Source organism: Macrotis lagotis, chromosome 1, assembly GCF_037893015.1.
Source record: "Macrotis lagotis isolate mMagLag1 chromosome 1, bilby.v1.9.chrom.fasta, whole genome shotgun sequence".
Lineage (NCBI taxonomy): Eukaryota > Metazoa > Chordata > Mammalia > Peramelemorphia > Peramelidae > Macrotis > Macrotis lagotis.
This window is the reverse complement of record NC_133658.1, coordinates 373,887,362-374,031,540: the sequence shown is the minus strand read 5'-3', so window position 1 is coordinate 374,031,540 and position 144,179 is coordinate 373,887,362. Positions and strand designations below refer to the sequence as shown.

Genomic DNA, 144,179 nt, shown 5'->3' with positions numbered 1-144,179 from the left:
TGAACTTTCAAGGAAATAGATTTCCAAAATTTTCTGATACAAAGTCCAGAACTGAACAGAAATTTCAATCTTCAAATACAATACTCAAGAGATCTGTAAAAAAGGTAAATAAAAGGGGGAAAATCCCCCAGTCAAGAACATTAAACTATATACATCCCTCCAAGAGAAGATAACATTTGTAACTCCTGAGATTTGTATTTCTCTTAGGTTTGTTAAAAGAAACATACTTAGAGAGAGGGTATGGATATAGGTTGATCACAAAAGCGTTCAGACAATATTTTAGCTTAGGAGGGTTGAATATAGATAGAGGGATTGTACTTAGTATGAGTGTAAATGGGTCACAAAGCAATGTTGATTATGAGGGTTGTATTCTTATTGGGTCAGAGGGAGGGAGAGGGTCTACACATAAATAAATCTTGGAAGTGATCTTGCTTTAATTGATTCTTTAGTTAAAAACAGTTATTGACTAGAGGGACAGAGAGAAAGAGTGTACTTAGAAAGGCTGGATGGACATAAATACATCATGAAGCAATTTTGCTTTACTTAATACTTTACCTTCAATTAGAGAGAGTGTACTTAGACGGGGAGGGTATAAATTGTTCATGAAATGATTTTGCTTTACATAATACTTTGGCTCATGAGGACTGTGTCTATAGAGAGTACCTGAAAAGAGGATGTAGTATAAATTGATTATAATTTGATGTTATGACTCTTGAGAAGCATATTTCTAATGGGACAGAAGAGAGTGATAATGAGACAATGGTGCTTATCAATCAATCAATCTACTCTGGATAAAGTACTTAAATCAGGACATTTAAAAGGAGTGTGTATATATATATATATTATATATATAATATATATATATTTTGACAGAGGGGTTGTAGGTACAAGTAAGGGTTAAAACAATAAAGACATGAAAATAACGGATAATACTAGGCTAGGCATCAGAGAATAAATAACACCCCGTGAAGAAGCACAAAGATCTATTACAGTAGAGGGAGAAAGGACAGTATGAACAGTGAGTAAATCCTGCTCTAAACAGATCTGGCCCAAAGAGGGAATAACATATATTCCCAATCGAGTTTAAAAATCTATCCTATACTATAGGGAAGTAGGGGGAGAAAGAGGAAGAAGTGACTGATAAAAGGGAAGGTGAAACTTAAAGTTAAAGTTAAAATTAAAAAAAGAGTTATAGGGGAAAGAGAGCAAAACATTAGTGAAGAGGGATAAGGGGAAAGAAAAGAAAAGTATAAATGGGGAAAGAGCATGGAGGAAAATACTGAGTCAGTAACCTTAAGTGTAAATGTGATTAGAATGAACTCTCTCATAAAATAGAAACAGACAGTACAATGGATCAAAAACCAGAATCCTACAATGTTGTTTACAAGAACCACATCTGAAGTAGAGAAATATACATAGGGTAAAGAAAAAAAAGGCTGGAGCAAAATATATTATGCTTCAGGGGAAATAAAAAAATCAGGGGCAGCAATCCTGATCTCAGACAAAGCAAAAAACAAAAACAGATCTCATTAAAAGGGATAAGGAATGGAAGTAAATCTTTTTAAAAGGTACTGAAGCCAATGAAATAATATCAATATTAAATATATATGTACCAAGTGGTTATAGCATCCAAATTCTTGGAGGAAAAGCTGAAGAAGTACAAGGAGACAGACAAAAAAAAACTGTAATAGTGGGGGACCTCAACCTCCCTCTCTCAGAATTAGATTCATCTAACTACAAATTAAACAAGAAGGAAATTAAGAAGATGAATGAATTTTAGAAAAGTTAGTTCTGGAGAAAACTGAATGGGGATAGAAAGTAGTACATGGCACTATGCCAAAATTGATCATATATTATACATTAAAAAACCTTACAATCAAATGCAGAAAGACAGAAATAATAAATATATCATTTTCAGATCATGATGCAATAAAAATTACACATAATAAAGGTCTGTGGAAAGATAAACCAAAAATTCATTGGAACTAAATAATCTAATTTTAAAGAAAGAGTGGCTCAAATAACAAATCATAGAATAATCAACTAAGACAATGAAAACAATGAGACATCATACCAAAATTTATGGGATGCAGCCAAAGCATTTTTTAGGGGAAATTTTATATTTCTAATTGTTTATATGAAATAAATAAAGAGTAGATCACTCAATTGGGCATGCAACCAAAAAAGCTAGAAAAAAGAACAAATTAAAAATCCTCAATTAAATACCAAATTAGAAATTCTGAAAACCAAAGGAGAAATTAATAAAATTGAAAGTAAGAAAACCATTGAACTAATAAATAAAACTAAGAGTTGGCTTTATGATAAAACCAATAAAATAGATAAACCTTTAGTAAATCTGAATTTTTTTTCTGCAAGGCAATGGAGTTAAGTGACTTGCTCAAGGTCACACAACTAGGCAATTTCTAAGTGTCTGAGGTAACATTTGAACTCAGGTCTTCCTAACTCCAGGGCCAATGCTCTATCCACTGCACCATCTACCTGCCCCAGTTAATCTTAATTTAAAAAAAAAAGAAAGAAGAAAACCAAATTACCAGTGTCAAAAATGAAAAGGAGGAAATCAAAGGGATAATACAGAGGCATTTTGTCCAATAAATTTGACAATCTAAGTGAAATGGATGAATATAAAATATAGAAGGTACCCAGATTAACAGAAGAAATAAAATATTTTAATACCCTCCTTAGTTCAGAAAAAGAAATTGAAGAAACCATAAATAAACTCCCTAAGAAAAAAATCTCCAGGCCCAGATGGATTTACAAGTGAACACTACAAAATATTTAAGGAACAATTAATTCCAATTCTATATAAACTATTTTTAAAAATAGGAGTTCTGTCAAATTCCTTTTATGACATCAAAATGGTGCTGATACCTAAACCAGGAAGAGCCAAAAAAGACAGAGAAAATTATAGATCAATTTCCCTAATGAACAATGATGCAAAAAATCTAAATAAAATTTTAGCAGAGATAACAAAAAGTTATTACTAGGATAATATAACATGATCAGGTAAGAGTTATACCAGATAGGTAGGGATGGTTCAATATTAGGAAAACAATCAACATGATTGATCATATCAATAACAAAACTAATAGAAATCATATTATTATTTCAATAGATGCTGAAAAAGTCTTTGACAAAATACAATACCCATTCCTATTAGACACTTGAGAGGATAGGAATAAATGGAGTTTTCCTTAAAATAATAAGCAGTATCTATCTAAAATAATCATCAATTATTTTTGGTAAGATTGGGGGTGAAACAAGGATGCCCATTATAACCACTACTATTCAATGTGATATTAGAAATGTTAGCTTCAGCAATAAGAGAAGAAAAAGAAATTGAAGGAATTAGAATAGGCAATGAGGAAGCAAAACTTTCACACATTGTAGACAATCTGAAGGAATACTTAGAGAACTCTAGAGAATCAATTAAAAACTATTTGAAACAACTGACAATTTAACCATGCAGCTGGATATAAAATAAGCCCACATAAATTTTCTAAATATTCTGTATTTCTATATATGAACATCAAAGTCCATTGACAAAACATAGAAAGAGAATGGAATTTAAAGTAATTGTAGACAACATCAAATACTGAGAATCCACCTCCTAAGACAAACCTAGAAACCTTATGAACACAATGACAAAATACTTGCTCAGGGTTAGGTCAAACCAATAAAATAAAAATGAAAATTCTACCCAAACTAAATTACTTATTCAGTGCCATATCAATCAATTACTAAAAATTTTTATAGAGCTAGAAAAAAAATCATAACAAAATTCACACAGAGCAACAAAAGGTCAAGAATATCAAGAGGTTTAATGAAAAAAATGCAAAGGAAGGTGACCTAGCTGTACCAGATCTAAAACTGTATTATAAAGTGACAGTCATCAAAACTGCCTGGTTCTGGTTAAAAAATAAGAGTAATAGATCAGTGGATTAGAGTAGATACAAAAAAAGAATAGTAAATGACTATATATAGCAACCTATTGTTTGACAAATTCAAAGACTCTAGCTTCTGGGATAAGAACTCCCAATTCAACAAAATACCAGGAAAACTGGAAAATATTATGGCAAAAACTAGACATAGACACATCTTACACCCTAAATCAAAATAAGGTCAAAATGAGCATAGGATTTGGACATAAAGGGCAACCATAGACTAATTAAGAAAACAAGAGAGACTCTATCAGCTCTATGAAGAGGGGACAAGTTTATGACCAAAGAAATAGAGAACATTATAAATTATAAAATGGATGCTTTTGACTATATTCAATTAAAAAGGGTATGCATTATATAGAGAGAACTGAATTAAATTTATAAGATTACTGATTGATAAATGATCAATGGACATGAATAGGCCATTTTCAGATATAGAAATGAAAGTTATATTTAGTCATATGAAAAAATGTTCCAAAACATTATTGACTAGAGAAATGCAAATTAAAACAACTATGAGGTAACACTTTACATCTATCAGATTGGCTAAGACAAAAAAGGGAAAATGATAAATGTTGTAGAGGATGTGGGGAAAACTGGGGCATTAATGTACTGTTGGTAGAATTGTGAACTGATCCAGCCATTCTGGAGATCAATCTGGAACTCTGCCCAAAGAGCAATACCAATATTAATCTATAACCCAAAGAAATAATAAAAAAAAAACAGGAAAAGTCTCACATATTCAAAAATATTTATAGCAGCTCTTTTTTGTAGTGGCAAAGAATTGGAAATTGAAGGGATGGCCATCAATTGGGGAATGACTGAACAAGTTATGGAATATGAATGTGATGGAGTACAACATTGTTCTATAATAAATCATGAACAGTTGGACTTTTGAGAAGTGTGGAAAGAACTATATAAACTGATGCTGAATGAAGTGAGTAGAATCAAAAGAACACTGTACACATTAACAACATTTGGGAGATGATCAACTATCATGGATGCAGTTCCTCTAAGCAGTAAGAGATCAAAGTCAATCCTGAGAGACTTTCTATAGATAATGCTAATCACATGAGGGGGGGGGACCCTACAGTGTCTGGATGCATACTCTGTTCACTTTTTAAAAACTCCTTTCATGTTTTTCCTTCCTTTGTCATGGTTTTTTCCCTTTCCCCATAGTTCTAATTCTTCTTTCACAATATGATTAAAATGGAAATACGTTAAACACAAATGTACACTTTTTTATACATTCTTCATACAACTTTTACCAGATTGTTCATCGTCTTGGGAAGGGGAGAGAAAAGGGAGGTGGTATAAAAATATGTAACACATAAATTTGCAAATGGATGCATGGTGAAAAACTACCATTGCAAGTAATTGGAAAAATAAAATAAAATTTCAATTAAAACAAAACAAAACAAAATGTTAACTACAACCCCCCCCAAGGAAAGAAATTTAGATTTTAAGAGAACAAACAATACACAAAACTATGTTATGAAATAGAAAAATGCCAATACAAAATCTACAATATTAGAGTTTGGGGAAGGAATACATTATCTGAAATATAATAAATGCTTGCTGATTGAGTAATATGTGTGTGTGTGTGTGTGTGTGTGTGTGTGTGTGTGTGTGTGTGTGCGTGTGTGTGTGTGTGTATATATATAGAGAGAGAAAGCTGAAGGGAATCTGGGAATGCTTTATGGAGGTAGCATTTATGCGAAATGTGTTTAATGATGTGCAGAAATTCTTGTAAGCAGAGAGAATTTGGAAAAAAAAACATGTAAAAGCTAATGGGTCGGTAAAGGCTATGACATCTGGAAAACTCCAGTCATATCAACCAATCAATCATATTGTGAAAGAGTAATTAGAACTATGGAGGAAGGAAAAAACCATGAGAAAGTAAGGAAAAATATGAAAGGAGTTTTTAAAAAGTGAACATAGTATTATTAATCACCGAGTATTTTGCCAGGCACTGTACTAAGCAAGTACTGGGGATAGAAATACAGAGAATGAAAAAATTCCTACTCACAAGGAGCTTACATTGCATCATTAGTTTGAAGGGAAGTAGGCATGCAGAAGATGGTGCTTGACTTAGAGCATAAGAGAGATTCTATGGTAAGGGATATGGGGTGGAGCAGATCAAGTCTCACCCCTCTTTCATATAGTATCCCTTCAAATACTGGAGGACAATGTGTCCTCTCTCCAGGCTAAACATCTACAATTCCTTCCATTCCTTATGGTAGATTCTCAAGGTTCTACTTCGTCCTTGCCATCCTCTACTGAACAATCTCTAGGTTATCAAAGTTCTCCCTAAAATACGGCACTCATAATCATTCAACACTCTAGAGTATAGGCTCCTCAAGGCATAGAGCAGAGCAGAAATACCATCTCCCTACTTGCAGTATTATCTTTTCATTTTTTTTGTTTTGGTTGGGACTTATTTCAAAGAGAGGGAAAATTTTTCCATCAGCAAACTCACCTAAAATTTTTAGCCTTAATAGAATTCCCTAAGAGATTTAGTGACTTGCTTTGTCAAAGATTTAGTGTCAGAGACAGGACTTAAACCCAAATCTTTCAATTACTTATGAATTATCATATCACCCTACCTCTCAAGGCACTAGTTGTGACACTCTTAACAGAGCCTAAAATCACATTACTTTTTTTTGGCTACCATATCACATTATTGGCTCATATAGAGTTTATGAGCTTATCAGCTGTATAAATACTTCTACTACATCTTGTCCTTAGGAAACTGATGTTTTAAACTCAAGCATGACTTTACATTTGACCCTATTAAAATTCATTTTAGATTCAGACCAGTATTTAGATGGTTGAGATATTTTGTGCCCAAGTTTAAATTTTGGGTCAAACATTTGGCATATGCCTTTGGCAGATTGAAGCATTTCAAAGAATAATTTTCTTCATCTGCGAAAAGAGAACAATGTTTTTATTACATATGTCCCATCATTGTTTTATGCAAAGTGCTTTTAAAAGGGCTACAGAAAGCAAGCATACATTCTCATAGTCCCCTTACTTTGATCCTCCTATCCCACAGTTTAAGTCAGCCCTTAAAATTCAAAGTCTCTAAGAACTGTGCCAATCTCACAAGGCATTTTTTTGCCTTAATGGCCTCCAATTTGATAATTCTTTCATTCCAGTCAGTCTTGTCAACACCCAGTGAAGCTACTTTGATCTCAATGAGCACTGAATTTAACTTTTTGAATCTACCCTGACCACTATTGCCCTCTTTGATATATATGACTTCTTATCTTCCCATTTTACTATCACCTTTGATTCCCCAATCTTCTACTGAGCCTCAATTCAGAGTTAATATCAAATGTAGTATTACTATTAGCTATTTCACTGGTGATTGTAAAAAGACAGTAAAATATGAAGACCCATTCCATTTCAAATTCATCCACTATGAATCTGATAATAACCTGTTTGGACTTTATTCTTGTGTAGGCAGGTGACATGACCAAAACTATGCTTTATGAAAATTATTGTTCCTGCAGGAGGAAACTGTTGAAATAATTCAGTTAAAGCTCATGAGGTACTTAACTAAGATGACAGTAATGGCAATGACCAGGAAGGGGCAGATTTTAGAGATGTCCCGACAATAGTCTTCAAAAGGTGGAACCATGCAGGCGGCTAGGTGGCAGTGGATAGAGCATGGGCCCTGGAGTTGGGGTACCCAAGTTTAAATCCGGCCTCAGACACTTAATATTGACCTAGCTGTGTGGTCTTGGGCAAGCCACTTAACCCCACTGATTTGCAAAAAAAATAAATAAATAAATTTTTAAAAAAAGGTGGAAGCATGGAGAGGAAGGAACTGAAGGTCTGGCGCCAGGGTGGCACAGACAGAGGTGCTGCGCTGCTAGGGCGGGAGTTTGACAGCGAGGTCAGGGTTGTGCACCTCCACCTGGGGGCTGGGCACCTCCACTTCGGGGCTGGACATCTCCACTTCGGGGCTGGGCACCTCCACCTGGGGGCTGGGCACCTCCACTTCGGGGCTGGGCACCTCCACCTGGGGGCTGGGCACCTCCACTTCGGGGCTGGACATCTCCACTTCGGGGCTGGGCACCTCCACCTGGGGGCTGGGCACCTCCACTTCGGGGCTGGGCACCTCCACCTGGGGGCTGGGCACCTCCACTTCGGGGCGGGGCACCTCCACTTCGGGGCTGGGCACCTCCACTTCGGGGCTGGGCACCTCCACTTCGGGGCTGGGCACCCCTCGCACTGGCGGCCCCGGCGCTCCTCTGCCAGGACTTCTCCCGAGGGAAGCGCTTCCCGTGCCGCAGCCTTGGGCCGGGCGCGCGTGTCGTGCCCGGGGGGCTGGCGAGCTTCGGCCCCCACGGAAGGCTGGGGCCGGCTGCGCGGGGCCCGTCCGCGCGGCGAGGCGCCCCCGGCGGGCAGACAGGCACGCTCCTGGCCCGCTGCCTCTGTGCCGGGGCAGCGCGGGCACGGAGCCCGGGCCGAGGCGCCGCGCCGGCTCCACCCCCGCTCCCTCGCTCCGCCGCGGAGCGGACGGACGGACGGACGGAGCAGCCCCGCTCCCCCGGGGGGCCCCGCGGCCCGGCGCCCCCGCCGCGGCCCGCCCCGAGGCTCGGGCCCAGCCCCGCCTCCCTGGGGGCGGGGAGCGGGCCCGGGGGCCGCGGCGCCGGAACGGCCCCTCCCGCTCCTCCCCGACGGCGGCCCCGGGGGGAGGGGCGACGGGACGTGGGACGAGACGGGGCGCTCGGGGGTGGTCCCCGCCCGGCTCCCCTCCCGCGGCCGCGGAGAAGCGCGCACTGACCTGAAGGTGCAGCGCCATCTTCCCGAGAGGCGGCGCCCGCCGGGGTGGGGAGCGACAGGGGCGGGGCGGGGCAAGGGGGCGGGGCAAGGGGCGGGGCGGGGCTGCCCAGGCTGCTCCGGCCCGACCCGTGAGAGGCACAGCGGGGCGGGGGCGGGGCGGAGCGCGGGGCGGAGCGCGGGGCGGAGCGCGGGGGCGGGGCGCGGGGCGGGGCGCGGGGGGCGGGGCGCGGAGCGCGGGGGCGGAGCGCGGGGGCGGGGCGCGGGGCGGGGCGGGGCTGCCCAGGCTGCTCCGGCCCGTCCCGTGAGAGGCACAGCGGGGCGGGGGCGGGGCGGAGCGCGGGGCGGGGCGCGGGGGCGGGGCGCGGGGGCGGGGCGCGGGGGCGGGGCTGCCCAGGCTGCTCCGGCCCGTCCCGTGAGAGGCACAGCGGGGCGCGGGGCGCGGGGCGCGGGGCGCGGGGCGCGGGGCGCGGGGCGCGGGGCGCGGGGCGCGGGGCGCGGGGCGCGGGGCGCGGGGCGCGGGGCGCGGGGCGCGGGGCTGCTCCCGCCCGACCCGTGAGAGGCACAGCGGGGCGGGGCCCGGGACGCGGGGGCGGGGCTGCTCCCGCCCGACCCGTGAGAAGCACAGCAGGCCGGGGCGGGGCTCCAGAGGGAGGCGGGGCCTGTCCCTCCCCGGCCGTGGGGTGGCGCTGCAGCGCGCAGCGTTGGGGCCGGGGCCTCCTAGAGCCCCGGCTTCCCCGGCCTCCTCCCAGGTTCCTGGGCTCCCGCGTGCTGAGCCCCGTGGACGCGCTCCAGGATGGATGCTGCATTGCAAAGGGTGCCGACCTTCGGCCCATGCGAGCTGCCCGATGCATGACCGAAACGCGTGTGTTTGCGAAATGGAAGGGGCCTCCGTGGAGGGAAGGCCGGCGTGTGCCCACCGGCCGGCCCCCTGGCAAGGGGCCGAGAAGGCGGTCCTTCTCCAGGGCCAGGTCGGGGCCGTTGCAGCCCTTGCAGAGCCGCGAGGACACAGAGGCCCCAGATCCGCCTTATCCGAAGGGCAGGGCCCTGGGAAGGCCGGCCCGCGGAGGCGAGGCCGGGGCACTCAGGAGGGAACAGCGGCCTTTATTTTATTTCCCTCCTTTAAAAAACTCAAGAATCTGTAGATTCAATGTTCAGGGGTGGCCATGTGGGGCAGTGGATAGAGCCCCGGCCCTGGAGTCAGGAGTCCCTGAGTTCAAATGTGGCCTCAGACACTTAATAATGACCTAGCTGTGTGGCCTTGGGCAAGCCACTTAACCCCATTGCCTTGCAAAAACTAAAAAGGAAAAAAAAATTTAATTGTTCAGCAAAACATAGGTTCATTTTCCCTTTTGATCCACAAAAAGTGAATCCAATTCAAAATCTTTTTTAGTCAATTAATAATATTTCATATGGAATTATGTCACTACAGCAGTTTAAATTAATACAAAGATTAGAAAAGATGCTTCAGGACTTTTAATTCATCCTTGTTATAAAACTCAATTAAAGATTGGCCTTTCTGAGCCCTTAGGAATGACAAAATTATTTTCATTGCTGGCAATCATCCATTAAAAAAAGGCAATTGGGCTCAGAAACCTTGTTGGGGGAAGGGGGGATTCAGAGGTTTGGATTTGTTCAAGCGGGTTCTCTGTGACCTTACTCAAGTCACCTAAGTAACATGGATATTTTTAAGTTGTAGAGGGGAGATTATATTAACTAAATCATTCAAAGAACGTTGAAAACAATACAAAAGAGCTACAAATTTTTTTGCTATGTTTTGTACTATATTACTGTTATGAAATTATGGAATCGCAGTTTTAACCAGGTAAATTGTGAGTCATCTAGGGCTTCATCCTATTCATGGATTTATCATCTAATTAGACTTTTCCCATTCCTGATCTTAGAGATTAATGAATTAGATGTTTTGCCAGCATTTTTTTTTCATATTCTTTGTTCTGGGCAAGATGATGCAAAATACTCATTCCACCATTCTGACACATATATCTGGAATGCATAAAATCCTGCATTAGCATCTTTGGCAAAATTTCTGAAAACATTAATATACTATCTTGAATTCTTATACATACATTGAAATTGTAGCAAGACTATAATGTATTTACCTTTAAGAGTCCAGCAGAGGGCAGGTAGAGGAGAGCAATAACTGGAGAAGCTCATCTAACTTCAGGAACATATATCTGCAATTGAACTTATTCTTTCAATCACTTATTTGGAATTTGAAATATGGAATGTACATGGATATATGCTAATAATTCCTGTACTCCATCACAATAAATCATTTGGCTTAGTCATTCAGATGACATACATTATTTACATATGATTTTTCAAATCTAATAAAAGTTTATTGATTTTTTTTAGGTTCTTTTTGCAAGGCAATATGGTCCAGTGGCTTACCCAAGGCCACACAGCTAGGTCATTATTAAGTATCTGAGAGAGGATTTGAACCCAGATACTCCTGACTCCAGGGCCAGTGCTTTATCCACTACACCACCTAGCCACCCCCCAAGTTTATTGATTCTTAAGGAAAAGTAGCAATCCATTGATAGGTTGTCATGAATGATTAAAACTTCAGCTATAGGACAGATACACATTGCTATGCTGAAAAAGAAAAAGATTCAGTTTGAATAAAATTAGGAGGGAAAACTTCCCCTAATGTCTCAAATGAGGTGAAGGTAACCCTTATATCTAAAAGTCTATGACAGGATGTTAGGCTATAGCAAGACTAACAAACTAAAATGTCTTCAAGCATGAGTGCTGGCCTACTTTTTACACTATGTGTCAATCATCTAAATTAGTTCCATCAAGTCAGAAAGGCTCATGACCAGAAGGTTGGTTTCAAGGCATGACCTTTTTCTTTAAACAACAACAAAAATCATGAAGATTATCTATTGAGACATAGAGGGATTGTAATCTGTGGATAAGAACATCTGCATTCATGTTAAATAGGAACAGGTATATGGATGTGAGGTGGAATCCTTTTTAAAAAAATACAAACTGAGGGGCAGCTAGGTGGTACAGTGGATAGAGCCCCCCCCCCCCCCAAGTCAGGAGTACTTGAGTTCAAATCCTGCCTCAGACAATTATCTAGCTGTGTGGTCTTAGGTAAACCACTTAACCCCATTTGCCTTGCAAAAACCTAGAAAAAATACAAACTGAAATTGACCATGAAATAGAAATTAAAACACGAATATTTGCAAAAGGGCAGAGAAATAGGTTAGAGAACATAGGCATGTTTTATGGTCAGGGTTGCTTTCTCAGAAATAGGTCATATTTGAATGTCAACTATTCTGTTAGAAATGATATCCATAAAACACACTTGGGAATTAAAAAAGAGAATCATGGTTAGTTATTTTAAAAGCAAAATTTAGATTAAAATTTAAATGAGACCACGTATAAAATTGCTTTTAACAGTAAAAATCTGAGGACTTGAAGCCACCTATAGAGTCCTAGTGAACATGGAAAAAGTACATTTTGGTGATAACGTCCAAGTGAAGACCTGACAAAATTGAAGTGAGGGAGTGAGAAGTTCCGCCTCAGAGCCCCTTGGGACTTGCTGCTGGGAACTTTAAATCACTGCCTGGGGATAATTTTTTTTTTTTTTAGGTTTTTGCAAGGCATTGGGGTTAAGTGGCTTGCCCAAGGCCACACAGCTAGGTAATTATTAAGTGTCTGAGACCAGATTTGAACCCAGGTACTCCTGATTCCAGGGCCAATGCTTTATCCACTGCCACCTAGCCGCCCCAGGGGATAATTCTTAATGGGGGTTATACTCAACCTTTTCCCTAGAGCACAGGATGGTTCTGACCCTACTAAGAGGAAGCCCCTGTGGGAGTCTCCAAATAATCAGACTCCACAGCAGTAAAATGAAAAATTAGTTCTGAGGCAGCTAGGTTGTGCAATAGATAGAACACTGTTCCTTGAGTCAGAAGAACCTGAGTTCAAATTTGACCTCAAACACTTGATATTTAATAACTGTGTGATTTGGGCAAGTCACTTTAATCCCATTGCCTCACCAAAAATAATAATAATAATAATAATTGTTAGGCACAGTGAATATCAAGGGAATACTTAATCTTCTTTTGTTTCATAGACCCCTTTGGCAGTCTGATCTTTTGGACTCTTTCTCAGAATGTTTTTAAATACATAGTATTACAATGAAGTCAATTATATTGAACTCCCCATTTTATTTTATTTTTTGCAAGGCAGTCAATGTTAAGTGACTAGTCCAAGGTCACACAGTAACCGCTATTCTCAGACACCTGAGAACAAATTTGAGCTCAAGTTCTTCTGACTCCAGGGTTAATCTATCCACAGTACAACCTAGTTGTGCTGAAGCCAATTATATTTTCCAAATTTGAAAATCAATCAAGTTCCTATACCCTCCTTCTCCCCTTAACCCCATTCCTAAGAACCCTTGATGTAAATTATCCATCTATAGGTACCAAAAATAGAAACTCTCTTTCAGCTCAATCTAAACTAGGATACTTATGTACCGTTATGTATAGCCCCCTGAAACTTGAGTCACTTCAATCCAATAAGCATTTTTTTATAGAGCAGGCACTGCACTGGTGAGACAGACAAAACAAACTGGCATGTACTCAAGGCTTATCATACAGTCTTCCAAGGGATACCTGGATAGATCTACATAGAATGTATAAGTAAATATCAAGTATCTACAAAGTAATATTGAGTAATTTTGTGAGTTAGCAATGTAACTGATAGTCTTCATGAGGCTAGAAAATCAAGAGTGGTGGGAGGCCTTAAATGACAGAATGAAGACTCTTATCTTATACCTAGAGCCACTGTGGAATTCTGAAGTGAAGGAGGAGATAGAGAGTGGACATCACCATATCATTGTTTTAAGATTATTTGGTACTTAGTCTACCATAACATCGGGCATCAAATTTCTCCTTCCCCTTCCCACCCCCACCCCCCACCCCCAGCAAAGAGCTTCTTTTTAGTCTTTTGAAAGTTGTTCAAGGATTTTCTTTGTATTAGGGAGTAGAATTGTAAACCCTTTGGGAGCATAGTATGTTTCATTATTTACTCTTTAAAGTCTTTGAAGAGTATGGTATTCATCAGAAGGATGGTAAAGAAGTATTATAGCATAGCTAAGAAATGATCAACCAGCCTGATTCAGTCTATAAAACCTGTATTTTTTTTGTTTATGAAGTAAAAGTTTTCTCTTTAGATAAAGCTTCCAGGATCATGGAGTTGTTTTCAAAGTTATAAAACTGCTTAATGTCTTCAGCCATAAATTCAATAGATGGGCATTAACACTTCATGAGGCAGTACCTCATTGCATTTAGGTTCTAACATACATGTTTGTGCTATTTTGTGTTTATTGATGCCTCAATCACCTATTTAAAGAAAAAATAAAAGCATGTATTTTGTTAAAATTAAGGAAACAAATGAACTAAAAAAGCCATGGATGAATTACCAGAAATTCCCTCATCCCCTTCTGAGGTAGAAGTACAACAATGTCATTTGTGTTCTGGATGTATTGTGATAAAATGTATAAGATTCTCAAAACTATAATTCTGATATAAATATTGATTTCTTTAGAGCGTACTCAGCCTTTATATCAGTCATTTTGTCAACTTAGTAAGAAATTAAACCACCTAAATATCTTCCTCTATGTTAATTATGAACTCAGGAGGACAATGATCAGGATGCTGGGAGACTTGTCCTTTGAGGAAGAGATAAGAAGAGAACAGATAGTACTGTTCAAGGATAATAATTTTTGAGGAGCGGTCTGGGCAATTTATATTGTGCAATTTTCATGGTCAGGCAACTTTCATGTAAATTAATGATTTTCCCTATTCTCTGTTTTTGCATAAAAGTTCAACTCTCATGGTTCAAGTGAGGTCATTACCTCAAATAGCCATCCCCCATAAATTAGAGGTTAAGGTCTTAGAGAATAAAACTTAAAATATCTAACCTATATTTTCTGTCATTTTCTTTTAATCCTATATTTTAAAGTTCTTATACTTTATGTTTAACAACTGTTACCAGAAAACTGATTTGGAAAAATAAAATTAAACATTAAAAAAAAACAGAAAAAAAATCATCTTTGATTTTTTTTTTAATGCTTGCAATTTTGGCTCAATCTTATACTTCCAAATTTTCCTCTTTTTGTTGAAAAAAATTCTTGAAGTAGGGTATTAAAAGTTCTCTGTTAACGGGCAACCTTTTCGTAACAAATATCTCTAGGAATGAATAGTCAAAAGAATTTACTTTTCTTTTTTCCAAGTTAGGGTTGTAACAGTCTGGCAATGATGATAGGGAAGATTTCAATATCAGGGCCCATATTATTTATTTTCTATAGAAAAAAATGTAATTTATTTGATAAAGTGAATTTGGCTCATTTACAGATTATTGGGGCACTGATTTTTTTTTAAGATCAACATGTTGAACATCCAGAGTATGAATTATAGGATAATAGCTTTAGAGGAGGAAATGATCTTAGAGGCCATTCCTCTTCATTTTTACAGATAAAATTGAAAAATGACTTGCTCAAGATTATACAGTTACTAAGAGAAATGCAGAATTTGAATTGAAGTCCTATGTGAAATTGTAGTTTCCTTAAGTATACAAATGTTTTCTTCAGCTTCTTTATTTTGTCATAGTACCTAAAAATGCTGAGCATTTAGAGGTGCTTAATAAACATGTTCCCTCTCACTTTTCTAACTTCCAAGGTCAGTTAAAGAGATGCTTAGCTGTCATCTGAATTAACAGAATGTGAAAAATGTAATGAAAGACTAGAAATTTTAAATGGTTTAAAAATTGTATTTATGTTTTTCAAGGAAATTTTACTTTACTAATTTACAGGGGTAAATCTAATGATTAAAAGAAAGAAACAATGAACCGGAAGACTTGAGTTCTAGTCCTAGGTCTTCCATAAAGAACTACTGTGACTTTGAGCAAACCCCTTTTCCTCTCTTGTAACCTCATTTTTAAAATGAGATTTCATTCAAGGTGCTCAGTAATTTAACTAGAAGGCATTTTAGAGGTAATCTAGTCCAATCTCTTAATTTCCAAGGTCTCTTTCAAGTCTAATATTCTTGACTAAATTTCTAATTGAGATTACGAATACAATCTTTATTTCAATTTGTTTTCTTCCTCAGAGTCTCCAGATTCATATTCTTCCTCTTCTTCCACAAGATGATAATAGTTTCCATAATATGTGATAGGACTTCTAATTCCATTTCTTGTAATGATTTGATATCTAGACGATGAACCTATATAGGCAACGGATTAGAAATTTCACAAGTGAAGTAATTAAATTGGTAATAGAAATTATTCAAAATCATCATACTAGTGAATAAAACTCTGAGTGATATCTAAGGATTATTTCCCTACTTAAATATAAAATAAGTAGAAGTGGACTGTGGACACTTAAAATTCAAATATATATTTTCAAATAATGATTAGCTATCCTGATTCAATTTCAGTAATCACACAATCTGCAGATGTGTACTAATAATATATACAGATTGTGGGTCTAATAATGAAAATGGGATGGGTATCTTTGTAAGAAATAGTAGGGTATATGTATTCCAAACATGACTTTTATATAATAGATAATTTATTTCCACTTAAGATAGAAGTGAAGACATATAAGAAAGATGGTTGTATTCTTCACTATCCCATTATATACTCATTCTATTTTAGAGTCCCTTAGGGAACTTCAAATTCTCAAACTGTGGTTGCTAATTAACATATCTTATTGTGCTCATATGACCAGAAAGGACCATGAATCAAAACAACAAATACTTATTGAGCACCTACTTTGTTCAAGACAAGGTTTTGAGGGGAATAAAAAAACCCCAAAATAACATATAAACCATGATCTCTCCTAGCTTACTATCTAGGAAAGGTAATTATGAGATAAAAATTCTGAACAATATGAAGTTTTCATAAGGAAATCTGTCGTGAATTACTAAACAAAAGTCAGAAAAAGTAATTCCCATAAGAGTTCAGAGATAAATGATTTTTTGATGAGTGGTCTGAGAAGATTCTGAAAGAGGAAGGAATTGAAATGTCTTGAATTTGCAGGATCTGAATAAGCTAACACTGGAAAAGTGTTGGGAGAGATTTCAGTCTGGGGGAATTCTATGATCAAAAGGGTGAAGATAAAATACATATTTTTAGGGACAGTGAAAAGATTAGTTTATTAATAACAGGGAGTAGAAGAAGATAAAAGATATGGTTAGGAAGGTAGCCTCAATCGATTTTGTTGGTAGTAGGAAGCCAAAGATAGTTTTTGAGCAATAAAGTGCTATGATAAATAAAATATTTTAGAAATATGAATCTTGCAGTGGTGTGTGGAGGCACTTTATAGGCATGAAAATCAGTTATGACACAGTTGAAGTAATCCAACTAGCAACTACCACTATGGTGGAGTGGAGTCAATGGTAAAGGAAGAGGAAGGTGCAAGAAACATTTTAAAGGGAAGTCCAGATTTGATTCTATTCATTTAAAATAGGTTTTGCTTTTTAAAAAATATTGGAGACCAGATTCTTAAGATTCTTTTTTAAATTTATCTATTTTTTAAAAGGTCACTTACCAGGACTGATAACTTTTAGTCTGGCAGATGCATAAGCTGTACCATATTTGTTTCTGGTATGGCAAATATAAATACCTTCATCTGATTTCCTGATCCCCTGAATTTGTAGCCATCCTGTAACACCATATTTCTGAGGTCCACCTCTCACCTATTAGGAAGAACTTTTTTAATCATTCAGTGAATAAATGGGAAAATATATAAATATATCCATCAGAAAAATCAATAAAATTAGAAGACATATAGTAACTATACTTCAAAGTAGCTCCAAAGAATTTTTCTTTTATTGGGAGGATATAATGTATACAGAGACATTTTATTTAAGGTATGGATAGAAGGGAACAACAGAGATTCAAAAATGTTTTAGGAATATTTGAAAGGAATGAAATTAGCTAGAGTGAATCAAGGATGTCTCCACTGGGTAGGTAGACCTACCCTTAAAGGAAGATAGGAAATCTGCAATGTAGATGTTCGGAGATGATGGCCTGTGCAAATGCCTGGAAGAGTTACAACTAGTAGTTTAGTGTGACTAGAATGTAAAATTTCTGAAAGGAAGCAATATAAAATGAAAAGATAGCTTGAAAACATAGTGTGGGGTCTTAAAACTAAACAGTTTGCATTTTATAATAGGCCATAGAGATTTGAGTTTTAATTGTTTTTGTCTTTTAATCAGGTCAGTTAGAAGTGTGTCTTCAGATGATTGTATTGGCAACTGAATACGGAATGGTTTGGAGAGCCTAGAGTGAGGGAAACCAATTAAGAGACTATTGCAATTGTCTAAGGAATGATAACAGTATGAATGAAGATGGTGTGTCTTGACTCAGCTTTTTTTGAACCAAGACTTAAAATGGCTTGACATTCACTGAAAAACCTAAAAAGTAAATTAAGACTCAGATTTTTACAAATTTTAAGTTCATAACATTTCACTTTTTAATAATTCCGTAATTGTTAGAGAAAGCTTCAAATGAGACCATTTTGCTGAACAGTGGTGATTTTTTAAAAGTTGCTCCTAGTTTTATTTTGAAGTTCTTGGTTTTCTTGTGTTCAGTCAGACATGAGTCAGAGTTCATGATATCCAGTTGACATTACCACTAAAGCACCAAAAGTGCCTATCTAATTTTCTACCTTTACTATTCAATAAGGCAAGAAATCAGGTTTCCCTGATAAGACAAAACATTGTGGTAGCTTCAGAGATTTCTATGGGAATGTTCAAGAGGTTATAGATTGTGGGATTGACTTTAAATTGAGGTCTGGAATTTACAAAGTATCAGGATCTCATTATATACAGTCTTCTCTAAATCAAGTTTAGTGAGACAGTAGATTTGTCTATTTAGCATCTATTGGACAGTGGACAAATTTCTTGATGAGATCTCAGTTTTCTGAGCTGTAAAATGAGGAGATTAGACTAAGTTTACTTTCAGCTTTAAGCTTATGATCCTATGATTATATTACCCAAGTCTTCCCTTATTACTCTATAATAATAATGACTTAGAGGTACCATGACATTGGCTACAATAGCTTATATGTATCTTTTTCTTATTCCCTCAATCAATCTCCTAGACAATAATTGCCTTATGGGATAGACAGTGTTATAAATGAAAATATTTTTAAAGAGCTAATGTTGTATAGTGAAAAGAATGTTGATTTTTAGAGCCAGAAGAACTGGACTTTAATCCTGGGCATTTAGCTTCTGAGCCTCAATTTCCTTATCCTTAAAATATGGATAATACTTATTTTACTTCACTGGGTTATTATGAGGAAATTATCTTATACATTTCTGAGTACTAGTGGAAACATGAGATATTATTAATGTACCAAACATGTTTTATAGTAATGTCATTAATGTAATTCAAATATTTATTGAGCAACTGCATTGTGCATGGAACCAAACCAAGTCCCAGAAGTTACCTGGATTGAAATATGTGCATCATCACCAGGAAGGAAAATTTTATCCCCTTTCTTCTTCCATTCCAGGGATGGTATTGGATAGGCTGAAACTTCACATCTAAAAATTATATCCTTTCCCATAAAGTTTTCAGTATTTTGAGGTGCCAAAGAAATAACAGGAGCTAAAGGGGAAAAAAATTGTTTAGAAAACTGCCAGAATTTTCACTGGCATCTAAAAAGTATTTTAATAGTTTTTTCCATGTAAGAATACATTTGGCAAAGATTATGTTACAATAAAATTATAATAACTTAAAATAAACATTGGAAAATATTGAAACTTTTTTCCAGGATACATAATAAATTAATCTTCAGCTATATGCTCTACAAAAAAAATGAAAGTGTGGAATTTAAGCAACACTAAGTTTTATTACTAAAATGGAAGGAAACCAGTATAAATACTTATTCAAAGGGTAATAACATTTTAAATGTCTTATTTCGGATTGTAAAGGACTTTGTAAAATATTCCAAGAACTTTGGTGAAAACAAGGAACTTCCTTCTCTAGGAAAGGAAGAACTGTTTAGGACTTATCAGATCTCCCTCCCAACCCTTAACCCCCACACCTAATCAGATGCAAACTTCTAAGATTCTGGAAGATTCTGAATTTCCCAGAGTTCTAGATACAGCCCTAGATCAACTGACAAAACTATCTGCATTGTGAGCCAAAGATAGATGGACTGTTCTTATGGTTAACTTCTTGAGCATCCTATGAAGGGAAGAAAATGATTCCCAGGACTTAGGTGCTATGAGTTACTCCTTTTGCTACAATTGTTCAAGAATTTTCTAGAATTATACAAGAGAGTATGTCTCAATTCATCCTCTCCTAGATTTTATGCATACTTTTAAGAGAGAGTGTAGTAGAGCTGGGGTGGGGTGGGGGGGTGGGGGGGATGTTTGTACCAAATCTTTACCATCTTAATAAATATACCTTTCTAAAAGCCACTTAAGGCTAACTATTGATTCTCAATTTGATTCAAAGTCTGGGAGACAAGTACACCAGTGGGACTAGAGCTGATGAAATTAAAGGAATAACTTCTGTCGGGGGTACCCATAAAACACTGAGGAAAGGATGTATCCAAGTCACTGGGAATGAGATCAGATAAGGACATCTAAAACATGTTATGCTAAATGCCATTGACTATGATAAAAAGGAAAAAGCTAGTTGTTTAGGTTTGTAGTTTTAAAGTTTCTTTGATCACATATCCCTTAAGTAAAAAACTTTTGATGCATCCCCAATACACATTTATTTACTTATTAATAAATTGTATAACAATGTTTGGTAACAATAAGATATAGAAATATAACTCATACAAAAAAAGAAAACTTTAAAAGAATAAAATGAAGAAATAATAGTTTGAAAAGACCATTTTACTTAATGTTAGAAAGACATTTTTGTTCTCACTTAAAATATTAAATGAGAGTAATATGATTGTATTCCATTATTTTTAATATCTTGATTTAATACTTTGTGACAGTAATTTAAAGATCTGATTTTAAGTTCCATTTATTTTGATAGTTGGTTTGAATGGTAATCACGGCTAAAAAAGATATATAGTTCCAAATGGAAAAAATACATCTTTGGTTAATTCTTTTTTTTTTTTAGGTTTTTGCAAGGCAAATGGGGTTAAGTGGCTTGTCCAAGGCCACACAGCTAGGTAATTATTAAGTGTCTGAGACCGGATTTGAACCCAGGTACTCCTGACTCCAAGGCCAGTGCTTTATCCACTATGCAACCTAGCCACCCCTTGCTTAATTCTTGATACTCATTTTTTAAATTTCATCCACTAGTCATAAACTTTTCTTTTGAACTTCAGTTAGTATATTTCTATTTTCCCTAATGACAATAAGTTGTTTGGACAGGAAGATTTGTCTCTTTAATAAATAAGTTCAAAATCCACTAAACTCTTCTTTTGAAAAGAATTTTTAATAGGTTAGCAAATTTTGTTTCCATGCTTTTTAAGTGTATAGATATGAGAGATTTTTGTAGGTGGTCATTATTTTCAGCAAAACAAGGAGAAAAGGGAAAAATATCCAGGAGGAAGAAGGTAGTTAATAGTGTTACATAGCTTCAGAAAGGTCTAGAATGATGATGACTAAGAAAAGACCATCAGATTTGACATCTGGCAACTTTGAAAAGAGCCATTTCAATTGAAGAAACTGCAAGGATATTAATGCTTTTGAGAGAAATAGAAAAGTTTAGAACAAAGTTATATTTTGAAGTAAAATTAAAGAGATCTGCATTGTAGCTCATCCAAGTCCTTTCACCTTGTACAGCTCACTCAATCTCACTGAAAACAAAAAGGAAGGTAAAATGGGGAAATGCAATCTTCAACTATTGCCAGGGTAGAAATATAGACAACCTTAGGTACTGTCACCTAGCCCAGAAGGAGAGAGATTTCAAGCTTACATGGCTACAGTGAGTCAACTTTGTAAAGTAGACTTGTGGAATACAAGAATTGGTAAAAGGGGATATGTTGTGTTGGAAGACAAGATGTATTATTGGAAACACATCTTTTCATGCTCCAGTTGATTATCATTTAGCAAGATCAAGATTAGCCTAATGAAGGTGCATGACCCCCCACTTTAGAGAAAGCCAAGGGAAGATCTTTTTAGAGTATGGGAAACTTTCTAGTCAAAAGAGAAAGGAAGGATAGGGAGAGAGGAAAAAAACAGAGAGACAGAGAGAGAGAGAGAGAGAGAGAGAGAGAGAGAGAGAGAGAGACAGAGACAGAGACAGAGACAGAGACAGAGACAGAGAGAGAGAGAGAAATTGAGGAAAAATATAGTTAATAGAGTAATGTATTAGAGGAGATAAGAAGGGATGTAATCAAGAAAACAAGTGAAAAGGTTATCGGTGGCAAGAAAAAAAGCCACTTGATGTTTTACTATTAGAGAAAGAGATAGGTTAACACTGGTTTAGTAGAGGGAAGATGAGTGAGCCTATGATGAATGACTTTAGATTTTTAAATGAAGTAGGAACCAAGGTTGTCTTTGAAGAAAGAATGAGGTAAGGAAATTGAGAAGAAAGTTAGGAACAGCACCTGCCGAGACTATGATAAGGAGCTAATCAGGATAAATTAAGAGATTCTGTGCATTGTAATGGTCCAACTGAGGTGAGATAGCATGATTTGTACTAGACCTAATCATCATCATATTTTTCTGATTTCCTCAGGCAGGGATCAGTGACTTGAGAGAAAAGCCAGAGAAAGTAGATGGTAGAGGCATTCCAGAGTTGAAGATTATTAGGAGAAGAACAAGGTAGAAATGGGTTCAAAGGTTCCTTGAAATGGATTATTATAGCATCAAGACTTGAAAAGGGAGAAGTAAAACCAGGTCAAGAATAATGAGTTGGCAAAATAGGGAAGAGTCAACTTTCCCATTTCTGGAACCTACTATCTCTTCAGATATTTTGAGATGTTTCTTTTCTATCAAGGACCAAGTGAATTTCCACCTTCTTGAGCCATCCCTAATTCTGCTCAGTTGAAAGTAATCTCTAATTTTTCAACTCTTTTTTTTTTGTCTAACTTTATTCTTTGCCTCTATCACATTTTACCTTGTATTGTATTTATTTGTGAATAGATTGGGTTTCCTCCCTGACACACATAGCTGTTTTCCTCCCTCACTTATATTATAAATTCTATGGGCTAGGATCCATAGAGATTTTCAACTTTGTATTTCCACCAACTTACTTTAAAGGTCCTGATAAATATTGTTGAATATAATTATTAGAATCAATGAAGACAAAGAGTAAACTTAGGTAGTTTAAAGTGATGTGAGAAATGGAAGAACTAGCAATTATGCTTCAAGATGGGAATTTCAAAATTCAGGACACTGGATGTAGAACAGTTTCAGATGACAGGCATGATACAAGCCATGACCATCCCTATAAGTGACTGAGATGGACATGGGAGGTGAATAGAAAGATATATTAATGATGATACGAGAACAATCAACATGGATATTAAAACCATCATGGCTGATGGTTAGGTGGGAAGGAAGTACTGTTAAGTCATATATTGACAATTTTGCCGACAGTAGGTATTTAATAAATTGTTATTGTATAACTGAATCATTGTAACTAAGGACTGTTAAGTACTAGCAGTAGTCTGTCCTTGATAAGATTTTATATTCTGAAGCTGAAGTTTTCCAATCGTAAGTGTTTTTCATTAGTGCTTATCTCAGACAATTTTAAGTGCCCATCAGTCAATTTAGCATTAAAGTAATTTTTCTTTTATACATAAGAAGATAGAAATGCCAATACCAAGGAATACCAAATAAAAACTCAGATATAACATAAATTCCTTTTTTCAAGAGAGAAAAAAATGAAGCACTCTCTATTGCCCTTGAAAGTACCAAGTTTTTTACATCTAATCAAAAATAAATGAGATAAGACATAAAGCAACAGAATGGACTGTTGTTAAATGCATGTTTCTTCACATTAGGGAGTACATTTTATGCCAGGAAACTCATAAAGAGCAGATGATTTAACTTGTTTCTAGGATTGCCACAGGATTGTACAACCAGTATTCTTATTCTCCCTCTGGTTCTATAAGATATGAATCATAGATCCATGATCTCTGAAGCAAAAAAATTACAGGTGATCCAAAAAAGCAACAAGCAGACACATGGAATGTTTAGGTGGGTAACAGCATGTTACTAAAGAGACTTTTATGTAAGTAGTAACACAAAAGATATAATAAAGGTCATATATGACCAGAAAATGTAATAGATCAAATAAAGAGAAGAAGGAAAAGCTAGTTCTAAATGATTCTATTTCACTCTATAGGCTCACAAACTTGAGGGTCATCCTTTACTCCTCACTCACTCATTCAATATATTTAATATTCCCAAATCTTATCTTTTCTCCCATATCTCTTTAATACATTTCCTCTTTTTCACTTACAGCCATCACTCTAATCTCAAAGTACAAATCACCTTTTCCCTAAAGTATTGGGAAAGCCTTCTAATTCTGTCTTCAGTCTCTTGCCACTCCACCCATCTGTTACCAACATTATTTTCCTAAAGTATAGCCCTCACTATATTACCTCTCCTCTCCTTTCCAATTCAGTGGGCTCCAATGGCTCTTCATTAACTTTAGTATCAAATATAAAATCCTCTGTTTGGCATTTTAAAGCCCCTCACAGTGTGATTCCTTGTATACCTTTCCAATGATCTTATACTTTATTCTCATCCTCACTCTAGCTTCATTAGTTTTCTTCCTATGGCTACATGATACTGCACCTTTTCACTGTCTGTTCTCCTTACTTGAAAAGCTCTCCTTCTTTACCTCTAGCTCTGAGTTTTCCTTCAAGACATTTAAAATTCCACTTTTTGCAGGAGGCCTTACCCAGTATCCTTACCTACTAAAGCCTTCTTCTCTGAAATTACCTTTCAACTATTTTGTATGAATTTATGCTCCTCCCTTAGAACATGAGCTTCTTACTTTCCTTTACTTTCTTTTATGGTTCTAGCAATTATTCCAGTGTGCCACTTTATAAATACTTAATAAATACTTGTTGACTGAGAAACTAAGACAAGTCTTGCATTGCTATTTATGAAGTACTAACAACCTAGAGAAAATGATCCAGAATAGATCTTTTAGGAAAGATTTAGAGTAGAACATGATGAATCAACAGATTAAAAAGACTTGGATGGATTATGGTTATCATTGGTGGTGAAAGTTCTCAACATACATCAACATGATAACATCATGTATATCATAGTGCCAAATAAGTATTTTTATTAGGTTTTATCTTTAAACTTAAGAAAGGTGGTATTTATTATTGTATACAATACAGGCTTTCCTTGCAATTTCCCCAATATTAAATTTAAACTTAGGAAAAATTATGCCATTTTCACCTATTTTTCTCAATCTTTTATCAGTCCTTTGCTAGCTTTGAAAAACTGTCCAGACAATACCACATATTAATCAGAGAAGCTAGCCCTTTGTCTTGAATATTTCTAGAATGTAATTTGCTGATTAGAGACTATGGCAAAGCTGCTTAGTGGCTGACCTTGAGTGATCATGATGATGGCAGACATTTTATACTACTTTAAGATTTCCAAAGTAACGTTCATATAATATCCCATGTGGCTTCACAGAAATCTCATGAGATAGATAATTGTTATTATTTTTATTTCCATTTTACAGGTAAGGACACTAAAATTCAGAGAACTGGTGACTTGTCTATGGTCACAGGACTTGTTTCAGAAGGAAGGAAAAATTATCCCAAGTCTCTCCTAACTCCTTGTCATGTAGTTTTTTCACAAAAGCATTACTAGAACCTTGCTGGGCCAAACTGAAAACCCAGCACTACTAAGTCAATATAGTTGATAATTAAATTAACTAAGTATAATGGACAAACTTTATACCATCTATAATAATTTAAGAAAGTATAATTAGATTCTCAGTAGCTTCAGTTCAAGTAAAATAAAACTTTGGGAATCTTTAAATTATATTAGCTATTTCATCTGATAAATACATGGAAATAAACATAAATGCAGATAATTTTCTGTTAGTGTACAAAAATGTTGTGTCAAAAAATTAGGTACTTTGTTTAGCATATTAATTCTTCTAGTGCATTTATATTGATTGATTAATGTTTATCTTTCATTCTTGAAGGAGATCATGACATCAGGGAGTTGATACCATGACAAGCACATGAATTGGATTTGAGTGAGGAGGTTCTGTGCTAAGTCACAAGCTTCACTGTCTCCTCCAGAGTCATCTGGGTCCAGTGGTCAGATATGAATCATGATGACAAGAGATGGTCCTGGATGTGAGGCAATCAGGGTTAAGTGACTTGTCCAGGGTTACACAGCTAGTAAGTACCAAGTATCTGAGGCTGGATTTGAACTTCCATTATCTTGACTCCAAGGTACTGTATCCACTGCACCATCTAGCTGCCCTAAGGGCATTTATATAAAATGCAATCAAAGGTAGAGGTGTGTTGTCTTGACTTTGCAATGATAGCATTTATTTTAATATTTCTCAAAAGTTCTCATGACAAAATTAGTCCAAGTTTAGTAGTAACATGTGAATTTAATATGTATTTAAATATATGTAATATAATAATAATATTAAAATAAGAATATAGGTAACTATCATTGATAATGAAGCTCACAATGGAATCTAATCTGAGAAAACTTTTCATTTTGAGATTTGAAGTAACTCTAGAGATTGACTGTTAGAGTCTTAAAATTGTAAATTAACTTTGGTAGTATTATATTGGCATAGTCCATCCATGATCACTGACTATTCCTTCATCATTAAAGTTATGCATTTTGTGGTTATTTGGAATAGGGTTTTTCTTTCTATTATTGATTCTTAGATTTGTTATTATTTTATAGAAATGAAATGAGTTTTGAAACTTAATTTTGTAGCCTGCAAGTTTGCTAAAGCCACTAATTGTACTGATTAGTATCTTTGCTGAATCCCTAGGATTTTCTAAGTATTTCATCATATCATAAGTAATTTGGGATAGTTTAATATCCTCTTTACTTTCTTGATGTCTTTATTTTATTTCTCTTGTCTTATTATTGTTGCTAGCATATCCAGAACTGTACCAAATAATAATGAAAAGAGTAGACATCCTAAATATATTTTCATATTTATTAGAAAAGATTCTGATGTATACTTATTACATATGATGTTTGCTCTTGATTTTAGATAGATGTTTTTGTAATATTAATAAAAAAGGCCCAGCTACACCTATACTTTGTAGGACTGAGTTTTTGAAGAACAAATAAGTATTGTACTTTGTCAAAAGAATAAGAAAGGAGGAGGAGGAAGAAGAGGAACAATGACCAACTTAAATTGGCATATTGGATCCCTTAGAGGGCACTGCTACTATTCACAGATTGTTGTTCATCTTTGTTCTTGAAGAGGACCAAGGGCATCACCAGGGAGATAGCTTGACTTCTAAGCACACGAATTGGATTTAAATGAGGCAGAGGTGCACAGAGTGAGTCATCAATCTCATTCTCTCCTCCAGAATCATCAGAGTCCAGTTGCAAAACAAAAGTCAAGACACCTGGGAATGGCCCAAATACAAGATCAAAAAACAGAAAAAAAGGTCTCATATACATTAAAATATTCTTAGCAACACTTTGTAATAGCAAAGAGTTGAAAACAAGGTAGGCAGAGTCCATCTTTTGGGGGGAAGACTAAACCACATTGTGACCTATAAATGTGATGGAATTTACTATGCCATGGGAAACGAAAAATGTGAAGAATTGAAAGAAGCATGAAAAAATAATGAATTGATACAAACTAAGACAAAGTGAAGTAGGTAGAACCAGGAAAGGAATGTATGCATTGGCTATAGCTATGAAATTGGGGGGGGGGGGATAGAATCTGATTTGCTGTGTAATTGTAATGACTAACCTTGGCAGTTGAAGAAGAGATGAGACAATATACTACCCTCAATTCTTTGCAGAAGTGGAGGACTATGAATGTGAGACAATTGTATTCTTATTTGCTTGATGTGTTTTTAGTTTTGCTGAACTATTAGTTGTTTTTTTTAATTCTTTTAAAAATTTTTTGTCACTAGGTATGGCTCACTAGGAAGAACTGGAATATATTCAGAAGTAAATGTGATCAATGACTTGAAATATATTAATTATCAATATTAATATTGAATTTTATGAAAAGATTTCTCCAGGTTTCTAGGTGGAGGCTTGAGTCACACATAAAATGGAAAATACTTCAAAAACATAACTGGGGTTGTTTTTCCTGAGACATCTCAGCAAAAGAGTTACATTACTTTTAGAAAAGGCAAAAAAGGACAATGCAAAATAAAGCAAATAACAATATGTTTCTCTATAATAGCTAGAATTATTGTTGTAAGGTTCAGTCTTCAACCTCAGAAACTGATTCATTCTCACTGAGCATTATATGCACTGTTAGATAGAAGTGCTATGAAAAAAGGGATGTTGAGGAAATTTGCTAAACCTGATTTCATATTAGAAAATATAGGTCTTCAAAAAGCAATAATAATGCATCTTCATCACAGAAATGTCTTCAAGGTTAAAATATTTAGTAAAGGTGTTGTTGGGCAAGTGACTTCATGTCATGTAATTGCATGTACATCTCCAGTGATTCTATTGTGCCAGAGTGTATAGTGTTATTTTGTTTTCAGAAAACTATAGAGAATATTTTTAAAAAGCCAGCATCTACATAACACTCTAAATATTGCCAAGTGCTTTATATCCATTATTTCATTTGATCCTCACAATAATACTGGAAAGCAGGTGCTATTATAATTTTCTTTTAATAGGTGATTTGCCCAAGATGAAACAACTTATAAGTTTCTAAAGGATTAAAGTACTATCTTACCCACTAACTTCATCAAGAAATTTAAAATTTTATTAGGGAAATTTAGAATATATTAAAAAATATTTCTCTTAGCCAACTACTAAAATGCCAAGTTTTGGTACTCCTGACAGTGTGTCAACCACACTCATCTTATCTCAGCCTTTTGAACTCCTAAACATCCTATAAGAATCAATTAAATATTAGCTCCTCCACTGATGTCTTCCCTAATCCTTCCCAGTCAGAAGAGATGTTACTTTCATACTGACCAGCATAATATTTTTTTGGTACTTGTTTTTTGACACTTAACCATATCTATCATGTATTATAATTCTTTGAGTATATTCTTATCTCCACTATCAGATTTTAAGCTCCTTGAAATCAGGGTCTGGGTTTTATTTTATAGTAGATTCTTCAGAAATATATTTTTAATAAGTTAAAGGTGTACCTGCCTCAGTTTTGTAAGATTAAAGAAGTATCTATAGATTTATAATGAAAAGTTCCATAAAACTGTTAGATATAATTATAATTGCTATCTTTTATCTTCAATGCTGATACTGTTTTAGAAAATGCAGTATAATATATATATATATATATGTAAAATGCATAATTTGAGGTAGAGAACTGAATCAAGTCCCGTTTTATCCTATTAAAAATTAACGAATGTTAAACTGCTTGAGGAAAGTATAGTAGGAAAATTTTTTTACTCCAATTCAAAGAAAGGGGAAACATAACACGCTTTCATTTGTATATAGTCTATGTGAACTAAAGACTGGTGGATTTCTAATATTCATGTAGTAGCCAAGTTGAATTTTTTCTATTTCTTTCTCTTCGTTTCTTACTAAAACCTGTATTTAAGTGTTCTGTGTGACTTGCAACTCTGTAGAATGAGTTTAGGAACATCTGAAAATCTGCTCTCTAAAAATAGCACTACTAATTTTTGAAGGATGAATCATATTGCTATCAGGCTCGAAAACTGCTTTGTGGAAGTGACTGACTTAATTGTCTGATTTTCCTTCATTCTGCTGATAGATTCTACTGTGTTCATCAATTGGTTTTTTAATTTGCACAAAGAAAATGAAATCTCAGAAGTAATTGAAATTATTTCAGTCTATTGCTATAAAAATAAATGCAAATGATTTCGAATTATTTCTACTCCTATGATATATGATGCATTAAATAGATTTTTCAGTTCATACACATGACTTTTTAAGTTAAGTAAGTTTTTAGCCATTGAATTGAGAACCAAGCTTTAACTAAAATGGTCATTGTAGATATTGCGCTTATATTTTAGGAAAATTATTAATTTGGGAGAATTCCTAAAAGATTCCATCATACAATATTTCTATTTATTGTGACAATTTTTTTACTTCTCATTCACCCTAGTTTTTTCTTTCTATTAATATTTTTAAAAATGATTTTATTTTGGTATAGTAAATATCAGTAGGGTGTAGGAACATTATTATTATTTTTATAAAATACAAATATATATGTAATAGTTTAGTGCATTCTTTGAGTTTAAATGTTTATATACTTTAGCTAATTTTTTTTATCTGTATCTGTTGGACATTTACAGGGTTAAATAGATTGGTTCTTAAATGCAATATAATTACTCTTTCTTCTTAAATTCCGTTAATCCCTCTCTGTAGTTTAGCAAGGCAGACAATTTATTGATAATTTAGAAATGTAGTCAAACTGTGATAAACTATTTCGCCAACACATTTATCATTCATTTAAATGCTTAAAGTCAATATTATGATACTGATACTACAAAAAGCAAAACATATTCAAAGATCAATATTCTTTCTCTCCAAATACATTGTTGAAAAATCTAGTTTATTTTTTACCTGATTCACATGGTCCTTTGTGTTTTATGCTAACATTGGTTTTCTTCTGAGAATAAATCTCATTGAACTGGCAAATATTCTCAAAGGTCTTCCCCTCAGGTCCACAGATACTTTCCTGGGATCCACAAACACACTGCGGTTCAGGCACTTCCCCATATTCCATCACTTCAGTATCTAAAATGCATTCCAGGTTTTGCCCACACTGCCCATAGAAATGATTAGTTCCATCTAAGTCACAGATCTGCCCTTCTCTATTCCCACATTCAGAGCAGCAATCACAACGGTCTAACACAGTCCCAGCCAGGCAGTTTTCAGGCTGAGAACAAAGTTCTAAATCACATTTTCCACAGTTATTTCCTTCCCTTAATAATCTCAGCCAATTTCCTTGATACAAGGTGGGAAGACTCTGGAAAACTTCAAATTGTATCAGGATCATCAGCATTGCTGTGCTTACCAGAGGCTTCATTTCTAAAATGAAATGAACATAAGCCTAGGATCTTTGGATTTAAGCCAAAGAGAAAAAAATATCACATTCTTCCTTTACTCCCTTCATAAAACCAATCCGCAGCAAACATGAATTTTAAAACAAAATTAACATCACATCTCAGGTCTAGAATAGATAAGTAAAATATTCAAATTTGCAAGTATTCTTTTGGGCTACAATTTTGAGACTTTGTTTTGCATATATGACAAAGTCTCCTCTTGACAGTAGGACTATAACTCTCCAATTTACCTCTCTCTGACTTTTATAGTCTCAGTAAGCCTAATTTGGAAGCACTTCCTGTGATAGAACAGAATTATGTCGTGACAATTTAATATAAGCCTCAGTTTCTTTATCTGGGACATGAGTTTTGAATTGGGATCCCGGGATTACATCCTTGCTGTACTTGGCTCACCCCTTAACTTCCTTAGACCTGAGTTTCTCATCTATAAAATAAATGTATTGAACTAGATGAAATGGACTTTAAGTTCTTTTTACAGCTCAAATTTGTGATCCCATGATTGCACAATTAGCTGATCTCTAACTTCCCTCATGAGTCCATAATTCTAAGTATAGGAATTATTGTTGGAATACCAAAAGACCATAAACCAACCTAATTGACACCAGAGTATTAGGGGTCATGTGGGATTTTTTTACCATTGTTAATATACCATGAGACCATAATAAACATTAAATAATAATAATAATTCATGGTCATTATAATAATTTGTGGAATAAATTATTTTAAGAACAATTAATATATTTCAGCACTGTAAATTTATGGTCATATGTTGCTCTATTGGCCTGTCTGTGATTCTTGTTAAATCACGTAACTGCTGTCTGAAGAACAGTGATTTAAATTAGACATATGGATTTCCATCTAAGTAAGACAGATGAAGTGAGATAACAGAGAGGGAAGAATACAGCTTAGGGAGCATAGGGAATTGATTTGGGTTTTCTTGATACAACTAGGGTCATTTTTCTTAGATTCATCATCTGATATTGATTGTTCTATTGAAATCAAGGAGTAAGGTATCAGAGTGATATACAAAAAGAGGCAGATTTTGAGGAGGATTTGGATGAGATACAGTTGAGCTGGACAAGGAAAAATGAAAGAGATGAATGCCAGACATGACTTGTTATGTTGAATGAGAACTGCTATAAGGATAATTAATAATAATAATAATAATAATAGACAACAAACATTTACCTAGCACTTAAAGATTTGCAAAACATTTTACATACATTATCTCATTTAATTTTCACAACACCATGAGAAACAGGTGCTATTATTCTCATTTTACAGAATAAGAAATTTAGACTCAGAGAGATTAAGAGAAAAAGAATGAATTGCTAAAAGTAAAATCATAAACATAATCAATCATAATCCAGCAATGGTTTAGCACTTAAAGATGGCAAAGCATTTTACATATATTACTCATTTCATCTTTCTAACAAGGTGCTATAACTACCATTTTACAGAATAGGAAATGGAGGCACTGAGAGATTAAGTGACTTGTAAGTCACAGGCACAGCTTGTAAGTGCCTTAGGCAAGTTCAAATGCAGGACTTTCATATTACAAGTCCATTGCATATTATCTAGTTGCTAGGAAAAGGAATACTCTAGATAGAATGAGGAGGGAAGAATAGTAGACTAAATTAGATTAAGTCCTTTCTTCCCTCCCTCCCTTCCCAACCCATTCTAATTCCAAAGAAAAAAACAATTATATAAATCTTGAAGAACCCCCCCCCCCCATTTCCTCTCTATTCTGATAAGAATAAGAGAATGCTCTTTTAGGAATGGGTGCTGAGCGCAATGAAGTTTTTCTTAAGTGTCTGCCTTGTGCTCAACCCTATGCTAGGCTCTGGGAATATAAATACAAAAATAGTGAGTAGTCTCAGTACTCAATGAGTTAATTGGTATGGGATGCAGCAGGTTCATAGATAACTAAATATAGGAAATATTCAAACTAGATACACAATCATTTGGGACAGGGTAAGACAGTAAAAATAGAGAACTTTTGAATGATGTGAGCTGAACCAAAGCAAACTTTTGTTTCATTCTGCAAATCTGTTTTAGTTGAACATTTTATAATTCATGACCTTTTCTATTCTCTTGTATAATGCTATGAGAATTTAGTTTATCTCAGAAGTTTCCAAGGGTGGATTGATAGTAATAGACCAGATGACATAAATTATCATCTAAAATAGTCCTAATTTGTGTGAATCTGAATGTGAATGACAAATTTTCTTGAAAGGGGAGCATAAAGGCACAGGAAAAGTAATTAGAATCATAAAAGCACACTACCTTCCAGACATTGTACATAGCTTATCCCCTCCCCCCTTTCTATTGGTGTGGATATATAGCCTAGTAGAACATGGAATTTTTGGACCTGGGAAGCAAGACTTGGAATTAGGAAAATCTATCTTTAAATCTAGCCTCAGATAGTTATTAGCTATATGATTCTGAGATATAATTTCTCTGGGCCTCAGTTTCCTTTAAATAAAATGAAAGAGTTGGACTAGATGACTACCTCCCATTTCTAAATCTATCCAGGGATCAAAATCTATAGATGTGGCAAAAAGGGCCAGGTGGGGAATATCAATCAAGAGGTTTTGACTCTTCTCTCTTTTATCTGCTGCATACAAGTATGCTGGTAAGATATCTGTGCTTTCACTGGAGTTATTAGTGGAAATCTCTTTCTCCTTCTTCTCCCCTCCCCCTTCCACAACTCATTTATGGAAGTGGATGGAGCACTGAATAGGCATTAGAGGGGAACAACAAAATCCATAGGCATCTGTGTCTTAAAGGGGATTAAAATATAATGAATAAGTAAATTAATAATTTATGTTAAATACTTATTAAGAACATACAGTTGAAATCTACACTGAAAGTAAAAGGATTTTAATAAAATGATGATTCCCCCCAAATGAAAAATAATAATGAATGGTATTACTACCCAAAAAGGCAACTGAGATGATAGTCTCACATGATCTCTGGAGAGGTAGGGAAAGAAGTGGTTCTCAGGTCCTCCTTCATTATTGCATGGTATGAATGAAGGAGTCTTTCAACTTCAAATGGGTATGCCACAAAAAAGTCCCCTGTTGCTGAGTCAGATAAATTTTAAAGATACTAAAATTTATGACTTTGCAACCAATGAAAATAGGCTGTTATGTGGTAAGCCAGTAGAGTATGTCCCCTCATTCTTCAGTCTTCCAGAACTAGGTTCTTAGTATCTTCCATGTTTTGACACCATCTTAAGTAGTTTAAGCATGTGCCAAACCCCCATTACATATATAAAATATCCAAAAGATTTCACACACTACTGGGGAAAAAATTTCATGGGCAACTCATTTTCTGAGGTAAGGAAAACTGCATTATGGTTACAGATCCATCTCCTTGTATTTACTTGCTGGAACTGTTTCTCTGTTTTGACTCATGGTATGGTATTGTAGCTTGAATTGTTCTCCCAATTCCTTTTACCTGCTGATAAACTGGAAAAGTTCTATAGATTTCATTTCTTTTTATAAAACAACATTAGGTCAACAACCTCATACATTTTCAACCATTTTGTCAGTCAGAGCTCACTATACCTAGATGATAAAAATACCCTGCCTCTATACACATAGAAATGAAATGAGTAGAACCAGGTAATCAATTTATACAACAATAGCAATATTATAAAGACAAACAGTTTTGAAAGATTTACAAACCAATTATGATTCCAAAGAATCAGTGATGAAGCATGCTATTCCTCCTCTGACAGAGTGATGAGGGATTCAAGACTAGAATGAGACATACATTGTTCAACAGGATCAATAAAAAATTAATTTTGCTTGACTGTGCCTAATTCTACAAGGGTTTTTCCTTCATTTTTCAAGTTAGGATGTGTAGGAGGGAGAGAAAATAAATGTTAATTAAAAAAGTAAGAAAGACATTAAAAAAACTAAAGTTCTTGGTTCTTACCTATAATTGAGTTAAGGCAAGTCAGTTCCTTCCACTTATTCCCCATGTGACCTGCATTCTCTTTCTCCCCCCAACATGATTTATAAAATACCAATGAACTTTTTATTTTTTTAATTTTTTAAATTTTTTTCCAGTGAACTTTTTTGAGGTTGCATATAAACTATGCATTGTTTTTTCATTTGCTCTTTCACCTCCCATAATAGCCTTGGCAGCTAATACTCAGACTATACAGATTGCCTTGAAGTTTTACTATGATAAACATCAAAGCAATCAAGGAGTACTCAGTCAAACTGGAGGATAAGAGTAGAGCTGAGGACCTTTGCCCAGAATTCCTACTCTTGTACAAAGATTCTTGCTTTTCTTAAGTATATTTTGAAGACCTAGTATGTACCCATTACTATGTTAAGTACTGTAGGGAATTCAAAGGGAAGGTTAAGACATGATCCCTAACCTCTTTTAATTTCAAGTTCTGTTGACTTCTAAGCCATATGTAATTTTAGACAAGGTGATTGAAAGGTAAATTTATTACCTTCTTTTAATGCACAGTAATTCAACTCCATTAAGGGATTGTCATTAATGTAAAGAAACAGATAAAAAAGAAATCGAGAGGATGACTTCAAAGGTATTATTTTTCCACAAAAAAGAAGAAAATTCCTCAGAGTCCTCATACTCCTTCCTGCTGTTCATGTTGTAGGGCTAACTGAATAGTTTCATTGAATTCGATCCCAAAAACAGAACTAGTGTGTTACAACTCCTTTCTAGGAAAAATGGGGCATTTCAGAATTACTCACTGTAGGATATGAGTGGGGAACATTCTTTGCAACCAAGTTGGAGTTAAAAAAAAATAGGAGCTTTGCTAAATGTATCTAGCAAGCATTTCGTCTTCCCTTAAATAAAATAAATTCCCTTAATAAAGCCAATGGAGTCAGGGATTGGGGGGTGGTGGTGATGGTGAGGGTGTTTATGATTAATTACAGAAGAAGAAAGAAAGACTTTATGCTGCTGAACTATCTTCTTGGAATTGCTGGCTCTAAAACCAAGCTGTACATTGGATTCCCTTTTTTGTGCCAATCTTACATTTTTAAAAAACATAACTTTTATGAATATCATCATTAGTGCTATAAGCATAGGGAAGTATAAGTTAATTCTACAGTAAAGTGATTATTAAATCCATTAGTCATATACAGGGGATCCATAATTAACTTATTCTCCAGCATCAAGTAAATGATTCTACTGTGTGCTTTAAGAAAGCAATTGTTCACTAATATGCAAAATACAGCAAGGCTATTAGATCATAAAACCATGCAATCTTATAATTAAATTATAAATTTTACATATTTTAATAATGTGCTTTATATACTTTAATTGTTTTCTACATAAGATTAAAAGGAGATGCCACAATTTTTCTCAGACACATTATATCTAGTTCTGAACAGTACAATGCTTAATAATAAGTGATGAGTATCTAGCGGGGATGACAGCAGTCTTTCAGGAGTGTAGAATTTTTCTTTGGATTATTGCTGAGGACTAAAATGAGAATATGTATTAGTTCTAAGTGGTGTTATGGCTATGCTCCTGGGCTTTCCTTTATTTTCTCCCCTGCTCCTTCATTAGTAACAACCATAGGCATTCAGAGTCACTATTCATATCAACCAGTTTGAGCTAGGCTCATGTCATAGCATTCAGAACTAGAAGGGACCTTAGAAGACATTTAATCCAATCCTTTCATTCTATAAAAGAAATAGGACAGTTAGATATACCCAACAGTGGATAAAACATAAGCCTTTGAGTCAGGAGGACTGGAGTTCAAATCTGACCTTAGATACTAGACACTTACTAGTTATGTAACCCTGGGCAAGTCATTTAACCTCAATTGGTACACCACACACACACACACACACACACACACACACACACACACACACACACACACACACACAAATGAATATTGATAGAGGGGAAATGACATGCACTAAGTTGTGCAGAGCTTAAGAAAGAATTACAGGATTCAAACTCAGGTCTTAATGTCAGCTTATATTATCTTAGCTTTAAATTTGAGCAATTTCAATTGAACATTATTGATTTTCATACTAGGTACTGAAGTTTTGGAGATGAATAATAATTCACATTTATATGTCACTTTAAAGTTTATAAAGTACTTTCCCCCAAAATAACTCCTTGAATCAGATAGTATAAATTTTATCTTCCTTTTTACAGAGGAGGAAAATGAGCTTCAGAATGGTTGTGATTTGATCATGGTTACAGAGCTACTGGATATGTGAACCAGGATACAAACCAATGTCTTTGGACTTCAAGTTCAATGCTCTTTTCTTTATGATAATAATAATAATCATATTTATATAATACTCTAGCATATGTTAGATACTGTGATAAAATAGGAATATTATTTCAGTTGATTCTCACAACAATTCTGGGAGTTAGAGGCTATTACTATCCCCAAATTAACAGACAAGGAAAGTGTGGCAAAAAAGGTTAAATGACTTGCCCAGGCTTACATAGTGAGTAAATATCTGAGGCTTGATTTGAACTCAGGTCTTCCTGCTTTTAGATCAGGTTCTCAATTCACTACATGACCTACCTGCTCCACATTGTAATATAGTCCTTTCCCTCAGGGTCTTACAGGCTATTAAGAGATCAAATGATTACAAGAACAAAAATAATAACTTTACATCTTAAAACTTTTATTTAAATGAAAAACAAAATAATTTTATATGTCTATATAATAACACATGTTAAATATAAAAGTAATTGCAGGCATAGTGCCTTGTTCTAGAACTACCCTTTTTCCTCCAAACTTCATTGAACAAGATAAATAATAATAATATTTTTTATAAATAACAACCTAATAAAATTATATATATTAGCAAAACATAAGACCTATCAACTTAAAACAGGTATAAAAAAAATTATCATCTCCCTGACAAGGAGAAATTGGATTAATAGGCATTCTTAGAGTATATGATCAACAGGTCAAAAACTTATAGAAATATTCATGTGAAAATTAGATAGAACTTCATGGACTGATATACAAGTTGATGAAGGCATATGCCATTGAATTTGTAGAATGAAGCTGACAATAGTTTATTTCCAGATGAAGCCTTAAAAAAATCTGTGATCCAAAAATGGAATCAAAAGGTCTTCCATAGGAGACATTTTCATAAACCCAGCTAACAACTTGTTGACAAAATAGCAACAAAAAATAGTTTATATCATTTCATCTATATAGATGGAAGAGTTCACAAAGGCAATTAAAAACCTAAAGGGTCTTGGATATTTGGGTTTTGTTCTGGTGATCAGCAAAAAATTGTAGAAAGGCTGAATCATTAAGGAGCCTGGTTTTAGTGATTAATGTAAATTATGCAAAAAAGTTAAAAAAACATAAAATGTCATTGCAAGTTATAAAAATTGAGCACCTCCCAAATACAAAGCAAGACATGACCTTATATATCAGAAACTTATTATTTTTATAGAATATTAATAGGTAAAGAATCTATAATTTATTAATCTATAACATAATTATATATAGCATGTAATATATATAATATATAATATAACTAATATGTAATATATAAATCAATCTAAAATAATTAGTACTATGCTTTTTCCTCTATAATAATAATAATAGATCATGAATATCTGAATATTTGTATTTTGTTCTGTTGACTGAGAAACATGTGACCTCATATATCAGAAGCTCATGATCTTTTATAGACTAACAGATAATGAATCTATAATTACTATTTAACACAGTTAATTATATGGAATATGTAATGTAATAGGTATATAATATAAAATTCATCTATAGTAATTGATACTATAATTAATAATATGAGTTTACATTTATCTAGTGTTTCAAGATTTACAAAATAATATACAAATGTTATCTCCTCTGATCTTCACAACAAACCTCTGAGACAGGTATTATTACTTTTTAAGATTTTATTTATTTTGAGTTTTACAATTTCTCCCCTAATCTTGCTTCCCTCCCCCCACACCCCATAGAAGGCAGTTTGTTAGTCTTTACATTGTTTCCATGGTATACATTGTTCAAAGTTGGATGTGATGAGAATCAGAGAGAAATCATATCCTTAAGGAAAAAAAATAAAGTATAAGAGATAGGAAAATTACATAATAAGGTAATGGCTTTGTTTTTCCCAAATTAAAGGTAATAGTCTTTGGTCTTTGTTTAAACTCCATAATTCTTTCTCTGGATACAGATTGTATTCTCCATTGCAGACAGCCCAAAATTGTCCCCGATTGTTGCACTGATGGAATGAGCGAGTCCATCAGGGTTTATCATCAACCCCATGCTGACATCAGGGTGTGCAGTATTTTCTGCTCATCTTACTCAGCATCAGTTCATGCAAATCCCTCCAGGCTTCCCTGAATTCCCATCCCTCCTTGTTTCTAATAGAACAATAGTGTTCTATGACATACATATACCACAGTTTGTTAAGCCATTCCCAAATTGAAGGACATTCACTCCATTTCCAATTCTTTGCCACCACAAATAGGGCTGCTATGAATATTTTTGTACAAGTGATGTTTTAACCCTTTTTCATAATCTCCTCAGGGTATAGACCCAGTAGTGGTATTGCTGGATCAAAGGGTATACACATTTTTGTTGCCCTTTGGGTGTAATTCCAAATTGCTCTCCAGAAAGGTTGGATGACTTCACGGCTCCACCAACAATGTACTAATGTCCCAGATTTCCCACATCTCTTCCAATATTGATCATTGTCTTTTCTGGTCATATTGGCCAGTCTGAGAGATGTGAGGTGGTACCTTAGAGATGCTTTAATTTGCATTTCTCTAATAAGTAATGATTCAGAGCAATTTTTCATATAACTATGGATCACTTTGATTTCCTCACCTGTAAATTGCCTTTGCATATCCTTTGACCTTTTTTGTTTTGGAAATTTGACTCAGTCCTCTGTATATTGTAGAAATGAGTCCTTTGTCAGATATACTAGTAATAAAAATTGTTTCCCAATTTACTACATTTCTTTGATCTTGGTTACAATGGTTTTGTCTGTGTAAAAGCTTTTTTTGATTTAATGTAATAAAAATTTTCTAGTTTGTTTTTAATGATGTTCTCCATCTCTTCCTTGGTCATAAACTGCTTCCCTTTCCACAGACCTGATAGGTAAACTACTCCTTGATCTTCTAGTTTGCTTATAATATTGTCTTTTATGTCTTATGTCTAAATCCTGTATCTATTTTGATCTTATCTTGGTATAGGGTGTGAGGTGTTGGTCTAATCTAAGTTTCTTCCATTTTAATTTCCAAATTTCCCAACAATTTTACAGAAGAGAGAGTTTTTATCCCAATAGCTGAACTCTTTGGGTTTATCAAACAGCAGATTACTATAGTCATTTCCTGCTACTGAATCTAGTCTATTCCACTGATCCACCACTCTATTTCTTAGATACTAGTTTTGATGACTTATGCTTTATAATTTTAGATTTGGTAAGGCTAAGCCACCTTCTTTTGCACTTTTTTTCATTGAATCCCTGGAAATTCTTGACTCTTTATTTCTCCATATGAATTTACTTACAACTTTTTCTAACTCATTAAAGTAATTTTTGGAAGTTTGATTGGTAGTTTTGGTAGAATTGCCATTTTCATTATATTTTCATTTTATTTTTATTTTATATTTTATATTTCATTATATTTTTATTATATTACTTTGACCTATCCATGAGCAGTTGTTGTTTGCCCACTTATTTAAATCTGATTTTATTTGTGTGAGAGGTATTTTGTAATTGTTTTCAAAAAGATTTGGGGTCTGCCTTGGGCAGATAGACTCCCAGGTATTTTATTTAGTCTGAGGTTACTTTGAATGGGATTTCTCTTTCTAGCTCTTTCTTCTGCATCTTGCTAGTCATATACATATATATATATATATATGTAAATGTTGAGGATTTATGAGGATTTATTTTATATCCTGTGACTTTACTAAAGTTGCTAATTATTTCTAGTAGTTTTTTAGATGATTTTTTTGGATTCTCTAGGTATACCATCATGTCATCTGCAAAGAGTGAGAGTTTTGTCTCTTCCTTCCCAATTCTAATTCCTTCAATTTCTTTTTCTTCTCTTATTGCTGAAGCTAACATTTCTAATACAATATTGAATAGCAGTGGTGATAATGGGCATCCTTGTTTCACCCCTGATCTTATTGGGAATGCCTCTATCCTATCCCCATTGCATATAATGTTTGTTGATGGTTTCAGATAGATACTGCTTATTATTCTAAGGAACAATCCATTTTTCCTACACTCTCTAGGGTTTTTAGTAGGAATGGGTGCTGTATTTTGTCAAAAGCTTTTTCAGCATCTATTGATATAATCATATTATTTCTGATAGGTTTGTTATTGGTATAATTATTTATACTAACAATTTTCCTAATATTGAACCAACCCTGCATTCCTGAGATAAATCCTACTTGATCATAATGCATTATCCTAGTGATACCTTGTGGTTTCATTTTGCTAAGATTTTCTTTAAGATTTTTGCATCTATATTCATCAGGGAAATAGGTCTATAGTTTTCTTTCTGTGTTTTAACTCTTCCTGGTTTAGGTGTCAGCACCATATTGGTGTCATAGAAAAAGGCAGAGTTCCGTGAGACAGGTATTATTTCATCCCCATTTTACAGATGAGGAAACTGTGACAGAGAAAAGCTAAATGACTTTCCCAGGGTTACACAGCTAGTGTCTGAAACTGTTTGAACTTTCAATCCCAAGTCGTGCACTCTAACCCCTGACAGAAGCTTCAAAATATTTGGAAGAATTCAATCAATAAAGTGAAACAGAATTGAATTATCATCTCAGATCAAATTGTTTATCATAAACCTACTCTGACAGAACACGATCCATAAAAATTTAAAAACCAAGTTTAAATAGATGTTGCCACATTAAATATTCAAAATTTCTAAGTGACATGGAATGAATGAATGAATTAATAGATAAATAAAGTATTTATTATGTGCAAATCATCATACTAAGTTCTGTGGCTACAAATAGATGTCACATTGTAACAGAAGAGATAACACAGAGATTTTAGCTTCAAGTCAGATGAAAAGGTCCTATAGTCCTTAGGGTACAAAGAAGAGGATAATTCCTCCTCTGATAAAATCATAGATTCTTATATTAAAGCATTTGACAGTGCCAAGGACTTAGGTGAAAAAGACTTTCTTTTCTAGATCATCAATAGATGTTGCTGTAGCAGCTTCAGGAGCCGTTCCCAGGTTGCATCTCCATAGGGGTTGAATCCCCAAATGATAACTTATAGGCACTGATCCAAAAGTATTACTATTTCAAAATCTTTTGGGTTCAAGGTACAGATTGTCTCCTCCAGAGTCTGTTGGGAGTTGGTCAAAATGATGGTGGTGGTTTAACTTGCCTAACATATGATACCTCTTGTCTCTCCTGCAAGGTTCCAGGTTGCTTCAGTTAGGCTGGTTTGGCTGCCATGTGAATGGCTTGGTTCACAATCTTTAGATTCTGAGTTCCTTGAGATCAGGAACTGTCTTTTGCTTCTTTTGTATCTTCTGTTCTTAGCCTAGCAGCTGGCACACAATAAGAGATTGAGAAAGTTTATTGACCAATTGATTGCTCTCAGTAGGAGTTTCTTTCCCAGGTGATGACTAGGGTGGAAGAGGACCAGGGAGAGTCAGAACAACTGGCCTAACTACAAGGTAGCCTATTTACTTACAGACAGAGCTTATAATTTATTTGCCTGGAGTTATAGGCTCAGCTATCCTCAGCAATCTAGAAAACAGAATGCCACATGAGCCAGGAACAAACAAGCTCAGAGCTAAGTATATAGATCTTTACAGTGATTGAAAATTTTATAATTTGACCAGCTTTCAACATAAAGATTCCTAGCAGAGTATATCCTCTCCATTGGAACAGGAAGTTTGCATAACCTCTCTGTCGTCTTATCTGCTACTAGAGTTGTATCAAGGATGCTGTCAGTGAGCTTGCAGAGAAGTTTATGGTAATTACTTTATTCAATTACAAAACACTGACAATTCCCCCCTTCTCAGGTACCCAAAACTACTGGGTTATAGTTATCAGAAGAATTGAAGGTGACTGTTAAAAGGAAAAGGCTCTCCTGCTGCTTGAGACCCCTGAACAGCAAAAGCCACTTGGTGTTCATAAGGCTATATACAACAAAAGTGGAATATAATGAGACTAATGCCAGTCCTCACAAAGAAAATGTTTACAGTTGTTCCACTGTAACTTAAATTGTACTTGTCTTAAGAAGTTACTGGATTCTGTAATTATCATTTTATGATTCTTAATTACTTAACCTTTAGTCAATCAACTAAAATTTATTAAATATCTGTTGTGGATTTGAGCTTTGCTAAGTGCTGGGGATGCAAAGAAAGTCCTTGCTTTCAAGGAGGAGTTCATTTTGACAACATGCAAACAACTATGTAGAAACAGGATATTTATAGGATAAATTGGGAGTATCTGCAGAAAAGGAGGACTAAGAAACACTTCTTGTAGAAGATGGGAATTTAACTGAGAAATGAAGGAAGTCAGGGAACCCAGAGGCAGAAATAAGGAAAGGATTTCAGGCATGTGCATCTGTGTTTAAGCAACAACAGTACAAAAGAGAATGTCTTCTTTTTCCATGTATTTAAATAAGTGTGTTTGAAAGACCTGGGAGTAACCAACTGGTCACCTCTATATACTTTTTCTTTTCATATACTGACCACCGAGAGGCAGAAAAAATTAAATATGCTATTTTACAGTTAAAAGCTTTGTGCTATGTGAGTTTTCTTTTTTTTTTATTTTCCAGTTTTCTAGGGTAATTGAATATTTAAGGAATAACGGGATAGAGGATAACCTACCTAGTGTGATTTGAGAAGCCCTATTGAACATTCACACCTGTATAAAACTTTGAGACCAATAATAAGTTACTGGCAAGGTCAGGCTAGGGGGTGGTGAATATATTAGGGTAAAATAAATAATAGCTACCATCTGGGGTGTAGATCTTCCCCAAATTGAAGAGGTATACTTCATTATTCAGTTGTTCAAGCCTTTCTTCATGTCATTATTAGAAAAACTCAGTGCAGCAACAAAAAAAATTTTTTTCCTTGAGGAAATTCCTTATACCTCTCTCTCTCTCTCTCTCTCTCTCTCTCCAGCTCCAGCTAAGGTTCTGCTGGCTAGATTAAGGGAAGGAAGGATCACTTATCTATACATATGTACAATTCCCTTTTTGGAAGATCTTTAACATTCTTTAATAATCCTAGATGTTAATTTAAGTGAGGTCAAATGCCAATATTTTTCCTTTATCCCCCTATACTTTTCCTTTAAAGCTAAAAAATTCCTCTGGCTCCTAAATCTTAGAGTTGGCCTTATAGTACATAACATATTTGTCCAGTCTTATATTAAAGTTTACAAACTATTAAAATCCAAGAGAGTCAGATCACCAACAAGGAATGCTGAAGAGCATTTTTCACAGGGTTGAAAGAATACTCTAGCACAGGAAAGACTTGGAGAGAACAAACTAGAATCAGGTGCCATGTGTCAAGACTCTGGTTAGACAAGATGAGAGCACTGAACACCTGAAGGAAGGATAAACTACTATTTACTTCACCTAAGGTTTAGGATTGAACATGTTTAGATTTTTTTTTCAAAATATAAGATGCTGCATTTCAAAATATAAGATTTGGGATTGATTTTTTGTTGTTATTGTTACATGTGTTTTAGGCTTTATTTGGGTATCATTTTCTTCCTCTGATCATAATATAAAAAGTCTTTTTTTTCTCTCTGTTTCTTTTGTTGGGGAAAAATCTGGAGGTAAGTTATTAAGAGTGTATTGGATGATTCTTTAATTAAGGGGTGCCCTGATCATTCCCAGATTGTCTAGCATAGAGTCTTCTCTAGTCTCCCTTAAAATGTGGGTAGGAACAGGCTGCATCTATTTGTTTTTTAATCACAAAACACAGGAACTTTCTCTCTTTAATTCTCTCTTTTTCTATCACAGTTCATTCACAATGCCATGAATTGACCTAGGAGAGATCCTACCTCCCTTCCCTTTTAATGCCCATGTCAGGGCTTTTTTCTTCTTGGGCTTCATATGTCCTTCTCAGCTTCCAGATGCAGGCTCTAAACCTCACTGGACCAAGGAGTAAGAGCCATGGTGATTTTGGAGTCAGCATTCCAGGGGAGATTTTATAGCCAGCCAGCTCAGCCAAGAAAAACAAGTGTGCCTGGAACTCAAGCTTAAGGGGGCTTTTGGACTTGAAACTAAACTAAGCTAAGCCCTGAACTTGCATTTCTTCTCCAGAATGGGTCTGCGGTGGCCTGAGTAATTAAGACCTATATTTTGGAACAGTATGCTGTTTGTATATTTATTAATGTCTCTTTGAAGTATATATTTCTTTGTGAGTAATTCCAACTGCAACTGGTTAAATGGAATTGGAGATGCAGGGGACCACCCCTATAAGAGGTGAGTGTACACTACTGGTGGAAGTAATTTGCATAGAATCTAGAAACCCCATCCTACCCTGCCCCATCCCTACCCTACCTGAGGACCCTGGAAGAGTTCTGGAGGATTCTCTTATAACATCTGGCCTTCAGGCAGTGGAGACAGGGCTGTCAGTTTACACTGACAAATGTGACATTTCTTGGGAGATCCCTGGGCTAGGGCTAGGGCTGGGACACACAATACAGGGCCTCTGTGCATGAAAAATATAGTCTGGTTGAGAGAAGGAAAAGGGCAGACATAGTGTTTTCAGGATTGTTTCAATGAACATGTACTGTTACAATGAACAAATGACATATTTTTGAGCAGAAATTAGGTATTTCTCCCTTCCACATGATTTAACTACTTACAGGCTGCTTTGTTTGCCAGTGTTAATTATTCTGTTTATGAAAAAATAAAAGAAAGTTTAAAAGGGATGTTAATTATGGCTAACTGCTCTGATCAAGCCTTCTGAAAGCGGCTAATATACATGGAAGATGGGTTTGCCCCCAAGCCTTCTTCATTTATCCACTATTACCTTGTGGCTGCCTACATCAACATTTTGGTTTCCAGAATGGGCCGACAGAGCAGTAGTCTGTTTAATTTGTGAGTTCTGGACACAAAGTCATTCTTTCTGGCAGCTTTGATATTGGCAGATGGGAGATTTAGCTCTGTCCTGTTTATATAACAGCACTTGATATATAGTGACTTCATAGTTGGATATTTATGAGAGATTTCATTTCAAATAATATAGTTTTGGCCTGTGGCAATACTGAGGCTTTTACCCATTATTACTGGGAAGCTAAATCTTTAGGATATTGTAACTATAACTGCAGGGTTCTTTTTATCTGCCCAGAAGAACTGGAAAAGTTAATATTTCTTCAAAGGAATGAAAACTTTATTATAAAAAGTCTCATTAGCAAGTTACCTGTCTCTAAAACACATAGGCTTCTGGAAGGTCAGGTATAAAAAGGCAACTCCTCATACTTTCCCTTTATCTCATGGTTTCAATAGCATAAAAAGGTAATTAAAAAACTCCCAGCTTCCAGTTATATGAATGAAACTCTTAGCATTTGTCCTCCAGTAAGCTCTCAGACATATAGACTTTCTTTTGATTATTAAGTGTCTGAGACCAGATTTGAACTCAGGTCCTCCTGACTCCAGGGCCAGTGCTCTATCCAGGCCAATCTTTTCTGACACAAGAATCTGATGCCACTAATGATGGGCATGAGGGTGGAGGAAGAACCAAGGGACTATCTGGTATTTATTGTGCCATCCTTAAGCATCCTCCTCCCCCCCTTAAGTAGAATTTTATTTTTTCAATTACATGTAAATTTTCAACATTCACTTTTTTGAAAGATTTTTGGTTTCAAATTTTTCTTCTTTTCTCTTTTCCTCCCTGCTGCCCTCCCCAAGATGACAAACAATCTAATTTAGGTTATACATGTCAAATGCCAAGTCTTTCCATATTGAATTACATATGTATGCCCAGAAGTTGCTAGGGGAGCTCAGCACATGCCCCATAGGATATATTCTAGTAAGGGATTGGAGTTCTACTGATTACAGTCATTATAGTTGATGCATATATGGCTTTAACTTCTTTTAAGAAATGTCTGTCAGTGACTGGAGCCAATATTTTGGAAATCACTACTTTAAAGTTTAACTGGGTGACCTCAAAGCAGGGCATGTATTCAGCAATACCTGAATTGGAATCTTGCCTCAGACAGTCACAAGTTATGAGACCCTGGGCAAGTTGCTTATATGTGTCAACCTCAGTTTCCTCATCTATAATTTGGGAATAATAGCACTTCTCCCCTTAGGGTTGTTATGAGGATAAAATGAGATAATATTTGCAAAGCACTTAGCAAATCTTAAATTGCTATATAAATATTAGTTGTTATATCATTGTTTTTTTTCCAAATCCATAAGTAACATGGATAGAGTACCACTTAACTGTGGAATCCCTTGATAGCTAAGATTTAGAATGGGAATATTTCACATAAACATAATTATGCAAATGTAATTTACCTTATCTAATAAATTCATCTCCAAAAGGCTAAGCAAGAATCATAAATCAATAGTGAACCATCTAATTAGGACATAATAACAAAATAAATAAGGGAAAATCAAATAGTAGTTCTCAGCTCCTTTATGTATGGAGTAAATCCTTTTTACTTTGGTCTTTGTTTAAACTCCACAATTCTTTCTTTGGATTCAGATGGTATTCTCCATTGCAGATACCCTAAAATTATCCCTGAAAGTTGCACTGATGAAATAAGCAAGTTCATTAAGATTGATCATCAACCCCATGTTATGCTATTATGGTGTACAGTGTTCTTCTGGTTCTGCTCATCTCTCTCAGTGGTTCATGTAAATCCTTCCAGGCTTCTCTGAATTCCCGACCCTCCTGGTTTCTAATAGAACAATAGTGTTCCATAATGTACATATATCACAATAGTTCAGTCATTCCCCAATTGATGGACATTCACTCAATTTTCAATACTTTGCCACCACAAACAGGGCTGCTGTGAATATTTTTGTGCAAGTGATGTTTTTACCCTTTTTTCATGATCTCTTCAGGGTATAGACCCAATAGTGGTATTGCTGGATCAAAGGGTATGCACATATTTGTTGCCCTTTTGGGCATAATTCCAAATAGCTCTCCAGAAAGGTTGGATCAGTTCACAGTTCCACCAATAATGTATTAGTGTCCCAGATTTCCCACATCCCTTTCTGGTCATATTGGCCAGCCTGAGAGGTGTGAGGTAATACCTCAGAGATGCTTTAATTTTCATTTCTCTAATAAGTAATGATTTAGAGTAATTTTTCATATAACTTTGGATTGCTTTGATTTCCTCATCTGTAAATTGCCTCTGCATATCACTTGACCATTTATCAACTGAAGAATGGCTTGGTTTTTTTTTTTATAAATTTGACTCAGTTCTCTGTATATTGTAGAAATGAGTTCTTTGTCAAAAATACTAGTTGTAAAAATTGTTACCCAATTTACATTTCTTTTGATCTTGGTTACAGTGGTTTTGTCTGTGCAAAAGCTTTTTAATTTAATGTAATCAAAATTATCTAGTTTGTTTTTAATGATGTTCTCCATGATCTCCTAGCTTGCTTGTAATATTGTCTTTTATGTCTAAATCCTGTACCCATTTTGATCTTATCTTATTATAGGATGTGAGATGTTGATCTAATTAATCCAAGTTTCTGCCATACAAACTTCCAATTTTCCCAACAGTTTTTTTTTATCAAAAAAAGAGTTTTTATCCCAGAAGCTGGACTCTTTGGGTTGATCAAAAAGCAGATTACTATTATCATGTCCTGCTGTTTCTTTTGCACCTAGTCTATTCCACTGATCCACCACACTGTTTCTTAGCCAATACCAGACAGTTTTGATTGAAGCTTTATAATACAATTTTAGATCTGATAGGGCTAGGCCACCTTCTTTTGCACTTTTTTTCATTGAATCCCTGGAAATTCTTGACTTTATTTCTCCATTTGAATTTACTTACAATTTTTTCTAGCTCATTAATGTAATTTTTTTAGAATTTTGATTGATAGGGCACAAAATAAGTAGTTTAATTTAGGTAGAATTGTCATTTTTATTATATTAGCTCAGCCTATCCATGAGCAGTTGATTTTTGCCCAGTTATTTAAATCTTATTTTATTTGTGAGAAGTGTCTTGTAGTTGTTTTCATAGAGTTTCTGAGTCTGCCTTGGCAGGTGGACTCCCAAGTATTTTATATTGTCTGAAGTTACTTTGAATGGGATTTCTCGTGCTCACTTCAGCATCACATATACTAAAATTGGAATGATACAGAGAAGATTAGCATGGCTCCTGTGCAAGGATGACACGCAGATTCATGAAACATTGAATGGGATGTCTCTTTCTAGCTCTTGCTGCTGTTTTTTTGTTAGTAATATATAGAAATGCTGAGCATTTATGAGGGTTTATTTTATATCCTGCAACTTTGCTAAAGTTGCTAATTGGTTCTAGTAGTGTTTTAGATGAATTTTTAGGATTCTCTAGGTATACTATCATGTCATCCACAAAAAAAGTGAGATTTTTGTTTCTTCCTTCCCAATTCTAATTCCTTCAATTTCTTTTTCTTCTCTTATTGCTGAAGCTAACATTTCTAACACAATATTGAATAATAGTCGTGATAATGGGCATCCTTGTTTCACCCCTGATCTTACTGGGAATGCTTCCAGCTTATTTCCATTACATATAATGTTTGTTGATGGTTTCAGATAGATACTGCTAATCATTCTAAGGAACAATCCTTTTATTACTATGTTCTCTAGTGGTTTTAGTAGGAATGAGAGCTATATTTTGTCAAAGGTCTTTTCAAAATCTATTGATATAATCATGTGATTTCTGATAGGCTTGTTATTGTTATAGTTAATTAGACTAACAGTTTTCCTAATATTGAACCAACTCTACGTTCCTGGGATAAATCCTGCTTGGTTATAGTATATTATCCCAGTGATAGTTTGCTTTGATTGCCTTGTTAACATTTTCTTTAAGATTTCTGCATCTATATTCATTAAGGAGATAGGTCTATAATTTTCTTTCTCTGTTTTGACTTTTCCTGGTTTAGGTATCATCACTATATTGGTGTCATAGAAAGAGTTAGGCAGAGTTCCATCTTCAACTATTTTTCCAAAGAGTTTATATAGAATTGGAACAAATTGTTCCTTAATTTTTTTTAGGTTTTTGCAAGGTAAATGGGACTAAGTGGCTTGCCCAAGGCCACACAACTGGGTAATTATTAAGTGTCTAAGGCCAAATTTGAACTCAGATACTCCTGACTCCAGTGCTGGTGCTCTATCCACTGTGCCGCCTAGCTGCTCCCCTTAAATGTTTGATAGATAGAATTCACTTGTGGATCCATCTGGTCCTGAAGATTTTTTCTTAGGAAGTTCAATAATAGTTTGTTGAATTTCTTTTTCTGAGACAGGGTTATTTATATATTTAATTTAACCTGGGCAATTTATGTTTTTTTAAATATTCATTTCACTAAGATTATCAAATTTATTGGCATACAGTTGGGCAAAATAATTGCAAATTATTACTTTAATTTTCTCCTCATTGGTGGTGAGTTCACCTTTTTCATTTATGATGCTAGCAATTTGGTTTTCTTCTTTCTTTTTTTAAATCAAATTAACCAGAGGTTTATTGATTTTATTATTTTTTTTATAAAACTAACTCTTGGTCTTGGGATCAAGTACTGACTCTGTCACTTAACTGTATAACCTTAGGCAAAAATCCCAAACTCTTTGGACCTTATTTTCCTCATTTATAAAATTAAATATCCTCTTGGGTCTCTTCCAGGTCTAAATCTTTGACCCCATAATACCATGCCAGCAGTGAAAAGAATGCTTCTTAGAAAACTTATCCCACTCCATAGGGAATGGCCCCATCATTTCCTGGTAGTTGGCTGTTACTTGTCTTTCAGCTTCATCTCCCTTAGTTTGCTAGATTTTCTGGAGCTCCTTGTGTCTCTGCTGTTTTATTTCACCAAGAAGATTCTATTCCCCCTACCTCCTAAGCTGTCATTTACTTCTTCACTATGATGCTCTTTCCATCCTCTAGATGGCTGCCATGATTTCTTTCTTGTGGTAGATTGGAGAGGGGGGGGAGAAAATGGGGGTAGGCAGAAAGGAGAGACATGGTGTCATTCTTTTGCAATAATACCTATGCCTTTGGGACTAATAAATGCAAATTTCAATTCTTTTGTTAGTCTTCAGAAAAGTTGCCTGACATAAAAAAGGGGTCAAGACTTGCCCAGCACTTCTCTGCTTCAGAAAGATCCCTAGTCCTCTTCCTTAACAGATGCTGATGACCAGTAGCACACGATGCAGAAATATATGGTACTAAGATTTTGACCTGACCTTTTCAACTTAGCCATGGTTTCCAGGGCTAAGCTAAGAGTTATCCTTTGCTTCTATGGTTTCTCCTTCCTTGTTGTGGAGTGAGTGGGAAGGGAAGGAGAGTGTTACCTAATAGAAGTTTTGCCTAAGAAAAGGCTCAGAGATGGAGGCAAGATGATCTAATGAAAAAACACTGGATTTTCAGTCAAAAGACTGAATCTCTCACATGATCCACTCCCTTGGAACCTTTCAAAGCTGTGTCTAAATCTTGGGACTATTTTAATATTTATCTTTTCACCTCCCATGATGCCACTGGCAGTTGATATCTAGGTCACCTTGAAACTCCAGAAAGACTCAAGGAAACAATAACACTGGAAGGAAAGGGACAAAAAAGTTAGCTTTGCCTGGCATTCCTGTCCTCCTTAAGCAAAAAGAGTCCCCATACCCAATATGAAATGTATGGGTATGTCTAGTCCTATTTAAAAACTATCCCATGGACAGTTACTCTTTCTCAGGATTATTCATCCTTTTTAAGATGGTGGGAGGTCCTATCCAGGTTTGAAAGTCAATGACATCTGAAAAAGAGGGAGAGGTAAGAGTTAACACAAAGATTCACTAGTGACAAGTTCTGGGAATTAGTGGAAGAGAACAATGTGACTGCAAATCATATGAAATGGGAGCCAAAGACAAAAAAGAGCAGACATCAAGAAGACATCTCTTGGGGTAAATGAAATTATAGCTAATTTATAAGAGGAGAAGAGAAAATTGGACAAAATGGAAGGCTGATTGGCTATTTGGCACTAAGGACTAATTTTTGTTCTGTTCTGTTTTGTGGCAATCCAGACTCAAATACTTCTATCTCCCTGAATAATATATAGACAGGTAAACATGGCAGTACTCTTTCTTTCTAGAAATTCAGTAAAAGGACAAAATTAGTTTTTTAAAGAAAGGTTAAAAATGCATAAAAGCATAATCAAATTGATTATTTTGTGTCTATATGTATATAATACATTTAATGTTTAATTGATACCTTTTACATTTTTTACATTGTTTTCATTTCTCAATAACTTTCTTCCTCAAAAATCCCTCTTGTAAAAAAAAGAAACACAATTAAGTGGATCAAAAGATTGATTATTCATGTCTGATGACTATGGCATTTCATACTTTACCTGTTGTGTACCATCTCCCTAGTAAAAGGAGAGAGAGGGAGGAAGGGAGATTTTAGAACATGTGCTTTAGAGTAGAGGGGCTTAATCTGTGATACAGGAACTTGTTTGATATTTTGATAATTGTAATTCAATATAAAACAAACAAAAAGCATTTATTAATTGCCTGCTATCTACTAAACACTGTGTTGAATGCTGAGAAGCATTCTATAGTCTAAATGGGGAGACAACATGAAAACAGCAATATATAAACAAGATACAAGAAGGTGATTTGGGCAGAGTCTTGGAACAGGTGGACCATTAAGGGATTAGGAAAGGCTTCTTATAGAAGATACGATTTTAGCTAAGGCTTGAAGGGAGCTAGAGGTTAAGATAAGGAGGGAGAGCATGCTGGGCAAGGGAGATAGCCAGTGAAAATGCCTGAAGTCTGTAAATGGAGTGTCCCATGTTCTTTTTAATAACATGTTCTATGCAACTAAAAATATTTTTCTTAAGAGGGTCCCAAAGGTTTCACCAGACCTCCAAAATCATCCATGACATAAAAACAAGATTAAGAAACCCTGTTCTATTAGGTCCAAAGGGCTTCAAAACACTATATACCCTTTGATCCAGCAATAACACTACTAAGTCTGTATTCCAGCGATCGTTAAAAACAGAAAAGGACCCACATGTACAAAATTGTGGTGGCAAATAATTAGAAATTGAGGGAGTGCCTATTAATTGAGGAATGGTTGAACAAGTTATGATATATAAATGTAATAGAATATAATTGTGCTATAAGAAATGATGAATGGCAGATTTTGTAGAAATCTGGAAAAACTTGCACAAATTGATGTTGAATGAGGAGAGCAGAATCAGGTGAACATTGTACATAGACTTATATAGACTTTTCAACAATACAGTCATCAAAGATAATTCTAAAAACTTGTAATGGAAAATGCTATCCACATCCAGAGAAACAATTATGGAGTCTGAATGCAGATAAAAGCTTACTATTTTCACTTTTTTTCCCTTTTTCGTGGTTTTTCCCCCTTTTGTTCTGATTCTTCTTTCACAGCATGACTAATGTGGAAATATGTTTAACATGATAGTACATGCATAACAAATCAGATTGCTTGTACTCATGGAGAGTAGAGGGAAGGGAAGAAAGGGAGGAAGAAAAATTTGTAATTCAAAATCTTATAAAGTTAAATGTTGAAAACTATGTTTACATGTAATTGGGGAAAATGTTATTAAGTGGGGGAAAAAGGAATCCTATTTTAGAGTTAGGATTGGTCATTGCACTGATATGAATTTTGATATAATTTAATATTATTTTCCTTTCCATTATTCTGGTCAAGTCACTAACACTTTCAATCTCAGTTTCCTTGTTTCTATTAAATGAAGGAGTTACATTAAATGACCTCTTAAAACCCTTACAGCTGAAGATATCCTCTGGCTCTCTTAGTTCCAGCTTTCCTTAATAGATTCAAACAAGTTTTTTTCCAAATTTCTTGTACTTGCTCTTGCTTAGAAAACAATGATATTCTATTCTATTTATATGCCATAATGTGTTCAATATACCCTTCAAATAATGGGCACTCATTGTTTCCAGTGGATTTTGTTTTGTACACATTATTTTGCACATATTCATCCCTGTCGCCCACTCCAATGTTTCTCCTCCTCTCCATCCCACCTCTAACAAGAAAGGAAAGAAGCCCAAAACAGAAGACAATTCCCAGATTGGCCATGGTGACCAAGGCTCAGAAGGCACTGTTTAGCCCAGTCCATTGAGCTGAAAGCTCAGGTCAAAATCTGGATACCATTTATATTTCTACATCATGTAATACTGGTATATTCTCATCCAAATTATATTTCTTGCTACTTAGTTCCAAGTCATTCCTGCTGAAAAACAGTTTCAAGAGCAGAACTGGATTAAAGATTTCAGAGAATCTGAGGAATGGAAGTTGGAAGGAACTGTAGAGATCATCTAATCTAAGCCCTTCATTTTCCTGATATATTAACTGAGACCCAGAACTGTTAAGTGAGTTGTCTAGGGTCACATAATAAGTAGAAAGACAGAATTTGACACTGGGTGCTCTAACTCCAAATCTAAGATACATAATTCTAAAAACTTAAATTACAGGGAAACTGTTCATCCAGAATAATTGGAATTTCATTTAGGTTGAATCCATTAGATTGAGCTTGGCATATGAAATTCTATGGAAAACTGAGTCTAGGTAGAATTGAAAATGTAGAATTTATGGACTAATCATCAGGGTTGGGAGAATATTGTTTGGGGAACAATGAACTTTTTAATTCGTTTTTAATAGGAGCCCTTGGGTATAAGGTTCATATGTTTAAGATCTAATCCTAACTTCATGCCATGATTTTCATTTCTTTTAGGTCAATTTCTAAAATACAACTAACATTTGTTAAGCTCTTACTGTGTGCGAGGGAAGCTACAGAACTTGGAAAAGACAGAATCTCTGAATACACATAGTTTATGGTTAGCCCCTAAAAATAAGAAAAGGTACAGATACATCTAACAATTATTATAGCTAGACAAACTCATCTTGAATGTTTAAATGAAATAAAATCTTAATATTTATTTCTTATTTAAATTGGCTTGAAGAATGCAAGATTTATGTTAGATTATCAGACTCCACTTTCATTCAAGACTGATAGTAATATATTTGCTTTTCAAACAGAAACCTGACAATTAATTCCCACTAGAGAAAACAAAACAAAGCAAAACAAACAAAAATTCTTGCTAAGATCAGGAATTTTACCAGAGCTATTTGTTAGGTACTATTAAAAAACCAGTTCAGCTACACTGTTGGGTTCTATAAAGGACCAAACACCTTCTTTGGTTTCCTATGGCAACTTTTTGAAAAGAATTTTTAGAGAAGAAAATCTTGATTCTTCATGATGTCACTTAGCTTCACCCCATGTAATTATTTCTGAAAAAAAAACCTATTTGAGGAGAGTGTAAGTGTCTGCAGAGTGGTAAGGTATTTTGACTTGTATTCCATGCAATCCTTCCCAGTGACATTAGTGAGGTCTTCCTGACATTAGCCCAGGGCCATATATATCAGAGAGAACTAATAAATTCTTGTTGAATGAATGAATCCAAAATAATCTATGAAATGACAAAATGAGAACACTGATGACAGATCATATGGTAGTGATTATTGTTAAAGTATCTGGGGAAACAAGAAGTCAAATTCATATTAAGTTTGGAAAGGATTGTACCATTTTGGCCAGAGAACAGTACTATGATACTCTAGCACTTATAACAGCCCTATGTGTTACTTAATCAAGATCAAACTTTATTGCTCTCTCTGTACTGTCTTGGTTAATATAGTAAGCAAATGAGAGGGAATGTGAAATACCTTTACTGTAGTTGAGATTGTCAGAACATACAGCTTGCCTTTAAAAATGCAAAAGATTCATTATAATCCATGGCAGCACTTACACATACAAATGTATTTTTAAAGCAGTTATGTAATCTGCATGTGCAGTACAGAAGGGATTCATGGCCTGAGATCTTTCATTTTTGTGAAAATGAAATATGATTATATAGCTATGGTTTGGCAGCTGTTCCCAGAGTAGAGATAAGCTACGTGGGCATGATGACAATGTTTGCTTTATCCCCTAGGGAAAGAAAAGAATGATTAAGAGGCAAAAAGGTAACTTATCCTGGCCAAATGAAATGGCCATTAAGAAAAAAACACACCTTCTAGAGGTAGTGATCTGTTTTGGAGATGTATTCAGAAATTTCTTGGGTTCTTTGCATAACATAGTAGTAGAAGGTTGGGAAAATCTGATTTTCACATAATCTCAGAATCTGAAAGAATCTTAAGGGTTATCTAGTTTAATATGCAAAACCATTCCTTCTAAGGTGTACCAAAGAGTTCAGTCAATTGGAAGACCTTCATTGAAGAGGAAACTACCACCTCCTACAGCCATTAATTCCACTTTTGGGTAGCTCTGATTATTAGGAAATATTTCTCTTCTATCAACTTTAAATTCCACTTTTTAATAGCTCTAATTGTTAGGCAATGTATTATTTCCATCAATTTTTACTATACCTCTTTGCAATACATTTCTCCTTTGGAGTTCTGCCCTCTGGACCAAGCCTAACAATTCAATTAAACAACAATCATTTATTAAACACATACAATGTGACAGATATATATTAGGGGCCAAGGATACAAAGGCAAAAGTGAGATCCACCAGGACTTTTTGTGCTACTAGAGTAGTGCACCATGTACTCAGATAAGCAAATAAAATGTATGTACAGAGTAATTTTTGGAAATTAGGAAATCAGGAAAGGCTTCTAGCAAGGAGTAGAAATTGAGCTGAATCTTGAAAGGAATTAGGGTTTCAATTACTAGTAAAGTGAGAGAACTTTCTGGGAGAATATTTTAAACATGGGGATAGCCTGTGCAAAGGTCTGGAGTTGAAAGATGGGATTTGGGGAACAGTAAGTGAGCCAGTTAGATGGAATGCAGAGGATACAAAGGGGAATTACATGGGATAAACCCCCAAATAAGTAGGAACCAGGATTGAATTTATTTTTTTTTTTAGGTTTTTTTGGCAAGGCAAACGGGGTTAAGTGGCTTGCCCAAGGCCACACAGCTAGGTAATTATTAAGTATCTGAGACTGGATTTGAACCCAGGTACTCCTGACTCCAGGGCCGGTGCTTTATCCACTATGCCATCTAGCTGCCCCATTGAATTTATTTTTAAAAGCAATTGGAATTGAAATTGAAATTGATATCAGGTCTTCCTGACTCTGGACCACTTGGACCACCTAACTATTCCCCAGGATTAAATTTAGGAGTTTGGCTAATGGCTCTTGATGTGTTAACTTTGTATATATATTTTTAGAGGATAGCTTTATGTGTTAGCCCCTCCTGTGAGTTTCCGGGAAATAATGAGTTCCCGGGAAATAATGAGTTCCCTGGGGATCATGTGATTGCTCAAAGTTTTAAAACACTGAGTGATGGATAGCCAGAGAGCAGTGGGGCTGTTATCAAATTACAATATAAGTTTGCATTTTACCATAGAGGCAAGAGGGAGTCCCTTCATGAGCAGGAAAGTGACACGGTCAGTTTGATAGGGTTAGGAATGATATATTGGGGAAAAAAGAGGCAGATTCAATGAGACTTGTTTGAATAATAGACTAGTAAAGTGAGAGGTATTAAGTACTTGTACTGGAGTAATAATTGTGAGTAGAGAGGAAAGTGGATACTAGTGAGTAATATGGAAGCAATTGATTGAATTTGGGAGGAAACTGAGAGTCCAGAGTTCAGAATGGCTCCTGAAATTGTGAACATAGTTAATTCCCTCAACATAAATAGGGAAGTTAGGAATGAAGAATTTAGAGTGAAAGACAATGAGTTTGGTTTTGTAAATATCTAGTCTGAAATGCCTATGGTGGAGTTGTCTATTGAGGAAATTTGAAACCCAGAGCCAGAGTTCAGGAGAGATGAGGGTAGATATGAAGATTTCCAGGTAGAGATGATAGATGAACCCCTTGAAGCTGATGAGATAACTTAAAGAGCATAGAGAGAGAGAGAAGAAGAAGAAGCTACAAGACAGAGTACTAAGTGTGTACCCATGTATAGAGAGCAGGGTATGGATAATGATACAGTAACAGTAGAACAAATTGAATCTTTCCTCTACTTATAACCATTTGTATATTTAGATAGCTAACATATCTCCCTAGTCCCAGGATACTTCAATGTCATCTTTTTTTTTTAGGTTATTTTTTCTTTTTTCAAGGCAAATGGGGTTAAGTGGCTTGCCCAAGGCCACACAACTAGGTAATTATTAAGTGTCTGAGACTGGATTTGAACCCAGGTACTCCTGACTCCAGGGCCGGTGCTTTATCCACTGCGCCACCTAGCCGCCCCAAATGTCATCTTAAAATAAGATACACAGAACTGAACACTATACATTTTGATTGACTGTGGTTACATCTCCCTAATCCCTTACTCTATGTCTTTTTTTTTTTAATATAGCCCAAGGTAGAATTATATTTTCTGCCTGCCATATTACAGGCTTCTTACATACATTCTGAGCTCACTCTCCAATGGAAACTCTCACTGATTGCCATTACTCAGTGCTCTCAAATATGGAGTAGCTATTACATGATCTCATATTTTCTTCTTTTAAAACCCTACACAGCTGCAATGATCAACTTCTGACCCCCCAAGGAATTATTTCATTAATTCCTGAAAGCTGTGTAAAGGGCTACATAAACAAGTTGTATATATATATATATATATATATATATATATATATATATATATATATATACACATATAATTTATTATATACAAGGAAATTAACATACCTTATTGATGATAAACACAAATACTAAGTGGTCAAAAGATATGTAAAAAACAATGAAACAAAACTAAAACCTCATCAACTCATCATCTATGGGTACCACCCTGGAAAGTATACTGCCAAGGTAAGTGAACTTATCCTTAACATTCAAAATTTCTCTACTTTCCACAAGTTATGATATGAATGGTACAGTTTTGACTGGTGGAGCACTTTTGTTTCCTTGGTGTTAATTGTTAAACCATAATTAAGCAGAGAATCAATTCATTCACTGATGCATTTTAGTCTCAGAGATTGCAGTGAGTGCACAGTGATCTGAAAACAAAAAGTAGCATACCAACTCTGTCTCCATTTTTATTTTGGCTTATAACCTTTTCAAGTTAGTTTACCATCATTATGATAGTGGACCTTGATGTCATTGTCTTTCTTGTTGAAGATGTCCAAAAGCACCACTGAAAACATGCTAAAAAGCAAGTACATAGTCCTGCTTCACAACATTTGAGACTGGAAAAGTGTGAAAGTATCATCTGTTATGCAGAAACTGTGCAAAGATGCCATTGTAAAACTACCATACAATACTGATGAACTTCTCCAGGCAACCAAATTTTGCCATAATTTTCCATAAGTCATTATGACTGACATTATCAAAAGCTCTGGTCAGGTCAACATACATTATATTCAGACCTCTGTTCTGTTCTTGCTGTTTCTCCTGGAGTTATTGGGCAACAAACACCATGTTGACCATTCCTCAGCCCTCTCTGAAGCCACATTGACTCTCATAAAGATGAACATTTTCCTGACCAACTGATTAAGGAAGCAGTAACAAGAATCTCACTAGCAATGACTAAGAGAGAAACCCTACCCTGCCCCATGATTATCACAGGACATGCTTCCTTTTCCTTTATAGAGTTGGACAATGGAGGAACCCTTAATCTACTGAGGGATAATCTCTTCTTGCCATTGAATCCAGAGGATTTCAGTCAGCTGCTTTATGGGCAGTGGACCAGCCTTGTAGATCTCTGCTGGTATGAAATTAGCCCTAGGGACTTTGCCATATGAGAGGAGCCTAATGGTATTCAATACCTTTGCTTCATTTGTAAATTCAGCTAGAAAAGGACTGAACTCAAGCAGATATACAGTCACTGAAGTCAGCATTCATTTATCTTTTTTTTTTTTTAGGTTTTTGCAAGGCAAATGGGGTTAAGTGGCTTGCCCAAGGCCACACAGCTAGGTAATTATTAAGTGTCTGAGGTCAGATTTGAACTACTGAACTACTCCAGGGCCGGTGCTCTATGCACTGCACCACCTAGCTGCCCCTCAGCATTCATTTATGACAAACTATTGAGAATACCATGGAAGCATTCAGTTCTCTCCATGACCATGAATTTATCACTGATCAGTGGATCTCCACCAGCATGCATTAATTGAGATGTGCCAGAGGTCTTTGACCCATAAATGATCTTAGGACATTGTAGAAATACTTTGAATCATTACTATGAGTATAAAACTGAACTTTATCTTGTCTTCTTATTGAAGCAAAGATTCTGAATCTCTCTAAACTTCATTTGAACTTAATTTTGATGGAGTTAAATGCTGCCTTTTTTAGAGACAGGTAAGAGACAAGGTCGGTAAATCCTGTAGAGTTCACATTTTTTTGTGTAGTAGCCTCTGAATTTCCCCATCATTTCTGTCAAAATAATTCTGATGTTTGCAAATGTTCTGCCCAGATGTATATATGCGGTTGCTCAACACTATGTCTCTGAAAACTGCTCACTCCTTTTCTTTTCCACCATTACTGTTTGCTAATTCATCTTTCCTTCCAGGTCAGCAATAAATTGTTCATATAAGGAGTTGAGTCTCTTGACAGTCATCTTACCTTGGGAACACTACTTTTGTTGATTGCAAATGTTTAGATTGAACAAGATAAGTTTACAAAAAAATTCATCTTTGTCACTCTCACATCCTGTCTCTTCTCCTTATAATGACTTGTCTATTAAATGCTAATACTTGCAACAAGGGTGCATCTTTGATGTTTTGTTGCTTTTAGGTAAATGGAAGACAGTGTTGGTGATGAGGTCATAAGACACACAAGACTGTTGATATTGCTATTTTCTATTTTGTCTTTCCCAAGGACTCCCTGCCATAGTCTACTTTGTTGTTCATTAAAATCACTCAGAATTTCAAGTTTTTCTTTTTTCAACTCAGTGATGATGAGGATTTTCCAGATCTTCATAAATATTTTCTTTGATCTTATCAGATCATGAAGGGAGTAGATGCATGATGTTGATGATATGTGGTATAGGCATGATATGGATGAGGGTGGTGTGGCACTTTTCTGCAAATGGCAGTTGCAATGTAAAGAGCCTGCTGTTTGCTCCTTTTGGGAGATATACAATCTGACTGACTAAATTAGCTCTGGTTGTAAAACCTTTGACAGCTGTGTGGCATTCCTCATCCCAGCAGTTACTCCAGAAAACCTGTATACAGCTCTAACTGCAATAAGTTGGCCTTCATTTTCCTATCTTGTTTCACTTAGGGCAGTTATTTAAATGTAATACTATTGAGTTCTCACTTACAAAAAGAGCTATTCATCTTTCAGGAGTCCCTGAATTTCAAGCTATCTGTGAGTACCTGCACATTTCATCTACCAATCTACAAAAAATCTTGTAAACTTTTTTGTGTTTCACCTGCAGAGTAGGATTCTCACCTGCCAGGTTTGAGCCTTTTTTTTTAGCCCTTTCCTCAAGTGAGCAACACAACCCCTTGAAGAAACTACTCTGATATCTACATAGAAGGCTGCCAAATTCCACTACTGCTTCTTCACTCCAGTGAGAAGATGACCTAATGGCCTGGGTTGCCTATGTGCAGAGTTCTGATTTGACTGTTGTACCTGCTGCTTCATTACTTGCCTGTAGCCACAGAACTTCAAAGTAGGTAAAATAGTAAAATAATAAGATTGAAAATAGTTAAATAGTGAATTATTGGTGATATCTCGACTTGGGCATGAATTAAATTTAAATGATTTAGATTTCCACAAGGTCATCAGCCTCACTTTTTTTTCCCCAGTCATTGAAATCCAATGACAAAAGTCAAGACAACTGGTGATGACCCAAGATGAGTTGGATTGCCTTGTCATTCTTAATGTTTAACCAAGCTCTAAGCACTCTACAGCTACTTCTTCTACCACCTTTATGGCCCATTGGAACTAATTGTTCTTATCCGCCCATTCTGCCACATGAAATCTTCACATGCTTCGGGTAGACATCCCCCTAGTTCATCAATAGGTTTGGGACTCATCATTTAGTTACCCTTAACCTGATTTAGTGCATAATTTTACTGTAGAGTGCATGCTACAGCTTCTTGGAGCTGAGAGTTGGACAATAAAGATGTATGAGCAGCCTTAAAAAAGGCCCAAAAGAAAGATAGACAACTGATATAGTGTTGGTGGAGCTGTGAATTTTTTCCAACAATTTTGGAAAGAACTTTGGAATTATGTCAGAAAATTGACTATATCTCTTTACCTGGTGATCTCTTCAGCTCCCATGAATTTAATTACCATCTCTGTGCTGATGATTCTCAAATTTACCTTTCCTGCCCCATGGTGAGTTTCAGTCTTACATCTCCAAGCTGCCTTTCAAACATCTCAAAACAGATATCCTGTAGACATCTTAAACTCAATATGTTCAAAACAAAACTTATTATCTTTTCCCCTAAAACCTTCCCACCTACCTTCCTTATTACTGAAGAGGGAAACCCTATCCTCCAGGACTGTAACCCAGAACCATTCCAACCATTCTCCTCCTCCTTCCCTCCCCATCCCCCTCCTCCTTTCCCATATCCAAGTTATTGCCAAGGCCTGATGATTTTACTTTTGTAACATTTCTCAAATATATCCCTTTCTCTCTTTTGACACACTTAACACTCTAGTGCAGGCTATCATGACCTCTCATCTGACTCTTTTTTTTTTTTGCAAGGCAAATGGGGTTAAGTGGCTTGCCCAAGGCCACACAGCTAGGTAATTATTAAGTGTCTGAGACTGGATTTGAACCCAGGTAAGCCTGACTCCAAGGCTGGTGCTTTATCCACTACACCACCTAGCCACCCCCTCTACACCACCTAGCCACCCCATGACCTCCCATCTGGACTATTATAATAACCTGACAGTGGGGCTGCCTGCTTCAAACCTGTCCCCACTTCAATCCATTTTTCATTCAGTCACTAAAGTGATTTTTCTTAAAGCATAGGTTATATCATGTTGACCCCTTTATTCAATAAACTCCAGGAGCTTCCCTATTACACCAAGATCAGATAGAAAATGCTCTGTTTGGCATTTAAGGCCCTTTATAATCTGGCCCCCTTCCTACTTTTCTAATCTTCTCATTCTCACTCTCACCATTAATCTTTAATCTAGTGATACTGATTTCCAGGATGTTCCATGAACAGGACATGCTCTTGGCTCTAGGCATTTTCTCTGCCTGTTCCCCAATCTGAAATATTCTCTTTATTTTACTCCACCTACTGACTTTCCTGACTTCCTTAATGTCCCAACTAAATTTCTACCTTTTATTGGAAATCTTCTCAACTCCTCTTAATTCTAGAACCTTCTTTCTGTTAATTTTTTTTCCTATTTATCCTATATCTAGCTTCCTTTGCATATATTTGTTTGCATATTTTCTCCCCATTTAATTGTAGACTCCTTGGGGATAGGAATTTTGCCTCTTTTTCTGTTCCTAGTACTTAGCATTTTTCCCTACACCTAGTAGGAAATTAATAAATGTTTATTGATCAATTTATTGACTAAAATATTCACATCCTACATCTAGACATAACACTGTTATCCTTATGCCTCAACAATATAAAAGATAAAAATATTTCATAAACACTAAATTATTTTTTTATAGTAGAAAAGAAATTGAATTAAAGTAGGTACTCATTTATCAAGAAACAAATTGTGGTACATGAATGTGATGGGAATGTTAATTTCCGTATTAATATAAAATGGCAAATATGAAGAATACAGAAAAATATGGGAAGACAGTATGAACTAATTTAGAAGGAAATCAGCAAAACTAGAAAAATAAAATAAAGTGGAAATAATAACAAAAACAAATGAAATGAAAAATTGCATAATTATAATAACCAAGCTTGGAGTTATTTTTTGGTAAAGAAATGAGAAAATGCACCTACCTCCTTCCTCCTCCAGCAGAGACTGAAGAATTAGGTTGTGAAGAATCACATATACCCTCTGATCTGGCCAACATGTTGTCTAGACCACAAACTTTTTTCTTTTTTATTCATTGATACAATGGATGGCCACTAGGTATGGATTGGGGAATGTATTTGGAAATGAAGATGATATGAAAACAAAAAATATTAAAAACCAAAACAAAGCAAAAAAATGAGAATTGCTCATTCATTACTTATCCCCAGGCATCTGTTTCCTGAAGGAACATATGTTAGATTCTAGCAGCTTGAGAGATATTTTCAAATTTTTTTTTTATTTCATTTTGCTTGTAAACTATTTAGATCTAAAAAGCCTCACTTAAGCCTTTCTTTAAGTTCAGGAAATTAAACTAGTCTCCAAGCTCACAGGAAAAGGAAGTCAAAAGTAATTCAGTCTCTGGATAAAATGTGCAAAACACATTATATCTATACAGATACAAATAAGGAAGTAAGCCATGATGAGAGGTGAATTACAGTGATAGGAAAGATGTTCCTTAAGGGAAGGTTTTTTTAGCTTTGAGAAGAGCAGACTAAAGAATAATGATGACTATTTTTAAGATTTTTATGAGTGAGATGTTGATCAGTTTTGTAGATCCATGGATAATTGAACATGAATAAAATGAATAGATTTAAGCACAAGTAAGAAGAATTAAGGAGTTCTATTTTGGTGAAATACAATTCTTAATACAATTTTACTTTTCTTAAAATGCCTGTTGAGCTGTCTCCTTGCTTCTTTCTGAGTCTCTAAAACTATGAACCTATCCCCCTCCAACATTTCCTGCATGAAATAATGCAAACCCACTTTTGCTCCCACATGTTCCAGATATCCCCCCCAAAAATACTCTAGTAAGACTGTGTTTTTGATATCTATAACCTTAAATCCCCAAGCAATGAATGAATTCTATGATGGCTGTAATTAGCTGTATTACTGTGGCAAATCTTTGTTGTTTCAGGGATTATGAGTTAGAATGAAGCACTGCAGCATCTTTATTGAACATTCTTATCACAAAACTAGACATTTATATTTTCTCTCTTTCCATCCCCAGCATTGGCCATGATCATATAATATAGTTACTTGGCTGCCAATATAGACATCATATCACATCTATCATGTACTAAGTTCAGTAAGTCAAGCATTAAATTAAAAAGCTTTTGCACAGACAAAACCACTGTAACCAAGATAAAAAAAATGTAGTAAATTGGGAAACAATTTTTGCAACTAGTGTTTCTGACAAAGGACTCATTTCTAAAATATACAGAGAACTTAGTCAAATTTTTTAAAAAACAAACCAGTCCCCAATTGACAAATGGTCAAAGGATATGCAAAGGCAATTTACAGCTGAGGAAATCAAAGCAATCCATAGTTATATCAAAAACTGCTCCAAATAATTACTTATTAGAGAAATGCAAATTAAGGCATCTCTGAGATACCACCTCACGCCTCTCAGACTGGCCAATATGACCAGAAAGGACAATGATCAATGTTGAAAGGGATGTGGGAAATCTGGAACACTAATACATTATTGGTAGAGCTGTGAGCTCATCCAACCTTTCTGGAGAGCAATTTGGGATTATGTCCAAAGGGCAACAAAAATGTGCATACCCCTTTGACCCAGCAGTACTGCTACTGGGTCTATACCCTGAAGAGATGATAGAAAAAAAGGGTAAAAACATCACTTGTACAAAAATATTTATAGCAGCCCTGATTGTTGTGGCAAAAAATTGGAAATTAAGTGAATGTCTGTCAATTGGGGAATGGCTTAACAAACTGTGGTATATGTATGCCATGGAACACTATTGTTCTATTAGAAACCAGGAGGGCTGGGAATTCAGGGAAAGCTGGAAAGATTTGCATGAACTGATACTGAGCCAGATGAGTAGAACCAGAAAAACACTGTACATCCTAACAGCAACATGGGGGTGATGACCAACCCTGATGGACCTGCTCATCCCTTCAGTACAACAAGCAGGAACAATTATGAGTTATCTGCAATGGAGAATACCATCTGTATCCAGAGAAAGAATTATGGACTTTGAACAAAGACCAAAGACTATTACTGTCAAATTAGAAAAAAAAAGCATTATATCATTATGTAATTTTACTATCTCATACTTTATTTTTCTTCCTTAAGGATATGATTTCTCTGTCATCACATTCAACTGAGATCAATGTATAATATGGAACCAATGTAAATACTAACAGAATGCCTTCTGTGGGGGTGGGGGAGGGAAGCAAGAATGGGGGAAAAATTGTAAAACTCAAAATAAATAAACTCAAGACAAGAGATTGGAAGAGTCTTGTGTGGGAGGATGAACCATGCATACACAACATAGAAACTGGGATAGCTACAGGGATATGCATATACTCTACATATTCTGACATGACTGACATGTTGGTTAGTACATGAGTTCAAAAACAACCTCTGACCAGTTGCCACTGATGGATAGCTATGGTTGAGAGCCCTGGAATAGCAATGCCCTTTCTGGACAATGGGTGAACCATCATTACCACCAATTGTCTACTAATTTTCACTAATGTTTCATGAAAGTCATCCTAGGTGAAATAGCTGAATATCTTTTTTTTTTAGGTTTTTGCAAGGCAATGGAGTTAAGTGGCTTACCCAAGGCCATGCAGCTAGGTAATTATTAAGTGTCTGAGGCTGAATTTGAACTCAGGTCCTTCTGACTCCAGGGCTGGTGCTCTATCCACTGTGCCACCTAGCTGCCCCAATAGTTGAATATCTTAAAACAGAGGAGGTAGTTTTTACCCTTGAAAAAATATAAACCCTCCCCCCCACCCACACATTCAACTCTATTTCAAATTTTACCCATCTTAACCATCATCCAGGTGAATAACTCTTATGGAGAAAAGGTCTGCCATATTAGCTGCTACCACCACCACCACCATTTGCCACATGCAGGCAGGAAAGATCAAGAGCTCTAGGAATAATAGCAACCCTAAAATCAAAGGCCAATCCAGAGGAACGACTCTTATAGAAATGGAGCCTATCAACTACTTCTGCAGATGCTATAACCTTCAGTTCTACCAGCAGTCATAGCTACTGAGGAATTTAAAAAAAGTTGTTCCCCCCCCCAAATGCTTGGCAATGTCAAATGGTTGCATGGATATATTTTATCAATCTAACTATATCTACCTATCATTTTTGTTCCTGTACCTTAAACTTTTTTTTGGCAAGGCAATGGGTTTAAGTGACTTGCCCAAGATCACACCATGAGATAATTATTAAATGCCTGAAGCTGGATTTCAGGTCCTCCTGCCTCCAGGGCTGGTGCTCTATCCACTGCATCACCTTGTTGTCCAACTTGAATTTTTCATTTGATTTTTAGCTGATACTTCCAATGTATGTTGTCTCCTATTAGAACATGAGCTTTGAAAGAGCAGATTATCTTAATTTTCTATTTGATTTCTATTGGTTAACCCAATGCTTTCTGTCCATAAGCTAAATTGATTAGTTGTTTCAGACTTGTATTTATCATTTTCTCTCCTTTCTACTTTCCATTTCTTTCTCATTAATTTAGACTTTGTTCCTGTACTAAATTCTACTCCACTTTTTATTTTTTGGAGTTGTTTGTTCCTCATCCTATCTCCCACTGCAGTCCCGGTATGGGACAGAAAGGTACCAGTATTAGATACTTTACCCATTGCAGGCAAGATACTATTACTTAACTGCCTTCATTTCTGGATAAGTGACTAGATTCTGAATGCCTTCCTATACTCCCATCACTCCCTGGCTGAAGTGATGCTTCAGACCAGGCTCTGTCTCCTTCTAGTGCCTTGGTCTGTGACTGGTATCTGAACCTATATCTTCTACAGCCTGCCACTTCAGTCTGTCTTCTAAAGCATCTTCCAGCCACTATTCTCTATAGCCATTGCCTCTTTGGTTTAGTCAACTATTAGGAGGGCCTGGCACATAATAGTTGCAATAAAAATACTTATTCCTTCCCTTATCCTGCACTGTTCTCAGGGACTGGGGCTGACTTCATAAGAATCTGAGTGGAGTTGGTGGTAACCTTATCTGGCACATGATGTATCTTGTGTCTCTTTTAGGATGATTTACTGCTTTTGCTAGGCTGGCTTGTCTGTCCTGCTGATGATATTTGCTTAAGACAGTAGATGTCATAGGAATTGTTACCTTAAATGATGATTGCCTGGCATGAACTGGAAACCGGATTAGTGATATGCCTTATTGAGGCATGGCTATTTCCAGAACTCTTGTATTTATCTTCTGTTGATGGCAGTCATTTAGTTAATTACTGGTATAGGTGGTGCCCAGAGTTTGTTCCCTTCAATGATGAAAGTAATGGTAGTTTGATTCCTTTTGGACATACTATCTCCTGTCTCTTTCTCCCAGAGTGCCTTGTTACTTCAGCTAGTCTGACTTGCTTATCTGCTCTGCAGGTAACATAACATGGGGATGGATGGAGATAGTAATATAAATAGATTTGGCTATATAGGTGGAGAATGGCAAGTCAAGGATAATGCCAAGACTATTTATCCAGGTGAATGGAGATATGATGGTACTAGTTACAGAAAAAGGGAAGTTTAGAGTGAAACTAAGTTTGGACCAAAAGATGAATTCAGTCTTAAATTTAGGCTGCCTATCATACTTCCATTTTGAAATAATCAATAAGTAACTAGAGGTGTACAACTGGAATTCAAGAGAGGGAATGGAAGTCATCTATCAAGATGATAATTCATGTTAATAAATATATAGAATGAATGAACAAATGATATATGCATCTGGTGCCTTAATTCTATTAGATCCCAATAAAATCAAATTTCAGGCAGATGAAACAGGACAAATTGTTGTGTCTATTCACCAAGGTTTCTAGATTGAAAAATCATACATCCTCTCATGAGTATTTTATTATCTTAACCTTCAAATTTTTTCTCCTCATTTAATTCAAGTTAATAGTCATTTACTAAGTACCTATTATTTTGCAGACACTTCACTGGGCACTGTGAATATAAATGAAAAAAGAAAGACTATTCCTGCCCTCAATGAGCTTAGTATCGAAAAGGAAGGCAATATGCAAATGGAAGTTGGAAAGCAGGAGTGGAGGGAGGCAACAGGAGATAGAACATCTTGTTGAAACCAAGTTGAGAAAGTGAAGCACAATGAAAATTTCTTCTAAGTGATTTCAAATTATTTTATTCTTCTTGGATAATTTGAACATATAGAACAAAGCAACCACTCAGAAAAATCTTTCATGTACTAAAAGATGATTTTAGTCTTACCTCTACTTATTTTCCTTTTCTTCTAGAGTTGAAGCAACTTTTCCTTAAATTAGGTTATTTCCATTAATTTGATCCCTTTTGTCATGCTTCTCTAAATCCATTCCAATGTTTATATATCCTTCATGAATTATGTGGAAAACAAAACCAATGTAAGAACAATTGGAAGGAAAGCAGAAAGCTGGGAAACAATTTTACAGCCAATGTTTCTGATAGAGGTCTCATTTCTAAAATAGATAGAGAATTGAATCAAATTTATAAGAATAAAGTCATTTCCTGATTGATAAATGGTCAAAGGAAATGAATAGTTTTCAGATGAAGAAATTAAATCTATAGCATATGAAAAAATCCTCTAAATCACTATCAATAAGAGAAATCAGTTTAAAAAAAACCCTGAGCTATTATGAGGTAATACTACACAACTATCAGAATGGTTAATATGACAGAAAAAGAAAATGATAAATGTTGGAGGGTATGTGGGAAAACTGAGACACCACTGCATTATTAGTGGAGTTGTAATTGATCCTACCATTCTGGAGAGCAATCTGGAATTATTTTCAAAGGTCTATAAAACTGTGTATACCCTTTGATATAGTAATAGCAGTATTAGTTTGTATCCCAAAGAGATCATAAAAAAAGGAAAAGGATCCACATGTACAAAAATATTTACAGTAACTCTATTTGTTGTGGCAATTGGAAATTGAAGGGATATCCATCAATTGGGAAATGACTGAACAAGCTGTGGTATATGAATTTAATGAAATATTATTGTGCTATAAGAATTGATGAGAAAATTGATTAGAAAAACCTGGAAAAACTTACAAGAACTGATGCTGAGTGAAGTTAGCAGAACTAGGAGAACATTCTATAAAGTAATAGCAACATTGTGTGATAATCAATTATGATAGCTCTTCACAGCATAAAGCGATCAAAGACCTGTGATATCAGATTTTATCCACATCCAGAGAAAGAAATATGGAGTTGGAATGCAGATCAAAGTATACTTTTGTTTTGTTTTTTCTTTCTCCTGGTTTTTCCTTTTGTTCTGATTCTTTGTTCACAACATGACTAATATGGAAATATATTTAACATGTTGTGCATGCAAAACAGAATGCTTACTATATTAGAAAAGAGGGAAGGAGAAGAGGAAGGAAATTTTACAAAAATGAATGTTGAAAATTATCCTTTACATGTAACTGGGAAAAAAAGAATGTGAATAAGAATTTTTTTAAAAAAGAAAATTATGGTGGACCAAATTGAATTTTAATAATGAAATGTCTACCTCTCACCAGGGCTATTATAATAACTGCCTTCTTTCTAGTCTCTCACTCAAGGCTCCCCTTAATCCATTCTCCACTTAGCCACCAAGTGATTTTTTTCTAAAGCACAAAACAGTCTTCATTCCCTTTGCCCTTGAACATTGAGCTCCATTAGCTCCCTATTACCTCAAAGATCAGATTGAAACATGCCTGTTTGACATTTATAGCTTTTCAGAGCCAAGCCACATCCTTCCTTTTCTGCATAACCATGCATCCACATTGGTCTAACTGTAGCTCTTGGATAGATACTCCATTTCCTGGCTCCAAAATTTTGTACTTATTATCCTCCATGGCTGGAATATGGTGTCCTATCACCTTCCTCTTATTTTCTCTCATTTCCTTTGAGATTCAGCTCAAATATTTTCTACAGGAGAACTTCCCTATCCCCTCTGGCTTCCTCCCTCCTCTTCTCCCCTTTTGGTAAGCTATAGATTTTTTCTTTCCATTTTCTCCCTAAATCTTATTCTACAAAAATCCTCAGAATTTACATCATTGAGGGCAGGGACTATTTTTTTGATACTTATGTTATCCCCAGCACTTAGAACACTCTCTGATACAGAGTAAGTGCTTAATAAATGTTTAATAAATGCTTGTGAATTGATTGTCTAGATAAAGCAGGGTTATTGCTATACTCCTTATATATCTGAAAATCATGTTAGCTTTTTTATGATGACTTATCTTCACCTATGATTCCTATGCCATCATTATCACTACCACCACCATTTCTTCATTTTTCTCTCCTTTTCCTTCTCTTTCTCCTCAACTTCTTCTATCGAGTTTTAGCCCATTTCTTCCCAGTATGATTTTTCTCCCCATTTTGCCAAAACCTTTTGAATTTTATTCCAGTGTCTTAGAGTTTACTGTCTACTTTGAATGACTTAAAATGTGATTAATATAAGCTTGATTTCTATAGTCATAACATTAAAGATATTGAATATAATGGACCTTGGGACATGTTGCATTGGGTTAACTTGCTGAATGTATTCAGGCATTACTATTCTAACCCTATTATATGAGAAGATACTTTCTTAAACTATTCAATTTTAGAACTCATATAAAGATACAAAATACAAAATGAAAGGATGGTATTTTTGCCAAAATATATTTGCAAATTGTAAGAAAATATAACGCAATGAGAGAGGAGAAGTAAAGAATTGAAAATGAAGCTATGCTTTTCTCCAAGAGACTGATCTCCTATGATTCCCATCTCAGCTTCCTATTTATAAGAGAAATGTCACAGTGAATGGATATCAATGAAAACAGGAAAGGTGTCTTTGCATATAATATCAACTATTTGTTCTGGTAAATAATTATTTTTTTAAATGTACCACAATGATCTCATTTCAGTGTAGGAGTGAAAGCTTATATTTTTACCATGATATATATTTCAAGAAACTTCTCTCAAGCTAATTCTTTTGATGAACATAGCTAAAATCTCATATCTCTTGGTTTTACACTGTTATAGTTTATGTAATGAATAAATAGTGTTTCAGGGCAATAATATCATTCTACTTGAGTTTTTCTTATTATAAAAAGAATTGGACTGTACAACCACATTCTATCTTTTTAATCTTTCCATTTGCTTTTTTTTTGCAAGGCAAATGGGGTTAAGTGGCTTGCCCAGGGCCACACAGCTAGGTAATTATTAAATGTCTGAGACCAAATTTGAACCCAGGTACTCTTGATTCCAAGGCCAGTGCTTTATCCACTATGCCACCCAGTCGCCCCTAAAGAGATTTTATTTTATTTTTTATTTTTTAAGTTTTTGCAAGGCAAATGGGGTTAAGTGGCTTGCCCAGGGCCACATAGCTAGGTAATTATTAAGTGTCTGAGACCGGATTTGAACCCAGGTACTCCTCACTCCAGGGCCAATGCTTTATCCACTATGCCACCCAGCGGCCCCTCCATTTGCTTTTTAATGTTAAAAATTGTTGGCAAATAAATCCATAGAAATGTAATTATAGAAAGTATTAACTAAAAATGAATCTATATCCCCATTGGGGCAGGTGATTTCAGAACACAAGTGATCTCAAGTGATTACCTGTTTGTTTCTGGAAGGAAGGATAAGAGCATATATTAATTTAAGAAAAAAGAAAAACACAAAGGTTATGGGAAGATGCTTTAAAAAAGACTAGCCTGAACTCGAAGGTAACCTGATATATTTTCTTCTTTACAGTATAATGGATTATCTTTCCTTGGCTATTCTAATTTAGATAGAATGAAAAGTGCTGTGTAGAGTATACCCAGTCTGAGGCAGGAAATTCTCTTAGTTAATATTTTTCATTTCCCATAAAATGTTGGATCCTATCAAATAAACCAAGTGGAAGAAGCAAATACATAATAACTTCCACAGATAGTTGAATGTAAGGGGTGTGTTCTGGAAAAACCCCTGCTTCATTAAAGCATCCAAAATCTTACTCCACTCTCATTAGGTCTTTGATAAAGCATAATCTCAACTAGTCCTGGGATCTCCCCTTAGTCCTTTAATACTACATCGTGAATGAGTGATTATGACTGATTTGTCTCAGTTCATGTAGCTGAGTTTGCCTAGGTCTTTGTCTTAAAAAAAGGAAACTGAATAAAAGCAGGATCAGAAAACAGAGGAGAAAGGGAGACCCTTGGGCATGGTTTACCAAGACACTGCAAGGTAAACACAAAGCCCCAGAGGTGATAATAGATTCAGGCAGTAAGGAGTGTCAAGAAATACGTGGAACAAGCTAGAGATTATAGAAATATGAGTCAGCAATAGTGGGGATACAGTACAGGGATTCTTGCACTCATTAGGGGGTTCTTGAACCAAGCCTCCAGTACTCAGTCCTTTCTGTGAATCAAGCAATCATAAAGGGGCAAGGGAAGTATTCAGGGTCAGGGGTTCACCTAAGTTTCTCAGGGGGATTTAACACCTCATTAAGGAGACAATAAGGGGAAGCTAGGTGATGCAGTGGATAGAGCACCAGCCTTGGAGTCAGGAAGACCTGAGTTCAAATCCCACATCAGACAATGAATAATTACCAAGCTGTGTGGCCTTGGACAAGCCACTTAACCCCATTGCCTTGCAAAAACCTTAAAAAAAAAGGAGACAATAAAAGGATTAATAAAAATAATTTATCAGTGTTCTGAGCTTATCTTCTACATGAGTAATACAACATCATCAACATTCCTGGTCATTTGGATTCTGGTAACAACCTCATTTTGGAAGCTAAAGGATAATAGGACTTAGCTGGAAAGCACCTTAGAGACCTGTGAATCCAACTCTTTCATTTTTTTTTCACATGTAGAAATTAAGGCCTAGAGGAATTAGGTAGTTTGCTCAAGGTCACACAAGTAGTAAGTAGTAGAGTCAGGTCTTATATTGGTTTGATTCTGTAAAAGAATTTGGAATTAAATTTTTTCTTAAAAGTCACTTCAGTTTTTCAGTGACCCAATTGAAAGGTCAAAAGGTGAACCCTCAGTAAAAAGGAAGATGGCACTATAAATATAAGCGAATGCAAAGCTGTTTATTGAAGGAAGGAATGGCTATGGGCTGGGTCTAAGCAGACTCCAGCAGCGGGTATGGGGAGAGCAAGTCTTTTTTATAGGGTATTGAATTGAGGAGGCAGGGTGATATGGTTTCTGTAGGGACCGGGAGGTCTCCATGGAGGATTTGTTTTTGTTTGGGGGTTCACTAAGGTGAGATGGTGTGCTGTTTGGAGTATCTATGGAAGTTAGGGTCCATGTCCTTAGGAAAGGGTAATCGATGGGGCTTTACTGGGCAACAGTGGAACTCAGGCCTGGATCCAACATTCCAACCTTTTTGTTTTAATTTTGCTAAGGGGGAATTAGGGTCGGAGGTCAGTTCTGGAGCTACTTCTATTTGAGTGGGGGGCAATGATGTCATCAGGTTCAAGCAAAGAGTTAAGGATGGAACTGTTGGTTTCCTTGTGCCCAAAGTGGCATCATGGATTTGGCTATCTGAGATGTTACAGTGTTCACTGTTTTGTGGATGAAGGATATAAGCATCCAAAACAAAGGAGGACCTAAGAAGAGTGCCAGCAGGATCATGATTAGTGGGATTAATATAGGAAGGAGCTAAGGGAGTATGTGGAAAGACTGAAACCAATTGGACCAAGTGTTTGCTGATTTTCTAATATGTGAGGCCCTGTCAGCTAATTTTTTTAGCAATATTCCAAACCAATCCAGACTGATTAAGATAGAAATAGCATTCTTTTATTTTATTTTATTTTTTTCTCATTTTGTACAAATGTTTTTTTACATTAATAAAATATTCTTGTTTAAGAGTAAATGAAATATCCCCTCCCCCCATGAATATAGACTTGCTTGAGTGATAAAGTAAAGGGGAGAGAAAAAAATTAAAATAAAAAATAGTAATAATTGTAGGTATGGCCAGGTGGCACAATGGACGAAGCACCAGCCCTGGAGCCATGAGCACCCGAGCCCACATCCAGCCCCGTAGACCCAACAATCACCCAGCCGTGTGACATGCAAGCCACCTGATCCCCCACTGCCCTGCAAAAACTAAAAAAGAAGGGGGAAAAAAAGACCCAAAATAAAATAAAATAGTAATAATAGTAGGGGTGGCTGGGTGGCAGACAGAGCATTGGCCCTTGAGCAAGGAGCACCCGGGTCCAAATCAGGCCTCAGACACCCAAAGATCACCCTGCTATGTGGCCCCAGGCAGGCCACCCAGCCCCATTTGCCCTGCACCCTCCCCCAAATAATAATAATAAAAAATGTGCTTCAGTCTTTGTTCCAACACCAACAACTCTGTCATGGGTGGATCACATTCTTTATGGTAAGTCCATGGCAAAAGTTACTTCCCTATTTTTCCAATGTTGCCATTGCTGATCGCAATTCCATCCTTTCTTATTTCTCCACTACCATATACTATATTTTCCTCTCTCCTTTCACTCTGACTCTGCTGTAGGGTAGCTGAGTGGCACAGCAGACAGATCCCCGGCTCTGGGGCCAAGAGGCCCTGAGCCCCCATACCACCCTTGGGTCCAGCATCTACCTGGCCCTATGGTCCTGGACAGGCCATCCAATCCCAGCCCCTTGCAAGAAATAAAAAAAGAAAATGTGTTATATCTGACCAGTCTCCCCCCATGGTCCATCCTCTCCTCCTTTATTCACATCCCCACCCCTTCCCCCTATATCCCCCCTCTCCTTCTTACTCCAGATGTCTATACCCCATTGAGTATATATGCTAGATAGAAACAGCATTCTTCATCCAGGAATAGAGGCCTCCTTTCTCTACTGTCAGTAGATCCAAGCCCTATCTTTTTTATAAGAATCCAGTTGATCTTGAATTTGTAAAAGACTTTTGACTATATCCTCAAGACTTTCCTGAAGGTCTTGTGATAACTGCTAAAAGTAATACAGAGAAGTTGTGATGCCTCCTACCCCCTTGCCCATGTCAGAAAGGATGACTATAGCCACTGAGAAAGGAATGAGAACAGGAACTCTTTGGTACCTTGCATGTGTCTTGAGGGCAACAAAAAGGAACTGGTTGTTAACCAGTATAGGACGAGGGATAGGCTAGGGAACAAATACCTGTCCAGTTGATGGGAAGACATAGGCATGCAGCATTTCCACAGAGGAAGAAGATTTCCATTTCCTCTCAAGCATACACCAATGTAGAGAGAGAAGAGGTGAGCAAAGTCATTCCTCTCCCTGTATCAAAGTGAGAGAGAACTTGGAAGGGCTAGGCCAGTCATGGGTCTTGGTTGGAGACATGCCCACAGGCTTGATGGGTTGAGAAAGAAGGGGAGATATGATGGCCCCATGAGGTGAGGTACAGTTATAGATACAACAGTCTTTGGTAAGGTTCAGGAGGGTGTCAGAGAGTAGGAGTATTAAGCAGTGGGGATAGAAACTGTAGGAGAGGTTTATGTCCTACATGGAGGGAATCATGAAAGTAAGAAATAAAGGTGCTTGTTTGCTTTTGGGGAAGGAGAAGGTGGCCACTCTGAGTTAGCCAGGACCTTTGCCATACTACCTCTTTAGAGAGGTAAGGTTATTTATCATCCAGTGTATATTCTGGATTCGGGGAAGGCAAAGTAACTAATTGAAGATGTGTATAGAGCTAACATGCAACCTGTTTCGTGCCTGGTCAACCTTCTCATTCCTGGTTGTCACAGAGGTGGACATGCCCTGATAGCCCTTACACAGTGGATCACTGCCAAAGGAGAGGACAGTAGAGAGGAATTAAGGATTAGGTCAGTATTTGTTATAGGAGAGCTTTTAGATGTAAGGAAATCCCTTTCTGCCCATTTAGAGGCATGAGGATGTATAAAATATGAAAAGTATATCAGGAGTCTGTGTAGATGTTAATACATTTCCCTTTTACTAGAGTGAGAGTTTGAATTAAGGCAATGAGTTCTGCTCTTTGCATGGAAGTCTGTGGAGGAGAGATGTGGAAGATATAATGGCATATCCCTCTTCCATTTACCACTGAGAAACTCTCATTGATGAACCAGTTATCATCAGGGGGTGTCAGAAATATGAGAGAAGGGCATAAGAATATCAGAGAGAACTTTAGGACAGGTTTTTTGAGGGGGAGGAATCAGGATAATGGGAGAGTCAGAAAATGAGTGAAGGAAAATAACCATAGGATCCTCATATGGTTGCTGAAGGGAAGGAATTAAGAGCTAAACCTTTAAATGGGAAAGGATATCCCTGCCCAATATAGATGTAGGACAGCTGGGAACTAGCAGAAAAGGATGAGTAAAAGTGGAAACCCCAACAGAACAGGGTAAAGGAGGAGTAGAGGATTAGAGGTGAGTCCTTCAAAGCCCATAATTGAAATGAATGAATTTTTTGTGGGTCCTTTATATTCTGGAAGGACAGAGAAGGTGACCCCCGTGTTTAGGAGAAAGGAAGTTGCCTTACCAGCTACTTGTAGAGTTACCTGAGGTTCTACTTGTGTGATGGGTTTGAGGGCCGAGGCAGATCCTAGGCACCATCAGTCATCCATGGCTAAACCCAAAAGAGTAGTAAGGTCATTAGGAGTCAACTGAAGTTATTACTTTTTTTTTTTTTAGGATTTTGCAATGCAAATGGGATTAAGTAGCTTGCCCAAGGCCACTTAGCTAGGTAATTATTAAGTGTCTCAGGCTGGATTTGAACTCAGGTCCTCCTGACTCTAGGGCTGGTGCTCTATCCACTGCCCTGTCTAGCCACCCTGTGAGGTTCTTACTTTTGAGGAAGAAAGGTGCAGTCTGACTTCTAGTGTCCTTTTTTGTCACACTCTGGGCAAGACTTGGAAGGGGTCTGTGATTTGGGCATTGAGCTGCCCAATATCCCGACCTACCACAATTAAAGCAATTACCTCTGGGATTATTGCCATTGTTAAATGACCTTCAGGGGTCTTGGGATCCATTAATAGCAGAGGTTAACATCTGGAGAGATTTGGTCTGGGATATAGTTATCTTTTCATCCCAATTATTAAATACCAAAAAGGCTGCATCGACCAAGTCTCCTTTGGTGTCTGGGGGCCAGTCTCCATCTTCCTCAGCTTTCTACGGATATCAGGGAATGACTGAGAAATCAAGTAGATATTTAGGAAAATAATTCCTTCAGGAGATTCAGGATTCACATTAGTATTTTTGGAAGTAACCTCTTTAAGTCTGTTAAGGAATACTGTGGGATTTTCATTGGGGCCCTGTGAAACCTCCTCAACTTTATCAAAGTTGACAGTTTTGAGTTGCAGTTTGCAAGCCAGTCATCAGGTAAACAATCACACAATCCCTAGCATATAAATCTTGAGAATGCTGGTAGTCCCATTTAGGGTCCACCTGAGGGTTGGCAGTAATCCCTACGAGACTGTTTGAGGGATTCTGTCTATTTAACATATCTGTATGGTCCTGTGCTGCTTTCCAGACCCTTTCCTTCTCAACAACAGTCATATAAAGATCTCTCCAGGTCCAGTCATGGGATACAGCAAAATAATGAAATCCTTTAGAAAATTGAGAGGGATCAATAGAATAGCAACCAAGGTGTTTTTCATTCTGACTGAGGTCAGCAAAAGAGAAAGGGACATGGACCCAGACAGATTTGCCCTCGGGACCAGCTGCTTCATGAAGAGGAAGGATGGGACTTGGGTGAAGTGAGCTTGAAGAGGTGAAAGAGAGGGGAGAAGCTGTGGTAGTTGAAGAAGGTAAATTATCTGAGCCAGTAGGAGGAAGAATAGATGTGGCCACACTCGGTGAAAGACCTGAGGTGGAATCAGGTTGAGAAGGAGCATAAGGAGGGGAAAAGCAAAGTGGGACTGAAGGGGCCATTTGGGGAAGTTCTGGTTGATGGAGAAGAAGAATTTGGGTAGTGGAGATGGATTCACATTGGGAGGGGTGCCATCTTATTTCAAAAAACAGCTGAACAAATGGAATCACATTCCATTTGCCTTGCCTCTGACACAGGTTGTTTAGGTCTGTGATGGTAATAGTAATTTTATGTTCCCTCAGGTGGCCATGCCTCCTCATTATCCAATTTATACTGAGGCCATGCGGTGGCTATTTTGATTTGAATTGGGGATCTATTTGTTTCAGATTTTTGTAGGCACATCCCAGGGAAGAGTGAAGTATTTTTGGAATTTAAGATCCCCATGAAGATGGGTGGTACTAGAAGAGGTAAAAATCCGTAGCCCAGTGGTTGTAACTAAGACCCTACACAGGAGGTGTCCCCACCTGCTGAGTTATTTAGTTCAGTTTAAACAGAGAAAGTGGCATACCAGTTCTGTTTCTTTATTTTGAGGCAATTCTCTACCTAGCTAGGATTTTGGAAAGGAGCACCTTGGGTGTCCTGGAATGGTGGAAGGGGGTGCCCAGGAAGGAGTTCTTACCTCTCAAATTAGCCTCATCTTCTGAAGTGGCCTAGGTGAGAGGGAGGATTGGTAAATCATCCTTGAATAACAATAGTTCATTGGTAATAGAGAGGGTTGCGAGGATTCCCTTAGGCAAGATCAGAGAGTTAGCTAATTTATCTGATCGGGAGACTTCAGGATTCCCTGTTACTCCTTTCCTGGATTTTGGAACCAAATGAAAAGGTCAAAAGCTTAGCCCTCAGTAAAAAGGAAGTGAACACAAAGCTGTTTATTGAAGAAAGGAATGGCCAGCAGGCTGGGTCCAAGTGGACTCCAGCAGCCAGTATGGGGAGAGCAAGTTTTTTGATAAGGATATTAGAGATAGGAGGCAAGGTAGTATAGTTTCTATAGGAGCCGGGGGCTGTTGGGGTCTCCTTGGAGGATTTGTTTTGTTTGGGGGTTCACCAAGGTGAGATTATGCATTGTTTGGAGTTTCTTTGGGAGTTAGAGTTTATGTCCTTAGGAAGAAAGGATAATCAAGGGGCTTTACTGGGCAACAATGGAACTCAGGCCTAGACCCAATACCAATCATTGTGCAAGGAATCAGAAAAAAACAAACAAACAAACACGCCAGTGGTTTGTAATAGCATTTTTTATTTTAGCAAAAATTTAGAAACAAAGTGGGTACTATTAATTAGAGAATGGCAGAACAAATTGTTACATAAAAATGTTATAGAATATTATTGTATCAGAAGAACTAACAAAGATTTTCAGAGAAATATGGAAAGACTTATATGAATTTATGTAGGTTAAAGTAACAAAATCAAAGAAATATATGTGAATTCAATTACATAAATGAAAACAATCCCCAAAGGTCAATGAATTCAGATTAATTGCAATGATAGTTTCTGGTTTTGGAGAACAGGTGATGAAATACACTTTCCTCCTTGAGGTAGAGAGGTAGGAAACTTTGATTGTGGAATGCTGTATGTGGAATATACTATCAAATATGATTATGTTATCTTTATTAAAAGAATACCATGAAGGGAGGAGGTATATTTTGGAAAGTGACTGTGGTATTAAAAAAACCCCCAAAGACATAAAACTTAAAGAATAAAAATAAAACCCAAAATAAATATAACACATAGGTTTTTTGATTTCAAATTCCATGTTCTTTTTCAACTGGAAGAAAGTATTGTATTTAAGGAGACAACTTAGTGTGTAGAAGATGTGGTTTGTAACAATGGTACCCTTTTCACTTTCTCAAAAGAAATGTCATCTAAAAGAGATGTACAATCCACATCAAATGGTCTCCTGAACTATTTATGCCTGATCTGAGTTTGGATTAATCTGATCAGCCAAAGTTGGATGTATTATAACTTGACTCTAAAATAGTGATGTCATTTTGATCCTCTTCCAGAATGAAGGACAACAATCAACTTTCCATTTATCAATATGCCAATAATTGTAGCTAGAAACTGACCCTGTATCTTTTTACTAAATAGTCTCTTGTGATTTCTGGAATATAAGAACTATTTCCATGTTTATCACATATTTTGAAAAGGAGATAGTTGCTTTCTTTTGGAGTGAGATATGTATGCTATATTTGCCTTTTGATAAATGATGAGATCCTTGTATGATGTGTTTTGGGAATATGGACCCAAGTGTCACTCCATTTTGGAAGATTCACTGTATTACGCCTATACAGCTAGAGTCAAAGAAATCTTAATATGTGAAACATTTTTCTTCACTTATATGTGAAATTTGAATGGAAGGAACAATTGAAACATGTGAGAAACTTGTTTTGCTCTTGTTAATGGAAAATGTGTTAGAAAAATTATTTTAACTTTGAATTGTCACAGTAATTCTGGGATGGGCTGTCTATACAGTTACAAAGTATAGTGCATTGTTTGCCATAAGTTGAGAATGTGTTCTATATAAATAACAATGAACTCTAGAATATTAGCAAATTACATGATTCTCCAAAAAGAAACCTCTCTCACCTGGATCATTTTAAATACAAATGTGTATATGGGGGAGAAAAGCCTTTGGCAAACCTTAAAGCTCTAAGTAGTTAGCTAGATGGTACATTGGCTAGAACATCAGATCTTGGAGGCAAGAAGACCCGATTTCAAATTTGGCCTTAGATATTTACAAGCTATGTTTCTTTGGGCAACTCATTTAACTTCTATTCACCTCAATTTCCTTATATGTAAAACATGGATAATAATAGCACCTATCACTCAGAGTTGTGAGGATCAAATGATATAATATTTATAAAATGCTTAGCCCAGTGTCTGTATATACTAAGCACTCTATAAATCTTAGCTATTATTATAAAAAAATCAGTGGTATAGAAGAGTTAAAGGTAGTCTATAAAATAGATAACTATTACCTCTGGAGTTTCAGGGTACTGTAAAGATATCCTTCAAAAGAAAAGTAGAGAAATAAGTTGGTGTTCTCATTGCAAGATCTTAGATAATACCAGAAAGGTCATGGCATACTAGAATAAATATCAGGGCCACTTTTTAAGGATGACTACTCAAATGTTTTATCTTGGTTACACTTGTAGCACCATAGAATTATTGTCCATAATAGGCCTAAAATATCAATTACATCATTACCTGTGACAAAAATGTTCAAGGCATTGGATTCTCAAAAATACATATAATATGCCCAGTAAAATACATTGACTAACATGAAAACCAAAGGAAATAATAGTTTGGAGTAACGGTCTACATTACTAGGGTTTTGAATTGTGAAGTAATCAACAATTCTACCCATTTTATCCCTGAAAACAAATTTGAACTTGTCACTGGTTTTCATCGTCAGATCACTGTAGTTGACATTATCACTGGAGATTTCAATACTGGCAAAGCTGATCTTTCTCTTGAAACTGGAGATGGAGCTGTTGATGATGTTAGTAATATTGACTTCTTCTACTTCCTTAGAAGTCCCCTAGTTTTTAGAGAAAGCAGTTAGCTTATAAATACTCAAGTCCAAAAAATAAATGTGTATAATTAAATAAGAAAAAACTTAAAGGTCATAAATGCTGAGGGATAGTACTTAAGTACAAGTTTAGTAAATAAAGTGGCATCTAGTGCTAAGAAATATATCCTAAAATACAGATTTTGGGGTGCTATGCATTATTTGTTACATAGTAATTTATCTCCAGTTTGCTGGCATAAAAAATTGGGAATGATAATTTTACCTCCATTAAAGACAATAAGGTAATTAATTAGGAAGGTTAAAAGATTGAAAGGAAGTAAGCCACGTTAATGACTTTTGACTTGTAATAAGTAATTCCTTTCTTAGGCCAAGGATAGGAGGGCAGTTAGTCAGGAGGTTATCTTTTATTTATTTATTTGTTTGTTTGTTCATTTATTTATTTATTTATTTAAGGCAATAGGATTAAGTAACATGCCCAAATTCACACAAGAAGGCAATTATTAAGTGTCTGAAGTCAGGTTTGAATTCAGGTCCTCCTGACTCCAGGGTCAGTGCTCTATCCACTGTATTACCTAGCTGCCCTAGGAGGTTATCTTTCAAATGATTGATATCAGTAACAATTTACCAAGATTAAAAATAAACATGAATTTGCAAGTTTCATATGATGTGAGCATCAAAATACAAACTTAGAGAATCAATAGATATCTTTTCTAGGTTTCACAAGGCAGCAAAAGTAATCAAATCAGTATTCTTTGTCTTTCATATTTTGAATCATCTTTGTTAGGTACTACAGTGTAGTAGATTTACAGCTCACATAACAGTCATGAAAATGTGGATTCAAGTGCCTGCTCTGGCAAATATATACTATGTGACCCTGGGCAAGTCACTGAATCTCTCAATGCTCTAGGCAACATTCTAAGACTCTAAGTTAAAAAGAATGTGCCTTTTTTCTATAGTAAAGTTCCCTCTGGATCCAATCCTAACCCTGTACCTCTTCTTTATTATTGGATAATGAGTTCCCTTGTTAATTATTTCCTATTTAATCTGCATATTTGCTGTAGTCTCCCTTATTAGATTGTAAAATGCATGAGGAAGTGACTATTTTTTTGCTCCTTTTTTGCATCTCTAACATTTAGCCTGGCATTGTCTGCCTCATAGTAGGTGCTCAATAAATATTGTTTGATTGATGGCTATTTATGAAATCACCCATGTTAGCAACCAAGCAAGGGTGAAAATCATTGTGTTTGTTGACTCTAGTTCACCATTTTCCCCATTTGGATATAATCTCAGGAATCAACTGTGATGTTTTGCCAGTGTAAGCCTAGACCTAGGACCACTTTGTTAGTTCCTTGGGTGTAAAGACTGTTTTCACTTTTTTTTTTGTATTCCCAGTATTTAGCACAGTATTTGGGAGAGATTGCTTAATAAATGCTTATTGACTTGCCATGGCTTGGATATTGCTTTTTTGCTACCTTAAATTTAATGTGGAATGCACTAAGCTGTAAACTTTCGGGTTTCAAAAGGTTTAGATCACACACACACACACACACACACACACACACACACACACACACACAAAAAAACCACACATAATACCTGTGAGGCATTGATTGTTAAACTCAAAATTCTTACCCTATCTTTGGCTGCCAGCTTCTGTAAGGAACTGTAATGGGCAATTGCATATTCCAACAGGGCCCCAAAAACAAAGCTAAAGCAGATCCCAAGGTATACATCAATGGCCTTTATAAAACAGTTGGTGTTAGGCAAAGATGTACGGGAACCAATCATTAGTGTTGTCATTGACAATACAGTGGTGACACCTGAGAAATGAAAGAGGAAAAATATTGTCATGACAAGGGAAAAAGACTTAAGACTTTTTTTCTCTTTCCGTATAGAGTTGAGTTCTTTTCTGAAAAAAAAAAATCCAGGAATAAATGAAAGAGGGTTAAAATCAATTCATGTCATACAAAGTTGCATCACTTGTTTTATAAATAAATTCTCTCTTGAAACATTCTATCTGCTTTCTTATAGAGAAGTAACAGTCTCAGATTGCAAATTGAGATATACATTTTGGGGGGTGGGATGCGATATGACCAATGTTAGAATTTGTTTTGCTTGATTATATAAGTTTATAAAAGGGTTTTGTTCTTTCACAGTGGTGGGGTAAAGGAAGGTAGGAGGGAGAGAAGTGAATTTTCTTTAATTGAAAAAATTAATTTAAAAAAAATTAGTCTTTTTTACCTTGGAGGGCAGAGGGAGAATTTAGAACACAAAATACCAATTTACAGAAAATCTAATATTTTCCTCCTCATTTAGGGTTTCACTATTGCAAATAGACAATACTATCCTATGAGTCAAATCTATGAGGGAACCACCTCATGAGACCAATGTAATAATAATGGAAAGGATATTGGCAATGTTAATGTTGACTAGTTAGTTGGAATATCCTTGAAACATCATTTTCACAATAGAAACTTACCAATACAAGTTCTTGCAGGTACTGAATCAAGGGAAATCCAGAAGGAAACCCAGGATAAGATGACTAAAAAAGTAGAAGGAACATAGGTTTCCAAAATAAAGTACAGAACATTTCTCCTAAGTTCAAATTGCAAGACCAGTCGGGTGTAATTTCCTAAAATATAGAAAACAAGGGATATAAAAAAAATATTGACTCACTTAGAAATAGATTGAGTTATATACTGGGTGAAATACATTACATGAAATTGCATTTTACAACAAATTCGTTAAATTCTTTGATATGGTTGGGAAAAACAGTATTTTGGCTAACCAAATAGGTCAGTAGAAATTTATTATATATGGCATAATTGATAGCCAATTTCCAAAAGAAGATGGCATAGCAAAATATAATTAGTACTAAGATTATAATTACCATAATTTAATATTTCTTTGTCTTTAATTATAATTAGAAATTATATAGGGCTTTAAGGTTTATAAGGTGTTTTATAAATTTTGTCCTCACAACAATCTTGAAGTAGTTGCCATTATCCCCATTTTATAAATAAGGAAACTGAGGCAGACAGAAGTGATTAGTTCAGGATCATACAATAAGTATTATGAATCCAAAACCAACTCTCTGTACCACTGTACCATTAACTGTTTCTAGGCTTGTCTCTTTGGTGATTTAGAAAGAACAAATATTAACTCTGGGTCATCTTTTTGAAAAATTGGTGTATTATATTCATGAAATTTGGATAATTTTGAATAAAAGGATGCTGAATAATGTTTATTTAGAAAATATCTACCTATATATTATAATAGATGGGTTTAGGCTAAGCAAATACGTACATTCCACTTAAATAACCTTTACAGTTTTTCTTCAAATGATGGTGAGTAGAAGGAAGCCAGAAATAGTGACTGTCAATAAACCACATGGAGAGACAGTTTTTTACTGGAGGAATTGGAAAGATTTAATTTGTGGTGAGATAGTGGCAGAGAAAGGTGTGGTCCAGAGGACAGCCAGGAGGCTTTGTTTGCAAAAATTTAAGCCTGAGAATTTAAACTTGGATCAAGTATCTAGAACACTAGAGAAACCAAGGAAGACAAAGAAGCTCTTTTTTTTTTCTTTCAGTTTTTGCTAGGCAATGGGGTTAAGTGGCTTGCCCAAGGCCACACAGCTAGGTCATTATTAAGTGTCTGAGGTTAGATTTGAACTCAGGTGCTCCTGACTCCAGGGCTAGTGCTCTATCCACTGCACCACTTAGCTGCCCCAAAGAAGCTCTTTTTTATGGAAAATAAAATCTGTTAATTGAATTAAGTGACCTTAGAGAGCACTGATGTTCTCTTTTTTACTGATAAGGAAATTGAGGCCAGGACTCAACCTCTGGTCTTGTAGAGAATGATAGACTTACATTATGAACCTAGGTCTACTGATTCCAAGTCAGTTCTATTATACCACCCTATCTCTTGATATTTGTATTCTTTCACCTGACTTGGAAGTGAATTTTAAGGAATATTTAACTTGCACAACTCTCTATGAAATCTAGTTTCTTTGGTGACTTTAATGCATAATTCTGATTTTTATTATGGCTACCAATAATTATTTGTGATATTTAAAATGAAACAATCTTGGCTTATATTGAAACTTTAAAAAACTACATAATATGAATGACTCCTAGACTGAAAAATGTTCTTTGCCCAACCTACTATAGTTCCCATTCCAAGAAAGTAAATATTTTTAAGTTCATAAATATTGATGGTAGTAAGTATCCTTGATGTTACATAGGCTACTGAGGGGAAAATAAATACCATATTCCTATTTTGTGCTTGAAAAATCATGTGCATATTTAAGGAAAGATTATTGACAAACCTGAGGCTACTAGAGTATCTAATTATTGAAACACTGTGAAACAAACAATTTCTTCTTTTCAATTGTGGAAATAACACTGCTGATGTGAATTTCCAATATCTTCCTCACCTATCAATGCAGTATTAATTTTTGTTGTGGAAGAGAACCTCCAGTAAAACACAGAAGAAATATCATTTCAACAAAGTGATTTCAAGGTGAATTTTATGCATGTGAGAGCCCCAGGGTTTCACTGACTATTAGAAAATGACTTTGGATAAATGTCACTTTGCCTCAGAATTGGCCTAGAAATGTCTTCTGTTCCTTAGAGAGTTATTTCACTTCTGTGTTTTAAATGGACAGGGACAGGCCAAATTCCCTTTTTCTCAGGAGACTTTTCTATGTAGGAGGGCAGTGAAAAAAGTAAAAAAGGAGAATTGAAGATACATCTAAGTTCAATAGTCCTATCCAACCTCTACCATCCCTCCTCATTTCAGTTATTTTTGCTTTTATTGAACTTCATCTTCCTCATTTACCTGTTTCCTGTTGGGATTTAGTGACTAAGGTGAAATATCGCTGCACAGTATATTGAGCCAGTCGTAAATTTTCAAGGCCTCGGACAGAGTCATTGCCCCTCAACCACGAAAACTCCACATCACTTCCATCGTAACCCCCTGTAAAAAGAACCAGAGTCAATGGAATGTTGTCATATGACTAAATTCCATTTAAGTTTAAGCATTTCAGAGAATAAATTAACTTTTAAGTAATAAGAATAATGTGGGATTGATCATCAAAAATGTTACCCTGGTGGAGTAAAACGAAGTAAGCAAAACAATTCTTCCTTGATAATCCTTGAATCAGAAAGAATGAAATTCCTGTGACAAGTTTAATAAAGAAATGATAGTTTTGGAAAACATTTTTTTTTGACTATTTAATGTTAGTTGAAGACCACAATGTACTGATCACAATATAGACCTATATGATTCCTTTCTGAAGTGACATGTCAGCTATTTTCACAGGATTTTTTTTTTTATTTCTAGAGGGGAGAAGGATGGTTTTGGTTAGGGGTTTCTAGATCATATAACCAGCAACATGGAAGACCAGCAACATTTCCCCTGATTCTTTTTTTTTTTTTGCAAGGCAATGGGTTTAAGTGGATTGCCCAAGGCCACACAGCTAGGTAATTATGAAGTGTCTGAGGTCAAATTTGAACTCAGGTACTCCTGACTCCAGGGCTGGTGCCACCTAGTCACTCCCCCCCCCCCCCATTCTTTGTAAAAATTTTTTTCTTTTTTTTTAATTTTACAATTTTTTTCCCCAATCTCTCATGCTTCCCCTACCCCCAAAGAAGGCAGTATGATAGTCTTTACATTGTTTCCATGCTGTACATTGAACAAAATTGAATGTGTTGAGACAGAAATCATATCCTTAAGGAAAAATAAAATATCAGAGATAGCAAAATTACATAATAAGATACCTTTTTTTAAAAAAATTAAAGGCAATAGTCTTTGGTCTTCATTTAAACTCCACAATTCTTTCTTTGGATACAGATGGTATTCTCCATCACAAATACCCTAAAAATGTCCCTGATTGTTGCACTGACGAAATGGGCAAGTCCATTAAGATTGATCATCAACCCCATGTTATGCTGTTAGGGTGTACAGTGTTCTGGTTCTGCTTATCTTGCTCAGCATCAGTTCATGTAAACCTTCCAGGCTTCTCTGAATTACCATCCCTCCTGGTTTCTAATAAGACAATAGTTGTTTCATGGTATACATATACCACAATTTGTTCAGCCATTCCCCAATTGATAGATTTTCACTCAATTTCCAATTCTTTGCCACCACAAACAGATCTGCTATGAATATTTTTGTACACAAGGGATTTTTACCCTTTTTCATAATCTCTTCAGGGTATAGACCTAGTAGTGGTATTGTTGGATCAAAGGGTATGCACATTTTTATTGTCCTTTGAGCATAATTCCAAATTGCTCTCCACAAAGTTTGGATGAGCTTATGGATCCACCAACAATGCATTAATGTCCCAGATTTCCCACATCCTCTCCGACATTGATCATTGTCCTTTCTGGTCATATTCATTTCCCTTGATTCGTACAAATTTTCCTGCATTTCCTAAATAGGAATTATGTGCAAGAGATAAAACAATTTCAATTATCCCCATTGTATAAGATACCAAGAACTTTGTCAATGAACTCAGTGAACTAACAATAGATAGACTGATCCTTAATCTATAATGGACTCATTCAGAATTCCCTCTTATAATGGTCATCTTGTGATGGCAAGGCTACATCAGCCAACCCATGGATTTACAAATGGATTTGACTCTACTTACTCCCTCACACTCTGCTGTGGACAGTGAGAAGTATGCTCTGCCTGGGGATTCTGTGTAGCAACATATTATATTATAATAATGTTCAACCAGAGAATGACAAACATCAGGAAAAAAAGCCAGTGTATATAGGCCTGAAGGAAAGGGAACTAGCATCCAGATGGGGTTGATTCTATTCATTCCAGAATGGGATGCAGAGGTTGAAAGGTGCATTATTCCTCAGTGTGGGAGAAAACTGAGACAACTTTGAGGTCTAATCTTTGGGGAAACTACTATCAAAGGAGCAGACAGAAAATTGTGATGGGAAGATATAAGGAAAAAAGTACTGTATACGTGCTATATTAGGACTCTCACATTCTGATGACTATCTGCTGATGGGTCAGTATCCAATTATTTATGATTATCCAATAATTTATGATTACTATATGCTCATAACCCACTTATCAATCTACATGCAAGCAAATCTTCTAATTGCTTTTGATGCCTGTACAATATATGACATCATTACAGCTAAAAACTATTTTATGCTCACAAAATGATAGATCCATTTCTAAAGGTCAACAATTTCTAATTTTATATGCATTGACTGTGGGAGATATCTTTCAAGGGAAATTGAAGTTTCTTTCTAGCAGAGGGGTTAAGATTCTACTTGCTAAATTTCAGACAGTTTTCTGATACAAGTTCCATTTTTTATGTTTCCTTATAGCACCTCAGTGCATTGTCATCTAGCTCCGTAAGTGGTCAAAGGATCTCAAAGAAAGCAAAGATAAAAGAAATTCAGAATATAAGTAAACAGAAGATACAAACCCCACTCTGGAATTAATTTTTTTTTTGCCTTTAAATGCTCAAAACCATCAAATAAACCTGTGTGATGACTCTATGTGATGTTGAAAGGCCCAGGGGAATACTTGTAGGGTGGTAAAAATGTTTCCCAATGGATAAATTTAAAAAAAAATCTTGGCAAAGCTCCCATTAACCAGCTGTCTGCTGTTGAACATTGAGGACTCCACATTGGGGAGGCACAAGTACTGTTTAAGCAGCAGACCATTGAGTATGTATTAAGAATCCAGCCTCAGGGATTTGAGACAAGCTGAAGTAGAAAACATCAAGGACAATTACTTTTTCCATTTGGGGAAAAATATGAGTTATCTTTTTGATAACCTGAAGTTTGACTTAGCCACCAAACAGCTGCACTGCATCAAGAAAGCTATTGCATTAATTTAATAAACAAGATAATTAATCTGTCTGTCTGAGTCTTTAATTAAATGTCTACCTTTGAAAAATGATGGCTGCTTCATAATGATTCTGTTACTTGAACATTTGCCCATTTGTGCCCTTACATAAAGAATACTCAGTGGCCTTCAGTGCTTGACTAATTTTTTGTCTTCTACATGTGTTGTATTTGATGCCCTGAGAAATGATCTCTATTGAGTGGCTGCCCCTGGATACCAATCATAAATGTCACACTCTGAAGTTTTTGCAGTTTAGTGATAACTTCTGTGGTGATAGCTTAGGGATGTTTATGATAAATGAAGGATTGATGTTAATTCTTTTCATATACAGTCTCTTTTGTTCATCACGAGACTATCAGAGTGTTTGTGTGGTAGTAGTTTGGAATTATATGTACTAGAACTTTAAGTATGCAAGCATGTTTAGAAATATAGAAATCCACCATGGGTCAAATGCAGTGATGATTTTAAGAGATAATAAAGCCAATAAGAGTGAAATTCCAACTTTGCAAATGTCTATAGACTTTCCAGGTACTCATGTCCAAATGATGGAATAAAATGTTGAGAGACTCAACATCTGCACAAGTGGGCAGCAGCTTGACAAGTAAGTTTCATCATAGTACTTCCAGAATTTAGGACAGCATCTGGGACATAATGGCTTCTTAAGAAATGTTTATTGATTGACTAATGCATGAAATAATGAATTAATTTGGAGAAAAATAATCCAAACAAAGTTTATAAGCTGATAAACTCAAGTTCAGTGGTTTCAAAGCTGGTTAAGTTTCTTGGATTCACTATAAATTACCAGGGCTCCAAACCTCTCACTCAGGCATACTTGGAAAAATAGCTTAGGGATTCAGATGTTAAAACTTTTTTGACAGACAACATTGCTCACCACTTTGATTCTCCTTGTGCCTAAGACTTTTGGCATTTTGCAATACAGTCTTATTCATAAAAATTTCCAAGGACATATGGACACAAGGACACAAACAGGGACACAAAGAAAATCACCCCAGTAAACAAAAACCATAATGATGAAAGCTAACATTTATATAATGATTCCATGAACAGAAAGACTTTAGAAATAAAACAAAATTCATAATACTACACATATATGTCAATACTTGAAATACTATGTACAATTTTAACTGATGCATCTCAAGATGCATCTCAGTTGAACTGAGAGTCCAAAGAAATGGACTAAGTTTTTATTTTTATTTATTTTATTTATTTTTTTAATTTTTTGCAAGGCAATGGGGTTAAGTGGCTTGCCCAAGGCCACATAGCTAGGCAATTATTAAGTGTCTGAGGCTGAATTTGAACTCAGGTACTCCTGACTCCAAGGCCAGTGCCCTATCCACTGCACCACCTAGCCGCCCCTGGACTAAGTTTTTAATGAGAATAAACTAAATGTGATTAGATTTTTTTTTTTAGTTTACAAAGCAATATGCAAAATTATAGAGAGTTTGGGTAGGGTGAACATCTATCTATAAGAAACAATTGTTTCTGTAACTGCTATTTCTAGGTTGTCTTTGAGAACTAAGCAATCTGGGTCAACTCACCTAGGGAGATTTAAAAAGCAAAAACATAAACAAAATTTTTAAAAAAGGTCAGAGGGATTAACCTAATTAAAACTAATATAAGCAAAAGTCCTGACAGGTCTCAGAATAGTAATTTTTGAAAGATTTAGTTTAAAAGAGAAAATGGAATGGAGACAAAGATAGGGAACTCAATAAAGATTGGGACCCAGATAAAGACCAGGAACCTGGTAGAAGATTTCAAGAATTTTTGTTCAACAATGTATGGAATTTTTGTCAAAAAGGGCAGATCTGTAGATAGAAAGACCTGAGCTTTATTCTTAACTTTTATTACTTCCTTCTAGTTGCTCTATACTCTATCAAAACAATCTATACTTTGTTTCCTAAATATATCATATAACTTTCTGCTTTAATATCATTGCTTATACTATTCCCAATGCCTGTAATACGCTGCCTTTTTCCTTATATCTCACAAAGCAAATTGCTACATAATTCCCCAGTTCATTTTTCGTGTATTGTTGTATAACAATTATTTGTAAATTCCTAAAAGGCAAGGATCATGGGTTATCTAAACTTTATATCTTTCTTAGAGTTTAACAAATTGCCTTGAACATAACAGATACTTAATATTTATTGAATGAATGAATGAGTGAATCAAACAGATTCCAGAAAGCAGAGACTGTATCTTGATTATATTTTTGTCTACACCATTACCTAGCACAGTATTTTTCATTTATTTAATTGCTTAAAAATGGTGATTTCATCCATTAAGATACTTTTGCCATAAAACACCCCTGCTTTGCCTTAGTAGTCATTTTCATGAATTCCTAAAGCCAGAAAAAATTCTGGTGACTGAGTAGCCAGATTTTTCAGGTTAAATATCTAAGAAACTTGCTAGATTGTATCCTTGGTTCAGACACAGAAGCTACAATCATTTCTAGTGTGATGGGACTTTCTGCAGTTTTCCCTAGCACATCCTTTGTCAATTCTAGGGCCACCTTCATATCAGGTTGCAATATTGAATGGGAATTAACATAGCAAATATTAATAAATGGTTATTGAATTGTGTTCACTAAATCCTACAGGACTAGGACTGGTAGTGGAGAAGAGGGTTGAAAATTGAAGGAATAAAGATGGAATAGGCAAAAGCAGTGCCTCCCAGTTTTGCTCACAATAGCTCCATTAAAAATCCAAAAGAGTGCCAGACAGTTGTGAAATCTAAGGAGTAGATTAATCCAAAAAGTGGGTCATTTTTCTAAGCTACATCAGGCAAAGGAGATGGATAGAAATCTGGAGGCACTGGCAATGGGTCCCAGCATACTATGTGTGTTGTTTGGATCTTTCCAACCCAGGAATTGGCCTGCACTGTGAGGCTGTGAAGACTATTGATATACCAAAGGCTGACCCAGGCAGGCAGCTCTCTAAGAAGTAAGAACATGAGCATAAATGACAGCTCTGTTACTTTGACCCTAGGACTAAATCATAGACCCAGTGTGGACTGGTGAGGGAAACTGAGTATAAGGACATCAAAAACAGCTGAGAACTGGGGCAAGAGAAGTAGCACACCCAAGCAGTAGCAAGAAAGGGAACAGAAGTGAGTAGCAGTTGTATGATTCTAACCCTGGGAGTAGTCTTGGTTTCAACCTATGTGTTAGGTAGAGGTCTGCAACAAATTAACAAAGGCAGGAGGCTAAGACCAAGGAGTGAACTGGCATTTCTATAAGCATACAGTCTTTTAGGTAGCTGAAAGTTTACCATAAGTCCAATCTGGCAAGCCTTTAATAGCATCACCCAGAACCAAACTGATGTCAAGAACTTGCAAGACTCAGATCAGATTTCACCTTGTATCAAACCACTTTGGGTTCACTAAAATTTTATTGGACCTTAGTTAGAACCACTTGTGAGATGCTTGAAGAATACAGCATCCATTATCTAGAGACAGCAGCCGCAGGACCCCAGAGAGTATAAAACAAGACCAAATAAGGCCCAGTCATTTCCTTCCAAAATACACAATCAAGGCCCTAAAAAATGACCAATTTTATTGGAAATAAGATTGGATAAATGAATGAAGAGAACAAAATTCCCATATTAAAGAATTGTGATGGAAAGAGAGAAACACAAGATACAAGCCTATAAAAGAATGACATTAAAACATCTTCAATAAAAACTCCAAAGAAAAACACATTAGACTATATGAACAATAAATACTTAAAATAGCATGTAAAATGAAAAATGTAAATGAAAAAAACTCTGAGTTTCTACCTCACACCCATTAGATGGGCAAAGTTAACAAAAGAGGAAAATAACAAATGCTAGAGAAGCTGTGAGAAAACAGTCACACAAATGCACTGATGGTGAAGTTGTGTATTGGTCAGACTATTCTGGAAAGCAAAACTGGAACTATGTCTCCAAAGTCAATAAACCATGAATACTCTTTGAACCAGTAATACCATTACTAGGCCTATAACCCAGTGATAGAGGAGGAGGAGGAGGAGGAACTGTTCTTTTTATAGTGGCAAACTGGAAACTAAGGAAGATTTAAACACATAAAGAATAGTTAAACAAGTTATGAGTATAATAGAATATTCTAATGCTATAAGAATGATAAGAGGGATGATATCAGTGAATCCTAGAAAGATTTGTATGAATTCTTGCAGAGAGCAGAACAAAAGCAATTTATACAGTAACAAAACTGTAAGAAAATTACTTTTGAAAGATTTAAGAACTTTAGTCAATACAATGAAAAAGAATGAACCTAAAGCATTCTTCTCCTAACTAAGCAGTGATGGATTCAGGGTACAGAATGAGATATATGCATTTTGACATGTGCAATGGGAAATTTGCTTGACTATGAATATTTTCTTTTTGGCTTTGTGCAAGGCAATGGGTTTAAGTGACTTGCCTAATGTTACATAGCTAGGTAATTATTAAGTGTCAGGCTGGATTTGAACTCCTGACTCCAGGATCAGTGCTCTATTTACTACAACACCTAGTTGCCTCCAGACTATGAATGTTTCTTACAAGGTTTTGTTTTTATTTTTATATTCTTTTTCAGTGATAGAGAGGAGAAAGAATATGGATTTTTTTTCCATAAAAAAGAAAACTTAATTTTAAAACAGACTCAGTAATGCATTATTGGTAGAGTTATAAATTGGTCCAGCCATTCTGGAAAGCATTTTGGAACTATGTTTCAAAGTCATTAGACTCTGTATAGCCATTGACCAAGGATTCCATTTTTAGGATTATAACCCTAAGAGATCAATAAGAGGAAAATTAGACTCATATGTACAAAATTATTTTAGCAGTAATTTCTAAAAAAAAAAGCAACAACTAGAGATTAAGGGGTTACTATCAAATAGGGAATGTCTGAACAAATTATGGCATACCAGTGTAATGGTATACTACTGTACTACAAGAAATGATGAAAGTATCAGTTTCAAAGAAATCTGGAAAGACCTATATGAAATGATGCAAAGTGAAGTGAGTAGAACCAGGAGAAAATTTTAAATCATCATGACACTGAAAAAAACCCAAACCAAATAATTTTGAAAGATTTAAGAACTCTTTATGGATGCAATGTTCAATCACAGCATAAGAGGACCAATGATGTGGCAGGCTGCCCATTTCCTGACAGTCAGGTGACAGACTCTAGATGCAAAATGAGGTAAATCCTTTTTAGATATGGGCAATGTGGGGACTATTACAGGGGATCATCTTTTAATTTTCAGTGAGTAAGTGGGAGTTGGAAAGGAAAGAAAATAGATTTTTCTTAATTGAAAAACATAAAATAATTAAATTGTTTAATTATAAAAACAAATAAAAGGAAATTCTGGCATACACAGAAATGTGGACTTATGGCAACTAATGGATTATAAATGGAAAAAATATAATAACAATAGCTAATATTTGTGTTGGGCTTTGAGATTTGTAAAGCATTGAGGGAAGCTAGGTGGCACACTGGATAAAGAACTTGCCCTGGAGTGAGGAGGACTTGAGTTCAAATTTGGCCTCAGACACTTAATAATTACCTAGCTGTGTGACCTTGGGCAAGTCATTTAACCCCATTGCCTTACAAAAAAAAGATTTTTTAAAGCTTTTTCACATATCTAATTTGATCTTCACAATAACTGGGAGAGGGTGATACTTCAGATATTATGTTTGCATTTACAGGCAACATACTGTCTTGTACAAGGTCATATAGTTGTGAAGTATTATAAGTAGAATTTGAATAGTTCTTTACAAATCTAATTTTTTCCCATTATACTACACTGAAGGAATGGATAAATTCATTAAAACTGGTTAAATAAATAAATAGATTAGTAAATAAAGACAACTGTTATACTATCAATGTCTATTGGAAAGCCACTTGTTAAACCTTTACTAGCACACCACTACAAAAGCCTTTACAGAAACTCTTCTTCCTCCTCCTGATGAAGATGATGATGATAAAGCTGACTTTTACAAGAAAATTAAGATTTGCAAAGTGTTCTGTAAATATATCATATTATCAGTTCAGTAGAAGCAATCATGTAGGGGCAGTGGATAGAATACTGAGCCTGCAGTCAGGAAGAACTGAGTTCAAATCCAGTCTCAGACACTCACTAGATGTATGACTCTAGTCAAGTCACTTAACTCTGTTTACCTCAGTTGTCTCATCTGTAAAATGAGGATAATAATAGAACCTACCTTCCAGGATAGTAGCAAGGATCAAATGATAATTCTGAAGCACTTAGTCCAGTATCCAGGTCATAGTGAATGCTAAGTAAATGTCAGTCATTATTATTCTGTTTGCTACCCCCTCAGAATTTTGTTTTATTTTCACTCCATTCTAATTCATTTTAACCTCCTTTAATCTCACTCATTTTTTTCTCACTTTATTTCTTTTCTTCTCTAGCTGACCCTGTCTTATAGTTTCTTATTTTAAAAGTACCAAGGTTCTGCAAAAAAGTAAAGCAGTAAAGATTACTAGTAGTCTGCCACAGGAAAGTAACTGCATTAAAAATCATTTTCTTTGACTATATGGACCAATATTATCTCAAAACAACTTGGTACCAATACATAATTGTGCTCCAAAGAAGGTCTAGCAGTGAAAGATTTTTTTCTTTCTTTTGTGGTACATACCCAAATCTCTTGATGAAAGCAGTCAAAGGGGCTCTTGTCATCCTGGATTAATATCAAGAGCAGACACTATATACAGTTGATGTTCTTTTTTTTGCTATTAAACAGATTTAAAGTCAGCCATGAAAATCATCTCTAGGGCCCGCAGGATATTATACTCACAGCTCTCCAGCTGTAACTTGCACGTCTGTGTGTCCATGGGATATTTAGATAGGTCCATGTTACATGCAACAGTAGTAGTAATTCTGGGGGAAAAAAGAGCCCGAGTTTCAGAAAGCATGTCCTAAGAGGATGCCTTATAAAGAATGTTTTCTCTTCCAGTAGTGAGACCCTGAGGACTTTTAGCTTGATTCTTGAAGTGAACATGTGGTTTGGACCCTGCCTTGCAAGAACCACTAGGGTTTTGGGTGACAAATGACATTTCAATGCCTCTGCTTGAAGTTTAGATACTGTTAAAGGAGCATCAAGAGAAAGAGGTCCCAATAGGGGGATGTTGAAGTGTTTCTAATTTAGAAGCAAAGCATTTACTAATATCTTCCATTTATATAATGGTTTAAAGTTTTTCAAGGCATTTCTCTATCCGCTGTGGTAGTAAGGAAAATGATCATTACTTCTATTTGACAGATGAGGAGACTAAGACTCAGAGAGGTTAGTTCAGTCATTTTTCAGTCATTTCTGACTCTTCATGATTCTGTCTGTTTTTTGGGGGGGGGTAAGGGGGCAGAGATAATTAAATGATTTACCTTCTCCAGCTATAGATGAGGAAATTGAGACAAATAGGGTTAAGTGACCTGCCCAAGGTCACACAGCTAGTAAGTGTCTGGCACCAGATTTGAATTCAGAAAGAAGAGTCTTCTTGATTTCAGACTTGGCTCTATATCCACTGGGCCACCTAGCTGCTCTCTGAGAGGCTAAGGAAATTTACTTAAGGTCACAGAGCTGGTTTGTGGCAGAGTTAGGACAAAAGCCCAGGTATTGTAAGTCCCAAACCATGTTCCTTCCACTGGACTATATTGCATCACTAAAAGTGATTGCAAAGTGAGTTAGACATCTTGGGCTGTAAGACCCGAGTCTTCCAATTATTATAGTTTATATAATTTAACATGTTTAAATTTCAATATAGGGTAAGAACTCAGTGGAATGTTATAAATTTTTACCCCTTCTCCTTTTTGTCCTATTTCTGCAGGAAAGAAGGAAATGGAGAGAATAGAAATTCAGTAGTTTCTTTGTTCTCTGCAATATATGTTAGTCTAGTACTCCCTATGAAATTCTAGTTTTAATGTCTCCCTTCTAGAGTTTGAACTCAGTTGCAAGGAGGTCTGTTTTCTGTCTTACTTTTCCATAAAATCTAGACTAGGTTCTATTTTCATTATTTAAAAAACCCTTGCATAACCCTGTGATTGTTGCTTAATTTACCTGAGCCTTAGACCTATAGGAACCTTTATATTTTGGTAAACTTAAATTACATGGAATGGTTCAATTGCTGTAGGGGAACAAAGACATAAACAGTGATTGACAAGGAAAGTGACATCTACTTAGAGAACAATAGAGTTCTAGAAGACTGATTTATCTTTAAATTTTCTGGGAAAACAGCTAAGCTTGCATTGGTCCTTGAAACATTGGTTGTCACCAGTTTGTTTATAACTAAAAACAGATCTACCTGAGAGCATACAAGACAGTGCCATTGGAGAATAAACGAATCAGTCGGTTCCCCACAGTGACTTCGTGTAGAAAAGACTTTTTGGATTCCACAATGTAGGTATCAGGAACCCAGAGAAACTCAACAAGGCGAGCATCCAGAGTAAAGCTCTTGTTGCCTTCAAACACCAGCCTCTGATCAGTCCATCGCTGCCTCAGGTAGATGGTTGCAGTATAGTCCTAAGGAGACAGTTTTTGTGGAGGTGAGGATAGGTGGATTATTGTCTGGGCTGAGATTTGGGAAGGTGGGAAGAGAGAACTGGGGTGAAACTTTTGGAGGGGCATGTGTGGATTGGGTTTGGGAGGGTAGGAGGACAGAGTAGGGGGACTAATGGAGAGGTGAGTGGGATGGAGAAAGAGAGGGTTGGGGAAGAAAAGTTAATGGATATACTGAGAGAAAATAGTGAGTAAAAATATAATGAAGGGAAATTCACAAATAGTAATTATAACTTTGAATGTCAATGGGGTGTTTATAGTAGCTCTTTTTGTGGTGGCAAAGAACTAGAAATTGCAGGGATCATCATTAGTTGGGGGAATAGCTTTACAAATTGTGGTGTAATATTGTGTTATAAGAAATGATGAACTTAAAGATCTTAGAAAAGCATGGAAGGACTTGCATAAAGTGGTGAAGATCAAAGTAAGCAGAACCAAGAGATTACTGTATACAGTAATAGCAATACTATTTTTAAAAGGACTTTGAGTGACCAAATCATTTTGACTATTAAGTAAATACACAAATTAAAAATAAAGGACATATCAAGAAAAAAAAGAATGGAACCTGGTTAGTAAACTTAGAGGAAAATTTCAACTTCTTATACATTGCCCTAAAGTTAAACTTAAAGGAAAGCACAAGAGAGACAGTTATCAATAAAGTTGTTCAAGAGCCCTGGTTGTAGCAGCCAGTGTCAACAAGAGATCAAACTGACCCTATTTATTTTGTGTAGTAATTTGAAGAGGTAAGAAAAAAAAACCTTTTTATTCATAATATGCAGTTACTTTTAACTTGTCCTTTGAATAAAACTTTTATTTTCATATAGTCTATCGCTAAGGTCTTTTTGAATATAAACACCAAGTACTAAGTTTGCTGATAGGCTAGATGCTTGAAATGCTATAGGGACCTCTCAAGGATACTAGTCTACAAGTGATTAGCACATAATTATACATGTATAACATATTTGATTGCCCTCTGTCAGGAGGAGAGGGAAGGGAAGGGAGGGAAGGGAAGGGAAGGGAAGGGAAGGGAAGGGAAGGGAAGGGAAGGGAAGGGAAGGGAAGGGAAGGGAAGGGAAGAAAATTGTGAAATTCAAAATCTTACCAAAATGATTGTTGGAAACTATCTTTGTATGTTCTTGGAAAAAATAATTTTAAAAAAGAATAGCACATTAAGGTTTATAGGATGCTTTCCTCACTACAACCCGTGATTTGGTAGCATCAGTATAGTTAGCATAATTTTCCAGACGAGAAAGGGAATCTCAGAGAGGTTTCCCAGAATTGTCAAAGGAAAAGATTTGAAGTCCATTCTCTTGATTCCAAGTCCATCACTTTTTCCAATATACCACTGTAATTTTTAAAGTTATTTATCCTCAATTATATGACTATTGAAAGATATTAGTTATAAAAAAAATTTACCCAATTTTCCCCACTCTCAGGGATTATATGGTATTAAGTCTTCCCCAATGTATTTCCCCCCACCTGCAATTTTCTCTATTTTAAAATACTCACGTTTTTATGTTTTGAGTCTTTGAAGTCTTACCTTCTTTTCCCTTTCTCAAATTCTGCTTTGTAAAGTATCTTTGATTCTCTTGGATCTCTTGACATAGCCTCCAGTTTAAACTAAGTTTAGGGCTTGCTGTTTAAAGCTTTTTGTATTACTGAACATGGGAAAAAAGTCAATCTGTTTTGGCAAAGGAGAGAAAAGCACTCACCATGTTACTTTCTGAAATGCTAGATATACTGGCAATGTCTAGTGTCAATGCTATTTCAACAGGCTCCCCTGGGAAAGAAGAAAGAGATAGATGAGGATGATATGGGGACCAAAGTGTGAGGTTTTTTTGGTTTGTTTTTTGTCAATATATGAGTATCTGTTGTTTAAAGACCAAAGGATAATGAATGACTATATCTATGATTTCACTGACAGAGGTAAACTGGCCTCTATCACTGCTTATTGTTACCTTTACAACTTATGACCCTAGAGAGCTACCTGGGGTATTGAGGACTTAAAAGATCCAGGGTCATCCGAAGGAGTATGCTTGAACCCATATCTACCGCACTTCTAGGTCTGCTTTCTGTGATGAGGCATCTGTAATATCTTAGTAGAAAGGGTTTGTACAGAAGAGGGTCTCCATATCATACATTGCCAGATTGATAGTCTCCAAAGTGGAGACTTTGGAAGAAGAATTACCAAATGCTTCACAAATCTTGGTTGATCCTGACAACAACCCTGTGTTATTATCCCCATTGAATTGGCGAGGAAACTGAGGCAAACAGTTTAAATGATTTGTCCAAGGTCATACAACTAGAATGTGTTTGAGGCTGGAGTTGAACTCAGGCCTTCCTGATTCCAGGACTAATATTTTTGTCCACCCAGCTGCTTCATTTGGCAATGTGCTAGGCACTATGTTAAAGACCAGGGATACATAAATAGCCAGACAGTTCCTGTCACATTCTATCCACTTTGATATCTAGCTGCCCCCAATAAACCCAGAAGGACCTTGGTTTGACCCTGAGAGTATGTATGATCAACCAGGGAGAATGGGGAAAATGGACCACATTCCCTTTACCCCAACATAGACAATCATAGACACATCTCCAAGACAATGCTAACACACTCTAACTTCATCTCTTCCTATCACTGGCTCACTCAAGCTATATGCACCTTGAATCTCAGGGGTTTATTGTCTAGAGTCTAGATACTAGACAACAAAGTGATGGAGAAAATATTAAAAAATGAAGAATAGACTTAAAAGTGTGCTGTGCATAATTCCCCCTTCTTCCCCTCCCTCCCATAAGGTTGTTAAACATTTGTCACCACACCTCTAGTTTTAGCCTACCTCAACTCAGATGGTGAACAGAAAAATTCCTTAAACATCTACACACCCTACACTCTACTCTTCCATTACTTCAGGAACTTCTCAGCTGGAGGCTCTTCCCAGGAGCAGTGGACAATGAGTAAGTCCCCACACCCCTTTTGGTTTTTTAAAAGTTTTTAATTGAAAAGGGTGAGCATCCCAGGATGAATAGGAATGTATGAGTTGTGAATGCATTATCTTTCCCATTAAGCATATCCTTTTTTTTTTTGGCAAGGCAATGGGGTTAAGTGGCTTGCCCAAGGCCACACAGCTAGGTAATTATTAACTGTCTGAAGCTGGATTTGAACTCAGGTATTCCTGATTCCAGGGCCAGTGCTCTATCCACTGTGCCACCTAGCTGCCCCATATCCTTCTTTTTAATAGATTATTACCAATGATTACAGCAGTGTATTAAATTGGGGAAAGTAAGAGAGAAGGAAGAAAATCTTTACTTTGCAACAATCTCTTGAACAACTTGTTAAGTGTTAAACAGGCAAAGCATTCTGATTATTAATAAAAATAATACTAGCTATAGTGCTTTAAAGTTTTCAAATGTTACATATGTTTAATTCACTTGATCCTTACCAAAAAAACCTTTGAGGTAGGTGCTGTTATGATCATTCCCATTTTATAGATGAGGAAAATGAGAAAGATTTGCCCAGGATCACAAAGCTAGTATGTGATGCAAGAATTGAGACTTCAGATCTTTCTGACTCCAGATCTATTCTTCATTCATCATGCCCAGCTTGTTGCTGGTGTTTCAGAAAACTGAGCAATAAATTTTTATATAGAACATTTGGAAATAAAACTTCACTTCTAATGAGGTTGAGGATAATTGAGTATTAATCTCTAGGAAAGGAAATTTTGTATATGTCAGAATGCCAGCAGATGGGAGTGGGGTGAGACTTCCAGAAGCATTCCTATCCCCTGAAAATACAGATCATGGATGAAAATCCTTGGGATCTGCAGGTTTGCTGTGTTTTGGAGTGAGTTTCTAAACAACTGATAGTTTCTTTTGTTCTCCCTCCCTCTCCCCCCTTCAGTAATAAAACTAAACTCTGCCACCAGAGGGCAGCTTCCTCCTAGGAAATTTTGGCCAAGGCAAAAATGGAAGGAGATATTCACACAATGCTTGCCAGAAAAGCTTGAGCTTTCACATTATTTGTGACATTTGGGGGATTTAGGGATGCCATCTACCTGGATGGGATGTGCTAAGTGTGTGTGTACCAATAAGGACTGAAGTTAGAAGTTAGAAACTTTCTTCCCTAGATTCCATTCCAGAATAATGATAGATCTGATTTTTAAAATTCTGAATATGTGACCATGAAATATGAAACATTTCCTAATTTTATAGATGCATGAAGAGGTAAATTTGTATATCCAAGGTCATATGAAAATTATTGATGGTGTTCTCATTCTTCCACTTTTCCATTCTTTTCCCCCTTTTGTATTGTTTAAAGTAAAATTAAAAAGAGTCTACATTGTCTTCCCTCTGTGTACTGTATTTTTTATTTTTTATTAATATTGAAAAATATGGACTTTTTCTATAAAACTCTTTAAAATGAGCTTTGAAATATCTTGGGTAAATGTACTCTTTCTTTCTGCCCCAGAATCCTCTCTTGCCTGTCCTTCATGTTACTTACCTCTGTTCTCATTTTTATACTAATCCTTCCAAGAATTGAAAATTCTAATATCATTTATGAGTTGGTATAGGATAATTTATGAATTGGTATAGGTTTGCTTTAGTCTTTACCCCTACATAGGTGAATTTTAAAATTATGATCCATCAGTCATATCTAAATAGTTGACTGTAAATTGTGTGCATATGCCCTATTTTTATTTTATCTAGCTAACTTTTATTTGGACTACTAAAATTTAAAAATTTAAATGCATAGGAAAAAAAGAAAAATATGATAACATACCACCAAAATTGGGTCTGAGAAACTTGTTATATCCTGCAGTGAGATTCTCAAAGCCAGGCAATGAGAGTTTATCATTCCTGTTGGTCTCGATATTAGATTGATTTCCCTGAATGCATATTCTGGAACAAAAAGCAAGTTTTGTTACTTTATTTGTATGTGTTTGTGTGTGTGTGTGTGTCTGTGTGTGTGTGTATGAGAGAGAGAGAGAGAGAGAGAGAAAGAGAGAGAGAGAGAAGTGGGAAGAAGGGAAGAAGAGATAGACAGATAGCAATAATTTCCAGATGTCCTTTAAAGCTAAGTGACAATCAATCAATCTCATCATTCAATTTCACTGTGAATATATGCCATAGATAAATGTACCTCCAGTATCACTGGTGTAACTCAGTTCATATTCAAAAGCCTTGAGTGTTTTCCTACTAGAAAGGAATGTTGAGAGAAGGTAAAATCTGGTACTTATAGAAATGAATGCTTTGTTTGACCTTTGTTTTTTTGATGAAACAGAGAGAGAGAGCTCCCAAGTTCTGGTGCCTTGCCTACTATTTAAAATTCATTAGCATAAACCATTTTTGACTAGGTGGTTTTGTGGTAGTTCAGTTTACCTTGTGGTTAAGAAAGAGAAGCACACAAAGATCCAATAAGAGCCGTAATACATGTTGGGAACCTTGTCTCACAGAAGGCAGAAATATGAATCACCTGTGAAGTCAAAAAGGATATTATGAGGGCAATGAAAATTTGAGGGGGATATACACATTTCACTCTCTCCAGTGTTTTGAAGGAAGGGTGATTTTGTGAGGACAGCAATAAGCCACACACTCAGCCTGAGAGATTTTTTTAGTCAGGGGATGGACCAACCAGACTATAATGTCTCTTCCAATTCTATAATTTTATTTAAGAGCATCCTTTTCCCCAAAGATCATGTTCAGTGAAAGTTTCTTAGGAATTGTGCTTTTTTTTAAAATTTATTTTTATTTAAATTTTTTTCCAGTTACATGCAAAGATAGTTTTCAACAAGCATCCTTTTGTAAGCTTTTGGTTTTCACATTTTTCTATCCCCTTCTCTTCCTTACCCCTTCCTCCCTATGGCAGGGACCAATGTGATATAGATTTCATTTTAATCATATGTCCATATTAGTAATGTTGTATAAGAAGAATGAAAAGGGAGAAAAAACCACGAAGGAGAAAGAAAAATATAAAATAAGTTTGAAAAAGTGAACATAGTATTTAGATGCCAAAGGTTCGGGTTTTTTTCTGGATGTAGATGACATTTTCTATAAATGGTCTCTCAGGATTGGCCTTGATCACTGAAATGTCAAGAGGAGCTGCATCCATTATAGTTGATCATCTAGAAATTGTGCTTTTTTAAAAGGATTACCATAAAAATCTGCCATAAACAAAGTCTGAGACGTTATTACTATAATATGATTTTTCTATTGATCACTGTCTGCCAAAACTCTTTGTTGAGTGAGATATGTTGTTCCAGGTGAACCAGAATAAGTTTTGCAATGGACTTCAGTGATTTTGCTAGAAGGGAAATCATATTAAGGCATCAGCTTGGATCCAAATCTAGTTCATGCCCATTGTCTAATCTTATATCAAAAGTTTTATTCCTGCTGGACAAAGGCAATGGGTAATCATGTGGGGCTTCAGTTGTGGTTTGGTCCCATATCAGACCTATGGGTTCTTATCTGGTACAGACACCCATTTGGAATTGGGTGTGTGCATATGCACTTGTGAGCTCAGAGGACTGTAAGACAAGTAGGGCCCAGGGGGCCTTGACTTCATGAGTTTAGGAATGGATGTCAAAAACTGTTCTAAGAAAACAAATCACAAAGATGATTCTTAGATAACATATTTTTGACAGTAGAAGGGAGATTCTCAAGTGTGGGTTTCTAGGGTCCCAGTATCCTGGAAACTCTGGTGAGAATAGTGGTCTGAATGACAGATTGTTACTTGATGTCTCTGTGTGTGTGTGTGTGTGTGTGTGTGTGTGTGTGTGTGTGTGTGTGTGTGTGTGAGAGAGAGAGAGAGAATGAGAGACAGAGACAAAGAGACAGAGAGAAAAAGAGAGAGTGAATGAGAGAGACAGACAGACAGACAGAGAGAGACAGAGAGACAGAGACAGAGGCAGAGACAGAAACAGAGAGAGAGAGATGGGGGTGAGGAGAGGGAGAGAAGTGAGAAGAAGGAAAGGAGAGATGGATAGAGCAGTAACTCCCAAATATCCTTCAGTCTCTCTCGGGATGGAGCCTCTCTGGAGTAGTTAGCTATCCAAGGTCATAGTGAAGATTCAGAATTTCTGAGCCCCATCATCCAGGTTCCCAGAGTAAATTCCAAAATTCTACTTTTTCTCCTTTTACTCCCATTAATCATAAATATGAGAAATATAGTAATCTTTTTGTGTTTTTTGCCCAACTCTTGATTATGTAGTTAACAGACTTTTTTCCTCCTTCCCCCCAAATATTCTCATGAAGATTTCCTTCCTTCCTCATCATCCTAGATTTTGAATAATATAGTAGATTCCCTGCCACTGGTGACTTCCTGGCTCATGTTACTTCTTTATCTTATCTAGCTTCAGCTCTCTTTTATTTCCCATCACTTGGTGTCTGGATGTCTTTCACTCCCACCTTCATTACTTTTTCCATCATGCCTTTATCAGAGTCAGATAAGTGACATAGTAGAGAGAGAACTCTGAAGTCAGGAAGACCCAAGTTCAAATGCAGCTTCAGATAGTAGCTGTGTTACTCTGGGGAAGTCATACAACTGCTATGAGTCTGTTTATTCAATTGTAAAATGGGAATCATAATAGCCTCATAAGAGTTATTGTGAGGATCAAAGGTGATCTTTATAGGATATATATAATATACTTCCTATAGCTTGGGAAGTACCTGTTAGGTATTTAAATTCCGCCCCCCCTTCCTCTTTTCCATCTCTCACAAACCAGGAATAACCTTCCATTTCCAATTTACAAAGTCACTCACCTCATTCTAAATTTCAAGATTTTCTTCAAATCTTTCCCCTATTAGAAGGCTGACCCAGGGAACTCTAATAGAAAGCAGTCCCTTTATCTTTCCTCTACTGACAACCTTCACCCTTCTTTCCCAGAGTTCTCAAAGATCCACATGTTATTAGCACCAGAAAGGACCTTAAAGGGTGTATAGTTTAATGCCTACTTTTTACTGATGAGGAAAACAGGCCATAAAGGTGAATCAACTTTCTTAAGACCGAGGGTAAGGCAATGGTAGAGTTGGTATCCAAATCCAGGTTTCCTGAGACCTGTACATTTTCTTTCCCCTCATCTGCCTCCTGACTTCACAGTCTTCCCTCCACTTGTGTAAATATAGGTCCATATAGTTGTTGGGGGTAACCAATGAGATCATGAGTGATGAAATGAAGAGTGGGATATGAATGTGGCCTAAAGGTAAAAAGGTATCCCTCAACTCCCTGAACATTTAGAAAAGGAGGAAGGGATCTTAAGATTGTAGATTTCTAGTTGAAAGGGTCCAAAAAACATAGTCTAATACTCTCATTTTATAGATAAGGAAACTAGTCTCAAAAAGGTCAAGTGATTTACACTGAGTCACACAGCTAGTAAGTGTCAATCATCAGAGAGAAATAGAGTCAACTAAGATGTTCAGCACTCTCTTGTCTAGGTTTGGTTTTTTGTGGTCCCCCCCCCCAAAAAAAGAAAAGACAGCTCCCATGGGAAAAGGAGAGATGGTTTCCATCCTCCTTCTTTCCCTCTTCCTAACATAGATACTAAAGGCATCCTAGCCTTTTAAGTCTCCAAGTATGATGAGAGACAGGGGTAAAAAGTTTTCCCAGTTCCAAATTATCTATCAATAGGAACCAACACAAAACTATTCAATAAAATAAATATCAGCTGAGTCTAGATGAGGATGGGGTTAAAAAAGTCTTAGTTCCTCTGTATCGTTGAAAAAATAGAAGATAAAGTATTGAAATTGGTCTAATTCTAATAAAATCCATTCATGTGTAGTCTTAGATTCTGGATTAGATAGTAGTATTTGAAATGCTCCTGATCTCTGAAAAAGCAGGAAATGAGCTAGAAAGATTTGGGATCAGGAGCTCTGAGTGATCTAGTTCGAGCATTGTATGACCTCAGGCAGCCTATTTCACCTCTCCTGACCTTAGTTTCATTTTCTGTAAAAAGAGGGTTGGGGGTGGGTGGGGAATGGGGAAGACCAGATTTCTTCTAGATTTAACATTCTGTTTTCCTAAACATAGTTGGCAGTTGTTTCACTTACCAAAAAGCTGCAAGGAAGTTCCTTTCAGGGCAGGTTCATTGGCCTCTAGGTGGCACACAAAGGCACTTTGTGGACTTCCTGGGACCCCACAACCCTCTTCATTTTCAAAGACTCTTCAGATTTCCACTACCCAGATATTCCTTCCAGAATGGACACCTGTATAGGAGACCTATTAAACTCCTGTGCTTTGCTAGGGTGGAAGTGGAGACAGGTTTGAATCTCTGATTGCTCCTTCCTTAGAAGAAGAGTGGGTGGAGTTATGAGAGGTTCCTCCTTATCTAAGGTACCTGCTCACCTTAAACTACACCAATGAGAATCCAGGGGAATGACTTGTGGCTTGGATTTAAGCCAATTTTTACTAGAACCAATCAAGGAAAGAAGTCAAGTACCAATAGAACAGAGTAGCACCAGCAAACACTGAATAATGGTTTTGAAGGAGAAAGCAGACCATTCCACCACAAAGGTTCTTTAGGGAGAAAGAGCAGAAGAAACTGGTTTTTTGATCCCAGAACAGTAAATTGGTGGGAAAGAATACTAGACAAAAACCAAGAAACCCAGATTCTAGCCAAACCTGTTGGAAATCCCCTATCAGAGTGATCTTGGGCAGATATCTTGACTTCACTCAACTTCCCTTTCCTCCTCCCTAAAATGAGGGACTTGGACTCAATGTTTCATATGACATCCTTTGTACCACTTCAGTTCATAGGTCAACAGGGAACCTAAAAAAACCAAGAATTAACTGGTTGCTCTAAGGGCCTTGTGTTCCCTTAGAGAATCCTTGAAGATTTGGTTGAAGAAGAATCAAGGACAGGCACTAAGTGAGAAAGGTTCAGAAAGAAATCTAATCATTAAGGGCCTCTCTCTTAAAAAACATTTTTTTTTAAATTTATGGAATAAAGCAGGCATTTCCATAACATAGCTTAATTTTAAAAAGATGATTGCACATGGAACTATAAATTTATTATGTATAAAGATGATATGTAAATTTCCTTTTTACTTCCCTCTCTGCCCTAAAAATAGCTAACATTATATTTTATATATATATAATATGTATATATAAAATCATTCTATACTTCTATTTAAAAGTTCATTCTATGAATTCAGATAATATCTTCTCTTCATGTTATCTTTGTGGTTAATTTGAATATTTGTAATAATCAAAATTAATTAGTTGCTCAAAGTTGTTCTTAAAATAATATTTACTCTCACTATATACAACATACTCCTGATTCTGCTCACTTCACTCTTCATTATTTTGTACAACTATTCGTATTTTTTGTAAGATCATCGAGTTCATTACTTCTTATAGCCCAATAATATTTCATCACTATCATATACTACAACTTCTTTAGCCATTCCCCAATTGATGTGCATGCAGTAATTCCCATTTCTTTGCCACCACAAATAGAGCTGCTATAAATATTTTAGGACATATAATTTTTTTCTCTTTTCCCACCTAATCATCTTTGGATATAGACCTAGTAATGGTACTGCTGAGTTAAAGGATATAGGCAGTTTAATAACTCTTAGGGTGTAATTTCAGATGGAAAGTTTTTCCTGTACCCACTTCCTCACAAAAGAACTTTCCAATTAATATCCTAAATTATATATTTCTTCTGTCTTGTTGTGTAGAATCTTCAAAAAGTATGAGGTTCTTTAGGTCAGGGATTTTTTGTGATTTTGCATGCCTAGCATCTAAGTAGACAGTAGATACCCAGTAAATTCTTGCTCAGTCAAACTGAATAAATCATAAGAGATGAAAAGGTCTTGTCCAATCCATACCTGAACAGGAATTCTTTCTACAGTATTTCTGGCACCTGATCGATCATTCATTCTCTACTTGAATATCTCAAATGTGGGGGATCTCATTATTTGATGAAACAACCTATTCCACTTTTGGACAGTTCTAATTATTGGGAAAAATTTCTTTCTATTCATTTATAATTGAATTGTCTGCAATTTATTTATAGCATCATAGGATTTGAAGTTAGAAAAGGTCCTGATTTTACAGATCAGAAAAAATCCCAAAAAGTTAAGTGACTTTTCAAGGTTACAGACATAATAAGTATCAGCATCAGAATTCTTGATCCTAGATTTGTTTGTTTTCTATATCCTATTACTCCTTCTGTCCACTAAGGCCAGCAAAACAAGTGTAATCCTCCTTCTAAATATGTTGGTCTTTCAAATACTTAAGGATGTATTTCAGCTTCAATATGTACTTAAAGTATATACTTTCTTTCTTTGTCTGCCAAACCTGTTGGAAATCCCCTATCAGAGTGATCTTGGGCAGATATCTTGACTTCACTCACTAGATGTGAGAGTGGAGACTGGGACTATATATAAAAACTACCAGTTTGCTACCCCTCTATCCTAGAGAAGAAGACAGGGAATGCATGAAGGAGCCAAAGGGTTGGAAAAGCAATCGAGACTTGGTGACTATTTGACCTAGCAGGCTGCTTGACCTTTTACCATACCTATCACAGCTCTGCCTGCACAGATTCAGAAAACACAGTCTGTGCAATTTTCCCAGGGAAGACAGAGTTGGCCTGGGGGTTCAGGTGTGGAGGGGAAGTAAAGGGAGGGTGGAGATTTAGGGGAGCAAAAGAAGGTGGAGTGAAACTCCTCTGGTTACAAGAAACCAAAAGTGTTCTGTCCACTGTGCCAGAAATAGGGGCTGGCCTCCAACCAACTTCCTTAGCACTCCTCTGGACTCTGGCCAATCTCAAAAACATTTTTTTTTGTGTTGGTAGGGAGTGGGCGTCTGTAAAGAACTATCTCATTTCTCACCACTTCAGCCTGAGAGTCCTTACTCTGAGCTAGAAGACAGCTAGAGCTAGAATGCCTTAGGGAAGAATTTCAGACTCTAACCAGAGTTTAGTTGGTTTTCTCTATCCCTTATGGTTTCCAGAGGTCTTTACCTGAGATGAAAGGTTTATGAAGACTAGGCAGTTCTCTTCTTGGAGGGTGCCTTTGACCACACAGAAAATCTGAAGAAAAGGCCCCTGAAGCTGATTTTCATTCTTACCCAGGGGAACTTGAGACATTTTGGGGAAGGGGAAAGATTATCCTATTAGATATCCTATTAGAATGGTTGCCTTTATAATTTCTGTTCCCTTTCTTCACTGCTAGAGATGGATGTCCAGTCTCATGGTGGGAACTTTTCAACTCTGATTCTACAATGCCCCTTCTAAGCCCTGAGGATCACCTGAGGATTACATTTCATACTAATCATATATTGCATTTCATACAAATCAGAGGTCAGATTGCATTTCATATTAATGCCTAATAAAACACTACTGATTTACAGACAACCTTCCAGAGCTGAACCTTTACCATTAATAGCTCTGACTTAAATTATTTATCTAATTTGTCCTGTCTCTCTAACCAGACTGTAAGGTGTCATGAGTGCATAGGTTATATCTTTTACTTCTCTGTTACTGTGGCACTCATTGCAGGCCTTTGCATATAGTAGGTACTCAGTAAATAACCATCAGTAAGTAACTGGAGTAAGGAAGACTTCTCTTTCTGAGTTCAAATCTAGTTGTGTGAATTTGGGCAAATCATACCCGCTTGCCATAGTTTGCTCATCTGTAAATGAACTGGAAAAGGAAATGGAAAACTACTCCAGTTTCTTTGCCAAGAAAATCCCAGTGGGGTCAGTGAAGAGTGAACTTGTCTACAAGACTGAAACAAAAACAGAAGTTGATCAATGACAATTATAAGACCTGAGGTATCTAGTAATTTACATATTGTCTCCCCCATTAGGACCTAAATTCCTGGAGAGTAGAGACTGTGATTTTTTCCTTTTTCTTTTTATCTTTAGCACTTAGCTAATTGACACATAATAGGTGCATCAAAAATGCTTGTAGGCATACCAAATGGTTTATTAGATGTCAGAGTGAAAGTTTAGATAGCAGCCACAAGCTTCCTGATCTCCACTCTGGTTTTGGTTAGGCACAAGTCTCTTTTCTGATTTCATAGAGGGAGAGACCTCAATCTAGTCCTCACACATAACAGACACTGACTTAGCCTAGTGTCTTGAAACTATTGTTCTATGGTCTCTACCACCTTGGGACTAAGGACTCAGATGTTTAGACAGTTACATGAGGTCCACCATTTTGCTTTCTTGATATCCATTGCTTTCACAACATCCATTCAGACACCTTTCCTCCTGCCCTTGAAAAACAAAGACCAGAGACAAGGGATGTATCCTGCCTCATGTTCTGTGTACCAAAGACACTCAAAATGGAAGACTGTGTGAGGGAGCAGAGGTTAGGTGCAAAGGTGGTAACTAACCCCTGTCTTCCCCCCCCCCATCCCATCCCACACCTCAGCCTCAGAGAAGACATATTGAAAATGGTAACCCCGTGTCCCAGAATATACAGAAAGGGCTGTTAGTGAGGCTCACATTGGTCTTTTTGACAGTAATATGTCTGGATATCAGGGTAATAGCATTAGCAGGAAATGTTAACTTCTAAAATCAAAGGCAATTCATTCTCACTTTCTCTCTTTCCCTCTAGTCTCTCTCTCTCTCTCTCTCTCTCTCTCTCTCTATATATATATATATATATATATATATATATATGTGTGTGTGTGTGTGTGTGTGTGTGTATATATATATATATATATACACATGTACACACAATCATATCATCATGTATACTCTCTTTATTTTTTTTAGGATTTTGCAAGGCAAATGAGATTAAGTGGCTTGCCCAAAGTCCACACAGCTAGGTAATTATTAAGTGTCTGAGAGTGGATTTGAACTCAAGTACTCCTGACTCCAGGGCTAGTGCTCTATCCACTGCCCCACCTAGCTGCCCCCATCGTGTATACTCTTAAAGAAGACAAAAGAAATACAAGTGAGAGTTATTGAAATGGGGAGCCACAGAAAGAGGTGAAATATGATTCCCTATGGATCTATGAATAGGAGATATTCTACTTGCTCCTGATTGGAGGGGAAGTATGACTATTCATCGGGGTGGGCAAGAAAGAAAAGATATTTCAGACTGTTTTATTGTATTGATTGGTTTTGCTAATTTTGGGGAGGGGAAGAATTTTTTTTCCTTTCCCTTTTTTCTTCTTTAAAAAAATTATAGCATTAAATATATAGCATATAAATAATATTAAAATATTATTTGTTATATGAGATGACTCTCTGGGAGGAGGACAGGAGGGATACTGAAATAAATCATAGAGATAGAAAAAAGATATAAATAATTTTTTTCTAAAGAGTCAGAAAATGGATAGAAATAATCCTGTGAAAATTTTGCCAGTTCAAGTTGTCTGAAACTCTAATAATCATCTCTTTCCATACATACCTTGGATAAGACTTTAGATTCTTTATGACTCTGTTGACACCAAAAAAAAAAAAGAAATTTTTTTTTTTAGGTTTTTTTGCAAGGCAAACGGGGTTAAATGACTTGCCCAAGGCCACACAGCTAGGTAATTAAGTGTCTGAGACCAGATTTGAACCCAAGTACTCCTGACTCCAGGGCCAGTGCTTTATCCACTATGCCACCTAGCCACCCCTAAAAATAGAAAATTTAAGCCCTGTAAGTCCTATTGATAGAAGAAGGGAGGGCCCACCTCATGAAATGTTTCCAGTCCTTCCTTACAATTTCTTACTTGGAATTCTTTCTTCAACCAGTTATTTCTTCAGGCTGAAACTAATGTTGATTCTCTAAGAACACAGTGTGCAAGAAGTATAGTCATTCCTTCCACATAGTGGTGGTTAGGGGCACATTGCCCCTGAAATCTGAAAAATTCTTGTAAATTATTTGACTCTCCCTTTATACCAGAGAAAAAAATCTGAATTATTATATTAAAAGATAAAATATATTGATATTATACAACACTAAACACATCTTTTATGCTTTTCTGAGTTTCTAAACTTTTTCTGTATCATCTGCTGGTCATTATATATTGTTTATAGCCTCTGCAAAACACCCAGAAAATTATCATTTAATTTCTTATGCTGCCAGAAATATAATTGAAACAATGATGAAAAAGTCATGATATGGAGGGGAAACTGTACATTATTTCTCTAGAGATCATCTATAACTGATAAACTTACTTTCCTTTGGTTCTATCCATAGAACACATAAAGAATTAGAGAATGATGGAAAGATATCTGAACTGGGACTTTGGAAACCCAAGTTCAGGTCTAAGCCCCATGATTACCAGATCTATAACCTTGGAATAATCACTTCCTTTCTCAGTTTCCTCACCCATAAAATGATTGGAGTAGATTATCTCTAAGATTTCCTCCAACTTTGAAAAATATATGATTCATAAGGTCATTTCCAACCCTAGTCTGAGTTCTAGATTTATATAGCTCGGTAGTACACAGAATAGAGTAATGGACCTAGAGTCAGGGAGATCTGAGTTCCCATTTGATCTCAGATACTTATTTATTAGCTGAGTTAACCATGGGCAAGATAACCAACAACTGCCTTGCTCAGTTACTTCATATATATAAAAATGGAGATAATAGTAATACCTATGGAAATGCTTCACAAACCTTAAAGAGCTATATAAATGTTAGCTCTTGATCTTACTATTACTTAAATAAGATCCCGTGCTGTCTGATTCTGACCTAAGTGATGACTGAGGTGACTCTGGTGGAAATGAATCCACTCTCCAGTTATACTTAGGTTGAATTCTAAACAAATGAAAACATACCACAAACACTCATTGTTCTGCTGAGGAATTGCAAAAAGAAGTCTTGCTTTCATAAAAAGAGCTGTTCAAGAGAAATCTCATGCATGTGAGCGGGGCAGGGATTTGTTGTTTCAAGAGACCTAGAATTAGTAAAGAGAACTCTGGATATGTGCTTATCCCAGGCTTCTGCTATATTCTCCTAGCAAAGAAAAAAAAGGCCAGAAGCTCAGGTCAAAAGCATTAGTTTAGTTTGCTACATCTATCTCTACAGGAGTCATTGAAGGGAAAATGTATTTCTTTTGTCTGATGTTTATGTTCATGAGTATTGAAGGAATCGTGCTTGAAGCAAATTTCCAAGCTCCAGTGAATCCATTGTTTGGTGCAAAGAACACTACTAGACTGGTAGACTTGAGTTTTAGTAGTAGCTCTTCCATTCACAGGCTAGGTGACCTTGTAAGTGATATAATCCCTGTACTGATTTCTAAGCTTTTTAGATATTTATATGAAACTTTTCACCTGAAGGGAGTGGGAAAACTAGGGAGGAACAGAGGAGAAAGTCTCATCTTAGAACATGCTCACTTAATGAAAGGACTATTATTTGAATTACTTTCAAATTTTGTAACTTTGAAATAAATATCTAATTTGGTTATATTGGGAGTTAACTCTCTCTGCAACTCATCTAGACAGGGTTATTTAGATTAAACATGTTCTCATAGGTTCCATCACTACACAGCCTGTGAGTCTTCAAAGTAATCTGAATGTGATTGTTGGCTGTGTATCTGCTAACATACTATTTGTCATTAATCTTTGGATCTAAACCCTGTTGGACTGGTTGAATTCTCTCCATTTCCCATTTGGAAAAGAGCAAAAACATCTTTAGGGTTCCCATGAACTATGACTTGATCTGAATAGCTGGTGCTAAGGTCTTTTATTTATAGTAAGGGAACAGAAAAATCTCAGCTGTTTAAGAATCTCCTGATCTATAAACTAAATAAATTGCATTAAATGATGTCCAAAGTCCCTTCTTGCTCAAAATCTATCATCTTCTGATTCTTTCTTCCAAGCACTATTTCTTCCCTTTTCTAACATTCAGAGAAATGTTGAACCCATCTACTTTAAGGGGTGCTAGTGAGTTAATGTATAGATAAGACAGCATAGTGTAATGGATAGTGATGGACTTAAAAGTTGGGGATTTTGGTTTCAAATTCTGTCTCAGCCAGGCACTTACAGGCTATGTATTGTTAGAAAAGTCATTTAATTGTTTTGTACCTCAGTTTCCTTATGGATAAAATGAAGGACTTGAGCTCATTGACCTCTAAGGTCCTTCTCAATTCTAAATCTATAATCCTATAGTAATGCTTACAAGTACTCTAGGGCTATGCACATTTTGGATCAAATATTTTGAATAACAGCTGGACATGCTGGAAATTATAGTTTTATATATTTATTATATATTTATATAATTATATTATATTTATATATTATATATTTATATATTTTATTATATATATATTAGAGGAAATTCTGCATCAGATTTGGGAATAGAGATGTAAGTTCTAGAATCACTCAGATCTTGAGTGGAAGAGAGTCCAAAATGCAAAAGTAATTTAACCAGGAATGAAATGGGAACCTCAGCAAAGGGCAGACATTGTTCAATGAAATGGAAAGGTACTAGCTTCCCTTTGGAGTGATTCAAATGTTAGAAAGGTCTTAGCAGTAGTATACTTATTCCATTCCTTAGCTGTTTCCCCCTCTCTTTCTTGTCTCTGTTTAAATGTAGATTAAAAAAAATCCATGTGTCCTATTTTCCCATTCCTCCATCCCCAAATGCTAATGATAATTTGTTAACCTAATTCTCTTTTTTATAAATGAGTTTGTTCCCATCACCTGCAGGAGTGTGATTATTTGAGATCAGAGTGTACATGGAAGGAAAGCCTGTGAAGGGGCTTGTATTTGACAAACTATCTATATACTCTAGAATCCTATAATTCTGGCATAGGAAGTTTCAAGACTTTTCCAGTGGCTAATGAGTCAAAATTTAGGTTTTGAATAATGCTATCACTCTCCCAAGCAGAAATCTAATACTTGGACTTGGGAGTCACTTAAATTTTCCCTAGGAAAATGAGCTGGCTGGAACCATGATGCCATTGAATGCATCTAAGATGGACTGTGGGGCTAAATATTGCCGTTTATACCTAATGGGAGTAGGAAAGCTAAAGAGGACTAGAGGGAAAAAGTCTCATCTTAGAACATGTCCAATAGGCAGAGTCTATTTCAACTCCACCCCTTTGGGAGGAGAACACAGACTCCTCTAGCTTCACAATGGTACCTAATGTTATTTCATCATTCTTTGAGAATTAAACAGTCAAATATATTTATTAAACACTTACTTATTGTGCTTAGGTCACAAGGGAAAAAAAACAGTCCCTGTCCTCATGAAGTTTTTATTCTAAAGGGGGAAACAATATATCTAAATCAGAAAATAAAAGATAAATACGGAATAGGTGGAAGGGGACGTTAGAGGAGCTGATTTTGTCATGAATAACAGACAATATGATGAGAGAGGTATTTTGGTATGGAAAAGCCTTCCCAGGTTCTGTAAAATAGTATATACAAGCGACTCTGTTTACTTCCCATGTAAGCTTAGGCTGATAAAGATAAAGAGGCAGAAACCGAACCCCCCAGTATATGGTTGCACTGGTGTGCTTTGTTTGATGTAGTTCCTAATGAATCAAACATAAAGTAAAGGTTGTTGAATAAATGAAAAGTATTACTGTTTAATCTTTCCTAATGACTTTTTTAAGAGCAAAAAAGACTTGATCCATGATTCTGTAACTATTTGATAGATCCAGGCTTGTAAGAAAATAGTTTTATACTTTGTCAAGTTTTTGGTTCTTCCATCTTGCCAAATGATGATATTGCCAAGAAAATAGTGGTTTGGGTGATCTTCCAAATGATAATAATAAGGATGATAATAATAATAATAATAACAATAATGATATTTAGGTAGCACTTTGGATTTACAAAACACTTTCCTTACAATGACACCATTAACTAGGGAGGACCACCAGGGTCCCTCCCTCCCTCCCTCCCCCCCCCCCCCCCCCCCCGCAACACATTCCTTTTTCTCAGTTGCTACTACTATGAACTGGCTACCTTCATTTGAAGTAAGTAGCATATATTATGATCTCCAAGTGAAATAATAGTCTCCAGTTGAGGCTCAGAACCTTAAATGATTTTTCCAAGGTCAAGCAACTGGATAGCAGTCAAAATTTGAACTCAGGTCTTTTTCTCTGTTGAAAGGGATGCAGATATTATCTATTCCAACCCATATCTGAACAGGACTCACCTCTATTAAAGCAAGTGATCAATAGCTTCCACTTGAAGACCCTTTTACTTTATGAGTAACTCCATTCCAATTTGGGACAGTTCTTTTAGCCAGTTCTCCTGAGGCTGACCCCAAATTTGTCTCTCTCCAATTTCCATCCATTGCCACAAGTTCTGCTTTTTGGGGCCAATCAAAACAAATTGAATCCCTGGTCTCCATGACAACTTTGTAAATACTTGAAGCCAGAGATCTTGTTCTCCTTCAGTCTTTTGTTCTATGGGGTAAACATTCACAGTTCCTTCAACTAAACCTGGATCCTCTTGGCAAGTCTCCTGACCATCCTGGTCACCTTCCAAGCATAACACTCTTTTCACTGTTCCTCGATGCTGCGCTTTCCCCATTCTATTGAGCAGGGTTAACAACTTCTCTACATTGAAGGCTTACTGGACATAAGTCCTGCCCCATTTGAAACAGGAAACTAGGCTATGATTGACTGAACCCATTTATACATTTATCTTTTTGTAATGTTATCCCTCTGTAACACCCTATGGATTGGATTATGCTTTAGGAAAGCATATTCCTACACCTGTCAATTCACCAGTATGTCCTGAGAAAACCTCAGTCAGTTAATTATAAGGTATAGGTTTACATGTCTGGGTCTGTTTCTCATCTCAGATCTGGTATGTGACACTAGCTAGGTCAGCACATTCCCTAATGCTTCCAACTTCTCATCCTCCCCTCCCCACCCAACTCTGAACCAGCGACCTCTAGTTGTAAAGTACTCGAATTTGTACAGGGGAAAATAATGGAAAATTTTTCTTTTTTTTTCTTTAACTTTATAGGGATTACTTCCAACCTTCCATCTCTATCTTTGTTCATATTGTTTTCTCTTCCTGGAATGTGTTTTTTTGCTTCTTAATCCTATTCATGCTTTTAAGTCCTAGCTAAAGTCTGATGCAAACATGAAATTTGTAATCAGCTCTTCTCTCTTCTATAGAGATAGCTTGACATTCCATTCCGTTTCTTAAGGAAGAATCAAGATTTAATTAGCAGTGAAGTCTTGCATGTAATACTCTCTAAATGTTTAGGATCAAAATCTACTCTTAGAACCCTCAAACAGAAGGTACTCCTACCTGAACTTATAGGAGGAAACAACTTAGCATTTTAAGCTAAGAAAAACATTTAGATTTACTATTCTCTGAAACAATATCACACTCTGGTCCAAATACCACTATTTAAGAGTTGAGCATGACTTCTCCCAGTGATGCAGTGATGCACTGTTACTGAGGGTCAGGAGAAACTCCACAAAGGCAAGCCTGTAAGTAAATACAGATATCATGCAAAGTTTGGGGGAAGAATGTATGTTTTTCTTGCTCAAAAAACTACTGTGTAGGGGCAGCTAGGAGGCACAGTGGATAAAGCACTGGCCCTGGAGTCAGGAGTACCTTGGGCTCAAATTCGATCTCAGACACTTAATTATTACCTTAGCTGTGTGGCCTTGGGCAAGCCACTTAACCCCATTGCCTAGCAAAAACCTAAAAAAAAAACCCCAAAAAACAAACAACCCCCCCAAAAAAAACTACTGTGGTTGCCTATTCCCTTTAAGACATTATACAAACTCTCTAGCCTGGCACTTAAGGTTCATTACAGTTTGGTGTCTTCTTACCCCTTCAACCTTATTTCCTATTGCTCTTCTTTACATATTCTATATTCTGTACAGATGGCTATTTCCTGAAATTTAAATGCACATTCACCATTCATATAGACATCCCTCATGCTTGAAATGCATTGAGTTTCAGATTCCTTATCTTCTTTCAAGTTGTGCCTTCTTTTAGTAGTGTATCCTGATTCCCCCCAGCTTTCAACATTTTTTCCCTTCTCAGACATTCTTACATTTCTTTATTTGATCTCTTATTTACCTCCCTTGCTCTTTAGTTTGCATTATACTTATCCATCATTTCCAATCTTCAGATACCCTTCTCCCAAGAGAATGTCTCTGAAAAGAATAGAGGTGGATTTCCCTCCATTACACCCTTCCAGCAGTGACTTAGTCGTGTCTGTCTTTCTACTTTTATCTCAGATCTGGTATGTTACACTAGCTAGGTCAGCACATGTAAACCTATACCTTAATATTGTTTTAATTGTAACTGGCAAATTAGATTTATGAAAAAGAAGCATTTATCTTCTGTGCAAAAGGAACCTAGCAGTCAATATACAGACAATTGATAAAGTCTGATATGATTTTCTATTTATTAATTCCATTTTATTTTATATATATATAAACATATGCACACATATATATGTATACACACACATATAACAATTGAAATGAATTTAAATCTAGTCCCATTCTCACTTTTTCCTTTTTTTTTTAAACTAATATGGAAACTTAGATCTGAAGAGAAGAAATTTGTCCACGGAACTAAGGCTGCTGAACATCAGAGATAAAACTAGAAGCCACTGATTCTTGATTCAATGTTCCTTACATAGTCCCAAACCACCTTTAGGAAAGACAAATCAGGTAATCATTCTAGGAAGAGCTGCTTTCTTCAATATGTCACTTAAATAGAAAGAAAACTCACAGGATATCTTGGTGAGACAGTAAATGAAATGAAAACTTTGGAACTACATGACTAAGAAGTCATATGTATTGGTTTAAGAATAACTTTAGGGGGTGGCTAGGTGGCGGCTAGGTGGTGCAGTGGATAGAACACCAGTCCTGGAGTCAGGAGTACCTGAGTTCAAATCCGACCTCAGACACTTAATAATTACCTAGCTGTGTGGCCTTGGGCAAGCCACTTAACCCCATTTGCCTTGCAAAAACCTTAAAAAAAATAACTTTAGGCAACTTAGACATTTTGTCTATGATAAATATTTAAATTAACTACAAAGGACCTATGAAGGAAGATGCTATTGGCATGCATAGGAAGAATTAATAAATAGAAGTATATATAAAATGATTTTACACACATGTGCACACACACATACACACATCCAATGATAGTCTTATATATCTGTGTGGGGTGGCAGAGGGAGTGAAGAAAAAAAGAAAAAAGTTACTTAATCACTTTAATATATATTTATAATATTCCATTTCCCCCCAATTGCATGCTAAAACAAATTATTAACAGTTTTAACAAAGTTCTGAGTTTCAAATTCTGCTTCTTCCTCCTTTTTTCCTTTTCCTCCTCCCTGAGATGATAAGCAGTTCAATATGAGTTATACATGTGCAATCATATAAAACATTTCCATATTAGTTATTTTGTATAAGAAGATGAAAGAAAGAAAGAAAGAAAGAAAGAAAGAAAGAAAGAAAGAAAGAAAGAAAGAAAGAAAGAAAGAAAGAAAGAAAGGAAGGAAGGAAGGAAGGAAGGAAGGAAGGAAGGAAGGAAGGAAGGAAGGAAGGGAGGAAGCAAGGAAGGAAGAAAGGAAAGAAGGAAGGAAGGAAGGAAGGAAGGAAGGAAGGAAGGAAGGAAGGAAGGAAGGAAGGAAAGGAAAGGAAGAAAGTGAAAAATAGTATTTCTTTCTCTGGAACTTCATATATATATGTGTATATTTAAAGGGAATAGCAACTTGTACATAGTAAATTTGAAGTTTCATGTGCAATCATCTTTTTTTATTCTACTATATTATGGAAATACTTGTTTTATTCCTTAAATTCAGAATAAAAGAAAGTAATTGGTTCTACTCTTTGAGGCAAAGAAAAACAAGTGCTATACTACTCCTCATAAAAGCCCTTGTGAGGGCTAAGGCAATGGTGTCCAGTAAAATAAGAGCTCTCTTGATATTAACTTAATTTCATCCCTGCCTCCTTTGCTACATACTGACTGTGTGACCCTGAGCAGGTCATTGCCCAGTGCTATAGAATCTCAGGCAGACTCTTTCAGACTGTAGTCATTCAGTCAATAAGTATTAATTAAAGAAATAATATTTACCTAGCATTGTGCTAAGTTCTGAGGAATATAAAGGCAAAAGACAACTTCAGTACTTGGAGTTTAATAATCTAATGAGGAAAGTAGATGTCTGAGGTCAGATTTAAGGTCACGAAAATGAGTTTTCCTAACTCCTTCTTGGTGCTATATCCACTGTACCATCCAGCAGCCTTACTGTACCACTTAGCTGTCAGAATAGATGGAGTCTGTTTAAGCTGCTACTCCTAGGACCATTGCTTCCTTCACTCTGGACCTTATCCCTAGATTAAAGAAGTCTAAGATTGTATTTATTGCTCTGCCTCACTATTGACTTGCACTGCATCACTAACCCCATGACATTTTTTTCATATACTTCCTGTCTAATCACTCCTCCTCAAATCCTGTTCTTGGGCATTGATTTCTTTCAATTCAAATGTTGGATTTTCCTTAACCTCTCTTAAATTTCACTTTATGAGATCTGGCTCATCATTCTAGCCTCTTCCCTGTAGTGTGTTCTGCCAGCTTTGTGGCATCTACAAATTTGACAAATTTGCCACTTATTCTTTCTCTTGCTTGAACTTTTCCTGGTTGTCCAATCTCCTATCCCAGATCTAGGGGTCTATTCAGAGGCTCAGCCTTTTCTATATTAACCTTGTTTGGCCAGAAGCTTTCCCTGTCTTCACTTAGATCTCTAGTAGGGGCACAGAGTTAGAGTCAATTCTGATTAGATTCTTCTAATTCTTTCTTTCTTTCTTTCTTTCTTTCTTTCTTTCTTTCTCTTTCTTTCTTCTTCTTCTTCTTCTTCTTCTTCTTCTTCTCCTCCTCCTCCTCCTCCTCCTCCTTTTCTTCTTCTTCTTCTTCTTCTTCTTCTTCTTCTTCTTCTTCTTCTTCTTCTTCTTCTCCTTCTCCTCCTCCTTCTCCTTCCCCTTCTCCTTCCCCTTCCCCTTCCCTTCTCCTCCTTCCTTCTTCTTTCTTCTTCTTCTTCTTCTTCTTCTTTTTCTTCTTCTTGTTCTTCTTGTTCTTGTTCTCCTCCTCCTCCTCCTCCTCCTCTCCTCCCCCTTCTTCTCATTTTTCCCCTTCTTTCTTCTCCTCCTACCTCCTCCTATACTTAATCTTAGATTTCTGAAATCTCCTAATTCTGCTGTTGTCTCTTTATTTCCCTGCCAGTATATGACATGGCTTGATTCTATTTTGAATTTTCATTTCCAGTCTCAGCCAGACTTGAGCATACATTTGGGTGTGCCTGACCTTCTTTCTCTTCTCGTTGGTGAGACTCACAATGCCATCTCAGTCCCATTTTGTGGTTTTGATTAGGAAGCCACCATCTCTTCTTTTGCTTGTTTGTTTAAAAAAAGGATATCCCCCCTCCTGTTCCCTCCTCCCTATCCTACTTGATCCAAGTTTCAGGTGAACTTGTCACCATTGTATAAAAACAAATGGCGGTGAATTTCAAAAGTATTTGGCAGAGGAAATAGGTTCATGAGGAGTCTAAGCTGATGCTCTCAGTTCAGAACCACTGTAGACATAGAATTCATTTCCCATTCATTCACCACTACATTATAATTACATCAGATGAATTAGAAAACTATAAAGACATTTACAGAGTCTGACTATGAGGTAAGAACTGGGGATTAGGCCTTGAATCCCAAAGTCAGTAGAGCCAACCACAATCCTCTTGCTACCAATGAGCTTTACTCACATGAAATCAGTTCTTCCTCACTGTGGGTCCAGGTAGGGCCACTGGCTGCACCTGTTGATGTAGACTCTCAATCCAATGGTTGTTTGGGCATCCAGGATCCCCCTTCAGAGGCTGGTGGGTCTATCACTGCAGCCTGTTAGTCAGATTTGGCGGCCTGGCACTATTTGTCCAGTGAGGCAAGAGGCTTTGCTCCCCTGGATGGTGTCTGTACTCCTTAGCTCATGATCATGCTACAATGCCAGCTTTCGCTTGGCAAACCTGCTGACCCAGTTACCACCAATCAACAATGACCCCTAGCTTGCCAGCTCAGGGAGACATAGACTAACTTCAGATAGCAGGAGGGCTTTGGGGGTTTTGCATTCTTTTCACCCGTCCCCTCAGCTCTCCTCCCCTGAAATTCCCCCTCATTTGAATAGACCCTCCTCCTACACTGGAACTCTCTTCCTCTGACTGGGAGTCCTTTAGGCAAATTGATTTAACTGTGCTGAATAGCCTAAGTTAGAAAGTGAGACAATTTGAAGATATTTTCAAAGCCAATGAGTTGACTTAAAGAAAAAAAAGTTTGGAATGTTCAGGGTAGAAGCCTTCTCTTGAGGTCCCACAGTTCATTCCTCCAGCCTTTAGGCAAGATTGCCACTAAATTAACTCAGAATGATAAACATCTCTTTTTATCTTAAAGATCTCCAGGGAAGGATTTGCCAAACCCTCTTTCCAACAGAAACTCACATTTCTCACTGATGGGAAATTAATACCTTGCCTTTTAGTGTGACAGTGAGAAAAAGCCCTCCCTATTCTAGAAATCATAAAACCTGAATGCTAGCTCTGGCTCTGGGTGATCTTTGACTATTCATTTAACCCTTTCAATACTCAGTTCTCATACAGAAATTGAAATAATCATAATTCACATCCCATTCATCTCAAATTTTTGTAAGGATCAGATAAAATGTTGGAAATAGAAGCACTCTATAAACTGCCAAGTTCTGTGCAGATGTCAAGGTCTGTTATTATCATTATCATTATTAATATTATTATCATCATATGGGCAGTGAAGCCCATCAGAACTCAGAGCTGAGGCAGAAAGGACAGAAATGTTGGACAAAAGGCCAATAGAGAAAACTGAGAGATATTGATTGACTCTATGCAAAGAACTAGAACAGGCTTCAGTTTCAAGGTCAGATGACTATTTTTGAGGTATATGTATAGTGGAAGAGTATTGGAGAGATGGTAATATTCAAAGGCAAAATTCTCTTAATTCTCTTAGATGTAGAAGTGGAAGAGACCTCACTAGTTATGGAATCTACACCACTCCTCCAAACCCTTCATCTTCCAGATGATTTATAAGTGTCTGAGGCAAGTTACCACCTAGCTGCCTCAACAAAGAGAAGGTAATAAAAATCTCAAAGTACAGTCTGAAAAATGTCAAACCACCCTTTTTTTTTAAGAGGAAGTTTAGCGGTTCAGTGGAATCAGAAAGGCCTGAGTTCAAATTTAGTCTTAGACACTTAACTAGTTGTGTAACCCTGGACAAATTATTTAACCTATGTTTGCTTTATTGCACTTGGTATGGAAATGGAAAACCACTCTAGTATCTCTGCCAAGAAAACTTCATGGTCAGGACTGGTGTGCTGTAGTCCACTAAGAAGTCATGAAGAGTCAGAAACCTGTGAACAACAATAGAGTCTGAAAATGCTCAAAGTCTCACTTTTTTTTTTTCTGAAAGATTCTTGGCTTCTAGAGGAAGGGATTGTGTAAAATGAGATACCCCACAAAAGGAGGTTGATTCTCCATGGAATACTAAAACATAACTTTCTGGGGTTTTGACCATTACAGTCTTTTCCCTTTCAGGAGGGGTTTCAATTAACAATTGATCTTGGAACATGTTCTACATTCCAATATCATACTCTCTTATCAGGAATGAGCAGTTTGGTCTTGAATAGTGTGAACAATGAATCCTGGGAAGTGGTCTCATGTAGTTGCACTATTTGAAAATAAAATTATGTAAAATATGATAGAGGCAGCTAAATGGCACAGGCTATAGAGTGCTGAGCCTGGAGTCAGGAAGATTCCTCTTTCTGAATTCAAATCTGACCTCAGACACTTCCTAGCTTTGTGACCTTGAGCAAGTCATCTAACCCTGTTTGCCTCTGCTTTCTCATTTGTAAAAATGACTGGAGAAGAAAATGGCAAATCATTCTAATATCTTTGCCAAGAAGTCCCTAAATGGGTACATTAGAGTTGAACATGACTGAAAAACAATTGAATAACAAGAACAACATGATTAGTTTTAGTCTAATGGAATATATGTGAAGGGCTTTTTGAATCTTGACTGATAAACATATGTTCCAGAGGACTTAGCTTTTACAGACCACAGAGGGACTTGTTTTCAACAAACTATTTTAAGATTCAAAATCTTGCCCCTCTTTGTATCCCTGGAATTGTTTCTTTCTGTGTTTACATAGCTTAGTGTCCCCCCACTCAATTCTTTTTAGATAGTGGATTAACCAAGCCTTAAGACTTATCCACAATAGTGTGTGCTACAAAGTCTTGAGCCCCACTACTGAACTCCTTACTTGGTGCTGTAAACTAATCAGTAAGATCTATGAGTTTTTGCTGATTCACATTACTTCTTGTCCCCTTCTCATATTACTATTATTTGCTTGTGAGCCAAAGAGAATGAGAAAAAGTGTGAATGAAATGTCATTGTGTTGAATACCTCACTAGCCTTTCAGTTTAGACTTCTTGAAGTCAGTAGAAAATGGGTGCCTCAACAGTGGAAAAATATGGAAGTAGCTTTTGTGATGGACTTATCATAAAGAATGTGATCCACCCACAGCAGAGCTGGAGGTGTTGGAACACAGACTGAAGCACATTTTTTGTTATTGTTATTATTACTTTTGGGAGGGGGAGTTGCACGGCAAATGGGGCTGGGTGGCTTGCCTGGGGCCACACAGCTAGGTGATTGTTGGGTTTCTGAAGCTGGATTTGTACCTGCGTGCTCCTGGCTCTAGGGTTGGTGCTCTGTCCACTGTGCCACCTGGCTGCCCTTAATATTATTATTATTATTATTATTATTATTACTTTATTTTATTTTGTTTTTTTATGGGGGGGTTACAGGGCAATGGGGTTGGGGTGGCTTGCCCAGGGTCACACAGTCACACAGCTGGGTGATTGTTGGGTGTATGGGGCTGGATTTGGACTCAGGAGCTCCTGGCTGCAGGGCTGGTGCTCCATCCACTGTACCACCTGGCTACACCTATTATTATTATTATTTTAATTTTTTTCTCTTTATTGCTCATGTGGGTCTATATTTTTTGGGGGGAGGGGTATTATATTTGCTCTCAAACAAGAATAAATATTCAGAGTGAGGACCCCCCCCTCCGCGAGGATCTCAGCACAACCCAGATTCCAGGAAACCGAAGCAGGCCCACAGAGCCGCTCAGCAAAGAGCCACCTGGTAGGTGCTCCCAGAGCACTCAGTCCATGGAAGGTAATGGGTGGGGGGGGGCGACTATCAAGGTCTTTCTTCTGTCCCTGGTAATGTATAAAAAAACATCATTTGTACAAAAATAAGAATAAATAAATAATTTTAAAAAATTTTGCTGTTGCTGCTTGGAATTCCCTCAATCCATTCCTTCCCTATTACCATTTATTATATTTTCTTTCTCCTTTCACTCTGTCCCTCTTCAGAAGTGTGCTGTGGGGCAGCCGAGTGGTGCTTTAAAACTGCTAACAATTAACAATTTTATTTTTTCCTTCTATTTCCCCCCCCTTCAACTGGAAAAAGAAAAAGAAAATGAAAACCTTTATAACAAATATTCAGGAAACTGAAGGAATGCCCAACAACTGGGGAATGATTGAAGAAGTTGTGGCATATGATTGTAATGGAATGCTACTTTAATTTAAGAAATGATGATCTCAATGATATTAAGGCATAAAATAATGAAGAGCAAAATAAGTAGAAGCAAGAGAGTATTGTTTATAGTAGCAACAACACTATTTTAAGGACTTTGAGTAATAAGTTATTTTGATTATTATAAATATATAAATTAACTATAAAGGACAGATGAAGAAAGATACTATCTGCATCCAGAGGAAGATATGATAAATAACAGTTTGTATAGAATAATTTTACAAATATATAGCTATTTGTGTCTAATGATGGTCTTCTAAAGGGTAGGGTGGATGGAGAAAGAAATTTATGTGATAACTTTTATTGTGTTTAAAGGCAGTACAAAGTTATACAAAATGAATTTCCAGTTTCATGTACAATCATCTTTTTATTATATTATGTTTTATTCAAGAAATTAAAAATAAAATAAATTTATAAAAAATAACATATGTAAACAATAGAAAGAACTTTCCATTGACCATGTCCCACAATGTATATTTCATTATGCATTTTAAGTCCATCACTTCTCTAACAGAAAATGGGTAGCATATTTTATTTCTGATCCTCTGGAATTGTGATTTTTCAATGTATTAATCAGAATTCTAAAATCTTTCAAAGTTATTTTTTAAAATAATATTGCCATTGTAGAAATCTTTCCTCTGCGTCTGTATCATTTCATAGAGGTATTCTCAATTTCCTCTGCAACTCTCCATTTTGTTACTTTTTATGGCACATTGTTATTCCATTACATCCCTAAACCATAATTTGCTTGATTGGAAGTCAATAGTCTTACCAGGGTGTTGCCTAATGGAAACAGCTACATTTCAGACAAAAGAATCAACCTACTGCCAAGAAGATTGACTTTTATGGTTTATCTCCAGGATCTAATCCTCTAAAGTTGAAGCCTAAATCAGATTAGAGATTTAACCACAAAGCTTGAGCTAAAACAGGAAGAAAATAACCATAAGTTAATCACTATGAAGTGCTGGATCTCCTCCTGGGGGTTAGTATTTGGCATTTTACTCTCCTACGCAGTTGAATAGTTTCATTTCATACAAGGGACAATCTATGACAACAGGAATTGGCACAGAACATAAATGATTTTTCACAGTCAAACCCTGCTCCTGGGGCTATGTGTGGGGGGAGTTCACTGACCTTCACTCCCACTCTTACATCTGTATCTGAATCTAGATGTCTTCTATAGTTCTTTCTGTCTCTGTCTGACCACAAATGTATAAGAATATGACTTACCAAGGACCACACATATACAAACATAGAGTCCTGCAGATATTTTACATATAGTTAGATACATATGCAGAATGACATGTGCATATATCTACACATGACTACAGAGTGACATATATATTTATGTGTGTATGCATACACATATACACACAAACATGTCTAATGACTGTAGGATGATCCTTGAGTATGTAAAACAAGGCGGCTGTTTGTCTTCTGTAAGGAGAGAGAGGGAGAGAGAGAGAGAGAGAGAGAGAGAGAGAGAGAGAGAGAGAGAGAGAGACAAGATGATTATGTTGTCAAAAAACAGAAAGATCAAAAAGAAGCCAAGTTTCCAGGCTGAGAGAAGACAATTAGAAAAGAATTCAGAAGATCTGGAAAAGAGACTTCTCAAACAAAGAAAGTTATCTTAAGCTGACATCTCTAAAAGTATGAACTTGAGAATCAGGTAAAGGTTTTTTATTTTTATTTCTTATTTTTAGTGATGTGTCTCCTCTATATGGGTCGTGAAGATAGTTATCCAAACCAAGAGAAATCAACAAATCTCAACTCAAAATTTATCACATCTTCCTGTATCACCTTGTAAACAGTTTGCAAATATATTTTCCCTGCTGATAACCTGGGGGTGGAGGGTATAATTTCTTCCTTTAGGGTGGGACATATTTATTTACATAATATCTGCAGAACTCTATGTTTGTATATGTGTGGTCCTTGGTGAGTCCTATACATATGTGTACAGACAGACAGAGAGAGAGAGAGAAAACTATAGAAGACATTCTAGATTCAGAAACAGATGAAAAGGTTGGAGAGAAGGTTTGTGACCCCCCCCCCCCCCCACACACACACACTGCTCAACCCATCAACTCCTTACTACACTTGCTGCTGACAATCGCCACTCCCTCTTACCTCAGCTAGGGAAATTTCTCCCACATTCTCACAAAAAGATTTCTTGGCTTGACCACCACATGCAGGTTCAGCTGAGGAGATCAGTAACAAAGGTAGCACCCAGATGGTCACAAGGGCTGCTACCACCCCCTGCTTCAGTGACAAGTGCAGCCCTAATCTGACCCAATCACTATTCTCCCATAATATTCTGTTTCATTTTACTTTCTAGAATCTTCCTATATTGTAGTTCAGAGGAAATGCCCCTGTCTTTAGACACAGGAAACACATTTGAATATTGGTTTTGCCACTTACTAGCTATATGATCTCTCTGAGCCTCAGTTTTCTCATCTAGAAAATGAGGGGGACCACCAAGGTTCCTTCCTGCTCTAAATTTAAGATAATAAAATTAGAACTGGAAGAAATCATCTAGTTCAATGATTACATTTTACAGATGAGGAAAAAGAGGCCAGGAGAGATTACCTGGAGCCACATGGATAGTGACAAAATCAGGATTTGAACTCAGGTTCTCTGCTTCCACATCTACAAAATATAGGTTTGACGTTCAGAGTCCTTCATAACTTACTCTTCTTACCTCTTCTTATACCTCATATCCTAAAATGTACTCTGATTCCAGTAACACTGACCTGACTTTCATAAATAAAATTATCCTCTGGCACCTGGGTTTTTCTCTGGTTTGTCCCCTTTCCTTGAAATACTCTGCCTCCTCCATTCCAACTAATGACTTTTTTGACTTCTCTTGATTAAAATCTACAGATTTTAGACTTTTTATAGAAAATCTTCCCCAACCCCTGATCATTCTAGTGTCTTCCCTGTTAATTATTTCCTATTTGGTCCTATGTTTGGCTTGCTTGGTATGTATTTTCATGTTGTCTCCTTTTTTAAATTGTAAGCTCCTGGAAGGCAGGGACTATCTGTTGCCTCTTTTTGTATCCACATCATTAAACACAGATATGCAGTAGGCATTTATTAATGTTTATTGATAAACTGACTCATTTCACCACCTTCTCCACATTCCAACCATCTCCTTGTTCTTACTTTCTTCTGAAGATAACAACACAAATGGCTAGAAGTTTCCATTCCCCTCTTGTCTCTACACATACAAAATGAAACAGAAAACAAGGATTGGACATGAAGTTTCAAATCTGCATTAGATATTTCTCATTTTTCTCTTTAACTATATTATTAATTCAATTGCTTTATTTTTTTTTTTTATTTAAGGGTTGTGGGGCTAAGTTACTTGCTTAAGGTCACACGGCTAGGCAATTATTAAGTATCCAAGGTCGAATTTGAACTCAGGTCCTCCTGACTCCAGGGCTAGTGCTCTATCCACTGTGCCACCTGGCTGCCCCTAATTGCTTTATTTTTAAGCTATAGTTTTTGTGTTTCATACTGGCCTTCTGTTCTCTTCTATACATATTACAAATGCTTCAATGATCCACTTTTCTTACCTTTTTTTTTTTCATTTTGTTACCCTATTATTCTATTTCATCCCCACGCTCTATGTCCCCAAATTAAAAGAAAAGGAAAAAACCTCAAATGCCATGTATCAAATATGCATAGTCAAGCAAAATTAATGGACACATTATCCAGTATTTGAAAAGATATGTCTCAAGCTACACCTTGAGTTCATCCTTTTGTTAGGAGATGGAGAATATGTCTTATTACTAGTGTGATGTTTAAAAAGTTCAAGAGAAATAGTTTCTGGGTAAAATTTGTTAATAACGCTAGCATATTATTAATAAAAGAGTCAATGACATTTTTGAATGCCAGAGACCCCTCATGGAAACCAACCAATATGAACCTTGAAAAAGTAGGTGTTCCGGATAGTGGCAATTAAATCTGATTGGCTACAAGTAATAAAAGAATAAATATTATAATAAGGTGGACCTATTCTAATGAAAGTCTGGGAAATGTGAATTTGATCATGTCATTTACTTTCAAATCACCCCTAGCCTTTAACAATTTAATTAAAGAATTTGTCCCCACTCAAGCCTGAGTTCAATACAGTGGGTAGGAATTTAACCTAGATAAGATGGTTTAGGTGGGATAAGTTTTTGTCATAATATCCTTCAAAGACTGGCCTTTGAACAAAGAAATAGGACAGGAAAAAGCATGGATCTTCTCCATAATTGATCATTTTCTCTCACTATATATTGTCTTAGTTGTTTTCTTTACAATTTTATTGCTATAATCCCATTGTCACTTTTGAACCCTCCTTCTAGCACCATCACCTTGCCTTCCTTTAAAGATATATCTATCCTGTTCAGACTCTTCCTTTATTTTGTAATCATCTATAGATCACTAGCTAGAATGTTGAACCTGGAGTTAGGAAGACCTGAGTTCAAATTTGATCTTGGATACTTGACTAGCTTTTTAATGCTGGACAAGATGCTATATGTGTTATGTTGCCACAAATTCCATAACTCATAAAATTCATATAAATAATAGCACAAGTCTTCCAGGGTTGTGAAAATCAAATGGGAAAATGTTTGTAAAGCTCATAACTCAGTGCCTGACTATAAGCTCTTAATACTTTCCTTCCTTCCTTCCTTCCTTCTTCCATCCATCAACTTTTTTCACTCTCCTCTATCCTAATTTTGATTTCCTTATAAAATCCTGACTTCCTTAACCTATTTCAACTTCTATGACTTTGATCTGTGGTTGACATTAATCGTACCCAGTATTGGTTACTGCCTTACCTCCATCACCTCTACTAAATTTGTCCATGGGGTCAGAATTTCTTGTTGAGTTTTTCTTCTGCAGGAAGTCCTCAGATATAGTTGTCTTTGATTACATGGGAAAATTTGGGCACAATCTCATCTATGTATTTTGAAGTTAGCCACCTTTTGGGAAAAGAGTATTATTCTATTTCCTTGTGAGTCATCTTGACTAGGTTAGTGTCTCAAGTTTTCAATGAAGTAGCTTATCTGGGTATATGGCCTCAAGCCAATGATGCAAATTCCAACACCCAGAGCAAACAAACTGTTTAGTTCTGGACTAGAACTGCCCCTGACTGTTCCCAGAAACCATGTAGGAAATTCAGTTCCCTGTGAACCAGCCAAACTTCAGTGCTCTGGATACTTATAATCCTAATGAGGGCAAATCTCTGAGGGAGGGACTTAGTCTTCAAAATTTCTCAGGCACATGTACCAAGTTTTTATTACTTTTTTTTTTTAATTATGGACTATTTGGTAATAATTTTTAGATATAAATAGTGACTCACCTGTTCCCTGGTTTAATAAGAAAAGTCTTCACATATCATGTATATTTTTCTCTAATTCTAGGTGCTGTCCCTGTTGTTTAAATTAGCAATAGGCAATAAGCAGACTAGTTCTATAATCAGTAACTAATTAATTAGAACTTTGTATTAATTAAGATAAATCAGAGACAGGACAAGATCCTTATACATCTTGGGCAAAGTTTGAAATTGTGTGCTCTCTGTTTCTCTCTACTAGAGGCTTTGGGCCTTTTCTGTTCATTGTTCTTCTCAGAGCCCAGTGGGGAGGTCTGACAGACAGACAGAATGTGGAGACTTTTGTCTGGAGCATCTTGAAATTCTCATTGGTCTTGGGCATGAAGATTAGATGGAGACTAACTAGGGAGCTAAGAGGGTTCTTATGGTTCAAATCTGTTCTTTTTTTATTAGCAGAAGGAAGGACCTTTGTATCTTCTTCCAATCACTGAGAACTAAAAGACTTCAGAAAGGGTTTTACCATCAAGCCCTGGATTCTGGGAAGAGTACTACAACTGTTACATATGAGAGTTAGTATTTTGAAGTGGAAACATAGCCCCATAATCCTTCATTTTAATCCTAGTGTTTATATATATATATATATGATACATGTTTTAATCAGCTTTTCTGTCCACCTAACTTCTCTGTTGTTTGGTCTAGTCTCTGAGTAGAACATGTAGTAGTTTTAGGAGAACTGCCACTTCCCAGAACTATAAGTGAGATTCAAGTGGCAATAGCAGTCAGGGAGGCAGTTTTTACTTAGGAAACTGCAGCAAATAGACCCCAGGCACCTTTTGAATGCATCAGTCTTAAGTAAGCTAGATGAGGATGCTTCTGGGGATTGCTCGAATTCTTTTGGGTGCCAGGAACTATATTCATATAAATTTATCAGTCATCAAAGCTGTTTCTACCCACCTGTCTCTCCTCTTCTTTGTGTGATAAGTTTGACTGGACTAGAGTAATTTACCTTTTGACATTTAACAAAATGCATATCTATATACCATAGTCAGAAAAATTTTCTTCACTAAATGTATATTGGTTTATAAACAACAATATTTAAAACTACCCAACATTGAATGCCTTTATAGGTTTCAGCTTAGATGACTGCCTAGTTTTCTATCCTTAGTTCAGACTTGATCAGGTTCACAGGTTTGAGTCCCAAGTAGTTTTAAGTTTTAATAGCTTAAAATGGAACTACAGCTTTGGAACACCAGTATAGTTATATTTGCCTGACTCACCATTAAAAAAAGTGTAATCTACTACTTTCAAAGAAAATTATGTAAAAAAAAATGTGGGTGGCTTGGCAGAGCTTTACAGTGTATGACTTTATATCTGGAAAAGTGACCCAATGTACAAGTTCTACTGAATGTGGACCAGAAGGCCAGAAGGCCAGTTTCTGAAGGATTGTTGATTGTTGAGTTGTGTTTTTTTTTCATTTTTCAAAATTTTTGTTAAATTGTTTGTAGGGTTCTTAAAACCCTCACCTACAATAAGTTATTCTCTATTCTTTTTGAGTAAGGAGGCCATTAGTAACTTAAATCATAAATTAGAGCTAGAATTGTGCAACACTGTTGTTTTATAGAAACATCAATCATTCAATCTACAGCCAATTCCAAATTGATCTCCCTGACTCAATTCTCTGCCCTCTCCTATTCATCCTCTATAATGCTAACAAGCTGTTTCTCTTGAAGAATTCTTTTTTTTTAGGATTTTTTTTTTTGCAAGGCAGTGGGGTGAAGTGGCTTGCCCAAGGCCACACAGCTAGGTAATTATTAAGTGTCTGAGGCCGGATTTGAACTCAGGTACTCCTGACTCCAGGGCTGGTGCTCTATTCACTGCACCACCTAGCTGCCCCCCTCTTGAAGAATTCTGATCTTGCTACTTTCCTACTTAATAAATAATACACTCCAGTGTCTCCTTATTAACTCTAGAATCAAATATAAACCCTATCTTTGGCACAGAACTAGGCTCTTGGAATACAAACATAAAAGAAAGATAAATCTTATCTTTAAGGAACCTAGATTCTCTCAAGAGAAAAAACATGCAAATAAGTAGATCATGTATTAATAACTTAAAATTTCTTGTCTTCTCAATGAGGGGGGAGTAGTGGGAGGGAGAGAGAGAATTTAGAATTCAAAATTTTAAAAAATGAATGTTAAAAATTCTTCTTACATGTAGTTGGAAAAAATAAAGTTTTAAAATTTATATTATTGTGTTATTTTTTATTTTCTGATAATATATTAACATATTATTAAATGATTTAAAAATTTTAAATATTTTTTAAAATTAAAAAAATTCAGAACAAAAAAAGAAAAGTTACTTTCTTTTTGAGTAAGGAGGCCATTAGTAACTAGGGAGATCTGAAAAGCTCTCCTGTAGAAGGTCACACTGAAGGTGATCTTTGAAGGAGATGGAGTGAGGAAGTGAACACTTCAGGGATGGGATGCAGCCTTTACAAAGGCATGCTATATCATTTCAAAGATGAAGTGTCATGTCAAATCTTGTCAACGAGCATTTATTAAATAGCTATGTGCCCAGGAAGTTCTGGGAATACAAAGAATGGCCAAAAAATAGTCCCTGTTCTCAGGAAGCTCACAGAATAATGGAGGAAATGATATGCAAACAATTATGTACAAATAAGGTATACTCAGGATAAATTGGAAGCATTCTCAGAGAGAAGGTAACAAAATTCAAGGGATTCAGAAAGGTTATTTTGTAGGAGTGGGGAACTTTGGCTTGAAGCAAACCAGGGAAGCTAATGAGGCAGGGATGAGGAGAGAAAATATTGATGGAGTGTGGAAAAATTCAGTTGGGAAATTGGAGGGTCATGTTGGAGGCACAATAATAGGGTCTTTTTGGATTGACTATTGCATGTGTAAAGGAGACTGATGTATAGTGAGACTGGAGAGGCAAATAAGGACCAGATTATAAGGGACCTTAAATGCCAAAGAGAGGGGGGGATTTATATTGGATCTTAGAGGTAATAGGGAGATACTGGAGCTTAATTATTTGTGAAGTAGGAAAATAGCTTGGTCAGAATTCTTCAGGAAGAGGTTGGATAAGAGAGGGGAGAGGATTGAGTTAGGAACACCAATCATGAAACAATTGAACTGGGTTGGTTAAAGGCAATGTGGGTTTTTGTGTGTGTGTGTGTGTGTGTGTGTGTGTGTTTCAGTCTTTGTTCCAATACCATCAACTCTGTCGTGAGTGGATCACATTCTTTATGATAAGTCCATCACAAAAGTTACTTCCATATTTTTCCAACGTTGCCATTGCTGATCGCAACTCCCTCCTTTCTTATTTCTCCACTACCATGTACTATATTTTCTCTCTCCTTTCACTCTGACTCTGCTGTAGGGTCGCTGAGTGGCACAGCAGACAGATCCCTGGTCCTGGGGCCAAGAAGCCCTGAGCCCCCATACCACCCCTGAGGCCCAGCATCCACATGGCCCTATGGTCCTGGGCAGGCCATCCAATCCCAGCCCCTTGCAAGAAGTAAAAAAAGAAAATGTGTTATATCTGACCACTGTCCCCCCATGGTCCATCCTCTCCTCCTTTATTCACATCCCCACCCCTTCCCCCTGCTCCCCCCTCCTTCTTACTCCAGTTGTCTATACCCCATTGAGTATATTTGCTGTTTCCTCTCCTAGCCATCTCTGATGAGAGCAAAGGTTCCCTCATTGCCCCTTGCCTCCCCCCCTTCCATATCATTGCAATAGCTCATTGTAATAAAAAAAATCTTATTATGTGAAATAGCTTGGACTATTCCCCCTCTCCTTTTTCTTTCTCCCATTCCATTTCCCTTTTTTTCTTATTGACTCCATTTTTACACCATATTTTATCTTTGACTTCAGCTTTCTCCTGTGCTTCAACTATAAAAGCTCCCTCTACCTGCTCTATTAACTGAGATGGTTCATATGAATATTATCAGTATCATATTTCTATACATGCAGTTCATCCTCATTAAGTCCCTCATACTTCCTCCCTCTCCTCCAATCTCCATGCTTCACCTGAGTCCTGCATCTGAAGATCAAACCTTCTGTTCAGCTCTGGCCATTCCAAAAGGAACCTTTGAAATTCCCCTGGTTCATTGAAAGTCCATCTTTTTCCCTGGAAGAGGACATTCAGCCTTGCTGGGTAGTTCATTCTTGGCTGCATTCTAAGCTCTTTTGCCTTCCAGTATATTATATTCCAAGCCCTATGAGCTTCCAATGTAGCTGCTGCTAAGTCCTGTGTGATCCTGACTGCAGCTCCACGATATTTGAACTGTGTCCTTCTGGCTGCTTGTAATATTTTCTCTTTGACTTGGGAGTTCTGGAACTTGGCTATAATATTCCTAGAGGTTGGTTTTTTGGGATCTCTTTCTCGGGGGGATCAGTGGATTCTCTCCATTTCTATTTTGCCCTCTGCTTCTAGAATATCAGGGCAATTTTCCTGTAGTAATTCTTTGAAAATGATGTCAAGGCTCTTTTCCTGATCATGACTTTCAGGTATTCCAATAATTTTCAAATTATCTTTCCTAAGTCTGTTTTCCATATCAGTTGTTTTTTCAATGAGATATTTCACATTTTCTTCTAATTTTTCATTTTTTTGGTTTTGAAGTATCGATTCCTGATTTCTGGTAAATTTATCAATCTCCCTGAATTCTATTCTTTGTCTGAAGGATTTATTCTCCTCAGAGAGTTTTCTTATCTCTTTTTCCATCTGGCCAATTTTGCTTTTTAAAGCATTCTTCTCCTCAATAACTTTTTGAACTGTTTTATCCATTTGACCTAAGCTGTTTTTTAGCATGCTATTTTCTTCAGCATTTTTTTGGATTTCCTTGACTAAGCTGCTGACTTCATTTTCATGTTTTTCCTGCATCTCTCTCCTTTCTTTTCCCAGTTTTTCTTCTAACTCCCTCATTTGATTTTCAAAGTCTTTTTTGAGCTCTATCATAGCCTGAGCCCAATTTCTGTTTTTTCTTGGAGTCTTTAGATGCAGGAGCTTGTGCTTCCTCATCTTCATTCTGAGTATTTTGATCCTTCTTGGGCTCATTTGCAAAATATTTCTCAATAGTCTTCCTCTTGTTTCTTTGTTTGTTCATTTTCCCAGCCTAAGCCTGTTTTTTTGGGGTGCTTCCTGAGCTTTTGGGACACTCCCACAAGGGTCTCTGTGTGAGGCTCTGTCCTCCCTCCTGGTCTGTGAATGACCATAAGCGCCCCACTCTGACATGGGGCTGAGGTGGGGGGGGGCCCTGCTGTTCTATGGGGGGGCCTAGACTGCAATCAGGATCTGAATGTGGTCAGAGCTCCAGAGTCCTGTTCCAGGGGCAGAGGACAGAGCTTGGCAGTCTCTCTTCACTCCCCTCCCTCAGCTCAGTGGGCTCATGCCCTGGGGGCTCCTGCTTACGGACTCCACCTGCTTCTGTTTCCCTGGTCTAGGCTGTGGAAAGACCAGGCTGCTGGCTGTGTGCCCTGAGGGCTGGGCTCCATGTGTTGCTCCCCCACTTTGTGCCGGTGCTCCCCGGGGTGCAGCTCAGGTGACTCCTCAGCTGCTGTGAGCTGTGGCTCCCAGTGCCCTGGGGCTGCCTCCGGGAGGCTGAAGTTCTTTGGCTCTGGCGGGCCACCCCTCTGGCGGGCCGCCCCTCCGGCCCTGGGGAGCAGAGCCTTTCTGCTCTTTTCCAGGTTACCTTGAGTAGGAGAACTGCCTCACTGGGTCCCTTTGTAGGTTCTGTCTCAAAAGTTTAGTTAGACTCCTTAGTTTATGAGTTTTTATCAGAGAGCTCCTAAGACTAGATCCCTTCATGTCACCATCTTGGCTCCGCCCCTGCAATGTGGGTTTTTAACTAGGTTTAGGGTAAGTGGAGAAAGGGACAGATTCAAGAGACGCATCTATAGAGTAAAGATGAAGAATTATAGATGGCACTAAGGTTGTGAACCTTGGTAATTAAAAAGAAGGTGGCAAATACATTGGCGAAAGTAAGACAGGTTTGACAAATCAAATATATTGTTATGATTTCATCCAGCAGTTTTTGGTCTTGTTTCTTAGATCATATTCCAAAAAGGCTTCCTCTCTTCTCCTGTTGTCCTCCTGAACCCTGCCAGATAAGAAAAGTGAGGCCAAAGTAATGGAAAGTGATTTATTCAAGGATAGAGAGGCAGTAGGTGGCTACCTTCTAGCAACCCTGGCAGAGCTGGAATTAATGAACTTCCTTTCAAGGATATTTTCAAGTAGAATGGATGTTTTAAGGAAATTTAAACAGCAGGTCCCTCTCAGGCAGGATTTCTTAGCATCTTTTCCATCACAGACCCCTATAACAGTTTGATGAAGCCTATGGACTCCTTGTAAGAATATTGTTTTTAAAAACATAAAATAAAATATACAAGATTACAAAGAAAGTTTATTGAAATAGTGTAATTAAAATATAGCTCATACTTTTAAAATTTTTGGATGTAAATATAAAAAAGAAAACAAGTTTAAGAACTCCAGCTTAAGAATTCCTGCTTTGAAATTTCTTTTTACTCTCATTCAATGATTCTAGAGCCCATGAAAATTTACTATTCTCTTGGTTATTCTGGATATTATTATGAACTATTCATAGGTAAAATGACACTATATTGGGGAAGTTTTTTTTGAGAGGGAAGAGTTGGGAAAGGAAATCTTCTTTGGCTTAAGCAATATGGGGGATGAAGGCAGAATCTGTCAGATGAAACCATACTCATATATTGGGTATCATATCAATTTTTTTAATAAATTAAATTTTCCATCTCCAGGAAAAGATGGTAGTAGGAATAAAGAGAATTAGGTATTATGATCTACAAAGAAGGAAAAGTTCAGCACAGTTTTATGTATTCTTTACATTTTGGTAGAAAGCTTTTAGAGGTATTCAGAGAAAAGATAGATAGGATTCCATGGCTTAAAAATCAAGATGAGAAGTTGACCCAAGGGAACTTATTTGAAGAACATAGTTCTACAGCATGAACACAGATTGAGCCAGGGAAGAAGAAAAAAGGAAACACTCCACTGGATTCTTAAGTCACCAGGGCAGGAGGAAAAACACCTCAAAGTACTAAAGACTGATTAATGAATGTGGTTTCTCAGTGATCATGAAAAGTCATGAAGAGCAGATGAGTCATTATTCAGGAGAAGATCAAGACTTTCAGGGAAGAGAGGATGTTTTGTCAGACTATAAGACAGTGAGCTTTCCTGGTAAAAATGTATAATGTATTATTGAGGAATAGTTAATAAACTTTAGAAGGGAAGTAATAATTATGAGATAGTATAGGTTCTGCAAGAACTGGTCATACCAGGCTAACTCATTTCTGTTTCTGACTGTTAGATCACAGGTATGCCACAGATCATACCAGAATTTTAGTGAGGCATGACATAAATATCTCAGGATATTCTTTCTGAAAAGAAAGAGAAATATGTGGAAGATGATAAAGCTATTAGGGAGACAGAATTGGTGAGGTGAAAAGACTCCAACAGTGGTCATTAATGGGCTCATGTCAATTTGGAAAAAAGTTTCTAGAGAAATACTAGGGAATATTTCTATGAATCTGTGCTTTTCAACATTTGAGCAATGACTTAGATGATGGTGTATATATAGAATACACATATACATATATATATATATATGTATACACCAGATATTCTTTGTCCTCATGGAATTTACATTTTAACAGAGGAAGACAATACATAAAGGGGAGGGGGAAAGCACATTGGCATGGCTAAGATTCAGGCTGAAGTTATGGGAAGGACTGGGGTCCTGAAAAATAAGGTAAAACTCCATGAATCAGAACTGGGAGACCTAGTCTAGGTTTACTGGTGAAGAAGTGAAGATGATAAGGTGACATTCTTATTGATTTTTCAAACAATGCCAAGCTATTATGTTGAATCACAATATCAAGATTCATTAAAAAAATTCAACTTGATAAAATGATGAAATGAATCCAATCAAGATTTAAAAGAAAAAATATGTATTGGTATAAAATTGGTATTTTAAAAAGTCTGTTGGAGAAAAACAGTATGGTGGAGTTATTGGTTACTGTGAAAAAGATTTGGAGATTTAAGGAACTCAAAGTTAATATAAATCAACTTTGTGCTGCAGTAGCCAAAAAACTACTATAATCTTAGGCATTAGTAGAGGCATCCTGCTAATAATAAGGGAGACACAATTTTGTTTAGATTATACCTGGAGTACTATACTCTATGAGTTCCATATACCACATTTTAGAAAGGACTTTGATGAATGTCAATGTGTCTGGTAGCAGGGTGACCAGAGTAGTTTCAGGGTTGGAAATCATATCATATAAGAATCAGTTAAGGAAGTGGAGATATTTAATCTGAGGAAGGGATGATATATTGGGTGTTTACTTATATATGCCTTTGTTGATTCCCATGTTTGATATAAGCTCCTTATGAGTAGGAATTGTTTCATTCTTTGTATTTATATCACATAGCACAGTATCTGACAGAGAAAGCTGACAGATAGGATAAACCAAATTGAGAGTAACCAGTGGGTCTCAAAACCCCTCAGTGACTTAGGGGTGAAGTGACCTAAGCATGTGAAAACTTCCCCTGGTAGAACAGGACCATGAAGGCAACTGTAGCATGTGTTATAGAGTGCTTAGCAGTTGGTTAGACCCTGAAGATGAAGAGGACAAGGTTAGCCACTGCATCCTGACTGTTGTCCTGCCAGTTGACTTCTATGAATCTGAAAGAAAGAATGAGGCTTATGACTTTGTGCAACTCTGTCTCCTTTAATCCAATTCATAAAAAGTTACTCCATGATGTCATTGGTCCTTTTGAAAAAGATGGACAAACTAAAACAACATTTGACACAAGATGGGCACTTAACGTTTGGTTAACTGATTTTTGGTGAGGGAGACATGAACAGCTCTTCAAGTTTTTGAAGAGTTGTCATATGAACAGTGCTTTAGATCTCTGCTTGGTCCTAGAGAACAGATCCTGGAACAAGGGTTGGAAGAGTCGAATTTTAGCTACATTTAAAGAAAATTTCTTATCAATTAAAACATGCAAATTTCATAAAACACACAATTCACATTTCTGGAGGCCCTATGCCTTTCAAGATTGATTTGATAAATTGTTGACATTTGAAGGGACAGGGAGGTATAATGTCTGGGATTTTAAGAAAAAGCTGTGGGGGTTTTGGTTGGATAGTGAAGGAAAGTTCAGATTCAGGAGTACCATGCAGGGGCAGCAACTTAACATAACATTATTACTCGTAATGGGAAAAGGAGAATAGATGAGAACAGGGAACAGCTTTGATGGTGTGGCCTTCATTGCTCTTGGTCAAATGTGGGGTAGATCTATTCAACAGCATTTATACTCTGGTCAAAGGCCAGAGTCCCTAAGGGATCAAACTAAAGAACTAATTGACAACAATCAGAAATTACCCAGTCATTCATAGAGGAAGAAACTGGTTGGCACCAGTGAAATGAAGGTATTTTCTAAATTATCTAATAAAGAGTGACAAATGAAAGGAAAGTTATGTAGGGAACTTACCTCTAACTATGCCAACATAAGGAGAGACTAGGAAAGTAATGACCAGTCTCTCTCTCTCTCTCTCTCTCTCTCTCTCTCTCTCTCTCTGGGGTGGGGGGGAGGGGTGAGCTGGAGTCACATCAGTCATTCTTGGGCTACATCCAAAGTAGAGGGTCCATCCTTAGAAATGGAGAGTTGGCATTCAAGCAGAGATTTGTTGGAATTGTAGGAAATATTCATGCATTGAGTGAAGGTGGACTTGGTGATCTCTAAGATTCTTTCCAACTCTAAATATTGTACATAAGCCCCTTCAGAGTCACCCTAGACATTAGCCTATGAATTTTGGATAAGGTTCTATCATGTCTGGGCTATAGGGGAAAAAACCCCAGCTAGGTAAGCAAATAAGATGTCAAAACTGAATGCAATAGTCACAAATATTCAGTCTAAAACCAAAGATGTAAAACTAGATTTTCATGACTGTGCTCCATTATTACCTGTCTTTATTTTAGCGGTGTGAAAAATGGGCTTTAAGGCATTTAAATTAAGTAGCTATTCACTGCTGGGTTCCCCTGGAACCTACACCAACTGGCTAACCTTTCTGCCTTGCTGAAGAAAAGGTCAGTAGCTCTTTCGAAGTACAACTATATATAGAACAGGTGCATCTTAGTTAATTGTCTCATACATCTTGTTTAGAAATGTGATGAAATAGTAATATAGCTACAGAAGTTCATCTGTTAGATGAGATATGGGTGTCAGATCACATGCTATCCCCACTTTATTTAAGAAGTTACATTTACCTCATGGACAAGCTGAAACAAATGTCGTAAGTAATATATCAAGTCTATCTCTCTGTAGGGAACTTAACTCTAACTATGTCAACATAGCAAGAGACTCGGAAAGTAATGATGTTATTGATTCTGATTTCTAAGATACCGTAAGTGGACTGGTAGACAATTTGTTTAATCATCTTTTTGTGTCACAGGAATGAGGTCGATACTTTAATGTCTTGGATTGTTTAGTTATGTCAGCAGTTGGGGATGATGGAAGGCAAAAGGAGAAGGGAATAGCAGGGAATGAGATATAGAGATAGTGTCATGCAAGCAAGAACATGAGACAGTGAGATAGTGGAGGACAGAAGGCTCTGGCATGTTATGGTCCATGGGGTCACAGAAAATCAGACACAACTAAATGGAAATAATGACTAAGATCCTGTTCTCTTTCATCCTCTCTAGGATCTAATCTTGACTCTCTGGATTTTTTCTCTTCCATTCTCCCAGCTGCCATCCTGAAAGATCTTCCCTGATCCTGCAGCTCCTTCCTCTGAGTGCAATTCCTTCCAGAAACTCCATGTTTTTTCCTTCATTCGTCTCCAGGATTCACTCCTGGTCCTCAGCATCTTTTCCCTCACCATAACCCCATGCAAATATCTTCACCCACCTGGTCTTGGATTTATGCTTCTTTTTATGTGTTGTCTTCCCTCATTAGAAGATAAGCCCATTTAGGACAATGATTGTCTTTTTTTTTTTTTTTTTGCTTGTATTTGTATCACTAGGGCTTTGCAAAGGGCCTGACATCAGAATGATCACTTATTTTTTCTTTTTCTTTTTTCCCTAGATTAATTTATTTTATATTATTATAATACTTTTGTTATAAAAGTAAACATACCCCCCCCCCCCGAAGATGAGAAACCTCAAAAATAGTGAGCCTTCAGTCTGTGTTCAGATTCCAATGGCTCTGTCTCTGGGGTGAGTAGCTTTCTTTATCATAAGTCCACCAGAGAAGTTACTTCAATATTTTTCCCACAGTTGGTATTACTAGCTGTACCTCCACTCTAATCCTCCCCACTCTCATTTATTCTCTTCTCTCTCACCTTTCACCCTGTCCCTGTCTAAAAGGGTGTTGTATCTGAGAACTCTCTTCCACAATCTTCCCTCTCTTCTATCACCTATTTCCCCTTCCCTCCCCCAATTCCCCCTTCTCCCATTCCTTTCTTCTCATTTTTCTCTA

General features: G+C 36.6%; 3 protein-coding genes and 1 non-coding gene across 5 annotated transcripts in view; 1 reads left to right on the top strand and 3 right to left on the bottom strand.

Annotated features, from left to right (window-relative positions):
- Positions 1–8,824, bottom strand: part of LOC141506033 (ran-binding protein 17-like) — a 100,875-nt gene extending 92,051 nt beyond the window's left edge. Inside the window, exon 1 of the mRNA XM_074212429.1 lies at positions 8,755–8,824. Within this exon, the coding sequence (XP_074068530.1) occupies positions 8,755–8,772 (18 nt within the window). The 5' untranslated portion in view covers positions 8,773–8,824. The remainder of the gene's footprint in view (positions 1–8,754) is intronic.
- A 7,045-nt stretch (positions 8,825–15,869) lies between these two features.
- On the bottom strand, positions 15,870–30,905 carry LOC141500968 (kazal-type serine protease inhibitor domain-containing protein 1-like). The gene is made up of 4 exons (XM_074204620.1): positions 30,440–30,905; positions 19,243–19,403; positions 17,338–17,485; positions 15,870–16,009 (listed from the first exon to the last, which is right to left on the bottom strand). Exons 1-4 carry the CDS (start codon positions 30,903–30,905, stop codon positions 15,870–15,872), a joined length of 915 nt encoding a protein of 304 aa, XP_074060721.1.
- An 18,273-nt stretch (positions 30,906–49,178) lies between these two features.
- LOC141510451 (U6 spliceosomal RNA) lies at positions 49,179–49,285 on the top strand. The gene has a single exon (XR_012474939.1). It is a non-coding gene; the product is annotated as a U6 spliceosomal RNA (small nuclear RNA).
- Positions 49,286–80,000: 30,715 nt separating this feature from the next.
- GABRP (gamma-aminobutyric acid type A receptor subunit pi) lies at positions 80,001–123,811 on the bottom strand. Of its 2 annotated transcripts, XM_074212428.1 has the most exons (11): positions 123,415–123,811; positions 107,814–107,969; positions 104,151–104,244; positions 103,552–103,670; positions 100,487–100,554; positions 98,524–98,741; positions 97,026–97,108; positions 87,166–87,303; positions 84,806–84,958; positions 83,959–84,146; positions 80,001–82,335 (listed from the first exon to the last, which is right to left on the bottom strand). In XM_074212428.1, the coding sequence occupies exons 3-11, from the start codon at positions 104,201–104,203 to the stop codon at positions 82,033–82,035; spliced, it is 1,323 nt and encodes a 440-aa protein (XP_074068529.1). In that variant the 5' UTR covers positions 104,204–104,244; positions 107,814–107,969; positions 123,415–123,811; the 3' UTR covers positions 80,001–82,032. The 2 variants fall into 2 exon arrangements, with proteins under 2 accessions (XP_074068529.1, XP_074068528.1); XM_074212427.1 differs by lacking the exon at positions 107,814–107,969.
- Positions 123,812–144,179: the final 20,368 nt, after the last annotated feature.

What these genes read in the sequence shown, in the direction of transcription:
- LOC141500968 (XM_074204620.1), bottom strand. Translation starts at nt 30,905, where the DNA reads ATGAAGCCTCTGGTAAGCACAGCAATGCTGATGATCCTGATACAATTT. An exon ending in ATGCACATATTTCAATCCAG is followed by an intron (nt 17,486 to 19,242) that starts GTAACTTCTGGG and finishes TCTTCCTAATAG; the next exon opens with GTGAGAGGTGGACCTCAGAA. An exon ending in ACTAAAAGTTATCAGTCCTG is followed by an intron (nt 16,010 to 17,337) that starts GTAAGTGACCTT and finishes TTGCCTATATAG; the next exon opens with GTTCATCGTCTAGATATCAA.
- GABRP (XM_074212428.1), bottom strand. Translation starts at nt 104,203, where the DNA reads ATGTATTACGGCTCTTATTGGATCTTTGTGTGCTTCTCTTTCTTAACC. An exon ending in GCATTTCAGAAAGTAACATG is followed by an intron (nt 98,742 to 100,486) that starts GTGAGTGCTTTT and finishes CTGTCTCCTTAG; the next exon opens with GACTATACTGCAACCATCTA. An exon ending in AGCTGGCAGCCAAAGATAGG is followed by an intron (nt 82,336 to 83,958) that starts GTAAGAATTTTG and finishes TCTAAAAACTAG; the next exon opens with GGGACTTCTAAGGAAGTAGA.